At 41.2% G+C, this 121896-nt stretch overlaps 3 protein-coding genes across 4 annotated transcripts; 1 reads left to right on the top strand and 2 right to left on the bottom strand.

Annotated features, from left to right (window-relative positions):
- Nucleotides 1-414: 414 nt before the first annotated feature.
- Nucleotides 415-10276, bottom strand: STOML3 (stomatin like 3). Its single transcript, XM_061133489.1, has 6 exons — nucleotides 10129-10276; nucleotides 9975-10047; nucleotides 6602-6684; nucleotides 4879-5082; nucleotides 3020-3154; nucleotides 415-639 (listed from the first exon to the last, which is right to left on the bottom strand). The coding sequence occupies exons 1-6, from the start codon at nucleotides 10168-10170 to the stop codon at nucleotides 415-417; spliced, it is 762 nt and encodes a 253-aa protein (XP_060989472.1). The 5' UTR covers nucleotides 10171-10276.
- A 22663-nt stretch (nucleotides 10277-32939) lies between these two features.
- Nucleotides 32940-59946, bottom strand: PROSER1 (proline and serine rich 1). Of its 2 annotated transcripts, XR_009691214.1 has the most exons (14): nucleotides 59059-59946; nucleotides 55942-56007; nucleotides 53616-53684; nucleotides 51327-51421; nucleotides 50237-50330; nucleotides 49041-49151; nucleotides 47440-47523; nucleotides 45863-45941; nucleotides 45156-45251; nucleotides 40711-40755; nucleotides 35720-37394; nucleotides 34898-35048; nucleotides 33606-34319; nucleotides 32940-33498 (listed from the first exon to the last, which is right to left on the bottom strand). XR_009691214.1 is itself a non-coding variant. In XM_061133002.1 (13 exons), the coding sequence occupies exons 1-13, from the start codon at nucleotides 59101-59103 to the stop codon at nucleotides 34197-34199; spliced, it is 2733 nt and encodes a 910-aa protein (XP_060988985.1). In that variant the 5' UTR covers nucleotides 59104-59946; the 3' UTR covers nucleotides 32940-34196. The 2 variants fall into 2 exon arrangements, 1 of the variants encoding a protein (XP_060988985.1); XM_061133002.1 differs by having other exon boundaries at nucleotides 32940-34319.
- Nucleotides 59947-60239: 293 nt separating this feature from the next.
- On the top strand, nucleotides 60240-72295 carry NHLRC3 (NHL repeat containing 3). Its single transcript, XM_061132987.1, has 7 exons — nucleotides 60240-60539; nucleotides 60939-61097; nucleotides 61393-61540; nucleotides 64526-64726; nucleotides 65441-65532; nucleotides 66637-66749; nucleotides 67714-72295. Exons 1-7 carry the CDS (start codon nucleotides 60456-60458, stop codon nucleotides 67952-67954), a joined length of 1038 nt encoding a protein of 345 aa, XP_060988970.1. The 5' UTR covers nucleotides 60240-60455; the 3' UTR covers nucleotides 67955-72295.
- Nucleotides 72296-121896: the final 49601 nt, after the last annotated feature.

The following is a 121896-nucleotide window of genomic DNA, read 5'->3' as shown; positions in this document are numbered from 1 at the left end:
ATTGAATCCAAGTCTCTTGCATTGCAGGCAGATTCTTTACCATCTGAGCTACCAGGGAAGCCCTGCTTAAACTCATTAAAAAGTAATTCTGAAATCTTAATCACGGTCACCCAAAGATCACCCCAGCTACAGCAAGAAAGTTCCTGCTCTAAGTCAGCGATGCCTACTTACTGATTATACTAATGCAAAGTTTTCTTTCCTTTTTTAAAAATAAAAGTAGCATACAACCGTTTTTTTTTTTTCTTTCTTTCTTTCTATTTTCTTTTTGTCGCCTCTATGCCTTTTCCTGCTAATGCTGATCCAGCTGTGAAGTTACTCTGCTTGAATAGTGTTGACATTCTCAACACTTCTAACTGCTGGGGTTGCCATAGGAACAGATATGCCTAAGTGATGGCCGGAGGCAGCAGGAGGACCTCAGGCTCTGTTGGGGACCTTCTTGTGGTTGTCGTAGGTGATGCCACCAATGCCCTCTAGCATATTTATGGGCAGAGGAAACACAATGGTGGAATTCTTCTCTGTGGCCACGGTGGCTAAGGTCTGCAGGTAACGCAATTGGAGGGCTGCCGGGGACTCAGCCAGCACCATGGAGGCGGACTTCAGAGCTTTAGAAGCATTCATTTCTCCTTCCGCTGCAAGGACCTACACCAACAGAAAGAAAAGACTTTAGAAATAAAGGTTCCCGACTGTGACTAGTGATTTCTTTATCTGGGTCTGCACTGATGTTTCCCTCCCAGCCCCCACTGTTTCTTCAGCAAGGATTAGAGTTTCACATCCTTATGTGATTAGAGACATTTGAGGAGGTTGCAGGAAACTGGGAGATAACTTACAAATTATGAGTCCCTAGTTTTCATTCCAAACAAAATAAAAGCCCTGCCTTTAACCCAAACAAATACAGGTCCAGCAACCCTAGTGATGCTCTTGAATCTGTGCTCCCCATCTGCTGCTTTCATTTGCGGAGAAGTCTGAAATTCAAGGCTTCCAAATGGCTTTTTCTTCTGTGAGTTTCATTTATCACAGACTTTTTGAAATTTCCTTCTGTTGCCAATTTTGTTTCATTTCTTAATTGGAGTGTAATTACTTTACATTGTGTTAGTTTCTGTGTACAAGGAAGTGAATCAGCGACATGTATACATATATCCCCTCCCTTTTGGACCTCCCTCCCACCACACCCCCCATCCCACCACCTAGGTCATCACAGAGCACCCAGCTGAGCTCCCTGTGCTATGGACCAACAATGAAAGATTAGAAAGAGAGATTAAGGAAACAATCCCATTTACCATTGCAACAAAAAGAATAAAATGCCTACCTAAGGAGGCAAAAGACCTGTACTCAGAAAACTTTTTTAAAAACACTCACAGAAGAAATCAAAGGTAACACAAACAGATGGAGAGCTATACCATGTTCTTGGCGTGGAAGAATCAATACTGTGAAAATGACTATACTACTTAAAGCAATCTGCAGTTTCATTGCAACCCCTAATAAACTACCAATGGCACTTTTCACAGAATTAGAACAAAAAAATTTCCAATTTTGTTTCCTTCTTACAATGTAAGAATTGTTTCCAGTTCCGCCTGCTCTTGATTACAAGCAGCAGCAATGCCAGTCTGCAAACCCTCTTTGGAACTCTCCTAAGCACCCTGCACCTCCTCTGGTTCTCCAGCTGCCCAGGAATGCCTTGGAACTCAACTGCCCCATCTGTGGGCACTCACTGCCCATGTGCAAAAATGCCTCCCAAGTCCACTGCCTAGAAGCTGCTGGAGCTCAACAGAGAAGTCAGACATACGTAGAGGGAATCTTCCTGGACTCCCTAGTAAGATTCCAAAGAGGATAGTTGGAGGCTTCTAATCTCAGTTGGTTTCTGATACTTCAGGAAATTCATCCACACAGACAAGAAGGCTATGAATCCAAGAGATTCAAGAACATGCGAGACCAATTTGCACTCACATTTTGTAACTCTAACCTGGATTGTAGTCACCTGGTCCTCTTAATCTAGTGTGTTCACTTAACACACTAGAGGGTTGATGCTCCAGAGGCAGGCACCAGGTTGCTACATCAGAATCCCCAGCCAGCTACATAAAAATGTAGGTTCCTGGGCCCACTGGAGCCTCTGCTTCACTGAGTCTGAGGTGAGACCTGGGGATTGGTGTTTGCCTTGCTCATGTCTCTCAAGGAGACCCACCTTGCTAAGTCACTGAGTATAATATAAATATATATTTATATTATAATATTTTACATTCGGAGAAGGCAATGGCAACCCACTCCAGTACTCTTGCCTGGAAAATCCCATGGATGTAGAAGCCTGGTAGGCTGCAGTCCATGGGGTCGCGAAGAGTCAGACACGACTAAGCGACTTCACTTTCACTTTTCACTTTCATGTATTGGAGAAGGAAATGGTAACCCACTCCAGTGTTCTTGCCTGGAGAATCCCAGGGACGGCGGAGCCTGGTGGGCTGCCGTCTATGGGGTCGCACAGAGTCGGACACGACTGAAGTGATTTAACAGCAGAGATGATTAATGTGAGTTTGAACAAACTCCGTGAGACAATGAAGGACAGGGAAGTCTGGCGTCGCAGAGTCCAACACGACTAACTGAACAACACTGCTGATTAACAATGCTGTGATAGTTTCAGATGGACAGCCAAAGAACTCAGCCATGCATATACATGCATCCGTTCTCCCCCAGCTTCCCTCCCATCCAGGTGGCCACATAACATTGGCAGAGTTGCCCGTGCTCTACAGTAGGTCCTTGTTGGTTACCCATTTTAAATACAGCAGATGTACATGTCCATCCCAAACTGCCTAAATATCGCTTCCCCCCTCCTTCCCCTCACAGTTGCCCGTGACCTTTTAATTCAGGAAGAAATTCTCAGTAAAACCTCTTAAAAAAAAAAAAAAAGGAGAAGAAGCAGCCCTCTTCTTACTGACGTCATTGAGGAAGCCTGAGCTTCCATTCAAGCTGCATCCTCATCGGCTCCAGGGTGGGGGGCTCGCCCTCCAGTGCCGACTGGAGTTGCCCTTACCTTGGCCCTGGCTTCCCGGGTGGCCTCGGCCTCAGCAGCCATGGACCTCTGCAACTGCACGGGAATCCGGACGTCTTTGATTTCCACCCTGGCCACCCGGATCCCCCACAGCTCGGTGGCATCATCAAGTAAGGTCTGTTTCCAGGTCAAAAGAAAGGACATTGATCAGAATCCAGGCAATGCGATCAAAGTTTCTGCTATATTTTACATATGCAAGAGAAGCCCTCTTCTTTTTCTCCTTTTGAATTTACAGCATTTGGAGTGAGACTATTTGGGAAGAAAATAGGAGTTCTTATCACTCCCTTCCTGGAATTGAAATAAATCCCAGGAAGGATTCAGAAACAAAAGTTGGTATTTCTTTTAAGAGGTGGTTGCTCAGCAGATGCACCCAAACCATTCCTAAGGCACATACACTGTCCATCTAGATTTGAGCAAATCCCCCACATTTTCTTCTCCCTGACACCAAGCAGACAGCAGTGGCTTTTGTGCTGGTTCTGCCATTTACAGCTGTGAATCATTGGGCTCACTCCTTAACTTTTCTGATTCTCAGTCTTCACACCTATGAAAGGTTTTCTTTCAGGATTGTCATGAGGTTTGCATAGAATACACGTAAGATATCTATCATGGCCCAGCAATAATTCAATACATATTAATATTATCACTGGGTACTTTTTGAGATACTCTTTTTCTTGCTTTGTTTAACCTCTGACCTGTAGCTCAGTTTTAAACAGGTAGCAAGGCATATATATCTTTTTAGGGCAGAAGAAGCCTAAAACCAAAGACATCCTCATCCTTCGTTAGAGCTTCAGACAACTGAAGATAGCTTGCTGGTTACCCTGGAGGAGTAGGGATGAGAAACAATGCCTCAAGAAATAGTGAGATCAGATGAATAGTTCTCCCAAAGCGTAAAGGGCAGAGATCTCCAAGCTACCAAATTGCAAGTGAGCCCTTGCTTTCCTGTGATGCCTGCAGAGAGCCGGGAGATGGAGAGACCTCCCAAGAAGCCACTGACCTGACTGTGATGGGGAAACACCTGAGTCATTGAACTTGTGAAGCTCTTAAAATGGCATGGAGCATTATCATGCAGAACTGATATTATCTTATAAAGCCTCAGGGACTTTGCCCTACCTTAGAGACTGGAGCAGAAGCCGAGAAGGACCAAAGATGAATTTCCCTCTTAGAGAAGGCAGGCTCAGAATAAAAATGCAATTGATTCCAAAAACACAGAAATGTGATTGTCTATAATTTAGGGCTTCCCAGGTGGTGCAGTGGTAAAGAATCTGCCTGCCAATGCAGGAGACACAAGAGATGCAGGTTCAATCCCTAGGTCAGGAAGTAGAAGTGGGAAATAGCAACCCTCTCCAGTATTCTTGTCTGGAAAATTCCACAGAGGAGCCTGGTAGGCTACAGTCCATGGGATCACAAGGAGTTGGACAAGACTTAGCACACATACACACATATACATAATCTAGGGTGAACAAGAGGTAAGAGGGCTACCTGTTACATCCTCATCAATAGTATAACTACGATTGCTATTCATATCTTTATTGACATTAGGAGCATGAAGTCAGCTTTCTTAGGAGGAAAAAGCTGAAGTGTATGATGTCAATTCATCATTTTGAGTTCCAAAAGCAATTCCAGCGTCTCCCTTTTCCCACCTACATATTTAAATCTGGACCTCATGATTGTTTAAAAAAAAGAAAAGAAATGCTCAACTGAAGCCCATCTGTTAAGAGCAGCATTGCACACATGTGTGTGCACAAATGGAGGTGGTGCTTTGAACTGCTAATATTTGATTATCACTGATAATTAAAATGAGTGGATTAACAACACAGGCTATTTGTTCTCAGTGTCTTTACCTGGATGCTATGGGCGATCTCTTCTCGGCCAGCTAGGATCTGGGACAAGGTCTGTGTCCCTAAGACATTTCTCAGAGTGGTCTGAGCCAGCAGAAATGTGGCTTGGTGGACATCATTGACATTAGCCACCGCCGAGACGGCGCTATAGATCCTGTAATAGACCACTCCATCCACCTGAGTGGTCACAGAGTCTCTGGTGAGGATCTGGAGAGCAAGAACACGGAAAATCACATGCATATGACTTTCACACAAAGAGTCGGACACGACTGAGCGACTGAGCACACATACACGTGACTTTCACAATGACCAAAAAAGCGTCAGACTGCTTCGGATTCCACTCCACCAAAGGAGAGCCTTCACGACAACTCATGCCAGCAGCACCGAACATCTGCCCTGACTTGAATCTACTATCATCCTAATCAGTAACCAAATTCCTACATAGGTGTGATATGTACCTATCCCTGTAACTTCATCTTATGGAAGTCTCACCCCCTACTCAGAGGTGAAGTAGGTGTTTCCACTTTAAATTGCAGAACCCTGCTGAAATTCTACCTTCTAAAGAGAGGTAGAAAAGTCATTTCCCTGATACTTGAAATCTTTTCAGTCAGTTTCATCAGTTTGATGAATAGCAATGCTTCTTAGAAAACATAGATGGCACCAGAGACCCGTGTTCTGTATTCAGATAAAGAAAAACCGATTTAACTTTATAGAGGCTCTGTGTTAGTTATTCTGCATTAACATGATGAGGGACTTTGGAAAAGATCAGATTTCTGGGCGTACCACGGAAGTAGGCCCTAGAACTCCATTCTCCCATCTAGAACTATTTACCATGGAGCCATAAAAAGCCTGTGATAGGTCCCTAGGCATCCCAAGGTCTCTTATGATTAGGGCTAAATTCTAAGGTAAGGACTCTGTAACTTCCGCCAGTGGCATGAAGACATCATGGTTGGGTCTTGATTGAGTTTTCTGGACCAGAGAGAGGAAAATTATCATTTACCCAAAGATGTTGATTTTTCTCTCTTCTAATCCCCTTTGCTCTTCCACACACTTTCCTTTCTCTTCCTGGATTGTTTTTGTTTATTAGAAAGTTGCATGACTGTTAATAACTCTGTTTCTCTCCCCTGTCACCCAGTCCCTGGCCTGCTTCCTTCAGTTTCAGCACTTCAAGAACGGAAAAGAATTATTTGAAATCCAATGGCAGGTGAGGCCTGCGCCCTGGGTGTTCCTTCTCCATGCCCATCTCACATTGTTGCATCCAAACATATGAAAAAATTTAAAGCAGAGGTGAGAGATACAGATGGTACTAAAGCATTTTCTGAAAAGGTGATGAAAAGGATAATATCATAGCCAGTGACTGCCATCTACCAAATTAATTTCAGCTCTTCCTTAAAATGATTTATCAGATCCTCGCAAGCATCTGCTTGTCATTCTGCATCTCAGCTTCTCTGCCTTCTGTATCCATTCTTTCTCTTCTTTCAGACTTTCTCCCACCCAATCATTCCACCTCTTCTAGCTTTTCAGCCCTTGCTCCTGGCTCCATTCTTGTTTGGCAAAACAAGACCCAAAAGTTTCAAGTGCCACCTAGGACTCCTCCAGCAGGTCTCTAAGAATTCAGTTCATCTTTCCTTTTATCGTTTGAAAACATATTATGAATTCTCAACTGTCCATGTAACAGGGAAGAGATTGGTTTTATTTCCAGAAACGTATCTTTAGTCAGCATTACCTCCTGGGGAGGAATGTTGCAAGTAACGGTCCGAAGATCAACTTTGACAAACACATCTATGCAGGGCAAGATCAGAATCAGACCTGTGCAAAAGTAAATACAGTTTAAAATTTGACCCAACTGAAAATAACTGCAATAGATTGTCTCCTATATATACAGTACATTGTTTTTGTGGGAGTATAAAGGCTTCTCAGATGATCTTCAATAAATATATCTTTAACTTTGGGGTAATTTTTTCACCTTATGAGTCAAAGACTAAAGGAAAGTGATTCCCTACAAATTAAAATCTTTTGTTAAGAAGCTAAAGATTCTTGACATTTAATTTTGATTTCTTTCAATATTTTTTCTGTGGGCCATTTTTTTAAGTCCTTATTGAATTTGTTACAATATTGCTTCTGTTTTATATTTTGGATTTTTGGCTGAGAGGCCTGTGGCATCTTAACTCCCCAACCAGGGATCAAACCCACACCCTTGCAGTGAAAGTACAGAGTCTTAACCACTGGACCACCAGGGAAGCCCTAACATTTAATTATTAGATATTCTTCGAGAGGGACGGAACATATGTATACCTGTGGCTGATTCATGTTGATGTATGGCAGAAAGCAATGCAATATTATAAAGCAATTATCCTCCAATTAAAATTTAAAAACATTGGACCTACTTCTAATTCAAGTATTGCATTAGACATTTATTTATAAGAATATTTTGGAAATTGGTTTTTCCCTGGGTTAAAGGCATTTGTACAAAAGATTCAAGCACAGACTTTAAGCCTTGAATATCAGTGTCTGTCCACATCCTCATTTATATTCTTCAGGAGTGAAGGAACGTTAGCATTAAAATCTTCCCAGGACTTCAGTGTCCCTAAAACTAGTGTATTACAACATTTGTAGTTTCTCTGTAACTGTGTTCTAGCTCATATACAACTTTCCTCAATTGTGAATACTCTTACTTCTCTCTGAGCTGTGAAGTATTAGACTGGGGGGCGGGAAGGGCTGAGGACACTCATTTGAGGATTCTATGATGCCTTAACTTTGCTCTGGTGAAGCTTCTCTATAGCAAGAGTGACCAAAACTAGAACCATAAGCATGTCAGCAAGATGGGGACACCCATCCATTTCCATTTACCAGAAAGATTCTGGTGCTATTGTTTTTGTTTTCAAAGAAGAAACAAGTTTTTTCATTGAGCACCTTGAAAGGGGCTGGTAGCATCAACAGAAAACATTGCTATGGTGCTTTCTTTCTTTTGATCGCTAAGCCTTTCTGAGGTGAGGATTACTTCCTAATTTACTCCTTTTTTGGGTGCTAAGTCACCAGTTAAAACCATGGCCCTTAGAACTAGACAGAGGTAAGCCCTAGCCCTATTGGTTACTAGCTTGTGACCTAGGAACATTCATCTAATTTTTCTGAGCTTCAGTCACCTAATTCCTGTAAGATGATAGTGAAGATTAAGCATGATTATGGCTTCCCTGGTGGCTCAGATGGTAAAAGGATCTGCCTGCAATACAGAAGACCTGGGTTCGATCCCTGGGTCAGGAAGATCCCCCGGAGAAGGGAATGGCAACCCTCTCCAGTGTTCTTGCCTGAGAAATCCCATGGACAGAGGAGCCTGGCCGGCTACAGTCCATGGAGTCGAAAAGAGTCAGACACAAATGAGCGACCAGTATACACACAACATGATAACGAAAAAAAAAAAGTGCTAAATGTAGTGCCCTGTGGTTCAGTGGTAAAGAATCCACCTGTCAATGCAGGAGACACAGGTTTGATCCCTGGTCTGGGAAGATCCCACGCGCCACGGGGCGGCTAAGCCTGTGCACCACCACTATTGAGCCAGTGCTCTGGAGCCTGGAGCTGCAGCTCCTGAAGCCTGCATGCCCTAGAGCCCTGCTGCACCCCGCGAAGCCACTCTAATGGGAAACCCGCACACCGCAATTAGAGAGTAGCCCCCGCTCACCACAACTACAGAAAAGCCCACACAGCAAGGAGGATGCAGAAGAAACAAAAATAAAAGTAAATAAGCAAAATTATTTTTTAAAAAAATCATAGTGCCAGGCATGTATTAAGTGCTCAAGAAATAGCAGCTCTTATTATGAACACTTTTATTGTTAAAGAATAGTTTACGATTTACAGAGGTGGAGAGGTTCTCTGTTAGCAATTTGGCCTGTTTCCCTCTGCTTCTTGTGACATTCTGAGAGAACTCCTTCGCCCCAGAGACGTGTATGACGAGATTTGTTATCCTGGGACATTTAGTGGTGAACTCTTCTGGGAAAATTCATTTAGAAGAGACTTTGTTCTCCAGAGTCTTTCAAGCTGTGGTTATTTGACCTCTCTCAAATCCAGTTTTTTTTCTAAGTTATAATCTTGGCTCCACCAGGTAAAACATGACTAGAAGATTTAGCTTTGCTCTATTATTCCTCAGTTGGATAATTCCATCACCTCTATTTGGATGAACGTCTAAAAATACCCGTTAACAAGCATTTCTTGCTTTCTTTCCCTTAGGTTCCTTATTAGACAAGACACAGGGTCTTCCTTGAGGCATGGAAGTTTAGCATGTGGGATCTAACTCCCTGACCAGGGATTGAACACAGCTCCTCTGCATTGGGAGCTCGGAGACTTAGCCACTGGACCCCCAGTGTGAAAGTGTTAGTCATTCATTCGTGCCCGACTCTTTGCGACCCCGTGGACTGCAGCCCACCAGGCTCCTCTGTCCATGGGATTTTCCAGGCAAGGATACGGGAGTGGTTTGCCATTCCCTTCTCCAGGGGATCTTCCTGACCCAGGGATCAAACCTGAGCGTCCTGTACTGCAGGCAGATTCTTTACAGACTGAGCTACCAGGGAAGCCCTAGTATTCTGGCCCAGAGAATTCCATGGGCTGTATAGTCCATGGGGTCACAAAGAGTCAGACACGACTGAGCGACTTTCAGTTTCACTGGATCACAAGGGAAGTCTATATTAGACAAGTAGGATCATACTACTTGAAGTGGCCAGGTCTCTGTAACAAGCTTCTCCTTTTGAAGTTTCTCATATGTTTAAAAATGTAACAGACACCTGAGCGCCTGCTTTAGTACATGGCCAAGTGCAGAGCACACGGAGTGAATAAGGAAGTTCCCCAGAGACCCTACAGTGCAGCTGAACAGAGAATGGTTTTACTTAAATACACCTTATTAGGGGGCAGACAACAGATGATACTAGAGAGGTATAGCAAATAACTCTTCTCCTCCATGTGCCTTTTAAGTTAGTTTGAATAGACTCTTCTTTCAAGAATATTAGAATCTGTCCTATGAAATTGCCATTTTTGTGAGTTGAAAACAAACATTAGCAATGTCATAGAGTTCAACTAAACCTGGTAATAGTTCAGCGAAACCAGTGTTATACCTGGTCCCTTGGCTTTGTCAGCTTGGATGCGTCCCAGTCGGAATACAACAGCGCGTTCGTACTCCTTAATGATCTGAGAGATGAAGGGAGAGCATTTAGTGTTAATAGTTCATCAACTCACACAGAGAGACCAATCTGTTTCCCAGGGTATTACCTTCAGGCACATCCATATGGAGATCGGGAAGGTAATGACCATCAGCAGGAAAGAAAGGAAAAGCAGGATCCAGCCACATACACCAAGCCCTTTACTCTTGATGCCTAGGTAACGGGAAGGAGGCAAGCCTGTAACTGACACGGTTCTTAGGAAAGTGATTCAGCGACATGCATGAAGAAACCAAACAAGGAGCTGGCCAGGCTGGAATGGGGCTGAGAAAGCAACCTTAATCCATCACACTCATGATGGCAGTAACACCACACACATACACACACAGTCACACACACAGAGAAAATATTCATTCAGGTTTTTAGATGATGATGGACTTGTCCCTTCTAAGACACCTCATAGCAATCAATAATAATAATAACCATAACATTTACATAGGGCTGCCATGGTTCATTACTCTCAAAACACATAAAACCACCCACATGAAAATCACCAGGGTGCCATCTTAAAAGACAGATTCCTGGGGACTTCCCCGGTGGTCCAGGGGTGCAGGTCCAGCCTGCATGTCTCACGGTGCAGTCAAAAATAATAAAAATGAAATAAATGAATAAAAGACAGATTCCCAGGCCCTCGGAATTCCCTAGGTTAAACCAAGGCAACCTCTGAGGCAGGTAGGTAGGTACTACTATCCCCAAAGGAGACCTTGTAGCACAAGGAAAAACATTTTCAGGAGTGCTTACGTTTGAGTTTCTGTAAGAATCTTTCACTCCCCAGGGCTGTGGTCTCAGAAAAACCACTCAGTCTTTCTGAGCCTCCATTTCTTCATCTGTAGGATAGGGACAGATACGACCTACATTGAAGAACTTGATGAGGATTAAATGGGATTATTTATATAAGGCACCTAACCCACACATTAGTATCTACATTCGTGTTTATGCGTAGTCGCTCAGTCGTGTCCAACTCTTCATGACTCTTTGAACTATAGCCCACCAGGCTTTTTTGTCCGTGGGATTTTTCAGGCAAGAATACTGGAGTGGGTTGCCATTTTTCTCCTCCAGGGGATCTTTCCAACCCAGGGACTGAACCCATGTCACCTGTGTCTCCTATATGTCAAGTGATTCTTACCCGCTGAGCCATCAGGAAAGGCCCTATATCTATCTTAGTAAATGTATATTACTACCATTATTCCCATGTTACAGACTGATGAATATTACAGAGACTTGTCAGGCATTGATATTTGATAATTTTGTTTTTTCATAGAATTTTGTTACATCAGCTCACTACATTCATGTCTTTTTGATAATCACATATTACCACAACAGGGGCATTTTAGCTTAATATCACCTGGGAAGAGATGGAACTAAATTCAAATCATATTTCAGCCTTTTAAAGCTTTATAGCTTTAGTCACATCAATTACATAATTTCTCAAGTGCTATGATTCTTGTTGGTAAGCATCCAGGTCTGGCTGATCCCTGGATAAATTCTAAATAAATTTAGAATTATTTATATTCACTATTTCACCTTGTTTTAAACCCTTACAGCTTCTTGTTTTCTTCTCCTTGACAACCAACCCCACCGTCACCCCAAACTTCCTCTGATTTCACATGCCACACAGGCACTGAAACTAATATACTTGCTGGCATCTCCACTCAGATAATCCACAAACACCTTATGTTACCTTTGTCTCAGTGACTGCCTTAACCATCCACACTGTTGTCCAGGCCAACCATAGAAGTCACTAAGCCTCACTGATAGTGAAGTGAAGTCGCTCAGTCGTGTCCGACTCTTTGCAACCCCATGGACTAATGTAGCCCACCAGGCTCCTCCGTCCATGGGATTCTCCAGGCAAGAATACTGGAGTGGGTTGCCATTTCCTTCTCCAGGGGATCTTCCGGACCCAGGGATCAAACCCAGGTCTCCCGCATTGCAGGCAGATGCTTTAACCTCTGAGCCACCAGGGAAGCCCCAAGCCTCACTGATAAACCACCTCAAATTCATCCTCACTTATCCATTTTACTGCTACCAGTGCTTTGAAAAACATGCATTTATGAATATTCACAAGGATCCTTAAAAACTGGCTTAAAACTCAATGTTCAAAAAATGAAGATCATGGCATTCAGTCCCATCACTTCATGGCAAATAGATGGCGAAACAATGGAAACAGTGAGAGACTTTATTTTCTGGGGCTCCAAAATCACTGCAGATGGTGACTGCAGCCATGAAATTAAAAGATGCTTGCTCCTTGGAAGAAAAGCTATGACCAACCTGGACAGCACATTAAAAAACAGAGACATTACTAACAAATGTCCGTCTAGTCAGAGCTATGGTTTTTCCCAGTAGTCATGCATGGATGTGAGAGTTGAACCATGAAGAAAGCTGAGCACTGAAGAATTGATGCTTTTGAACTGTGGTGTTGGATAAGACTCTTGAGAGTCCCTTGGACTGCAAGGAGATCCAACCTGTCCATCCTAAAGGAAATCAGTCCTGAATATTCATTGGAAGACTGATGCTGAAGCTGAAGATCCAATGCTTTGGCCACTTGATGGGAAGAACTGACTCATTGGAAAAAACCCCGATGCTGGGAGAGATTGAAGGCAGGAGGAGAAGGGGACGACAGAGGATGAGATGGTTGGATGGCATCACCAACTCGATGGACATGAGTTTGAGCTAGCTCCGGGAGTTGGTGATGGACAGGGAGGCCTGGCATGCTGCAGTCCATGGGGTTGCAAAGAGTCGGACATGACTGAGCAACTGAACTGAGACAAGATTCTAGGATTTTGCTCTTAGAGAGAATGCTGTGAGGAGCCCTAATGTGTATCTTTGTGGACTTGTGTAGGAGGAATTCCCAACAGTGGAAGTGTTAGGTCAAGGGGATTAGTATTTACAATTTCGATAGATGGTAAGTGCCCTTGAAAGAGTTTGTACCCTGTGCCTATTCCCACCCACCCTGTCCTCACCATTTATTTTCAGTCTTTTCAGTTGCTGCATTCTAATAAATGAAAGGCATCTAAGTTTTAGATACATATTTCATGTGAAAAACTTCTGAGTGCAAATATTCTCTTATTGGCTTTAAATGCACATAAAGATCTACTCCTTAACAATAAGGGTTTGCCTGAATATGTCAAAGTTTAATTTCCAAATTATCACTTTCCAAAACTTTGGACTACATTGAGATGGATCATACTATCATTATGCAGGATAAAAAGACATTTTGTGCCTTCTCATAGTATCTTTGTTGTGTTTTATTTATTAACGCTTTTAAAGTTATTACTAATGACATACCTTGTATATATACATTCTCATTAATAAAAAACCCAAGAACTATGAATAAAACTGGAGTCCCCACCACCACCGACCATCCTCTTCTCAGTCCACTTTTACCTAGAAAGCTTCCATAATTATCATTTTGGTATATGTCCTTGTAGATCCATTACTGTGTATTTACATACATGTATCTCTAGTTAGAAAACCTTGGTTTTGATTTGTAGGTTTTATGAAAAATGGCATCACACTGTTTCTACTTTTTTTTTTTTAACTGAATATTGTTTTTCAGTTTTTAAGTCATGTCTGACTCTTTGTGACCCTGTGGACTGTGGCATGCCAGGCTTCCCTGTCCTTCACTATCTCCCAGAGTTTGCTCAAATTCATGTCCATTGGTTGGTGAAGCTATCTAACCATCTTATCCTCTGCCCTCCTCTTCTCCTTTTGCCTTCAAAATATAGTAACTGAATAAATTTTGGAGATATTCCCATGGCATTACATCTGGATCTACCTTATTCTTATTCATTGTTGCCTCTTATCCTAAATGTGTGAGTCAAAAAAGAAGTTTTATTTAGCCGTTCTCCTATTGATGAATATGATGGTTACTGGCAATTTTGCTTTTACAAACAAGGCTGCAATAACCTTGCTTGGACACGACTCTCCCAGATGATTCACACTTTCCTGGCATCTTGAGGAAAGCTCTGAGGACGCAGCACAGGCCTTGCCCCATTGGTGTGTTTCCACCCTGCTGACGCTGCCATGGTTGGTCCTCAGAAACCTAGCGGCGTTGGGGGCTGTGACTCTACACCGCCACACACACAGGGAGCTGGGACTCCAACAAGGACATCAGCGACACTTTATGCCATGAGCAAGCCCTTTGCTGTGCTTAGTCATTCAGTTGTATCCAACTCTTTGCGACCCCATGGATTGTAGCCCGCCAGGCTCCTCTGTCCATGGGATTCTCCAGGCAAGAATACTGGACTGGGTTGCCATGCCCTTCTCCAGGGCATTTGCCTAACCCAAGGATCGAACTCAGATCTCCTGCGTTGCAGGCAAATTCTTTACTGTCTGAGTCACCATGGGAGCCTAAGCAAGCCCTAGACATGTCCAGACTCTCTACAGCCTTAACACCAAGCTGCAATAGAAAGTGCTGGTCACAGAGAAAGCTGCCCTGACCTCCATGATCTCTGCCGCAGTCCCTAGCATCATTACCTGTGAGCGTGTCTCTGTTAAGTACTAAATGTGCCAAGAGAGGCCAGAGATGAGGGCATGATTAATCTTCCAAGATTTACACATGAGCATTAGAATTACCCAGGCCGCTGCCCCTGGGAAGATCGGTGGAGCCTGGGGGTGTCATTAGCTGCGGTTAAAGTGGGGCTGTCGCCTTCCCTGCAGGGCTCTGCGGCTCAGCCTTGTGAGCACAGCAGCTCTGGGGGAGCACCAAGCTGCTTTTGCAGCCTCCTGCAGAACCAGCCTTCTTTCTCCCCACCTCCCCCACAGCTAAAACCAGGACGCTGTGCTGAGAAGTGGATTTGAGGATTACAATTCCAATTCAAAGGAAATACTGAGATTGTATTACAAAGGCTCTTCAGACATCTCCCGTACCCAACTTTTTCCTTATCCTACACAAGGTGCCTTCCAGAGCCTTCCCTGAGCCATTCTCTTGAGGGGGTGGTGGAAAGAAAAGGGGTCATACTCTGTCTGATCATCTCCTGCTTTAGCCATCTGTTCATCTCCTGCTTTATCCTAATCTGTGGAGGGGTATTTTCTCTGGGTAATTGTCAGTTCAGTGCAGTTCAGTTGTTCAGTCGTGTCCGACTCTTTGAGACCCCATGAACTGCAGCACGCCAGGCCTCCCTGTCCATCACCATCTCCCAGAGTTTACCCAAACTTATGTCCATTGAGTCAGTGATGCCATCCAACTGGGTAATTATCACCATACCACAGAGTTGCCATCATATTACTTCCTGGTGGAGAAATGGACTTTGCTGGGGGCAGCAAATTGACCCCGATTTCTCTTTCATCCATTTAACAGATATTTTACCAGTTTTGGGCTTCCCTGATGGCTCAAATGGTAAAGAAGTTGCCTGCAAAGCAGGAGACCCGGGTTCAATCCCTGGATCAGGAAGATTCCCTCGAGAAGGGAAGGGCAACCCTTCCAGTATTCTTGCCTGGGAAATTCCATGGACAGAGGAGCCTGGCTACAGTCCATGGGGTGGCAAAGAGTCAGACATGACTGAGTGACAGAAACCTGAGCCCCAGCACTGCTGACTCGGGAGAAGGACTCTGGGACTTTAGTTGGAAGGGATTTAGAGATAACTGAGGCCAACTCTTCATTTTGCAGCCAGAAAGCATCCTGGTTAGCACTGTCACCATCATCTTAATCTCTAAGTAAAGTGGTACCCACAAGTTCCACAGTCTCTGGCAGTGAGGCAAAACCAAGCTTCAAGTTGTAGATTCATGCCTCTGGGGCTTTGTTCCTGGAGTTTAGATGCAGCCCATAGCACCAGAGGAGACTTAAATACCCTTCAGGACTAAGCATAAACATTCAAGGCAAGATTTTAACTCCTATGAGGCTAGGAAGTAGGGAAGGAATATTCTAGATCACTAACCCCACTTAGATGGCATTAGAAGTAGAAACAAATTTTAGGAAATCAAATAGTTTAGATGACTTGCTTGCTTATTTCCCAATTTTGTCTTGATCAACAGTATCTAAATATTAGATCAGTACTATATACAATTCAAGCCCACAGATCTGTGTTACTATACATAGTCATTTCCTCTCTAAGCAGAAATAGCCATTTAGGTAATGACATTGTTTAAAAACACCAAAACAATGATGTACAGTATATATCAGGAAAATGAAAACCACAATTAGATAATAATACACAGCTTCCAGAATGGCAAACAATTAAAGACTGATAACACCACATTTTATCAAAGTTGTGGGGTAATCAGAGGTCTCATAGATGCAAATTGATACAATCACCTTGAAAAACTATTTGGAAGTATCTATTAAAGCCAAACACACACTTACTTTATGACTCAGTATTCAACTTCTAAGTAATATCTCAGAGAAATGAAGGCTGATTACAGAGAAAAGCATATTCATGAATATTGATTGCAATTTTATTCATAAAATCCAAGAAACAAAGAATCACCTAGACCCATCAATAGTAGAATGAATAAAGTTGTGTTACATTCATATAAAAGATTACTCAGGAGAAAAGACAAATGCTATACTCCTATAGCATTCAAAATATGAATTCAAAATATGAATGAATCTCATAGACAAAATATTGGGCAAAATTAGCTAGACACAAGAGTACAAGCTTTCTGATTCCATGTGTCAGAATACATGAGCTTCTCTGGTGGTTCAGCGGTAAAGAGTCTGCCTGCCACTGAAGGGTGTGCAGGTTTGACCCCTGGGTGGGGAAGATCCCTGGATAAGGACATGGCAACCCACCCCAGTATTCTTGCCTGGGAAATCCCATGGACGGAGGAGTCTGGCGGGCTAGAGTCCATGGGGTCTCAAAAGAGTCAGACACGACTTAGCGACTAAACAACAGCAGCATTAGAATACATAGTGCATGATCTCGTATTGTTACCATTTAATTCAAGAAGAGGCAAAACTAACCTATTATGTTTGAAGTCAGAGTAGATTGTCTCTAGGTAGTGGAGTTTTGGCAGATGGGTATTATCTGGGAAGAGATGAGAGAGCTTTTCAGGGTGCTGGAAATGTTCCGTATCTTGATCTGGGTGGTGATTACATAGACTTACACATACTGAGCCCGTGGGAATAATAACCAGCCAGCAAAGAGAAAAGCAAAGGCTATTTATTCAGGGTTTGCTATCACAAAAGAGTCAATTTCTATCGTTAGCATTTTGGCAGAGACTCAAAGGTAGGCAGAGGAGAGGGAAAGCTTTATAGTGGAAAAAAATGGAAGGCTCCAGGTGGGCCCTGATTGGAGGCTGTCGCCCTGGTGAAGCTACAGATGGACAAACTAGAGGCAGAGCATCCTATGTGATGGTCTAGGAGTACACTGTGGTTTTCTTCTGTTGATCCTAAGTTGCAATCAGGGACAGAAAAGAGGAGAGCTGTCAGTTATTAATCAAGCCCTGGCTACTGGGGGTTGATTGTTACAGAAGTAATTGTTCAGCTTTCTGAATTGTTGTCAGAGATAACAATCTGGCTTCCTGCAAATCTGCCATCTAGCAGGCTGGCTTCCTGGGCTGGTTATTGTAGATAAAGTGTTGGTTTTCTGGGCTGGTTGCTGCAGGTTGGTGGTCAGAGTCCTGTGTTTAGATACGGTCCAGCCTTTTGTCCGTGTATTCAGTCTCTCAAACCAAGGGCTTAAGACATATGCACTGTATTATATGTATCTCATACCATATAAAAAATGACTCACATAGAGACCAGAGGATACACATGGGCAGGCTAGTACTGAGGATGGAAAGCTCACTGTTTGCTCTGAAAACTCAGAAAAAAAAAAAAAAAAAAAGAGGATGGAGGGAATGGAAGAGCTTTAGCACAACCAGCTGTGGACAGTGCTTACAGGGATGGAAACTGCAGGTCCCGGGTCCCGTGACCCTGCATTCTCATTAAGACACCACCACGTGGAAAGCTAGATGACGTCTCCCAAGTCACTCAGCCTGTTGGGGTCTTAGTTTCCTTCTCTGTTAGCACAATAAGAGCTAGCCGTGAGGATTAAATAAATTACATGTAAAGGAATTAATAGGGCTTCCCCAGTGGCTTGGTGGTAAGCGATCTGCCCATAGTGCAGGAGACACAGTACATGTGGGTTTGATCCCTGGGTTGGGAAGATGCCCTGGAGGAGGGCCTGGCAACCCACTCCAGTATTCTTGCCTGAAAAGTTCCACAGACAGAGGAGCCTGGCAGGCTCCAGTCCATGGGGTTGCAGAGTCAGACACGACTGAAGTGACTGAACACACACGCACACAAAGAAATTATTAACCTCATTAGGAGGCCCCCCTAATGAGCTGGGCCTCTGCCAGGGAATTTCCTTGAGTTCCGAACATTTTCTTCAGCTTGATGAACCTCTAAAGAGATTCTTCTTGACTCAAGGCCCCTGATTTCCCTTCTCCATGAGCACTTCCTTTAGAACATTTATCTTTGTAAATTTTTTCTCTGCCCCTTTGAAATGTAAGCCTTTTTCAAACCCTCTTGCCAGTTTTTACAATCTGGGACTATCTTTCCCGAGGACCTGGGAGAACTTCTCTTGAAATACGATCACTAAGAAGATAGCACCCCCACTCCCAGTCTCTGTGGACAGTAGGAGACTGACTTCAGTAGACACCACGCTGCAAGTTGTAAAATATACCGCCTGCCATAAAGATGTGGGAAGTTTATTAGCAAACCAAACCTAGATGGTCTATGACCACCCTGCAAAGTCTTTCATACTTTTCCACTAGTGTACTCCAGCCTTTAAAAACCCCACACCCTGGGGAATATCCCGGTGGTCCAGTGGATTAGACTGGGCAATTTCACTTCCCGGGCCTGAGTTCCATCTATGGTTGGGGAACTAAGATCCCGCAAGCCAAACAACAACAAAAAAATTTTATAAAAACAAACAAGAAAACCCCCACACCTCTTCGTTTCAGTGGTGCTGGTTCAGATTGAGTCTTGACCTCTTTCACTGGCAATAGGCGTGAGTAAGGTTTTCCTTTCTTGCCTATTTAATTTTGTCCAGGCCAATGTGTGCTTTGACAACTGACATTTGTTGTTTTCTTTTTCTTTTTTTCCCCCCAAACTTTAAGCTTTTTATTTTGTTTTGGGGTATAGTCATCTAACAATTGGAGAAGGCAATGGCACCCCACTCCAGTACTCTTGCCTGGAAAATCCCATGGACGGAGGAGCCTGGTAGGCTGCAGACCATGGGGTTGCTAAGAGTCAGACACAACTGAGCGACTTCACTTTCACTTTTCACTTTCATGCATTGGAGAAGGAAATGGCAACCCACTCCAGTGTTCTTGCCTGGAGAATCCCAGGGACGGGGAGCCTGGTGGGCTGCTGTCTATGGGGTCACACAGAGTCGGACACGACTGAAGCGACTTAGCAGCAGCAGGATCTAACAATGCTGTGGTAGTTTCAGGGGAACAGTGAAGGGACTCAGCCTCCATATACGTGTATCCATATTTTTCTTAATTTATTTATTTTTACCATAGAATTCTAAATATCAGCTATGGATATTTGGGCCATCCAATGGATGGCTCCTCTCCATGTGCAAAAAGTATATTTTTAAGGAGGACATACAATAGAACCCTAACTCCTACAGGTTTCTACCTCCTAAAGTGGCTTGGTCACTGACTTTATAAGTTCGTCCAGATCACTTTTAGAACCTTAAGAAAGGGAAGGAGAGAGAGAGACAGAGAGACACTAAGAGAGACAACCAGATCTTTGCTGTAAAACTACCAAATCAGTGTAGGTGATGATTTTATCATCATCGCTAGTTCCTAGGGCTACAAAATTCCATAACCCCAAGAGTTTTCTAAACTGAGATTTACATCTCAGACTACAGACACAAACTTCATGACACATTTATATTAATACTAAGTTTCTTTTTAACCATTTGGTCTTCTTAAGAAAGAGTTAAGAGATATTTTGAAGTGGAATGTTCAAAAAAGTATAAAAATTATGTTTTTAGTACTGTGCATGCTCCCTTTCAGCGTTGCTGCCAACACAAAGCCCCGTTCGTGTGCCCCTCTTTATATGACCTTCTTCCACCCAGTGGCAGCTTGGCCCACAGCCTCCAACGGGACTCCATCCATTGCCATCGGCCAAACGCAGTAGCCACTCCCAAGCCTGCCATTCAGAGACCAGGCTTGGCACGTGGGCTCTTAGAGCATCTTCCATCCAGTTTTTCAAGGGGCAGTGCCTTCTTTTCTCACTTTTTTTTTTTTTTCTTTTGGTGGGGGGAGGGAGTTGTTTGTTTTTTGGTTTTTGTTTGTTTTAATTTTGTGACCTTGCTGCACAACACGTGGCCTTTCAGTTCCTGGATGAGGGATCGAACCCATACCCCTTGCATTAGAAGTGCAGAGTCTTAACCACTGGATCTCCAGGGGACTCCCAGTCTCTCACCTCTGCATCTAGGTAACTAGATCACACGCTAACATCACATAAACATCCCCTTTGGTAGCAAAAACACCAAAGTCCTCACGTGTGTTTGTGCTTCATATGGTCTTCTGTGTTCCCTAGACCCCCTGCACACCCTACATTCTCCTTTCTCTCATTTTCTTTTCTAGGAAGACTTTCCAATCTTACCTTCACCTCCAGGGGCTCCTCTTCTGAGTTTCTACAACACCCTCTACCATCACCGTTCATAGTACATTGTAGTTTTTAGTTAACTTGCCTGTGGATTTTTACTGCTCTGAGAGCAGGCATTTTATTTTGCCATCTCCATCTCCTGAAACACAGTGGCTTCTGGATTCATTCATTGAATGAATGAAGTGGGCGGTGCTCTCAACACTTTGAACTATCAAAAACATGCTCAGCAACATGATGGATAGAGGTATTGATACATTTGAAGTTTCTTGTTTGGAAATAATGATCCATCAGAGGAGATTCTATTTGCTCTCAAGAGCGTCAATTAACCTGAGAACCATACGTCCTCAAGTTTTCTCCTTCATAGATACTGTCTCTCAACTCCCACCATTATAGGAAGAAAATAAAGAGAAAACATTTTGCTTAAAATCATTCTCGTCTCTCCCTTTCCTTTTTCTGTCTGAACTAACTACCCATGATAAATACAATAAATACAAATACTTTGTCCTTAAGATTTATGCCTAAACATTCTCATGATAGTGTTATTTATAAGAGTGGTAAATCAAAACACCCTGAGAGTACAATGGAGGGATAATTAAATGAACCATGATGTATCAACACAAAACCATAAAATTTTTTAAGTTACAAAAACATGAAAAAATTTCTATGTGTGTAAGTCACTCAGTCATGTCTGACTCTGCAACCCCATGGACTGTAGCTTGCCAGACTCCTCTGTCCATGGAATTCTTCAGGCAAGAAAACTGGAGTGGGTTGCCGTTGCCTTCTCCAGGGGATCTTCACAACCCAGGGATCGAACCTGGGTCTCTGGCATTGCAGGCAGGTTCTTTACCATCTGAGCCACCAGGGAAGCTGAAAATTGCTATGCTATATTGTTAAAAGAAAAAATAGTAAGACGTAAAATTATATGGACAGTATAATCCTTCTTAGTAAAAAGGTATGCTTAGAAAAAATACTGGATAGGGACTTCCTGGTGGTCGAGTGTTTAAGACTTCACCTTCCAATACTAGGAGTGGGGAGAGCTAAAATCCCACATGCCTTGTGGGCAAAAAAACCAAAACATAAAACAGAAGCAGTATTGTAACAAAATCAATAAAAGCTTTAAAAATGGTCCACACTAAAAAAAGAAAAAAAACTATATTGGATGAAAATTTACTAAAATATTAACAGTGGTTAATTCTGAGTGATGGAAGTATGACTGGTTTACACTACTCAGAATTTTCTTATTTTTTTCTACCATTATAATTTTAAAAAGCACTTTAAAAATAAAAAGCTACCCATCTGCATGGTAAGTCTCTTCAGTCATGTCTGACTATGTGCAACCCTATGGACTGTAGCCCGCCAGGCTCCTCTGTCCATGGGACTCTCTATGCAAAAAAACTACTCAAGTCAAATGAAAAAAAGTCCTATGTGTTTTCAGAGCAGGAAAGACCAGATGCTTCTTGCTGGGTGGGGAATAAAATGTATGTGAAATAAGAACAATCACTTTCTCTGGACCTGGCAAAGAATGTTACAAATTCTTTCCCCTTTTCTTTTCACTTCCCATCCTAGGGAGATACAGTTAGTAAAACAGAGTCTCAGCAACTTCCTGGTCCTTTCTGTAGTGAAACAAGAATTTTAAGTACGAACATAAAATCTAAAGGGAAACCCAACAGGTAAACACTATCTTTTCATCACCTGCAATTTGTTTGCCCTTCTCCCTTTTTCTCTGAAATATGCACACAGATTGTATCAAGAGCTTTTTTTTTTTTTTTTTAAGGAAAAATGCAGAATTGCTAAATTTAAGAAACTAAATTTAAGTTAAATCACTCAAAGTGTGATCTTAATCTGGCAATCTCACTAGTTTAGGAATTTACTTGGAGGCAAACTTTTAATTCCATCTCAGACTCAGAAGGTCTGAGAAGGATGAAAACTTCTAGAAGTGAGGACCAGATCTATATTTTAAAAACACTCCCCAGGAAGATTCTTTTGCACATTGACATTGAGAAGAATTTCTAAGATGGAGATGATCGAGATGCCAATTAACTTCACTTTACCTCTTAAAGAAAAACAAGAAAGAAAAAAAGGAAGGGGTAGGGTTTTCTGTCCAAGGCTAATGAGAAGTGCTAATGAGGTCCCTGGGCAGGGAGGGAAAGCCTTAATTTATAGCATTCTGTACATTCTGATTTATCCTTGTGACGTTATGGAACTTGGAGTCAGGAAGAAATGTACCCTTGTGGCTTTCGAAATTTGGGACAAGCCTGAGGCACATTCTGCAGGGGGCTTCTACTGGAGGTGATAACTAGGACTCAGTTATTCCTTTAATTCTCTCAATATTGTGTGGGGAATTTCCTGTACAGCTTGAAAGACCAAATGGTGTTGTTTTGTCAATGTGTCCAAGATGGAGGAGGGCAAGGGCAAACATATCCCACACATCTCAGAGAAGGACCAACGCTCTGTCTCATAAACTGCCTGCTGCTGCTAAGTCACGTCAGTCATGTCCGACTCTGTGTGACCCCATAGACAGGGTCCCACCAGGCTCCCGTCCCTGGGATTCTCCAGGCAAGAACACTGGAGTGGGTTGCCATTTCCTTCTCCAATGCATGAAAGTGAAAAATGAAAGTGAAGTCGCTCAGTCGTGTCCAACTCTTCATGACCCCATGGACTGCAGCCTACCAGGCTCCTCTGTCCATGGGGTTTTCCAGGCAAGAGTACTGGAGTGGGGTGCCATTGCCTTCTCCATAAACTGCCTAGAGCACGTGAAATCAGAAGTTGTAATGTATAAGCTCTACTTCTGTTTGTTTTGTGATAGGGCAGGTTGTTCATTGTAGTAAAAAATCAAAACCAAGTAGATCCATGAACGCTTTAAAATATTTCACTGGTGATACAGCTTTAGCCATGCCCTTCATCTAGTTGATGTCTTAACCTATTAAGTGGAAACTAAAAAGTCTCATAAAACTTTTTACTTAAAAAAATAATCAAGGGTACACTGGAAGAGTCTTCCCACGTGCACCTTCCGAATGATGTGCATGGTCTTCAATATATCTGTGTTGTTAGGTCTACTTCAAGGAAAAAGTCTCTTTTCCAATTCAGGTAGGTACCTCTAAATGTATGTTTTCTTTTACAAACTGATCATACCAAATGTGTCCTGCATTTCTAACTTGTGTTATGGAGCACAGGTTACTTGTATAGAGCACAGGCTAGTACTCACACACACACATATACCATCATCATCGCCATCGACACCATCACCACTTTCTGGACCCCCAAGTTTTCAAACTCTCGAACGCTCAGTTTTCTCCACCATAAAATGAATTTATAAAAGAATCTACTTTAGAAATATCCTAAGATTTAAAATAATGCAAGCAAAATGCTCTGCAATACAGAAGAACATTAGTATTCAAGCTACACTTCATATTTTCAGGCTGTTCTATTTTCCTCAACTTGAGAGATCAGTATATCAAGCATGGTGCAGCTCAAACCAACTTTTCTATTTAATCAAAGCATCATCAAATGATATTTGAGAATGAATAAATTTTAGCCTGCTCAACATAACTTTGCTAGCTAATATCAAAAAATGAATATAAAGATAAACACAAATTCTATCTAACACTTAAGAAAAAGGGCAAGTCATAGACTGGTCTTCAAGAAGCAAATAAAAACCACAATAAGCCATGACTTCAAAATTCTGGGCTCTAAATGAAATTGAAGCCAATGTCAATATGCATTAATCCACCCCGTGCTCACTCTCTGCAACAATACAACGCTCATTGTTGTGTAATATACATGAAATAAACTTAAGGCAGGAAAAATGAACTTACCCACTAAATTCTCTTTATCCAGCTTCTCTGGAGAGGATGCCCCAGGATCCATCTCATTCTTGAGAAGTTTTTATAGTTGGCAAATTTTCATGGGTTTGGAGCCAGACCTGGGCTCCAGGAAGCACCCAGATGTGCTTGGGAGAAGGAAGCGCAGAGAGGCAGAGTGAGAGAGTGAAAGAAGTTCGTCTTCTTTCACGAGCACCCTAAGGATTAGTTTCCCTGGTGAAGGAAGTCTGTTAACATAAACAAAACGATTGCCTTCCTGAGCTCAGACTGCCACTGCTCACAGAGAAAATTCAAAAGTATGTATAGGACCTTCTGGTTGTGTTGCTTCTTGTAGATTATTCCTATGTAGTTGTCGATATCATTTATATCTTATAAAACACATTTATACCACATGTAATTTGCTTGTCATAATGAACTGTCCAGTCCACAGGGCATGTATCTCCATCCTTAAGTTTCAGATGAGGAAATTTCATCCAATGCATTGTACACACTGCAGTGAGTGATCTTCTGACACTTGAATTTGATATCTCCATCCTGCTTAAAATAATTCAATGATTGCTAATGGTTAATATGTAAAGATACAAATCGTACGTGTCCTAAAAGAACTGCTGGTCTGTCTCTCCCTCCTTTTCCAACCTCACTCACATGATCTGTCCCTCACTCATTTAGCAATAGCCCCATTGGCCTCGATCAACCCTACTAAACTACATGTGTCCTCTGTGCCACAGGGCCTTTGCACATGTTACCATACACATAATTATTTGGTTAATGTTTGTCTCTTCCTCTAGATCAGGGGTTGGCTAATTGCAGTCAGCTGGGCAAATTTGCCCTACCACTGATTTTTTGTAAATAAACTGTTACTGGAACATGGCCATGTCTTTTTGTTTCTAAGTTGTTTTTGGTCACTTTTGGGCTTCCCTGGTGGCTCAGTGGTAAACAATCTGCCTGTCAATGCAGGAGACATGGGTTCAAGCCCCAGGTCAGGAAGACCCCCTGGAGAAAGAATGGCAGCCTATTCTAGAATTCTAGCCTGGGAAATTCCATGGACAGAGGAGCCTGGTGGGCTACAGTCCATGGGTTGCAAAAGAGTTGGACATGACTTAGCGACTAAACAGCCATAACAGGCTAACAAACACATGAAAAGATGCTCAACATCACTCATTATCAGAGAAATGCAAATCTAAACCACAATGAGGTACCATTACATGCCAGTCAGAATGGCTGCTATCCAAAAATCTACAAGCAATAAATGCTGGAGAGGGTGTGGAGAAAAGGGAACCCTCTTACACTGTTGGTGGGAATGCAAACTAGTACAGCCACTATGGAAAACAGTGTGGAGATATCTTAAAAAACTGGAAATAGAACTGCCATATGACCCAGCAATCCCACTCCTGGGCATACACACTGAGGAAACCAGATCTGAAAGAGACACGTGTACCCCAATGTTCATCGCAGCACTGTTTATAATAGCCAGGACATGGAAGCAACCTAGATGCCCATCAGCAGATGAATGGATAAGGAAGCTGTGGTACATATACACCATGGAATATTACTCAGCCATTAAAAAGAATTCATTTGAATCAGTTCTAATGAGATGGGTGAAACTGGAGCCCATTATGCAGAGTGAAGTAAGTCAGAAAGATAAACACCAATACTGTATACTAACACATACATACGGAATTTAGAAAGATGGTAACGATAACCCTATATGCAAGACAGAAAAAGAGACACAGATGTATAGAACAGACTTTTGGACTCTGTGGGAGAAGGCGAGGGTGGGATGATCTGAGAGAATAGCATTGAAACATGTATATTATCAAGTGTGAAAGAGATCGGCAGCCCAGGTTGGATGTATGAGACAAGTATTCAGGGCTGGTGCACTGGGAAGACCCAGAGGGATGGGATGGGGAGGGAGGCGGGAGGGGGGATCAGGATGGGGAACACATGTAAATCCATGTCAATGTATGGCAAAAACCACTACAATATTGTAAAGTAATTAGCCTCCAATTAATAAAAATAAATGGAAAAAAAAAACAGCCATAACATAGATGAGCGGTTGCTTTTTAGAGACTGTATAGCCTGTAGAATCTAACATATTTACTGTTTATCCCTTACAGAAAATGTTGACTCCTGACCTGTACACTGTATCTTCAGTGAGGGAATAACTGAGTCTATTATTTTTTCTGCCATGGCACCTCTAGCATTTAGAACAATGCAGGCACATAGCTATCATCCAACAGACACTTGTTGTGTGAATGAATAAGTAATTTATCAAAGACGGTGGTGGTGGTGGTTTAGTTGCTAAGACATGTCCAACTCTTGCGACCCCATGGACTGTAGCCTGCCATGTTCCTCTGTCTGTGGGATTTCCCCGCAAGAATACTAGAGTGGGTTGCCATTTGCTTCTCCAGGGGATCTTCCTGACCCAGGGATTGAACCCACCTCTCCTGCATTGCAGGTGGATTCTCTACCACTGAGCCATCAGGGAGCCCTTATCAAAGATAACAGCTCCCAAATTATACAGTTCTTTCTTGAATCCAGATCCCCAAGCTCCCTCCTACCCCAGAAGTCCTTCTTTCATCATATGACTTGGAAACAAGGGCAATTTTGCACTCATTCCAATACAGAAAACACTAATCTTCTAATTTCCTGATGTTCATCTTTCTCATACCAATATTCCAAATGATATTTTGTTTGTGGAAACAAAACAATACAAAACAACTTCTGAGATTTCCCAGCTCATCTCAACTTTCCTGGTCTTTTTTCTTCCCAAACATGTAGTTATTTTCTTCTTAGCAACTTCATCTGAAAAAACCTCCCAGATTGTGGGTTACTTTTGCCAACTGCTTGATAGTCATAATTGCATTCTCCACAAACTCAAATTACATTAATAACCAGGCAGGGCTGTCATCCACAGATTGTAATTATAAGAATTAATATGGAATATTAGAACTTAAGAAAAGGCGGCTGGGGACCAGAAACAGATTAAAACAAACACACAAGCACACGCACAGTCAGAGACATTCTGCTTTAGACTCCTGTCCTCTGCATGCTCCTCATACATCCTGGGTTATGGCTTGATGTGGAAATGATGCAACAGTCATAGTAGGTTAAAAAATAGGCTCTGGGCTCATGTTGCCTAGATTTAAGGAAATCCTGGTCCTACCATGAACTTACTGTGTGACACTAGTTAACTTTACCCCTTCGTGTTTTTCTCTCCCATCTGTAAAATGGGCATGCAGATTATCTTTACCAGGGTCATCTGTATGAGAAATATATGAAAGAGTACATGGAGAATACTCAGAATAGGGATTTCCCTGGCAGTCCAGTGGTTAGGATTCCATGCTTCCATTGCAGGGACATGGGTTTGATCCCTGGTGGGGGAACTGGTTAGGGAACTAAGATCCCACATGATTCACAGACCCAAAAAAAAAAAAAAAAAAATTCAGAATAATAACTGGCATTAATACATGATAACTATTATTCCCACGAGTGGGAACTGAGCTGTACTTCTCAGGACTCAGCTGTCTTCTTTCTAAACTGGGAATTTTGGGTTAATTTTCACAGCATCGTCTGAATAGAAGTTTGCTGAGTCATTGATTGCTGTGCCGTGCTCAATCGTGTTCAACTTTCTGCGGCCCCATGGACTGTAGCCTGCCAGGCTCCTCTGTCCATGGGATTTCCCAGGCAAGAATTCTGGAGCCGGTTGCCATTTCCTACTTCCTTCCTCATCCAGGGACAGAACTGCTTTGCTTCTCCTGCATTGCCAGGTGGATTCTTTACCACTAGCTCCACCTGGGAAGCCTTTGATTGGTAGGTGTGTTCATTTATCACCTTTCTTTGTCTAATGCTTTTCCAGTTTGCTGCACATTTGAAAAGTCAAAGTCCATTCCTCCTATACCATCCATCTGTAGATTCCACTGTTTCCTCCTGGCCTCTACTTGATCACTATGTCACTTCCACTTTGGGACTAACCTCTGATGTTAAGAGCAACAGGAAAACTTTCTGTTTCCATCATTTCTTGGGACTAGGTATAGACAGTCTTTGTCTGGAATAGGAAGCCACTTTCCCTCCTAATCAGATGCCCGCTTCACAGTCATGAAAACAATGTGTTTTGGAAGTGCCGGGTTAGCTATTTCTAAATCGATTTTCCCTTAATATTGGCCAAATAGCACTTACGCCAGCACCACCAGTCACCGAGGTGCAAGGTTCAAAACAACTGTAACAATAATTGTTCCCTGGTGGGAGCTGTAAAGGGCCTCCAGAGTACTTATGGCAAACACATCCCCCTTGGAAGATGACTAAGCAACTGTTTCTCTTCTTCCTGCAAAATGTTTCAAATGTCTCAGGCTGGAAAGCAAGAATGAGTTTAACAACTAAGAAACATTTAGGACAAGCTGAGTCCCTAACCAAGAGTTTCAGGAAACTGAATGAAACATAAGCCTATTTGCAATGTTTCCCCCTTTGCTTAAAATAGAAACCATTGTGTGCCAGTTCATGGAATTTTCTCTTCTTCATCATGGGGGAGTTGGGGCCTGCGGATAAAGCAGATTGAGAATTGCAGTAGCATACTTCTGATGAAGATTTTTCTGTGGTTCTAAACTTTCATTCTGTCAATTCCTTAGCTAGGGAAAGTCCTGAAATGAGAACAGCTTTTTTTTTTTTTTAATTAAAGAAATTTTAATTGCTAATACAATTTTTAATATTATAAAAATTGGCACTATTTCACATGTAGCACAGCTATATACTTCACTTTTTTAATTAAAAATTTTAAATTTTTATATAATCTTTAAAGGCTACTTTCTCATTTACAGTTATTTCAAAATATTGGCAATATTCCCTGCGTAGGACAGCTAAGTTTTTAAAAGTCTTATTTCTATTCCTACTCTTGCAGACAGGATGATGTACCCTGAAGCACTAAATTTTATTTTCCCTGAACATTCATCTTGGAGCACAAAAGGGATCTACCTGAACACCCAGCCCACTGATTAGTCTACCAATTAGAAACTATTCTTTGGATAGACATTTTAATTATGCAAATTTTTATGATACATGTGAAATAATACATACAGTATGATTACAATAATATATGTAATTATATATCATGCATGTATGTGTATATTGAATAAAATGAACAGTGACTATACTGTCCAACCTTAGAACTAGAAATTACCAACACCATAAGCTAATTGAATATTCTTTCCTAAATCTCACCCCACCTCCCTATAACCACAATCCATAATTGTGTTCTCTTGCTTTTAAAGTTTTACAAATAATATACATATAGGACTTCTTTGGAGATTCAGTGGTTTTCTAATGTTGCTCATATTTGAAACTGCAATTGACTTTGGAATATAACAATCTGTAAATCTCACTAAGCATATTTTTCTTTCCAATAATTATACCTTTTACTTCTTTTTCTGTACATTTCTATGCTAGCTAGGATGCTAGTAAAATGCGGAAATGCATTTTACTTATCAGTCTCTGATTGTAAAAGGATATTTCTAAATTGCATAATTAAAAATAGTGTGTGCTATACTTTTATAATTCCTTTACCTGATAGCCTCCGCCTTTTCCTAGTTTGCTATGTGTATGTGAAACATTACGGTGATTAAGTTTTATCAGATTTTTTTTTTTAGAGAGACTGAGAAAATTTTTTCTCTACTTGCTAATGTGTTGAATTGCACTTTTAGATTTATTTTTAAAAATATTTATTTGGCTGCCCCAGGTTTTAGTTGCAGCCCTTGGGGTTGTCAGTCTTCATTGTGACACGCTGGATTTTTAGTTGTGGCATCTGGGATCTAGTTCCCTGACCAGGGATCAAACCTGCCCCTGCATTGGGAGTGTGGAGTCTTATCAGCCACTAACCACCAAAAGTCTCACTTTTAGATTTATGTTACTTTATCCTTGCACTCCTCATGTAAAGGCAACTTGATCGTGGTGTATTGTTTAAGAATAATGCTCTGTACATGTAGCTCATGGGGTTTCCCTGCTGGTTCAGATGGTAAAGAGTCTGCCTGCAATGTGGGGGACTTGGGTTCAATCCCTGGGTCTGGAAGATCCCCTGGAGAAGGAAATGGCAAACCACTCCAGATTCTTGCCTGGGAAATCCCATGGATGGAGGAACCTGGCAAGTTACAGTCCATAGGGTCACAAAGAGTTTTACACGACTGAGCGACTTCACTTTCTTTTTCGTATGTAGCACATATTTTGGTGTTTTATTCTTTTCTTGAAAAAGGTTGACTTACATTTTTCTTTCATACTATTCTAGTCTCAGTTTTTGTTTCAAGGTTGTAATGGTCTATTAAGAATGTGTTGAGGAGTGTTTTTCTATTTTCTTGGAAGAGTCTGTTCAGTTGAACCAGCATGAAAAACCGTCTGAGTCTGCTTCTTCCTGTCCATCTCCATTGTTGTGATACTAACACACAGGCAATCAGAGCTAACTTACATCTTCAGTTCAGTCGCTCAGTCGTGTCCAACTCTTTGCGACCCCATGAATCACAGCACGCCAGGCCTCCCTGTCCATCACAAACTCCCGGTGTTTACTCAAACTCATGCCCATCGAGTCGGTGATGCCATCCAGCCATCTCATCCTCTGTCGTCCCCTTCTCCTCCTGCCTCCAATCCCTTCAAGCATCAGGGTCTTTTCCAATGAGTCAACTCTTCGCATGAGGTGGCCAAAGTATTGGAGTTTCAGCTTCAGCATCAGTCCTTCCAATGAATATTCAAGACTTATCTTCTTCAGGAAGGACTGGTTGGATCTCCCTGCAGTCCCAGGGACTCTCAAGAGTCTTCTCCAATACCACAGTTCAAAAGCATCAATTTTTTGGCACTCAGCTTTCTTCACAGTCCAACTCTCACACCCATACATGACCACCGGAAAAACCATAGCCTTGACCAGATGGACCTTTGTTGGCAAAGTAATATCTCTGCTTTTTAATATGTTATCTAGGTTGGTCATAACTTTCCTTCCAAGGAGTAAGCATCTTTTCATTTCATGGCTGCAATCACCATCTGCAGTGATATTGGAGCCCAAAAAATAAAGTCTGACAGTTTCCACTGTCTCCCCATCTATTTCCCATGAGGTGATGGGACCAGATGCCATGATCTTAGTTTTCTGAATGTTAAGCTTTAAGCCAACTTTTCACTCTCCTCTTTCATCAAGAGGCTTTTTAGTTCCTCTTCACTTTCTGCCATAAGGGTGGTGTCATCTGCATATCTGAGGTTATTGATATTTCTCCCGGCAATCTTAATGCCAGCGTGTGCTTCTTCCAGCCCAGCGTTTCTCATGATGTATTCTGCATATAAGTTAAATAAACAGGGTGACAATATACAGCCTTGACGTACTCCTTTTCCTATTTGGAACCAGTCTGTTGTTCCATGTCCAGCTCTAACTGTTGCTTCCTGACCTGCATACAGGTTTCTCAAGAGGCAGGTCAGGTGGTCTGGTATTCCCATCTCCTTCAGAATTTTCCACAGTTTATTGTGATCCACACAGTTGAAGGCTTTGGTGTAGTCAATAAAGCAGAAATAGATGTTTTTCTGGAACTCTCTTGCTTTTTCAATGATCCAGTGGATATTGTGCTTATTTCATCCACTTTTCTGTGCTTTCTTTCTGGATGATTTTTTCTTATTCTATCTTCTCCTCCTCACCAATTAGGAGTTAAAAACACAATTTTTAACACTTCATAAAATTTTATTGGGTATAAAGTTTAAATTTGTTAAAATTAAAGTCCCTCCTGAGTACAAGGATCCTGGGGATATGTTAATTTTGATCATTTTTCTCAACTTACCTAATATTGTCCATTATTTCATATGTTAACTGAACCAAATTAGACATTGTTTACTACTATTGTGTTACCTTTAAAAACAAAAAAGGCTCATTAAACTTGATTAGGTGTTAAGTCTTTTCTAAAATTCTGTGACACTATTTTATAAATGTAGATGAGACCCATCTAGCAAGCCAAGTGGTAAAGCTTAAGATTAAACTTCATCAATTATGAGGGTTTTCCAGTGGCGCTGTGGTAAAGAATCCACTTGCCAGTGCAGGAGACACAATAGATGCAAGTTTGATCCTTGGGTTGGGAAGACCCCCTGGAGGAAGAAATGGCAATCCATTCCAGTATTCTTGTCTGGAAAATCCCATGGACAGAGGAGACTGGGGGGCTACAGTCAATGGGGTCACCAAGAGTCACACCTACTGAGTGACTGAGCATGTGCACACACACACACACACACACACACACACACACACACATACACACAGTGCAGACTCAAAAAGAACAAATGATAACTTCTAGTCTGTGTTGGAAGATAATTAAAGGCATAAATAATCTGTTTCAGATGTTAGTGTGTGTTTCAACTTTCATATGAGGTGTTAAGCATCAGTAGTAGACATTGACTTCCAACTAAAGTCAGACAAAAATGTCCTATATATTAGCTCCAAAACAAAAACTTAAAATACTTATCCCAGAGCTGAATAAAACACATATGTTGTATCCATAAAGTTTATTTTAAAAAACTGTTAAAAACTGACCATACAGGAATATTTATTAATATACTTAAAAAGTTTGTTCCCCGTGTTGAAGGAAAATACATTAGCAACATCTTCTAGACACCATCTTTATAAAAGTAAAACTTCTAGATGCTGAAATGTACTACAGTAGATTCTATAGTTTATACTTTTAATCACAGGATTGGAAATCATTCTTGCTACTCCCCCAATCCCCCTGAATGTGGCAGTTATTATACTTAAATTAATGACATTCAATCATGTTATACTACCACAGGTCCTTAAATAGAGTACACACTGCATATTTACTAACAAAGTCTTCCCTATCTGTTGTCACATCATTATTTTAGAGAAGCATTTGATTCTAAGTACAAATAGAAATACTACATCGCATGATTGTAAACATTCACCAAGAGCTTCCAGAGTACAATGAGTAATAGAGATGGCCCAGGGGTCCGTCCAATGCTCCTCACTCACATTTGGATACTGCTGAGATTGAGAAATATGTTCTGAAGGCAAATTATCACAGGCCTTGTATTTCTGTAAGAAAGTAGTTCTGGGTATATATATATATTTATATATATGTTTTTAGTTGAAAACACCTGAAAGTCATTCTAAGGACTATATGAAGCACCATTTTCACTTACCTGAAATACATTGGGTTAAATTCAGCAGTACATGTATGTTTGTTAATGTCAGGAGTTAAAAATAATGGTGGGTCTCCAGTTCCGTTTTGTGGATCTATCTGGAGTATGGATACTGAGTTCCAGCGATGCTAACAGGAACCACTCAAGCGTATGAGGGGTGGTAACTCCCCCAGGGCCACATGCAACCCGTAAGTCTGAGGCACGAGCAGTACTTCCGTCAGTGGATGCTGTACAGGCAGAGTTAAGGCTGTATTCGGCTATAAAGAGTTCAACCTCCTCTTTAGTAGTCCCCCTACACCGCTCACATACACCGTTCAAAATGTCATAGGGTGCAGGTGAAAAGTCCCCAAATACTTTTTAAAATACTATTCTCCGTACAATTCGTCATTGGTATATTTACATAGGGGAGTGTTCACACTTAAAAACATTTTTAAAGAATGCAACTGTGTTTTTTTTAAAACTCTTGTCACAGTTTCCCCAGGATCATCCCTAGCCTCATTTCCTGACTTCTGGCCAACTTCACATTTGTCAGTCTGCGGTCCTCGGGCGATTCTGACATTGTTCTGCAGGAGCATATGCGTTAAAATGTATTCACTGCCACCCACTCTGGGACAGGCCTGGTTGCAGAGAAAACGGTGTTCCTGGTGCCGAAGGGTAACTAGGAAACCCATCTGGCTGAGCTGGGTAGCTTTCCAGAGCTGATGCTGAGTGGACCTGATGGAAAGAAGAACGCACAGGTGAGCAGAGTGCCAAATTCGATGAGGCCTGTGCTTGCTTTTTCCAGTCCCACTTCTTTTTTTAAAAACAAAACAGAACAAAACAAAAAATGCTGGGGCAAGGTAAGTCTGTTCAACCTCCTGAAATTTTTAAGAAACATTCAGACTTCTTCAGATGGTAGAGGTGCATAGAAATGCCTTTAAAATGAGAACAGGTTTGCTGGAGAAAATTTACTTCAGTGGTCCACTACCTTAGGTTTAACTACAGAAGACAAGCTAAAATTTAACTGTCACACCTAAAGATTCTGTATGCAAAAATCTCCAGACTGAGATTTAAGTCTCTAAGCAGGAAAAACACACAAATGAATATATTCTACCACCTTTGTTATCTCCTGAAGGAAAACAAGGATAATTTGTAGATTTGGGGGAGGGAATTAATCATCAAACCTCCAGACATCCTGCTAAGAGCCATTTGGGGTCAGTGCTGGAGTACCACTGTCTGTGTTGCAAGGTCATCACTACAGAAGCTCTGTTGCACCCGTCACCATCCTTACTTGCTCCAGGCACTGCGCTCACCTGCTGTAACAAGGCTGACTGTGCAGCTGCGTTATGCTGCAGTTCCTGCAGGGAGGATTGCGAGGGATTCTGGGAAAATCCAGGGATGCCTGGGAGGGACAAGAGGCCTGGAAAAACTGAACTGCCTGCAGCTTGAAGTCCAGATGATAAGCTGAAACAACAGAGAGAACGGGTCAACACGTGAGTGAGACATGAAACCTATTGCTTCTACATTTGTCAAACACTATCTTAAGATGCTGAAAAACATCCTAGAAATTCTCTATTGTAAGGAACTATAAACAGGTTTTACATAGGTTTTAGGCACTGACTTTGCATTATCAAGTCTATTATTCTGAATTCAGTGAGTTTATGTTTTGCTGTTTTGTCATCAAAATAAATCACCAAATGCAAATCCTAAAGTTACCTGAAAGAAAGTGAAAGTGAAGTCATTCAGTCCTGTCTCTTTGTGACCCACGTACTGTACTGGGCCAGGCTCCTCTGTCCATGGAATTTTTCAGGCAAGAATACTGGAGTGGGTTGCCATTTCCTTCTCCAGGGCATCTGCCTGACCCAGGGATCGAACCTTGGTCTCCTGCATTACACTCTTTACCATCTGAGCCACCAGGAATCCCTGCTGATTATCTGAGCAGGCATTGATATTGTATATATTTATCTTAACAAGAAACATGTTAGGATAAACATTTCAAGCTGTTTTAAGTGTCGGCCCAGAAAAAGATAATTTTCCACCAACAATTCGCTTCTGACTCATTTGAATGACTTCAAGATCATGCACGATCAGTAGTGTGAAGAACCACCTCCCCTCTCTCCAGACCATGCACGTACCCGGCCTGCGCAACCAGAGCCGAGTTGAAATTGGAACTAAAGGCAGAGGCGAAGCCCGGGAGGACGGGCGCTGGCGACGGGGCAGTGGCGGCACCGGTGGCGGAGGGCTGCAGCCCCGGGAAGGCGGGCAGCGCGGGGGTCCCGGGGGCGCTGGAGACGGAGAAGCCGGGATAGGAGGGCGCCGAGGCTGGCAGTGGGCCCTGCGCCACGGAGAAGAGTGAGGGCACAGCGGCCGGCAGGCTGAGGGGGAAGGCCGCAGCCGCTGAGGCGGGCGCCGGGGCCGAGAGTCCGGGGAGCGCGGGCGCCGCGGATCCTGAGCCGGGGTGCGGAGGCGCCGCGGTGGTGGAGGCGGGGGCAGCGGGCGCGGAGGCCGGGGGGTTGAGGGCTGGGGTGGCGGCCAGGGGGAAGCTGCTGGTCAGGGACGTGAACGGAGGCAGGGCGGTGAAGACTGGGGTGATGGGCGTGGAGCCGCCGTGCGGGGCCAGGGGCAGGGCAGGCAGGGCGCTGGAGCCCGTCAGGGGCGCGCCCAGCCCCGGGAGGCCCGGCAGCGCAGGGTTAAGGCAGGACGGCAGGCTGATGGGCACCGAGGCCGCGGGGTACGCCCGGCCCAGCGCCCCGGAAAGGCCCAGCGTGCCCGCAGCGGCGGCGGCGGCGGGGGCCGGGCCCTTGAAGGCCGAGGGCGTGGGGCTGGTGGGCTCTGTCTTGACCACCACGGGCAGGGTGGTGACGGCGGGGGTCACGGGGCCATGCGGGTGGGCGGCCGAGGAACCGCAGCCCACCGCAGCTGGCCCCGAGGAGGCGGAGGAGAGGGCGGCGGGCGCGGGCAGGGTGGGGGGCGTGGAGGCCGCTGCGCTGGCCACTGGCGAGGGCAGCCCGGGGAACAGCGCCAGGCCCGGCGTGGGCGCCTGTGGCGGCCCGTAGCCCTTGTTAGGGGCTGAGCCCGCGGGGTCGGCGCCCTGGTTGCCCAGGGAGGAGAGCGAGGCCAGCCCGCTGGTCACCGCGGAGGGCAGGGCGGAGGAACTGATGAGGCTGGTGTCGCTGGACGTCAGGAAGCCTTTCAGGGCGGACAGGAGGGGGCTGTTCACACCCAGGGGACAGGCGACACCGGGAGCTGAGCCCCCGGCGATGACGGAGGGGGTCGGGTTGGACACGCCTTGGGACGCCGGCGTCAGGGTCAAGGGGAGCCCGGCGAAAACTGACGAGAGTGAAGCCGAGTTGAGGTTGTTGTTGGCTGCGGCAGTAGAAGCGGCGGGGAAGGCGAGGCTGGTGAACGTTTCACTGGAAGCCGTGGTGGCCCGAGGCACAGCCGTGGCCTGAGGGGCCGGGGCCGGGGCGGCGGGAGGACCCGGCAGGGGAACGAGGCCAGAAAACACGGAAGGAACGGGCGTGGCCGTGGTGCTGTGGACAGAGGTCACCGTGGCGGCCGGCAGCAAAGGCGTCCTGATCACCGTGGGACTTGGCGTCATCGGCTGAGGCGGGTGAACGGCAGAGACCTGCCCCGGGAACACAGGAAGGACGGTATTGGGCAAGTTTATCCCCGGGAGGCTGGCGGTGGCCGATGCTGATGGATGAGTTCCTGCCTTGACCGGAGAAGCGGTAGGAACCGGAGTTGCAGCGGGTGTGGAGGGATTGGAGCCATGCGGGGCAAAGAGCTGACTGGCCGGGGTGGAGAATGCTGTGGTGGGAGAGGAGGAGAGGCTAGAGGTTATCGTCACGGCTGAGAGTTCAAATGTTAACTCAAAAGAAAATGGATAAAAGTTTATGTAATATTTAACAGATGTCAAAGAAAAATCAATGACAGGTGTAAGAGGCTACTGCAGTGAACACATTGCTGGCTTCCATTTTCACCAGGCAGCCTCCGTTAGATCCTGCAGGGTTCTGAACTCTGATCAGCACAGCCTTCCCGTTCACAGTGAGGAAGCCTTGATAAGTGAGCAAGTAAAACTTTCCTTTCATAGATTCCCAATTTTACAAAAATTCAAAGAATTTATTTTGTGATTAGTGTTGGTGTACTTATTCTCTCAGGCTACTTGCCTAGAGTAGTATTACAAGTCATTTTCTCTCTGAAGAGCTCTAGGACATCATCCCCTCTAGAGGCACACAAGGTCATCAAGTATACTCAGGCCATCTCTGCAGTATTCTTGGTTGCCACTCTCTGAGTTGATTACCAATCTCTACGGATTTTCCCCCAAGCACTTTCTCATACTGACTCCTCTACATATCTTAACCTCCAACTTTACTTGGCTTGTCCTAGGCTTTAGGGGCAAAAGCCATATCTAGTTCATCTTTAATCTTCACACCTAGCCCAGTGCCTGGCATTTACGTGTTTAGTTAAGTGTTTGCTGCACTGGATACCTCACGATTACCTCAGCTGCAGTTCTCAAACCCACCCGAGGACTTATTCTCAAAACTTCTAGAGTTTGCTACAGTACTTTTATTCTGATAAACTCTACAAATAATACAAGCATTTTGGGAATGCCTGGGATTCCCTCCTGAATCAATTAATGAAAACGTTAGCTTCTGATCTTGTTGGTGCCAAGACTTAGGAATGCAAGACTTAGGTAGGTAATGTCATAATGACAACTACTGTCCATGCTATATTCACACTGAAGTCTGTTTCAGTAGTAAACAGAGAATGTTCCCTTTGCAGTGATAATCAACTGAAAGACCTTTTCATGGACTAAGACTTAAATTTTTAAATCTATGCATAATAAAGACTCTGGACATAAGGAAGCTGACATGTCCATAAAGTGATGCACTGTGTTAATCACGGATGGAGAAGGGACCATAGGAAAAGAATAGAGGAAGTCCACATCCACATAATACTTTTGTGCTAAGTGATGGCCAAAGGGTGCTACACGGGGCTGAACAAATTTTACAGCTGTTTTAGATAATCAATATGGGAGGAGAACTGACAAATAGTAAAACACAAATATGTAAACATCAAACTCAAAAGATCTGTAGTTCATACCATATTCATATCATGAGCAATAATTTAGTTTCAAGAAAATAACTTATCATTTTAAATTGAGAGTACATATGAAAATAGGTTTGTAGCTCTGTATTCCATTTGTTTTATAAGAACTAGAAGCACAAGGAATATACGCCTAGTTTTGTGTTTGTAAATAATGTACCAAAAAATGATTTAGGTTAACATTGGTTGGAAAACATCTGGTGGAAAAAACATCTGAGAATTCCCTGTCTTATTTAACTTCATGCTGAGGACCATGTAGCTAATGATAGATGGCAAGGGAAAGCCAAGCTGTCCCACAGTGTTCTTTATAGCAACCTCTGTTGGAGATCTTTACGTATAATGACACAAAAGCCATGCACTATTAATCACAGTGCCTGCAGTCAAAATGGAAGAAAACAGAAATGAACCCCCTCCACGCCCCAAAACCACACCATGGTAAATACCACTTTCCTGTCATCTAACTTGGTTGTTAACCACAAAACACGATGTGTTAGATCCTGTGCTAAGTACTTTACACCCGTCATTTCATTTGTCCTCATATAACCCTGAGATAGGCACTAGTACCCCCATTTTACAGATGGGCAATCTCAGGCTTCGTGTGATTAAGTAATTTGTTAAAAGATCATGCAGCTGTTGAGTGGTGTTCAAAGGACATAAAATTTTAGTTATGCAAGATGAGTGAGTTCTAGAAATCAGCTGTACAACACCATGCCTCCAGTTAAGAATACTATACTGTGTACTTAAAAATTGGTGACAAGGGTAGATCTCAGTAAGAGGTCTTACCACAGTGATAACAATGATGATGATGATAAAAAGGTCATGCAGCTATGAAGCGATGGAACCAAGATTTCGGCAAGGCCTGTCACACTTGTGTTCTTAGGCACTGTGCTTGTTTGTGTTTTGTTTCTTAACATGGTTCAAAAAGGAAAAACAATCTTAAGCATGCTGACATGACACAGCAAAGGAAAAGCAAAGAGTGCTCTTCCTAACAAAGGTGCTGATGATACTTAATCTGTTTATTCTCTTCAAAAACAGGTCTGTCAACAGAGCTGAGCATAAAGGCGGAAGTTTCCTTAATCTCCCTTTGCTAGAAGCTATATCAGCTGCTCAAGGTTACAAAGCCAGGCGGTGCCACAGCCAGGATCATTATGTCCTGACATCTCACTTAGGGTCCCTTCCTCCCTGCTCTGCTACCACCTTAGAAATTACCAGCTGAAAAGCACCGTTTCCACACATTCTCGGGGAATGGAATTCTTCCACCAAGACTCCTACCCGTGCACTGTGATGATCAGATTCATGTGCTCCTCTGCTACCTAAGAACTGGTCCCAGGTTTTATCTCACAGCGGACAGCATCTCTTTCCTGACCACACATATCCTCAACTACGGGTAGGGCAAAATGTCACCGAGCTGCTGCCACGGGGAGGACTTGCCTCGCCTTCACCTGCGGATTCTGCTTCCTGCTCTGCTGCCCCTTCTTCAACTCTTTCTTCTTTCCTTACGTTAAATTACACTACTCCGAATACTTATTGAAGTAATTAAGTCTAAAAGATCTATCTGACACAGCATTTGTCAAAAAAGAGTTTTTATCAAAAAGAAATGTTGTTCATATATTTAAGAAAATGAGGCTTCGAATATCACATAATGTAAACTGAATGCAGATACAATGCCACAGAGCACTGAGACTGCTTCAAAGTTTTACAAACAGCACACAGAGACATATGGTTATTTTTAAATCCAGTTAATATGGATTTAAAAGTTTTCTTAGATGATTCTAGAAGATAGACATTTTATAGATTATATTTTACACATTGCATGCTGTATGTATGAAATGTACCACCATTAAAATTTTATTTTTAAATAAAATGTATCACTCTTAAGTCACTTTTAGCAAGCAGTGATTAATTAAATTTTTTAACCAGGAACTTTCCCTAAAGCATAAAGATTTCAAATACACTCAAACTCAAATAGATCTCAGTGAAAAACAGAGCAGGCAGCCAGAACAAATTTGGTGCTTACCTTGATTCTGTGTAGGTTTTGACTGACTGGAGAGGTCCTCATTCTCTATGAGAAAATAAATAAATAAAAGTTGATTTCCAGCTTTAATCAAATTATTCACCATCATAATAATCAGAGACTGAGGTAAAAGAAAAAAAATCCAGAATATGTATGTATACTGTGTTAGGAAAAACAACATATGCCTACAGAAAAAAAAGAAAAGGAAATAGACAAAAATCATAGTAGTAACTACACGAAGACTGCAAGGATTATGAGCAATTGTCCCTACCACTTCTCCTTATTGGGCTTTAAGCAAACACTGCTATTTTAGAGATTCCTTTAAGAAGGCCTTTAGGGAAGGTGGTGGAAGGCCTGGTGTGCCTTCTAGGAGAGAGCGCAGTAGGAGTGCAGACAGGGGCCGCTGTCACCGGCTAAGCAGACACTCTGCTGGGCACCACTGCCTACAACGCAGGGAGACCTGGAAGTGGGAGGTGGGCGCTGAGGGCAGAATCCACTGCCACCTGAGGGGCCAATCTCACAAGGCGGGTGCATCAGCTAGCACACTGAGAAAGTGGCTCTGTCCACCGCTCTACTCAGTTCTAGAAAAGGCCCCATGCTAGGAGATGTCGGGGGAACGGCCCGAGCTGAGGCTGACTTGGAGCCCATGAGACTGACAGCCTCAGCACACTCCTCTCCAGCCCCATGGGAAAGGATCCATCTTACCCAGCCATTAGTCAGAGATACACTGGCAAACAAATGACCTCTCGAGGCTTGACAGTAACTGCCCAAGAAAGCATCAGTGTGACAGGCATAAAGTGCAAAAAGGGAACCCACAAGCCCTGACATAGTCAGCAACAAAGACCCAGCTTATTTAAGGGACTTGAGCACAAATAAACTTAGACAGTGTCTATCCAGGGATTTAATGAAAGAAAAAGAACTTTAAAATCCTGTAATGCAAATGAAGAATATACACACACATAATATTGTAAGAAAATGAGCAGAGAAGCTGAAGACTTTAGATACAAAAATCTACTCTAAGTTAATAAATGCAAAGAATGGTGAAGATTAGAAATAACACTACTGAAAGCTAAATTACATAGTTGAAATTAAAAGTTCCATTTAAAATGGCAAAAAAAAATTTTTTTAAGATATCGAATGAATAGCTAAGAAACTTAGAACAAATATACCAAAAAATAAGAGTACTAGAAGGAGAAAAAAAGAGATGAAATATCATTAATTAGAGGAATATAAAGACAAAATTTTCCAAAGCTTTAAAGACTTGAGTTTTCACACCTAAAGGGCTTACAGAGTCTAGGAAGGATTAACCATAAGATCCACATCTAAATATCCTGAGGAAATACCTGAACTCCAAGACTAAAGACATTTGTGAACTCTAAAGATAAGGAATGTCTTCTAAGTTTATAGACAAGACTAAGGTTCTAATAAAGAAAAGAAAATTAGTGAGAATTGAGTTTGTCATCTATAATCCTACACCTCTACCCTTTTTGAAAAAGCTGATTAGATAAATTTTCTACTAGAAGAAAATTAGAATGAGTATATGAGGACAAGGCATCAAAGAGAAGTCACAAAGTTAAGAAGCCATGAGTTCAGAGGCACAGAAAGAAAAATGTATAGTATTCCATCAAGAGACACAAATTGATGATCAAGGAGAGGGAGTAGGGAAGTCAAATGGTGGGATGCAGGATAGCTGTTTTTACTTTCTGTACACTGATAACTACTAAGAATATGAAGATGATCACTAGTGATATTTAAAGATAGAAATTCTAAGTTTGAGTAGGAGCAAGAAAAGTTGTTTAAAAATTTTAAAGCAATTTGAATGAATCCAAGTAAACAAAAATAAGAAAAATTAAAAACTTGGATAAAAGAATAATAATAATGAGCATAAAAATAAAATGGAAGGACTAAGAATATACAATTTTTATGATTATCTGAAACCCCTATTAAGGTCTCTTCCCCACTGGTTTACAAAAATCAGATCTAGCTATATATAATTTACATAACAACTAACTTACCAAATAAACAGAACTCTAAAACAATATTAAAGATACAGGCAAAAGACTTATGAAAAATGAAAACAAAAAAGAAGTGTGGACCCAATAAGGGTCAATACCAATACCCAATAAGGCTGGGGTGGGCAGGGGGGCAGGCGACTTACTTATACTCAGTAAAGTATAAGTCAGCTGAAACATTTTATACCCAGAAAAAAAGACTTTCAAAGAAAAAAAAAAAAAAAACCTAAAATAGGAAATCAGTAACAAGTACCTAAAAATGAAATATCCATTTTTAATTTAAAAAAATTCCTCTAAAATTCCTAGACACAAACCTAAGGCAAAAAACCTATATGAAGAAAACTACAAAATCTTCTTGAAAGAAGCAGAGATTAACACAATATTATAAATCAGCTATAATTCAATTAAACCTCCCACACCCCCCAAAAACACTTACTGCAAACAATAACATAAGGCCTGGAAAAACACTACCAGTTGCCATGATTTAAAGACACACACACACACATTATATATATAAATAATTAGATGGTAAAATCTAATATCATAAAAAATGTCATCTCTCCAAATTACTGTGTAACTATAAATACATAAATTCTTTTCTAATTGCATAAGGTGATCTTAAAAGTTCACAAGGAAGAATGGAAGAATCAATTTCCAAAAGTGGATAAGAAAGATACAAAAATACAGTGAGAGAAAGCTAGCCTTATCGAATGTCAGAATATACTATAAATCTGCTAATTAAATCAATATGGTATCATCGCAACATAAAGTAACTAGACTGGAACAGAATAAAGAGCCCAGAATTAGAGCCATGTGTGTAAATGAAAAGTTAAAATAAACGTATTATTTCAAAGCAGCAGGGAAAACAGATTAATTAATAAAGAGTGCTGGCATGGACAAACCAACTACCGTCTGGAAAAAAAATTAAGATAACCGTCTACTTCACCCCACATGAAAATAAATTCCAGATGGAGTAGGAATCTTAAAAGACCTGGAGTACCTGGCCTAACTACTTAGGGTTAAGAATACCTGAACTAAGGCAACATGGTTCCAGCTTTTCTTTCACAACCTCTGTCTGTCTAGGCAAAAATGTAAAACCCTAAGGTTAAAACATACTGTGAATAAGGGCAAGAAATAAAATGATAGATTTTAGAAAAAAGATATTGCAACTTTAATCAGTCAGAGTACTCCGTGGCAAATACCAGAGCCATTCTGCCTAGAAAAAAAGGAATTTATTAAACATTAGTAAGTAACTCTTAGTCTTGGGGAAGGGCAAAAGTAAATTAAGACAGAACTTAATTTCAGTTCTAGCCCTACCCTACACACACACAGAGATAAATGGCAAGTGAATGAAAAGCTGTACACTTAAAAGCAATCATTACAACAGCAATTAGAGAATATAGATGTTGCTGCACTATTGGGTTGGGGAAGGGTTTCCTAAACAAGACAAAATTCAGGAGAGTCAAATAGCTGAATGAAATAAACTTTTGTAAAAGACACACAAAAGAAGGTACCAGCTGAATCAGTGTATCAGATTGGCAAAAGTAAAACAAAAAGCCTGTTATCATTCCACTTTGAAAGAGTGTGAAGAAACGGTAAGCTCATATACCCTCACTGGCTGGTATAAACAGATGCAGTCTTTTGGGGGAGCAATTTGACAAGATAGAAAAAAACATTTATACTTCATATCATGAGTTCCCAATGGGCCCCAAGGAAAGGCTGACCTGGAAAGCGTGTGGGTAGGCAAAGTGCTTCTGAGCACCTTCTAACTAGCCTTTCCTCCCCATGGCAGACAGAAGGTGCCTAACAGCGACACTCCACTAGGTCAGAGACGCTTGTCCACTGCCTGTCAGTGTCCTACTCAGGAGAAATGGTTCCTGTTTCCACGGCCTGTTCGTGTTCACACTTACCTCAACATAATAATGGCCATATGCTACAAACCTACAGCTAACCTCATACTCCATGGTGAAAAGTTGAGACCATTTCCTCTAAGATCAGGAACGAGGATGTCCACTCTCTCCACTTTTATTCAACACAGTTTTAGAAGCCCTAGCCATGGCAATCAGAGAAGAAAAAGAAGTAAAGGGAATCCCAACTGGAAAAGAAATTGTTAAACTGTCACTGATTGCAGATGACATGATACTTACTATACACAGAAGACCCTAAATAGATGCTGATCCTAAAGATGCTACTGGAAGACTACCAGAACTTATCAGTGAATTTGGTAAAGCTGCAGGCTACAAAATTAATACACAGAAATCTGTTGCATGTGGGCCAAGATCGCTCTAGTGGAGCCTGGATGTCACACTCGGCTCCATCAGCAGGCTTGGCGGCTGTGCTCCCTGTTAGGACAACACCACACCACACATCCGTCCCCTCTGAATGTATGGTGAGAAAGTTATTGACTTTTAACACCCCATAACAACCTGATTTTACCTGCTGTTACTGGATTAGGAGTATATGGAGGTGGCGGGGGCACTCCTGGAGCTATGACGTTGGCTAATGGTACCAGACCTGCATTGTTATAAGCACCTAAAATAAAAATATAATAGAAAAAAAATGTACAATTTAGCATCATTTCGAGTTCAAGCTGTATTGACGCAGCTACCTACTTTATTTCTAAAACTGTGTTATCTAGTACAGTTGCATTTTACATGGAGATTTGGGTGAAGAGTGAGATCAAATGAGAAGCAGAGACTTCTATTTCCCAGTGTAGGCTTACTCCAGGCATAACTCACTGAAGGGCATGGTGGGCAGAACCTGCCAGACTTGTATGATTTGCCTTTTCTGTCAAGCACACACACTTGGCCCTTTCAAGTTAAATGCGCTAATGATGTCTTTGAATATCAGCTATCAAAAAAGGGATTCAAGATGATTTACTCATGAGCAAAAGCTTATATAAATAATTAACAATGAAAAAAATCTATAATTAACTTATCAAAAGGAAAATATTCTAAATGAGACTCTTAGTCTTCTGTACTGCTGTAGACCACCCTAGAGTAACCAACTGTGAGCAAAGTAAAGCTCAGGGTAGCACATTTCTTGAGTGGTCCAGATTTCCAGAGTATATATACCAACCTTTACTTTCAACTTAATAAATAAAGAGCAAAAAGAAAAAAGTGAACCCTGAAAGAGCTCCTTACTTGGTGCAATAGTTGCATGTGGTCGGCATGGAGGTATCGGGTAAGGAACAGGTTTATGTGGATTGTATGTTGAAGGAGGCTAGAATGAGAGGGGAAAGTACAGCAGTTAGCAGAACATCAAGGAAGCTGTTTCCTGGCAAAACAAAATACAACTTGTCTTTCAAAACATTTAGGCCTAAGAGGCCAAAAATGCCCCAGCAATATCAACTGCCGCGGCACTAACAAATGGCACAAAGGAGGGACATTTCTTTGCTTTAATAAATGTGGCTCCGATTAAGTCCAAAGAGAGATCCTGCCAAAGACTGCTGCTGCTGCTGTTTTTCAGTCGCTCGATCATGTGCGACTCGTTGCGGCCCCATGGACTGCGACCCGCCAGGCTTCCCTGGCCTTCACCACCTCCTGGAGTTTGCGCAAACTCAACTCCATCTGGTCTGCTGTAGAGATGTCAGTTTTTTATTTCAGTTGCAAATCATCTCCAACAAAAGGCCCAACCTCATCCTGAACAGCAAATTCTTCTCTGACCCAGTCTAGGTTAATCCAAGGATTCCTGCCTGACTCCTCCCATGGAACACAAGAAACCCACCAGGTTTTGGACTCTTAACTACTCAAGAATTTCCCACATCCTCCTGGAAAGTCATCTTCTTGTTCTCACCCCCTTTTCTCTTTTTGAAAGAAACAAGCACTGTCTCCTTTGGCATTTGGCATTCTGACAACTCTAGTAGAATGCAGACTGGAATTATAAATTCAGTAGCTTAGTCTTTTTACCTTTTGAAATCCACAAATCCTCCATTTTAGAGTTTATAGGACTTAGGTATGAAAGAACATTCAAAGAGCTGGTCTCCAGAGGACCAGAGGTAAGCAAAGCTAGGCCACATGCTGCAATTTTAACTACAGAGATGGAGAGGATGAGAGAGCACACACACGCCCTCGAGGGGGCTGGCAGCCACATCCTGGAGCAGACGGGATGCCCTGGAGTAAGGAACCTAGACTCTCTCCAGCACTCTTAATGGCAGCCCTGGATAATGTGCTAGTTCTGCGCAAAGACTATGATCTGTGACTATTTTACTGTAAACAATAGCCACCCAAGTTCTTGTCAGGTGGGCAGTCAGGACTGCAAGGAGGCTGTGTGTTGGCCTCTCGTAGTACAATTCTTCAACTCACGAGGCTGTCTTCTCCTGCTCAGTTTATATTTCAATCACTCCCTTGAAAATATGCTCCACCTCCTGGCTCCGTTCTCACCTCACTAATACTAACACTAATCCAGCCGTCATACCTCAACCTTAGTTAAAGTGAACTCTCCACTTTCCACGCCTCCAAGCAAACTGCTGAATATGGCTGCAGAAAAAGAAAGTAATAGCAGTTCAACTGGTCTACCTTTAAAATACACCATTAACCCTCAAAGGGGCCTTTAACACTGTTAATTAACTGTAGTGTATTTCCCTGGGAAACCATTCACTTTCCTAGAGCTTCTACTGCACTTTAGACTGCCCAACAAAAAATGAAATTTATGCTTTGAATAGACAGAAAACCAGATATAAGCATGAAGACTTGTTCTGTCACTTATTTTCTAAACATACTGGCTTGGATGGTCCGAGAATCCGTGCGGCTATTCCTTTGCCTTCATTGGTACAGTCCTCACCATCTTTCTTCAAAGGGGTTCCCTATTTCAAAAAAAAAGAAAAAAAGGAAAGATAATTGAGATTAAAAAAAAAAACAACCCATACAAACCCCAAAGCAAAAACAAAACAAATGCAGACCCTTGCTGTGCTACCCTGAAGAAAGGACGTAACTTGGCAGGAGCCTAAGGAGGGACCACAGCCCCAGCCCTGCCCTGGCTCATGATCCTGACGCAGTCCTCATCTCATAACATGTACAGAGGTTCAAGGAAACACGACACACACGGGGAGACAGAGGAGGAGAAAGTATGTTCTAATTTTTTCACTGCACAGTAGGAGCAGCCAGAGACAGCTCCTGTATCTGATGCTCAAAGAATCAAAAACAGTACTTATATTACAGTTGAAAATAAGTAATAAGAAATGATGTTCTCTGTAAGTATTAAGTGTGACCGCTTATACCGACCTCACTTGAGACTGCTCTAATTAACAGATGAAAATAAGCTGACACCCTATTACAATGTGTCCCCCTAATATTTGTGGTACATATTAGTTTCTAAGTGGTACATACTAGTTTGGAGCTGGTTTCCAAGGTGGCCCCCAGTGATCCTCAGCTCCTACGTGTCCCTGTGCAGCCCCCTAAATGAACAGGACTGACCCATGTAACAAACAGGATGTTCCAGAACTGAGGGCATTTGACTCCCAAGGCTGAGCCATAACAGACAACATGGCCCCAACTGGCCGTCTCCGGGACGATCTGCTCTGGTGGAAGTCAGCTGCCGCGTCGAGTTGAGAGGTATTCAAGCAGCACTACGGAAATGTCCTTATGCCGAGAAACAAGGACCCCCCGCCTGCCAACCTCAATGCTAATTTGCTAGGTACCTGACTTACCTTGGAAGCTCAGGCTCACGCTCTAATCAATCAGGTGACTGCAGCCTCCTGAGAAACCCTGAGCCATAACCAAACACACTAAGCTATTCCTAGATTCCTGGTTCAGAGAAACTGCATGAGACGCTAAACGGTTATTGTTTCAATCCACTAAGTTTTAAGGCTATTTGTCACACTGCAATTAAAAATACACCATTCTTTGAAAAAATTATTTCACAAAGAAATTTGAGGAACACTGGGTGACATAAAAATAAGTGTCTTTCTTGTGGGACTTCTCAGAGCCGTTATTATGCAATGTGATTCTCCAAAAAAGAGACACTGCATGCAGGATTTCCCAAACACACTTAAGTGTGAAACTGTTTGAAGAATACTGAGAATCTGAGAAATAGTCCTTTATTACATGTAAATCAGTGCTTCTAAAATACTTGCCAAAACAAGTCAAAACCAAATCACTCTCTTTTCTGTCTGGCTTGTTGTTCTGTATATTTTATAGAAATACTTTAATATAGCTTATGTATGAGCTTTCATTCAGTGGTAAATCTATGAATTATGTTGCTGACATAGTAAAATTCCTTTACTTTGTAGAAGCATCATCAACTGGCATTTTCTTTAAATACCATAACTGTGCTAAATTTTATACAAAGAAGTTGCACATGTAGTCACACAAGTATGCTTACTGGGAAAATTCCATTGATGCGACTAGGTTTTCCTTTGGGATATGGATTTCCTGGGATTGTTCCACAAGAAGATATCATTGCATGAGGAGCTTTGCAGCCCCCTTTGAAAGCCTGTAACATAACAAAGAGGAGGACTGTTTTAAAAAAAGAAATCAAATATACTCACAAAATTTAGTATTCTGGATATTGGGAAGCCCTGCTAAATAGGATAGATTAAGGAAGAGCATCACATTCAATCTGTTCATACATCAGTCAGCACCTCCACTGGTGAACATAACTAAAATTAGTAAGTAAAATCACTTCACTTAAATGGAATTATTTAAATGGTAATGGAACGTTTTTAACATCACAACTAGTAGACTCCTACCCAAAGATCTCTTCATAATGGATTCTGTAAATTGTGTGCAATTTACAGACTAAATACGACTGGGCTGCAGCTCCTAGGGGAACAGTCATGCCCTCTTTGAGTAGGTGTCTAACCACTAATCCAGTTTCCACCTGTCAAAATCCTAAGAAATAACTACCTTGAATGACAAATCAAGTTTTCTAGACTTGGACAAGGATGACTTCTCCCACTATTAGAGATTTTAAATTAACAAACTGGAATTTAGCCTTATAATTATTCATCTTTTATGAGTTTGATGAAAATAAGCTTGATGACAAATAAGTTCCTGGTGGTGGTTTAGTTGCTAAGTGGTGTCTGACTCTTGTGACTACATGGATGGTAGGCTGCCAGGCTCCTCTGTCCATGGGATTTTTCCAGGCAAGAATACTGGAATGGGTTTGCCATTTCCTTCTCCAGGGGATCTTCCCGACCCAAGGATCGAACCCAGGTCTCCTGCACTGCAGGCAGATTCTTTACTGTCTGAGTTAGCTCCTAAATAAATAAAGTTAAAGACAAAAGCTTGGAGACATGGCAGAGCTACCAAGGGACTGAGAATTAACAGCCCACGAGGCTCATACTGAGGCGCCACTGGCTTCTCACTCTCAAGCCATCTCTTCATACCCCAGTGTCCCCCTCCCACCCCTAAAACCTCTAGTTCCCTGCCACAGACTGCAGCACTGCCATTATTAACCCATCACAGAATAGCAGGTTATTCATCAAAAGTCAGCATAGTAATAAGATTGGTACAGTTTTCTTCATCAGCACTCAGGAAAACCATGTGCCATTCATTTAGCAATCTGGAGGAAATTACCTGTTCAAGTACCCTCTTACACCGTTTCTTCTCAGACATATTTATCCTGAACAAATCTTCAATGGGACGAGAATTCTGTGCATCAACAATGTTTCTACCAAGGAAAAACAATTCAGCTTTTCATTTAAAAACCTGGACACACACATTTAATACACAGATATATGTGAGTAAGCTTTTTTCCATGATATAACAAGAAGAGTATGATTATTCAGTTTTGATTGATGAGTGTAAATAACATGTTTATATAAATATGGTAAATATAGTAACTGAATGATGTTTATCTGGCTACTTGAAAGTAACAAAGTAATATTTCAAAAAAAAAAATCACTACTTTTGAGATTCTTACAAATCTACCCTGTCAGTGTCAGGAGAGCTATTGGCAATAAAACAAACCCCTGTGCTAATTGCATAAAAATCAAGGTTGATCTAAAAATGAAGTTTTATCTTATGTTTTATTTTAAATTTGTGCTTTTGTGGTCATTTATAAATATATTAGGGACTTAAAAACTGCATGTGCTGTAAATAAATAGCAATTTATAGACTTTCATAAATACTTATAGGTGAGTAGTTTCCTTTTCTCTATCATTCATTTCTCAAATTTATTTCACAATCATTTCTCAAGTGCTGTGCTGGGTGTTTTAAATCTTATTGTATTTAAAATCTTCATCCCTACCACATAGGTAAGATCCTTATTTTCACAACTGAGGAAAATAAGATCCAGAGAGAATAAGAGTATGTTAAGCAAAAAAATACATAGTCAGAATGTGGAAAACCCATCTAACCATAAGTCCTCTGGATTTGTCAACAAGCTTTTCAAGTTATTCTGAGTGGGAAGGCAAAGCAAGTCACCGATATGCAGACAAATCAAAATAATTAAACTCAATAAGCCCCACTAATTTTACAAGTTTATAATCATGTGTAATGAGCACACTAGCTACTTAGATATAAGAATTCAGCTCTATGCTTTCGTACATTTTATTAGTTCTGATTACCAATATAATTCTGACACATTAACATACACTAATGAGTTAAAAGATGTTTGAAAAGTTTTCCAAATTTTTCTCTGAGTAAAAAGAAAAGAAATACTTACGAAGCTAACAGTTCAAGAGCAACTAGTTTGTCTTTACTGAAGGTGAAACAGTTGAGTATATTGACTACTTCTCCTGGGTGAACAGCCACCATTTTCTATTAATAAAAAGAAAAATAATTTTACTTTCAACATGAGAAATTTTCATGCCAGAAATTGCCTTTTGGGGATGGGGGGTAGTATAATTAAGTGTTCTTAATATAAATATTTGAGATGAAAGCTGCTTCATCAAAAGTAAGCCCTAACAACTATGTGGATTAAAACTAGGCTTTTTTCAATGTAACTACTTTAATTGAACTAAGTTCTCCAATGTGCTCTTTCTTATCCACATCTCTCAATATGCTCATCTATAGAAAAAAAATTACATATTCTACTTTCCTCAGAAAGGCTATATAAAAAGAGGCTATTTACAAATAAGGGAGACACATTGCTTGAAAAGTTAGAAAAAAATCGTAATTCCTCAGTCAGAGTGCTAGGTTATGTCATAATCAGCACTTCTAGTGAAGTCCATGGTGCTGAATAGTGTTATTAAAAAAAGGTACTCCAATCACATGATTAGAGGAAAGATGTGTTAAATATTAACAGGTTCTTTTACTGCAGAACCTCTAAGAAAGCTAATGTACATTGTGACACTCGAGGATTATATGGACTGTTACATAATTTAGTATTTGTCTAGGATACCTATGTTTTTGAAAAGCAGGTCAATTTATATATTTATGTTAGCAGTGGAGGAAATTCAAAATCAAAGTCAATATAAGGAGATTAGTTAGAATCAACTGATCAACCGAAGTTGTTTTTGAACACTATTAACCTTGTATCACCAAAAGAATTGGCAAAACTGCATGCCCCCTTACATGTTTGTAAACTGACATCTGAAAGTTTTATCGGAAGGTTACACATCTGCAAAAGATTGATTTCCTTATATGTAACTTTATTATATATTTCTGAAGACCTTGGATCTACTGCTCTAGCTCATTTATGAAAATGTCCAGAACGGAACCTAATCGTCAATGTCAGTCTTCAGCATGAACAGTCAAAGACACTTCCTTTGTCTCTAAGTGCATGAAGATGTGCCTGTGCAGCCTTTGCACTTCTGAGTTTTGATTCCAAGGTGGGTGGATAGGCAAGCTGGCTTCAGAGCTTTGTCATGAGTTTGCTGTTCTGATAAGATAAGCCAAGGTCCCCAACAGTAGTTTTTTTACAGAAGCTCTCTGCTTTGCTCTTCTTTTCTTTGGTCCTTACAGAAAGATTTTTCAACCCCTGCTGATAGGTGAATGAGTGAGACAATCTTTTCTTTTTTTAAATAAAGCAGGAAAAAAGCAATTGTTAAAGAGAAGAAGCACTAACAGACCCAGACACTTTCTTAAGCAAATTAGTTTAGGAAGCTAAGGATCTGTATGTGCACGTGTGCTCACTCAGTTGTGCTGACTCTTTGTGACCCCATGGACTGTAGCCCTCCAGGCCCTTCTGTCCATGGGATTTTCCAGGCAAAAATACCGGAGTGGGTTGCCACGCCCTCCTCCACGGGATCTTTCGACCCAGGAATCAAACCAGCTTCTCCTGCACTGGCATGTGGATTCTTTACCACTAAGCCATCTGGGAAGCCCTCAAGATCAGCAGATTTCTTTAAAGCTATCAGCGCCTGATACTCCCAGGAAGACCCTCTATACAGTCAGACCCCATTTGACTTCGGAGCCTCTGAAAATCTAGGCTCTAGCACTGTGCCATCCATATGGTAGCCACTAGACATGTTGCGTGCTTACATTAAAATCAAACAACACCTTAAAAATACCATTCCTCAGACAGATGACACATTTGAAGTGCACAAAAACCACATGTAGCCAGTGGTCACCATATTGGATAGAGCAGATTCAAAACATTTGTAATGTCACTGAAAGGACATTTGGACAGCATTGGTCTAAAAAAACGTAGGTGTAGATCAGTCTGACTATTCTTCTAAGACTAAATACAGGAAGGTGAAGACACATAAAAACGGAAGTAAATAAAAATACTTCTGAATTTGAATCCTATGTTTTGCTTGCCTATAAATATTTTCTACTCCAATCTGCCAAGTAGAACTCTGTACAATTTAATAGTATAGTACACATGATTGAAATTTACAATTTGGGAAGCTTTAATGTTTTTAACATAGTTATTTTTGAATAAAGTATAAAGGAATTTAGTGTCTGCAACTAAAGCAAACAAATTGCAACTTGAGATGAATTACAGAAAACGAGGGGAGAATTCAAAATACTTAAAATTCTACATTCTAAGGAAAAGTCAATTACTTACATGCTGTAATGCTTTCATTGCCTTCAACTGAGGCTCAGCCCAGGAGAAATATCTCAGTAAATCAACCACCTGAAAAGCAAAGAACTAATTTAGCTCTACTGACAACGTGTTTGCAAACATTTTTACAAGATTTATTTCCGTACTCTGAATCGCTATTCAAAGTGTGCTGCTGGGGCCCAGATGACGAGGCATAAGCATGACACCAGTTTAGACTGTGAGATGGAGTAGCCACGTGCAGCTACTTACATTTAAATCAACTGAAACCAAATCAAAGAGAAAACTCAGTTCCTTACTGGCATAAGCCACATGATAAGGGAGGGCTCAACAGCTGTGTGAAGCTGATAGCTACCAACATGGTTAGTGTAGAGAGAGAGCATTTCCACCATTACAGAAAGTCTTGGACAGCACCGGTCTAGAAATAAAGTAATGTATAAGGTAGGGGAAGAAAGTACCTGGAGAAAAGGAAAGTTGGAAGAGTACTAGACGGACATAAAATGTTTGCTTAGGAATATATAGTATGAGCAGAAAGCTTTCAAACATTTAGTGAAGAATGACAGTCTTAATCATAGAAAAAGGTCTTCAGTGGTGTGGTCTAGTGGTGGTCGTCCACTGACTTCTACTCTCTAACTCAGATCTGGAGGGCATACTATTCTGACTTAGACCACAGATCTTTTCTCTAAAAAGGTAAGAATTACCCTGAATCACGCCAGCAGCTTCTAAATGCTAAGTCACTTTGAGAGCCCAGCCAGCCAGGTGCTCTCCTACTACCACCAGCCAAGTTCAAGTGAACAAGGGAGAAACCACGCCATGGCTGGGGAGAGGCGAGCAGAGACCACAGCGCTGCAGTCTCCGAGGGGTCACCACCACCAGGTTCACTGCCTCAAGGACACCCCAAAAGGGACAACAACAAAGACTCAAGATGAGAGGGTAATAAAATCCGGGTTAATGATTTTACTCTGAGTTCCTCAAAATGTTATGGGTTCAATTATTCCACAAAGCAAAGTTAACACTAGAAAATGGGGTGGTATGTAAAGAAGAGTAAAAATACTTCTCACTCCTCACTGAGAGATACATAAGTAGCAAACAGTTATTGTGTGTACTTTCTATCCAACTTGGTAAGAGAGCATGCCCTTACTTTTATGGGAATAATGTTTTTACTATGGGACTACACCAACTATAAAACTTTATAAACTATCATGTATGATATAGGATAGGAGATATTCATTATAATAAGTAGGCTTATAAGATCACACTTAGGAAGTAGCTTGATAAAATTTTTAATGACTGTAGCAAAGTCATTAAATTTCTACTATGGGAAGTTTTCTGCAAAATTTCACATGTATACACAGAAACACATACAAGAGAAGGAAAGAAAAGCTATCAGCTATGTGAAATTGCAAATATTCCTAAAGTATTTAAGTTTAAAAAGAAAAGCATGTGAAAAGTTATGAGACATCTGGAAACCACTCATTAAACAGGCAGCAACATGTGAAAATCACAGAGTAGCTCTCAGGAATTTAGGAGACAGAACTACAGGCTTAATGTTATTCCAGTTTTGAAAGTCTTGAGAAAGAGATGAAAAGTTGGGGCATTTACTTACTAACTCAATCTACAGTTTCATTCACTGTCTACCTTACTCACATTCCCACCGTTTCCCAGAACTATTCTCCAGATGTACATTTCTATTTCTGCTTCATATCTCTATCAAGTATTTTCCAGTATTCCTTGGAAATCCAGCTTTCTCTGCATGTGTATATATAAATGCAAACCTACTTTTCAAAACCAGCAAACTCCCCATAAAGTTGGGTGAAAGTTTCCACTAAATGATCCCACTGATAATATTAGTCTTCTGGAAGATACAGAAACTACTTATTAGATGCTATTTTTTTTCTTATTCGTGGCTTCACATAAGAACATATATCACCATTTGTTCCAAGTTTTATAAACTGTAGTAAATTCTGCAATTACTGACTCATAAACATTGTACAATTTTGGGTATGTTAACTATTAGAAGTTTACAGACATATGATACTGTGCCCAGAATATAAACACTTTGAACTGTGTTTTTCAGACACTGCATTTTAAAATCATGTTAGCATATGATACCATGATGAAAAGTGGGTATGCTTATAAAATATGCCAACTATAAATTATGTAAAGTTTTCTGTTAAAACTGAAAGCGTCTAAAGTTCCTGAATAAACAGAGCAACAAAGTAAAAGCAATTCTGAACCTGACCAGTAGGCAAATAAGCAAAGGCACTAATCAGAACATCACTGTTTAAAAAAAAAAAAAAAAAAGCTTTTGCTTAAATAAATAAAAGAATACCTGTTCACTAGAGAAATATCCATGTACATATTCAATCGCTTTTAATTTGTACTCTGTCAAAACAGCCTAAAAACACAGAAAAACAGAATAAATATATGTAAGCAGAACAGCAACATGCATACATGAAAACTGCCTATGCAACTCAAACCGCGGCAGACCTTCTGTAGCCCGGGGATAAAGAGGCTGATAAAGTCACCATGGTGATGTGACATTCTACCTTTGGGGTTCCATGCTGTTAAGGATACAATTAGACACCAGGAAAACCCCTGGCCTCCCTACTCACTCCTACAAAGGAAGGGAACAGAATTGTAACAGATAAGATTTTACATTAATAGAAATTAAGTATTCCTGTAAAAGTGATTAGTTTTAAGTCACCCCAAATTCAACCAAACCATCATTTTTAAGGTTAAATGTACTAGCAACTACTCATTCAGCAGATAGTTATTTACTGCGCACCTATAGCGCACCTGACTGATAGAGAAACATGGGTAAAACAAGGTCTAGTCCAGGCTCTCAGCATTTCTACTGAGATGTGAACCCAGAAGCCAACCTGTGTGCCTGCCACTAACTGGCAGTGTGGTCTCTGGGAGGTATTTTAATTGTCCCGAGAGGCTCTTCACCCACAAAAGGGAACACCAATCACTACCCACCTCAGGATTAAAACAGTCAAGAGTAAATGTGACACAAGTTCAGAGAGAAGTTCATGGCTTTGACCCAGCACCATCTGGAGCCACAGGAAATCATGTATGATTCTCCTGGCAACTACATGCTAAGCTTAGAGATGGAAACACCAGACTATCACAATCTGCTAACAACCACTCATTAAAAATCCACTAATCCCCTTTGTATGGTGCCAGATCATAACTAGATTTACGGTAGGGATCACTTTCTAGTACATAGAAATATGGACACTACTAGTATATAGTACCTTCTAGTATATAGAAATATGGTCAATCATATTCCGCCCCCCCAAAATCAACTAATCCCTTTGCATTCATTCCAGAACAATCATAACTGTACTTTCTACATGCATCATGCTGCTAGAACACCATGACCAGTCAACAGAGAAACATGCAGGGACCTTCAGTAGCTGAATTTTCATGAAGAAGGGAAGGGAATGGGATTCTGGATAATGTACTCTTGGGAGTTTATTATTGCCATTATTGGACACAATCAAAAGCAAGTTTCTGGCCCAAATCCTGTACTGTGTTGATGCCAAGTCATGTCTTAATTCTTTCATCAGCACCTGAGAGGCCCAGCTGTATCCCCAGGCACAACACCACAGCTTGGAGTCAGAATCCCTGACCTTGAACACTGAACCCTCTCCCTTATCAGCTGCGTAACTTTGAGCTGGCTAGTTAACCTCCAGAGACTAGACTTGCAATCTGTAAAATGAAGGGTATAGAACCTACACCTGGAGAGCTATTAGGCGGATTAAGTCAAATAATGCATGGAGAAAGTGCTTAAAACAGGCACACTCTGTAAGTGCTCAATAATGAATATTATTATTAGCCTCGTCTTAGAAAGCAGGTTACATACTGCTTTTCCCCCTCCTTTCTTCTTCCTATTTCTTTTTCTAGTGTCTTCTTACATACCTTTGTTTTTAAATGACAATAGTGACAGCTAGTATTACCTACAGACATAATGGTGACACTCAGGAAGAGACTGCCCGGTTTAAACTGACTTACAAAGTCTGAGAGCAATTTTGAAAAGCCAACAGTAACTCTCATACTTAGATACATTATATTTTCATCCTATTTTAATAGCCTAGTATTATGTTGATGTATCTAATCATTTGGCACAGGCAGAAAAAGATTTCATCTTGATTTCAGACCAGAAATAAGGGACTTATGTTATGAATTTGACTTTACTCTCTAGAAAAGTTTCTATCCCTTTCATTAGTATTTACCATGTCATCTTTCCACAGTTTAGCAGGGAGAGAATATACAAATCGATACCCTAGAGCTTCCAAAAGAAATCAACTCCTCTCCCTGAGCAAATTGTTGTCTCATAAACAGTAGTTTAACATCAGCTCATTAACAAACTGTGGCAAATTCTAAGTATGTACTCAGCAGGCTGACATTTTATTGCAGATTTTCATTGGGCAAATTGGATTTGCAAAAGCAGAAATTTTATTTTGATTCAAAAAAAGAATACTCAATAGCATTACAAATGTAACCTAACAAGCAAATTTGAAAAAAAAAAATTTACAAAGGATGAAGGAAAACAGCATTTTGCTTTATACAGAATGAAGAAAAACAGGCAATTTTATTAATAATTTCATAAGCTGAAATAAATAATAATCACCAGTGCACAAGGTAACAAGTCTTTTTTCCACCTCAGTCAAGGGTCTTGAAAATATGAAAATGGCGAGGAAACAGCCCTGAAATTCTAAGCAAAGGACCCTGTATTAACATACTAATAGTTAGTCTTTTCAGGTTTAATTTTGTAAAGGCTTAACTTTTTGCGCTTAAAATACTATTAAGCCTCAAGGCTACATTCCATTTTTTTTTTTTTGCTGTCTACTGGGATGTAAGCTAGCTACAATAGTTTCAAAACGATGCAAAAACCTGGCAAGCAGAAGAAAAAAAGCTTTGAAATGCGAGTTACTGAAGCCCATTCCTAAGAATCTGCCTTTAAGCTTAATGTCACACTTTTTATTAGGATACTAACTTTGTCCCGCCGAGGCAACAAATACAGTCTGCTTACAAACTTAAAAATCCTATCATCATAACCACCGTTAAAGGAACTTTTTACGTATTTCTAGTTTTCAGTCATTCTTAGTCTTAGTGAAAGATGAGGAAATCGCTTAGAAATACGAAATCACTTTTCCAAAATTACAGTGATTCAAGATTTGTAGGGCGGACTTGGGAACCGAGGGCTCTGAACATAAGCTCCGCAATACCGGTCTGATTCTCAAGCAGTTTAGAGTTAGCAAAAAATCTCCGTTTTGTATCGTGAAATGTATCAAGATATAAACTCCTACACTAGACGTTAAAATTCCAACCAGTTTTGCAATCCTCAAATCCGTATTTTACACAATCTGCTCGCAGTCCCCCGAAGAGAACAAATCATGAGAATTCGTAACTCAAAGATTGAAGGAATTAAGGCAGTTACCTTTCTAATTTCATCCAGCACCATTTCAAAGGACTTTTTGTCCATCTTGACTACTATCTCGAAGAGGTTTTAACCAGTTAGTTTCAATTACAAAACGTTCATCCCCGGTCCGCTCCGAGAGTAAAAAATGTTTCCAGCTAAGGAGAAAGACTCAAGGAGCAGGAGGAAGGATGCACCAAGAGGTAGAGGACTTCAAAGTCTGCAAAAATTTCTAAAAATGGGGACTTATAAAAACTTTTTATTAAAAAACAAAACAAAACCCGTCAGGCTTCCCCGGCTTCTTTACACAAAGCTTCAGGACCGCTCGGGGAAGAGCCGGGTCCTCTTGAGTCCCGCAGAGAAAACCCGGCGTTCGGTGGCGGGAGGCAGAGCGTCTGTCCCCGCAGAGCAAGGCCAGGAGCCGCCGGAGGAAGATCGGGGAAGCCGCCTTCCCGGGTGCAGCGGCCCGAGAAGTAGAGGCACCCGCGCCCCGAATCCTGCGGCCGGCGAGGAAGGAGGCACCGGCTTCTCGGCCCGCACCAGCGCCTCGGCTGCCCCTCACCGCCGCGAAGCTGGCCTCATGGCCCGGCTCTCGCTCACTCCCCGCAGCTACCGCCGGACTCCTGGGTCCCGCAGCCCGGGCAGCAGCGGCCTGGCCGGCTCTTTGTTACCATCTGCCACCGCTTCCGGGAGCGGGCCGGCGGCCGGCGAGCACCGGGAGCCGGGCGAAGGGGGTCACGGTCTCGGGTAGGGGGGCTCCCGAACACCGCAGCGCCAACAGCGCCGGGAGCGCTTCCTGGTTACCCCCACGGCTTCCCCCGGCTCGTGGGGGACCTTCGATGGAGCCCGTCGCGCCCGAGTCAACTCAACTCTGCGCCGCCAGATTAGGCCCCTCTCTCCAGAGAGCCCAAGAAGGGGTCCTGGTGTGGGAATGTAGGTGTCCCTGTCAGATGCCTGTACGTCTCGGAATTGGATACGGTAGAAGTCCTTACCCAAAGCCTGGAAGTTATTTTTGGAGGGTCACGCCCTTAATTCTAGAGTTTGATTGTGCTCGTTTTTGATTGGTAAGTACGAATTTAAAAGAATGTACGTCGAGTGGTTAAGGCATATCCACGGGCACCCCGATTTTGCTGGACTGGAGAGGTCCACAGCTTCGATGGGCGGAAGGGCGGTCACGTGGTAAGCCCGGGGCTTGTGACGTGGAGGTGGGGAGGGAACGCGCTGGGAATGCGGAATCCCAGCGGGGACTGTGTTTCGCTGTGGTGTTCGGTGGTTTCTGGTTCTGAAACCTCGGGCACCCGGCCTAGGCGCTTTGGAGCTAAGAGCTCACTGCCGCGACAAAGTGCGAGGACCTGAGGCTGTCCTCCGGCCCCAGCCGCCCCCCAGTCCTTCTGCCTCGCCAGTCTTCCCGTCCGGTCATGACGAGATTCTGGGTCTGCATAGCCGGCGCTGGCTTCTTCCTAGCGCTTCTGGTTTTGCATTCGCGGTTCTGTGCCTCTCGGGTGAGCAGGATGGTTAGGAAATGGCTTCTCGGGTAGCAGCACTCTTGGGAGGTAGTCTTGGGATGGAGATGGAGCTGGTTCTCTCACTGGCTCGTCTCAAAACTGCACCTGAGGCCGAACCGCCGACGAGTTGCCCCTTAGCGTTGAAAAGTTTGTAATGTGGTGTGTGTTCGGTTGGGTCTCACCCTTTGCGACCTCATGGACTGTAGCCAGCTGGGCTCCTCCGTCCTTGGGATTCTCCAGGCAAGAATACTGGAGTGGGTTGCCGTGTCCTCCTTCAGGGGATCTTCCCCACACAGGGAGAGAACCTTGGTCTCCGGCGTTGCAGACAATATTCTTTACCGTCTGAGCCTCCAGGGAAGTATACTGTCAGTTTCCTTATTTTCTCTTCCTCCCCAGCTCCCACCACATCTGCACTTGGCTTTTAAAGTTTCCTGGAGAGCTGAGGAGATTCTTTACCGGCTGGATGTGGATTGGCCGAAGTATTCAGAATACTTCACTGGAGCAACATTTTGTGTTGGAGTTGACTCCCTCAACGGATTGGTTTATGTAGCCCAGGTAAGTAAAACTGGGATTTTTGTTTTTAAAGTTATGAACGCAAAGAAAACAGCTTTCCTATGTTACTGTACTAAGTATCTGTGTACGTTTATGTTACGCCAATTGTGGAATTTTTTTTTTTTTTTGGTTAAAGTTAGTGTTTTGGTTTTGAGCTTGATAGAGGTTAATATTGTTTGGTTTTGTAAACATTACATCATTTCTTGGTTAACCTTTGACTTCTGTTTCTCCTTGTGAAAATAATGTTTGCTTCCTTAAAACTGATCATATCTAAGCAGTTATTTTTGTATACCTTCAGAGAGGGGATAACATCCCAAAGGTATTAGTGTTCACAGAGGATGGATATTTCCTACGAGCCTGGAATTATACAGTTGACACACCTCATGGTATATTTGCAGCCAGTACACCACAGGAAAAATCTGTCTGGATCACGGATGTAGGAAGTGGTATGTGTAGTAATATCTCTTAAATTATCTTGCTAGAAACCTCCTCTTTGCCCATGTTCTTGCTTGTCCATTTTGAAATCACAGTGGCTGAATCTATTTGTAATTTCTTCAGTGATTTGTGAAATTGCCTTTCTAAATTTTTATATTGTAGTTATGTGTAATTGAGACATTTAACAAGGAGGCTATCATTATTGTGATCTTTCCTTTAACTTGTCACGGGACTTTTGCATGTTAAAATATCAGTTGCTCTTCTTAGACTACTTCTGTGAAGGCAAATAAATTGGTAGTCTCTAAAAGCTTATAAATGGGGTCTTTGCCTGTTGTTTTCCTTTACCACTTGTCTGAGAGATTTGCTGAGAAACCAGAACTGCTTTCTTGCCCAGAGTGCAAAATTTGCAGAAACTGCTGGTGGTGTGAATGCTTCTGAAGTCCTACTGACTTTAGCATGTTTGAAACCTTTCCATTAAATAATTTTAGTAGAGTGTGCAGGTGGTGCTAGTGATGAACCCACCTGTCATTGCAGGAGACATAAGAGACTCGGGTTTGATCCCTAAGGTGGGAAGATCCCCTGGGGGAGGACATGGCAACCCACTCCAGTATTCTTGTCTGGAGAATCCCATGGACCAGTTACCAGGGAGCCTGGCGAGCTACAGTCCATAGAGTTGCAGAGAGTCAGACACGACTGAAGTGACCTAGGACAGACGCATGCTGCCAGAGTAAGCACAGTTGAAGTTACAACTGTGAGATAAGTGTTCAGAGATAGCTGTTTGCCTGTGCTTGTGATTTATTTATTTATTTTTTTTGGGGGGGTGTTTTTTTTAAATTTATTTATTTTTTCAGTGGGTTTTGTCATACATTGACATGAATCAGCAATAGATTTACACGTATTCCCCATCCCGATCCCCCCTCCCACCTCCCTCTCCACCCGATTCCTCTAGGTCTTCCCAGTGCACCAGGCCCGAGCACTTGTCTCATGCATCCCACCTGGGCTGGTGATCAGTTTCACCATAGATAATATACATGCTGTTCTTTCGAAACATCCCACCCTCACCTTCTCCCACAGAGTTCAAAAGTCTGTTCTGTACATCTGTGTCTCTTTTTCTGTTTTGCATATAGGGTTGTCGTTACCATCTTTCTAAATTCCATATATATGTGTTAGTATGCTGTAATGTTCTTTTATCTTTCTGGCTTACTTCACTCTGTATAATGGGCTCCAGTTCCATCCATGTCATTAGAACTGGTTCAAATGAATTCTTTTTAACGGCTGAGTAATATTCCATGGTGTATAATGCCTGTGCTTGTGATTTAAGATAAGATGATTCAAGAGATAACCTGATATTATTATTTCAGGAACTCAAGAAAGATAGAGATCTTAAAATATTTCTAGTCTTCTACCAGATAAGTTCATGGCTTGAAGGTCATTCTGTTTCCCCACTTGGGGCTAATTCAGATACCATTTTGGAATTTAAAAAAAAAAAGAAAAAAAGAGGTCTCAGGTTTTGTGAAAGGTGCACTAACCATATCTGTTCTCAGTACCCAGAAGATTTTTGAGCCTCAGTCCATGAGTCCTTTATTTCAAGCTATATTTTGGATGATAAGATTTTGGTTAAATCAGAAAATCTAGGTTACTTCTGAGCTCATTGTTAGACCTTACTGAAGTTTGACTATTTTTGCTTTTTTTTTTTCCTTCTCAGGATTCACAGTTAAAAGGAGGCCTTTACTTTTTACTTCCTTCCATTCATGTGATCCTTTTTTATAAGGATCCTTTTTTATACTTCACTGGTTCCCAGAAATAAAAAGAACACATGTTTTGCTTTCATTCTTTCCATTATAGCTTGTTTTTCCATGCACAGATCTGAAGACAGTTTTTCTATTTCTTCCTATATTTCAAAGAATAAATGCTCTTTAGTTAAAACATGGCTACATGTTAGCCATTTTAAAAAAAAAACACTATCTACTGGTATCTTTTTTCCAATTCCTTAGAGACTTTGAAGTTTGTCTTTACTGTTTTGCTCTCTTAATTATTGCTGCAAAGTTGAGCTCAAGTCTCCAAAACAAGTATAATAATAAATTGTCAAGATAGGATGTAATGCAAGCTGATTCACATTGTTTCCAGTTTGTCATTTGAATGCCTTACCAGTTAGCTGGTCTTGATATGCCTTCAAGTTGGTTTCTGTTAACTGCTTTATGGTTTTTCCTTGTTTATTAATATTCCAGTTTATGCTTTGCTTGTAAGATAATTTTAACTCTATGGAAAGATTTATTCCTTATTTAGGAAAGAAAAGCTAATGGGTTAAATTTTGTATTTGTTTCCACTTGGAGAAAATGTGGCTTAAAAAAAGGCAGTGTTGTTATAAGCCAATGTTACTTCAATTAAAAAAAAACTTTAAAAAATTAACACGAAAATAGATACATGTGTGTATCATAAAGAACTTTTTCATTGAGCTACTGAAACTGAAGATGTGCCCATGAGTAACTGAAATAACAGTTTTCAAATATAAGTTGTTCAAGTTCTTCTTGATATTCTTATGATTCCTTTTTCTTTTTAAATTTTACACCTGAGTCTAGTTGATTAACAATGTTCTGTTAGTTTCAGGTATATAGCAAAGTGATTCAGTTATATGTATAGATGTGTCTTGATTTTGTTGTCCAAATAATGTTTATTGAAAGTCATAAGATAAAAAAAGAAAGCGATGTACCAATACTTTTACATCATGAGCCTTCTGTTTTAGGAGTCAGTTCTCTTTAGTTGTATTTATTTTATTTAGAATCTACTTATTTTGGAGTACATGAGATTCTAATTTGTGAGTAGATTTGGCTATAACTAGTGAAGCTTTGTTGCTTGTCAAATATAATATAATTATTAGCGTTTAAGCTTTTTATTGCTGCTTAATTTTGTCAAATTTTTTGCTCTCAGCTTACTTGAAAACTGTAAATGTTTATGCAGTGGTTATATTTGTGAAATATGCATGTTTGTCTTTATAGGATTCTATGGTCATACTATTAAAAAATACAATTCCTTTGGTGATCTTGTTCAAGTTTTGGGGACCCCAGGCAAAAAAGGCACTGGTTTGAACCCCCTGCAGTTTGATAACCCTGCGGAATTACACGTAGAAGACACAGGAGATATTTACATTGTGGATGGAGATGGAGGGTTGAATAACAGGTTGATCAAATTGTCCCCAGGTGCGTGGCTTAGTTTTGTGTGGTGTTCTAAGAGTATCACTCAGTCAGTTGGGTCTAATTTGTCTGCTGCTCAGCAGAGCTTCAATCAGTGTCTCTGTCTTCACATTTCCTTCTCTGTGTGTCCCTGTGTCTTCACACCACCTCCCCTTTCTCTTATAAGGGCACTAGTCACTGGGTCCACTCTAAATCCAGTTGTCTCCACCTCAAGATCCTTAACTGTATCTACAAAGGCCCGGTTTCCAATAAGGTCACATTCACAGCTTTTGGAGATTTGAGACTTGGGCATGTCTCTTTTTTGGAGGGGTGGGGGCGAGAGGGACATCTTCAATACGATACAGGGGCATTAAAAATGGCCACCTATGAAATCGTACTTTGTAAGCTCAGAGACAAGGTAATACCAAATAACATATTGATTATGAGGGGGAACCAGTTTGAAGGAGAGGCTGGCATGAACTGTAAACAATGATATTTGGGTTATGAAAAATTTAAGTGGAGACAGCCATTGAAGAAGCAGATTAATTGCTTGAAAATGAGAAGGAATTTTTTTTTTTTAAAGCATATAGATTAGACAAAGTTACATAAACAGAAAGCCAGGAAGGCATAATCAGCTCAGGGTGTAATTGAATAGTTTGTAACTCATGACATGCAACATAACATGCTAGTGCATAAGGTATTCTACGTGTTGTATTGACCAGATGTGTTTACTATTTGTAGATTTCATGATCCTTTGGCTGCATGGAGAAAATGGAACAGGGCCTGCTAAGTTCAACATACCCCACAGTGTTACAGTGGATTCCACTGGCCGGGTAAATATATGGTCTGATCTCTGTGTCTAGACTGTCTGATTATATGGAGCGGGGCATGTATCAATATATACAGATCTTGGTGTGCATATGCCTGTCTGCACACCTGGATGTGTGTGTATGTTAGTGAATGTGTGTATCAGGGTGTCTGGGCAGTTCCTCTGGGGCTGGGTATACCCACTTACTCTCTTACATACTTCTGCAGCCCTGGTCACATGTCATTAAAAACCATTTCAGTGAGACTTCGCTGGCCATCCAGTGGTTACCCCTCCATGCCTCCAATACAGGGGTTGCAGATTCAACCCCTGGTTGGGGAACTGGGATCCTGCATGCTGTGTGGGGCAGCCAGAAGATGAAGAAGAAAACAAAACCAAAAAACAAAATCCATTTCACTGTATGTATGCCGTGGATTGTATACATCAAACCCAGTACACTGAATGTCACTTAGAGCCAGTCTACCTTCCTGTATTACAGTAACAGTTTCCTGAAGAGCTCAGGATAGCCTGTCGCAAACCTAAATGAAACCTACTGTTATCATGCTTTATATGTCACTGGAATCTCTCAAGCTTCCTCTTTAAGTGCTTTGGCACTTTGGACAAACCCTCGTAAATCGGGTGGAAGTTTAAGGATGCGGTACGAGTAAACAGCTGACTTCCCACTGGTCTCAGCCCCTAAAGACACGGCCTGCTTTCCCACATCTTGGTCTTGTTGGCTGACCCAGGAACCATGAGGTTGCAGGGACTCAGTGAACGCTTGTTAGAGGAGTGGGTGAATGACTGCTCCCTCCTGATCTCCTGCATCACAGTGGACTACTCCAGCTGTTGAGCTAGCCAGATCCTTAGTGTAGTAGCCAAAACATTCTGGGCTTTGGGTCAAGGCCACATGTGGCTTTCCTGCCTACTGTAAGTTCAGTCCAAAGTATTTAACCTTTCTGCAGTTGAATTTCTTATCTGAAAATGGGGCTTTAACATGCTCTTCTTTGGGGTCCTCTAAGTCCTCAATGGGAGTGCTTATGAAACTCATGAAAACAGTCATTCTCTCCCCCTCTTCTTTTTCCTTTTCATTATGATGTGGACATTCTCCAGCACCATCTTTCTGCATTCTCAGGTGTGGGTGGCTGACCGAGGCAATAAAAGACTTCAAGTGTTTGATAAAGACACCGGGGACTGGTTAGGAGAGTGGAATAACTGTTTCTCAGAAGAGGGGCCTTCTGCAGTCAGGTAATTGTTTCTTTTTGTCTTTAAATGCTTGTCTGATTTGGTTTCTGTTAGCTTTTCTGAAGAGCTAGCTGAAAGTTTAAAATATTTGTTGTGAATTTTAAACCGGGAAAAGGGGGAAGGAAAGAAGTACTCAGAGAACTTGTAATCATGTTTCAGATCCCAGGCAGAGCGCTCAGTCACTTCAGTCGTGTCTGACTCTTTCCGACCCTATGGACTGTAGCCCACCAGGCTCCTCTGTCCTGCAGGCAAGAATAGAGGAACAGGTTGCCGTGCTCTCCTGCAAGGGATCTTCTGACCCAGGGATAGAACCCTTGTCTCTCGCAGCTCCTATATTGGCAGGCGGGTTCTTTACCACTAGTGCCAACTAGGAAGCCCCTTGCCCAGGCCGAGTGCGGGGGAGCTTCCATGCTATGGGATCCACATGTTTGAGAGAGTAAAGGCTGGCCCTTCTTGCAGCCTCTGCCTTTGAGGTGCAGTGTATTTTTAAACATAGAATAAAAAATAAAACCTCAAGTCTATACCCAGCCTGACACCAATTCTCCATTATTTTCTGCATTAGTTTTTTGGTGTGTTATTTTTAACACTCTGTTCAATGTTATGTGGCAGCCTGGATGGAAGGGGAATTTGGGGGAGAATGGATACGTGAATGTAAATGGCTGAATCCTTTCTCTGCCCACCTGAAACTACCACAACATTGTTAATCGGCTATACTGCAGTGTAAAATAAAAAGTTTTTAAAAAAGTAATAACCTAATCTTTGGCTAAGTCTATCATCACAAATCTCTTGTTCCCTCAGGGGCAGAGTCAGATCAACTTTAATGTCCTTTAAAAGAACCCTTCAACCTGCAGGTCCTTGTACAGCGTATTGTATAAGATATAATATTGTAGGAATACATACCTGTACTGGAAAAATGAACTTTTATGTTAGTTTTGCACGGTTTGATGGTGTGATATCTCCTCCTCAGGTTTACTCCTGATGGGAAATATGTGGTCGTGGCCCAGCTGAATCTGAGCCGGCTCTTAATCCTGGCGGCGCCCCCGGTAGGAAACATCGGCGACTGCTCTGTGGTCAGCACGATCCAGCTGGCCGATCAGGTCTCCCCGCATCTCTTAGAAGTCAGCAGGGAGACCGGAGCCATCTACGTAGCTGAAATCGGTGCAAAGCAAGTGCAAAAATACATCCCCGTGAATAGGTATTTCTCTTGATTCAGTTCATAACTGGTTTCTTATTCTTGAGGTTTTTCAGTTGGAAGTTCAGATCCTCAGATTCTCAAATCTGCTGTTAAATACTCTCAACTGATGTTGAGGCACAAGGATTTGTTTCTTTATTTTTGCCTGACCCCGTGTCAGAGAGATACATGTTTTTATATTGATCTGAACCAGGTTGTGGGGCATTCTTGTGACTTAGTTCCACTTGCGAGTGTACAAGGATGTTTTAAAGAAATGTGAAGAATAGGATGGGAAAGAGGGACTAAGGTGATAACCCAGTAATTTGCCCTCTGGACTCATTTGCCCTGGAGGGGAAGCAGAGAAATTAACATGGGTTTGCAGCATAATTTATTGAATTTCATATAAGCAGCGCAAACTTTCTCTTTATTTGCTTCATAAACAACGAACTGCTTGAGAGATGGGATCTTGATTAATGAGAACCCGCAGGGCGCCGGGCCCTGAAGACGCAGACGTGAAGAGGCAGGGTGGCCTGCGTGCCTCTGAGTAGCTTACAGCCCGCACGGCCTGGAGACAGTGGCACATGTGGATTGGACTTCGGGAAGGAGGAGCCGCAGGTCTGTGCTCAGGAGTCTCTGCAGCGGAATCAGTTTCATCTCCAACTTGAAAAACAGAGGAGGAGAAAGCCACGTGGTTCGGGCAGAGAAGTTATGAAAAATCGCACCCTTGCTGTGAACCTCAGCAGGCTTTTTTTTAAAGGCCCAACTTGACTTTGATTGTTTAGCTCAGGGGTCCCCAACCTTTGGGCCGTGGGCAGGTTGGTACCGCCTGTCAGATCAGCAGCAGCATTAGATTAGAAATAAAGTGCACAAATGAGTGTAATGCACTTGAATCACCCCGAAACCATCCTCTCTTCCACCCGGTCTGTGGAACAATTGTCTTCCACGAAACTGGTCCCTGGGGCCAAAAAGGTTGGGGACCGCTGCTTTAGCTCTGAGATGCTTAATCTCAATCCTTAAACACTGGAATCAAGTGGCTAGTGTCTAAGCCCTTTACCAAAAGGGATCTTAAAAATTACCAGAATGTTTTTAAAGGTAGCAAGAAAAATAGGTCTTCTCAGTGCCTCTCTTCTTTTTTTTTTTTTACATGAACTCCGTCCATTCCTAACTTTTGTCTACCTCAAAGAAGTTTTAGACTTATCTATATGAGGATGTGTGCCAAACACTTGGAGCTGTTTAGATGAATAATTTTCTGCTTTTTTTCTTTCTGCATCTTTTTTGTAACCCGTTTGTTCTGAATATTAGCCTCCCAGTTAAGACCATTTTTTTCAGTTTGTTCTAGTTTATTCTTGGGTTGGAAGGAAACTTGCCATATTACAGTCTCTTTCACATCATTCTTTGCCTTTTCTCATATCATTCTCCCTCTTTATCCTAATCATGTGTCATATGTGTTAGTCACCCAGTCATGTCCAACTCTGTGACCCCATGGACTGTAGCCCACCAGGTTCCTCTGTCCATGGGATTCTCCAGGCAAGTTGCCATTCCCTTCTCCAGGGGATCTTCCCGACCCAGGGATTGAACCCAGGTCTCCTGCATTGCAGGCAGATTCTTCACTGTCTGAGCTGCCAGGGAAGCCTCTTCATCCCAGTAATCTCCCAACGGAACTCTGTCCTGTGCTCCAAGGCCATTCATAAGTGTGTTTGTGCCGCTGATTAAGCTGTGTGACCTGGACGAGTCACCTTCATTTTCTCTTCAGTAAAACTGGACTGTCATTGTGTTTCCTCCTTCAGGAAGGCTGTGAGGTTCAGATGTGCAATAGTGAGGGTCACGTGTGCAATAGGTACAGATGTGCCCTTTGGAGTCTGTAGTTCCAAGTGCATTGAAGGCGTCTCATTAGAAAAGGTCCTTCTAATGTGCTGTTTCCCCGATACCAGCTGTCCGTTTTGCCTTAAGTTTGCATTTATCAAAATGTCATAAATTTATGCAGTTAGCCAAATAATAAATCTACTTGGATGAAGAGAAATAGTTTGAGGTTTTGTTTGTTTTGCTTTCAAGTCAGCTCAAGAAGCGCAAATGTCTCTTTGAAGGAATATAGGTTAGATTTTTGTCATTTCAAAAATGTTGTGTTTAACTTTGTTTTATGCCAGATTCTTATACAACTTGCCGAAAGTATTATTTCCATGGACCTTGCTAAAAGTGTTTATGAGCATACTTGGAATCCTGGTATTTCACCTTTTTTCTCTGGATTAATTGGTTAAATTAATTGAGAAATGTGTTGTATCTTCTGTTAAATAAAAATTTTGCAAAGAAAATGCAGTATTGTCTGCTTTTCCAATTAATGTTTGATTTTGTTGTTATAAAAGCAGTCTATAATTATGCCATTGAAGAATTTCAGCGATCATGAAATCACTGGTTGATACTGAGAGTATATCCTCCTCTTCATTCACCTGTGAAGTGAGGGCTGAAGTGGGTAAATATTGGGAGAGGTGGTGGCTTTAAGATGATGGATGAGTACAAGTGATAGTGGTAACTAGCTAACTCTATTTTTGCATTAGAAATGGAATCTTTCTGCCTCTACCATCTAGATCTGTTCTGGGAGAGAGGGGTAGGGTGTTCTAAGTTAGAAAACCAAGGCTTAAAAAAAAAGAAAACCAAGGCTACAGGTAATCTTTCTTAACCTACACTAAAGCATTGAGCCTTTAGATTGGAATGTTTGTCCATCAAAGCATACATGCAGTCTGATGAGAAGCTAAGGAGACCTATATACTTTGTATATCTCAGGCCATATTAAAGAACAACTTCAAGCAATGAGGCTGCTAGGTCAAAAGCAAGCAAGGCTCAACTTCCATTTTGCCTTTGTTGATTTTAAACGTTACTGGATTTTAAAACAGTATCGATTGGATAGCCAACATTAAAACTGGAAACAGGTTTTTGCTCCTCAGACTCAGGAGAGTAAACCCAAATCAAAGTCTTCTGTAGAGAGTCAGAATAAATCAAGTTTATTCATTCAACAGAAATGTTCAAAACAACACACAAATGAAGACCGTTAGGTGAGTATCATCTGCCCTAGCTCTTTGAGCTACCTAGTTTGGAAAACAAAGCATGCTTGCTTTTCAACTTTTCTGGAAGGGGCCATTTGACACTTGTGTGACATTCTTGATACACAAGAGGGCAGCAGAGTCCTGCTTATGATAAGCATTTCTTGAATCAAAGTGAGTATCTTTACACTTGACCTATATATGACCTTTATATATCTGATTTTTTAAAATCTGAGGCTATAGTGTTAGCCATACTTTTAATTTTTCTTCAACTTGTTTACATCTTGAGGAAATTGGTTTATAGGTGACATATCTTCCAAGGGTTGTTGGAAATATTTACTGCTTTATTGGACGTTTCCATGCTTAAGAAAAAAAAGGGTTAAATCTTTTCAGTAATACAAACTAATAACCAGAAGTGAATAACTCATTTTAAACATTTACAATTTTAACCTGAAGGCATACTTAGTACAATAGAAAATGTATCTGTTACCAGGGAGGTATTCTTTTTCTTCCTACTTTGTCTTTGTGTTTCTTCCTAGCTTTGTTGTGTTTAACAATTTTGCCATGTGGTTGCTGACTCTTACTGATAAGAAAGATGGATTATTTTACTGAGAGGCCTAGTCATTTATCCACTATGCACTTACCCATAGAATTCCTGAGTGTATTAAGTAAATCAATCCTATGAACATTTAATGACATTTAATATAGATACTCTCTTTGTATGTAAGAACTGAGTGGAATTTGAACAATGAAAAATAGCACTCTTTGGAACTTTTGTTTCTTCCATTGTAAGCAGTGAAATGATACTGTTATGATTTAGTTCTGCTTCTGTGATATTTGTAAAGAAAAGACATGATGTAACACTTGAAACAAACAGGTTTTGAAATGAGCATCTTGTTAAGTGGAACCCTTTGAATAAAACCTTTTAAAAGGTAGATTAAATTACCTTTGTAATGTGTTACAAGTGTCAATCCTAAAGGTTTTCAGCCACTTCATTTCTCAAGAAAGAAAATGTTAGTAGCATGGTCCAAATCTCATATTTATTCTTTACCAGAATCAATGTTAAAATCAATGTGTTAAAATACTATATTATTTTTTTTCCCCATAGGACTTTTACATACAAATGGCCACAATCAGCGAAGTTTATGTAACATTTTTCTTTAAATGTACAAGAATATTTTAATGATTTGATGTTTACTGTATTTAAATACTAATTTTTAATTAACTAAAAGGATATAGGAACTATGTATACATTGTTTTGATCACTAATTTTAAAATTTTATGTAGTTTTTTTCTTTGTGTTTTCTGTGTGTGTGTGTGTTTAAATAAATGTGTAAAGAACATTATGCCCAAATAGGTCAAAACAACTGTGTCAAAAAAATGAACTGCAAATTACCGTGGCTAAGTGCAAGTTATATACATTTAAAGACTCATGGAGGGAAAGCCTTATTTGGCAACAGATTGTCTAAAAAAGATTTGAAAGGTTTGTTGGCCAAAAGTACTACAAGCCTTGTTAGGAAACAATTTGTTGCAATCTCAGATAACAGTAGGTGTAAGTATAATGGCAAGTTTATAAGAGGATAATCTGTGATACTGGTAAACAGATCTGAGGTCTTGACGTTTCTTTGGAATGCCACATTTTAAGGGAAAACCCCACAAATAGACTCCAGTTCCAAAGCAGGTGACCAAGATAACAATGTTAGGAAATAATTCTGAGACCTTGTAAGGTCTTAAATGATCCTTAAATGATCCGTAAACGACTCAGCGAGCTTTCCTCTAGAACTAAGACAATAAACAGAAATAGCAGAGTAGCCCATTGGCCCAGCCCAGTGAAAGAACCTTCTAGCAAAGAGCTGCAATGAAAGTGAAAGTCACTCTGTTGTGTCTGACTCTTTGCGACCCCCTGGACTATAGACAGTCCATGAAATTCTCCAGGCCAAAATACTGGAGTGGGTAGTCTTTCCCTTCTCCAGGGGATCTTCCCAACCCAGGGATCAAACCCAGGTCTCCCACATTGTAGGCAGATTCTCTACCAGCTGAGCCATAAGGGAAGCCCAAGAATACTGAAGTGGGTAGCCTATCCCCTTTCCAGTGGATCTTCCTGACCCAGGAATCAAACAGGGGTTTCCTGCATTGCAGGCAGATTCTTTACCAACTGAGCTATGAGGGAAGCCCTTAGCAGTGCAGTGGACTGTGTTAATACTGCAAGTGGTAAAGCTCATTGGTACGGAACTTGAAACCTGGAGTTAGTTTGACCTGAGTTCTGATCCAGGCCCTGCCACTTACTGTGTTTTGAGGCGCTCTCCTTCATTTTTCTGATTTGTGAAATGGAAATAATAGTATTTTCCTCATAGGATTCTCGTGAATACAAATAAGATCATTTTTGGAAAGCATTATACTCAGTCCCCAACACACAGGAAGTACTTACCAAGCCTGGAGAGAATTTCCTGCAGTATTTAAGCCAGAGATGGGCAGCCATGCCACCTTGGACCCTTACACTGGGAAGAGGACCCTCCCTATTTATGACTCTTGTGTTTAGTCACAGTATTGAAAACTGAATGTATAGTTGTGATAGACTATATCACAACTAAGGTACCTATCACATAGAAATGCTATTTTTTAAACAGATTTTTCAGTCTGCATTAAAGCTATTTATCAAACCATCAGATACATATGTGCCAGTTACCAGGAATCCAGTGATACGCAGGGTAAATTTTCTGGAATTTGCATTCTGCTTGCGGGGGGACAGAACAATTTGAATGGAACAGTGAGACACGGATTAGAATTTGTGGTGCATATTAGCACTTGGTTGCCTAAATAAACACCCATTCCCAATATTCTCCTTTACCTTCTACCACCTTAGATACTGGAAGAGCTAGGTGCTTGCTTTGTAGCATCTAGAGGTAAACATGTGATGTTCTACGGTCTGGCCAATGTGGTCCTGGGACTTCTGGAAGATCATCTGGTTTCTTTGACTTAGAAAAATGTATCTTTAGCACCATCTTCTCTCTTGAACTTAAATGTGATGCCTGGAATGACAGCGGCCCTTTTGGAACTATAAAGCAACAGACCAGCATTTTTAAGGAAGGCAGAAAGCTGGAAGGAGCCTGGATTTTTATGATTGGGAAACTACCGAACTGGTCTTCTTGTTCCTTTCTCCAGATTTATGATGTGAGATAATTAAATATTTTAGTTACTTAAGCCTCTGTTAGTTGAATATTTTCTTGCAGATTAAATTATTCCTAAGAAATTCAGTGTTGAATTAACTTGTATTAATTTGGGAAGGATGGATATTTTTTCACAAGATTGTATTGGTGTTTTTTTAAAAAAAAAATACACATCCCGGACCTTTCTTTTGAGACACATTTTGATTCTTGTGTCGAATTTATCCTATGCATTTATTAATAGTAGTTACTATAGTAGGATTCCCCCCCACCCATTTCCAGTTAGTTTTTGGTGATATAGAGAAAAAGTATCAATTCTTTTTACATATATCTACTCACCTTTATAAGTCTTACTCATATTAATTAATTATTGGAGATATTCAGATATTCTGGGTATACCACTCTGAAAAATAAGCGTAAGTATACATCTTTCAGTATTTTTATTGCTTCTTTGATTTTTAGACTTTTATTGCATTAGATACACTTCAAAACAATGTTGAATGATAGTCATGATATGGAATATCCTTATTTCTGATTTTAATGGAAATGGTACTTCACCAATTTATACAGTATTTGCTATTAAGTTTTGATAATTTTAATAATTAGGTTTTTCATTGTCTTGGCTTTTTCTCTTGAGGGAAAGGGCACAGGATCTTAGTTTCCCCACCAGGGGTTGAACCTAGGCCACTGCAGTGAAAGCGCTGAGTCTTAACCACTGGACCGCCTGGGAGTCCCGTCTTGGAATTTTATTAAAAATACTTACTTGTTTTTATAAAATGGTTTGGGGAATGTTTATAATATATTAATTAAAGTTATAGTATTTTTCATATTCATTGTTAGAAAAAAACCTTACTTGCTCATCATTTCTTGCTTGGGATTTTATTCTTGAAAAAAAGAGGGCAGTAGAGTTCCATTTATATACACTTCCACCCATTTCCAAAAGGAATTTGAGTTTCTTTACAATAAAATGTTTTAAATATGTTAATATAATGTCAAAAATTGTGTGAGGTGAGGAAAGTACATTTATTCAAAACCTGGATTAATAATAGGTACAGCAATTAGCAGTAAGTTAATTCTAAGCTTTCTTGTAGCCATAGCAGAGAAGGAAACATGAATGTGTAATTTTCGTCTGATACAAGGAAATAGATCTGTTTTCAAGAAACAAAAACTTTTCCCCAAACTTCTCTCATCATGAGAAGACTAAAAAGGGACACAGAGGTGTGATAAAGGCATGCGCTACCCAGGTCACCTGTGTTTCCTCTTCCGCCATCAGTAGAACTTCCAGAACCTGGAAGACTGGCTAGGGGATGAGTGAGGTGCTGGGCTTGAGTGTGAAATTTAAGGCTCACCAAAACACTCATCAAGATAAATGATATTTTAAGGCAGTATTTTTAAAAAATCAAAATGAAAGCAAAAAAAATCTCTGATGAAGAAAGTATCAGACTTTTAAGTAAAGACAGGATTCAACAAGATACGCATGAGGTTGAGGCAATGGAGGCCACGTTACACAAGTGGAGGGTTAGATCCTACTTTTTTTGTGTTTTAAGTTTTTGGCCATGCCACGAAGCCTGTGGGATCCCAGTTCCCCCACCAAGGATGGAATCCGTTCCCTCAGCAGTGAAAGCATAGAGTCTTAACCATTGGAAGTCCCTAGTTTATTTTTTTGTTGCACCTAGTTTATTTACTTTGTTTTGAACGTGATACCCCAGCAGTGAAAGCCCAGACCTCCAAGGAAGTCCCTAGATCCTACTTTAATTTAAAATGTTGATATTGTCTTCATTTTTTGCATTAGCTTTGAATTTTAGAATGTTGTATTAAAATACTACTTACCTTGATTACCATATTTTGGGCACCCCCTTAAATTTTGTGTCCAAGCAGAAGGCCTCACTCACCTCACCCTCATCTGAATTTTGGGAAGAAGAGACTGGAAAACTGTTCTGAGCCTGAGGAATAGTCCTGGGGGCTAACAAAAGAAAGACAGAGGAAGCCTCACTAAGAACGTCCCAGACCAGACTCCTTTTCACGCATTATTTCATCTACAGTTACTCCCCAAGGCAGCTATTAGCATAATGGTTTACATAAGGAACTGAGTGTCAATGTAGAAGAGTCGAAAGCAACCAAACCTGGTTTCACCCGAGATCTATGTGCCTCAAGAGCCTTGCTGTTCCCACTGTTGACATAGGTGCCTCATCGCTGCTCAGCAGAATTCTTGACGTTTGCTCCACCTTTCAGGTCAGAAGGTCTACCGTGTGAAGACAAAATCACAATGAGAAATCTCACTTGAAGCTGCCTGAAATTTTAAACCCCAGCTTTTCTCTTCCTGACGCTTTCTAAAAAATAACTATTCTTCCTGAGTTACTTGTATGTTCAGGTAAGAAGCTTCTGACAGTAAGAGTGGTGGTGGAATGCACCCTTTTTTGTATTGGTCTGCCATTTGCTGGGCCACAGCATCGCTGAGACGGAAAAGGTCAGTCAGTTGAGTGAATCCAGTGACAGTTTACACTTGTGTTATAAATCTAGTCAGTTACGGTAATTCACTATGGGTGTGGTGAGAAGAGAACTGTGTTTGGAGTCTGAAATGAAGTTGACTGCCAATAGGTGATTTTGAATCATTTATTTCTCTAGGGTTTCAGATTCCTTTTGTATGAAATTTTTTCCTTGAAAATATGATTGTGTGAAATCCTGCCTTCTTTTAAGCCCATATGATCCATTGATGAAGAAAGTACATTGTGATTTCAACATTCACATGGGGAGCCTGGGCTCCGTCAATACTTCTACCAATTCCTAAATGTAAATAAGGCATACAGCCTATCTTGATCAAACCCATCAATAAATGGCTATGTACAAGGCTAGCTCCACTAACGACTTCATCACCACTTTTTGTGGTTATCACTGGGACGTCTATAAGGACTTGTCAATAGAGGATTGCTATGAATAAATGCATTGTTGTTCGTCTTGTTTGTACAAGTTCTTTTGTGAACAATAACTATTACCTAAGAAATCATCTTTTGACTTCCAAAAACTAACATTTTAAGAATCAGACTGGACATAATCTTTCAAGCAGAATTAATCAAGTATCTCTTTGCACCTTAAGAGTTGAGGCACAATTTGATTGTATTTCTTTCACCTTTGTATACCCAAAGCCAGGAACAATGCCTGGCTGATAGTAGGTTCCTCCGAAGACAAAACATAGTTGTTTTTGTTTGTTTATTCTATCTTTAGGAAAATAAACACTGCGAACATTAGGCTCATAAGCATCTCATCCAGATAAATATCTATGCCCTTTGGCAAATGACCCATGAAACAGAGCGTTCACCTTGAAGAGGAAAGAGTTGGACCCAGAAAAACTGGTGGTTGATGTTAATCAAGTTTTGCCTTATTGGAGCTTATTTAGATCAAAGGCTAATCCTTGCCATTTAGCTCCATTTTCTAACATTTAAGTATTTAATCTTTTAGGAGGATTTTCTTTGGAGGAATTCATTCCTTCAACAAATATATTATTTCAGATATATAGGGGCTCAAAAATGTTGAAGACCCTCTCCTTAAGGATATCACAGGCTAATGGATAATAGAAACATGTAAGGAAAGCATTAAATGCAGTTAAATGCAATTACAGGAATATATTCAAGCAGAATATGGGCATACATTGGCAATGTTTAGCTTTGATTTCCTTTACTAAATTCTAAGAGAATTTAGTATAGAAGCTTGAAATTGGCCTAAAGGATGAGTTGGAGTTCTCCAGGTAGAAAAAGAAAGACATTCCAGAAGGAGGCGAAAAATCTGCAAAAATATATAGGGACAAAATCACATAACAAACCTGCCTGGGTGTTCAGTCATGTATGACTTTTTGTGAACCCATGGATTATAGCCCACCAGCTCCTCTGTCTATGGGATTTTCCAGGCAAGAATACTGGGGTGGGTTGCCATTTTCTTCTCAAGGAAATCTTCCCTACCCAGGGATGGAACCTGGGTCTCTTATGTCTCCTGCATTGGCAGGCAAATTGTTTACTACTGTGATGCCTGGAAAGCCGTTAACAAATTTAGGGAGTTGTAAGTAGCTTAATATGGCTGGAACAAAGGATTTTTGGATATGGTGGGAGATTGCACAGAGAACTAAGTCAGGGACAAGGTAATAGGGAACTCTCTCTGCTTGCTGAGTGTTGACTTGATTCTCTTATTTGGAAGCTCTCCACAGTCCTGAAAGATACAAGATACTGTGGGGATCACGTTCCCATCAGTTTGGCTCCTGCAGAGCGCTTCATTTCCTTTCACCCATGGAATTTGGTTTGGCTTCTTCCTCTAAGAGTTTCAAACCTGGCTGTGTATTAGAATCCTCTAGTAGTAACTTTTAAAAATACACATTTCTCTTTCTCTTCCATGTCTTCTGTCAAATCAATGTACTGAACACAGCCCAACCAGGGATCCCTGAACTCATGTTTGGGGGCTTCTTAAGTGGAGAGACATTGACAAATGTGAAACAGGTTTAACATCAAGGTAAAATTTACTGTTTGGGGAAAATCACATTGTCACTGTGGGCTTCTCCAGTGGCTCAGCAGTAAAGAATCCATGTTCAATGCAGGAGACCTGGGTTCTGTCCCTGGATTGGGAAGATCCCCTGGAGGAGGAAATGGCTACTCACTCCAGTATTCTGGCCTGGAGAATCCCGTGGACACAGGAGCCTGGTGGGCTGCAGTCCGTGGGGTTGCAGAAGAATCAGACATGACTTAGTGACTAAACAGCAACATTGTCACTGCAGGTAGGATATTTGAGAAGGAAGATAAAAGGCACAAATGACCAATGGCAGGGAAATCATTGTCATAGTTTAGGCCAACTATAAACTGGGTCTGAACTAAGGCAATCAGATATAAGGGAGGAAGGAGAAATGAGTGATCTTAGCAACTTTAGAATCTATGGCGCTTGGATTCCATAGAACTAACTGTATGAACGGAGTGAGAGAGAGTAAGGAGTTAAGAGTGACTCCAGATTTCCAACTTGAGTTTTATGGAAAAGGAAATGGAAGATTCTTAACAGCTTTGGAGAAAAAGGCAATGACCTTAATTTGGGATATTGTTTCAACTTGAGATGTTTGTGGTATATTTAGCATCATATTTCTTACAGGCAGTTGGACTTCCCAGCCTAGAGTTCCGGAGAGAGGTCTGGGATGAGGATAGGAATTTGGGAGACATCTTTGCTTACGTACAAGTGGAAACGAAACCAGTAGGTGACATCACTCAGAGTGGAAAGAGTAACAAGACTGAGAACCAAAGTCTAAGAGTCAAATTTTAAGAGGAGATTAAGAGAGAAGAGTTAGCAAAGGACACGGAAAAGGATCGGCCAGGATGATGGAAGGAAATCCACGAGAGAGCAACATGACCAAAGTTATAGGAGCCAAAAGGATAACTTCAAGAAGAGAATGTGGTCAGCGCTTAAACATGCTTAAGACACATCAAATGAAATGACCATTTGGTTCAGCAAAGGAAGGTTTTTAGCAACTTTGGTGGCAGTAATTTCAGTTTAATGATTAGGTAAAACTGGAGCCAATTTGCTTTGGGTTGAGAAATCAACTGGAAGTGAAGAAGAGATAAGGAAGGAGCATTTACTTTTTTAAGAAGTTTGCCTAAAAAGAGAAGAGACATAGAGTGGTAGCTAGCTAGAAAAGATACAGAATTGAATGCACATATGAGTCTGGTTTTAACACGAGAGAACAGTAAAGACTTGCTGAGAGGTAGACAGAGTTTGAAATTTTCAGTGAAAGGATAATTGATACAGGAAGAGATGGGAGACTTTGGAATGGGGAGTGGGGTTTACCCTAGTTTCCCTTATGCTTCCGGCTCCTTCCTGTCATTTGGGGAAAACAAGAGACTGTACCATAGAAGAAGGGAAATTTTCTTTTTTCTTATCTCCCACCTGTATCTTCCCACTTTATCCTCTAAAGTGACTCCATCCCACTTGCACTACCTTAAGTAGACTTTGAAGACAAACACATTTCATAGGCACAGAGATTTTGTGGCATTTTATGTGGTAGCTTGATAAAAGTATTGTCAATAAAAATATGGTGGTGATTAGTATAAATTTCTCATTCAAAGCACACAAAACTGCATTGACAACCTCAAAAACAAGGTAGAATTGAAGTTACTGTTCATTCAGTGACCCTAAAGTGCACTTTTTATTTTTTGCTGCATCACAGAAGTTGGCAGCCATCATTCCAAAACATACTTTTTCCTGCTACCCTTGAGAGTACTTTTTAAGAGTTATTTATGTATTTGTTGGCTGCAGTGGGTCTTCATTGTGGTGCCAGGGCTTCTCATTCCAGTGGCTTCTCTTGTGGCAAAGCATGGGCTCTGGGGCATGGGGGCTTCAGTGGCTTCAGTGTGGGGCTCAGTAGTTGCAGGTCCTGGGCTCTAGAGCATGGGCTCAGTAGTCGTGCTGAGCAGGCTTTAGTTGCCCAGTGGCCTGTGGGATCTTCCTGGAGCAGGGATTGAGCATGTGTCCCTTGCACTGGCAGGCAGATTCTTATCCATTGTGCCACCAGGGAAGTCCTCCTTGAGAGTATTAGTTGAGGTACTTCTGAAGGGAATTAAAGTCTATCTCTGTACTATGCCATCCTACAGTTAAGTGAGCTGAGTTAATATTTCATCCACTTCACCATCTTTTTCTCATTTTTCAAAGGGAAGAGACAGCTCACTATGCAGAAAATGTGCTCTCATTGTGCAAGTTTTAGGTGTCTGCAGAGCCTAATGAGGGCACTGTGCATTATGGACTTTATATATTAAGAATAACACCCCAAGTGTAAAATTATTCAAACACACCTCTGTGGGTATCATTTTGGAAGTTGTCACACAAAGCATGGGAAATAGAAACAACACAGAAACACGATGTACCCCAGGAAATCAAGATTTTAACCTCAAAGGACATAACAGAAGAGGCACTATTTGAACCCAACACACCTAGGTTGAGAATGCATCTGTGGTATCTACTAACTGTGTCTCTTATCTTCTAACACCCCCTGGAAAAGGTGAGATGCCTCTTCAGTGGGACAGGAATTTTTGCAGACACTGTTTCAAATCATTTTTAGAGTTTTATAGGTATAGCTCCTGGGCACTCATGAGAACCACACAGTGAAAAAAAAATTTTTTTTCCCAGATTCTCCTAAACTGCCCAAATTAAATCTGTTGTTTGTACCCTAGAGATGAGTACAGAGATAGACTTGGGAAAAAGTGACCTCTTTCTGGCTTTAAGAGTCTGAGGAGGCTTGGGAGCAGACAACCTATCAGGTTATGCGTGAGCGCAGTGATTGGGTGCGTTTTCTTCCATCTGAGCTTCTGTGATTGAATACTTCAGTTTCTTTTTCTGCACTCCTGTTGTCTGATGAAGTGTACAGATTCCACAAACATGAGCCTCTGTAGATTGCAAGGTGAGCTTGTACCGGAAGAATGGAATGTTCATATTCAGCATTGAAGAGCAAAATATCACATGAAGTAAAACAGAAAGAAGCAGCTGGTAAGGAAAAACCAAAGCCTAAAGAGGCTAAAATAGGAGCTCCCTAATACCCTTGCAAGGACTTCCCAGGTGGCTTGGTGGTAAAGAATCTACCTGCAATGTAGGGGACACAGATTCAATCCCGAGGTCGGGAAGATCCCCTGGAGAAGGAAATGGCAACCCACACCAGTATTCTTGCCTGGGAAATCCCGTGGACAGAGGAGCCTGGCAGCTACAGTTCATGGGGTCACAAAGAGTTGGACCAACTCAGTGATTAAACAACAGAAACAATACTCTGGCAACCCCCAACATGTGTTCTTTTATTCTTTCTGTAATGTTCTCTTTTAATTTCTTATCTTGCTTATTTGCAATTTCCTTCTCAAAAAAAAATTAATACGTCCAGAGCTATATTTCTCTTTCCAAAGAACCAATGTTTGCCTTAGTTCATTGTTTTTGTAATACCTTGGTTTTTCTATTTTGGCTCTTATTCTTTCTTCCCATTCTCTTTGGGTTTATTTTCTTCTTTTTATAACTTCTTAAGTATATGCCTAGATCATTCTTTTAATATTCTGCTTGTATTGCATAATGGTATGAATCTCCATCCAAATTTTCATAGGTAGTGTCTTAATTATAATTTGGTTCCAAATACTTTATTTCCATAATGATTCTTCTTTGAAGTCTGTTCTTAAATTTATAATTATGAGGGACTTTATCTTTGCATTTCTGATTTCTAACTTAATTGTGTAATGGACAGAGAAAGTAATATGTTTGATACAGACTATCTGGTATATTTAGAGAGGGTTTTTAACTGTGTATATGGTCAATGTTGTTAAGCTCCATTTATGCTTCTGAAGAGTGAGAATTCTCTGTTGTCATTAGATAAAGCTTGCTAATTGCATTGTTTGAATTTTCTTTAATTTTTTTTCATCTCCTTGAGCTATTAATTAGTGGGGAAAATATGAATTTGTTTATTCTCTGTGGATTTCAATCAGATTTTGCTTTATATTTTCTTGTATTCTCTCTAAACTATAAAAAAAGGAGCCTCAGGAGTATTAAAGAACATAAACCCTGGAGTAATTGATTTCCATTGATTTAATGTATCATTAGTTGGATTAGATTAATTTGAATATTTTCTCCCACTTTCACTTTTCCAGGCTTTTTAGCCTGAGGCTCATTTAATGCCTTGTTACTTTTATGGTTCCATTAAAGTCACCATGCCCAGGGCAGAGTTTTGTTAAAGGAGGCAGGAGCTGCTTCCAGATTTCAAGCCAACCGGAACTGGATGGTACCTGCTTTCTGACAGCTTTCTGTGGAAGTTTACCTTTCCATTAGCAGGATTTGTCACTTAACGGGGGACTCCAGCAAGTGGGAAGGGGTGAATGGGCTCTGTGTCCACACACCTTCTTACACAATCTGACATAGTCAAAGAAGTAGCAAAAAAGGTGCTGCCAGCCCATCAGATGAGTTGAATTTAATAAATTCTTCTAGTCATGATTTAATGGCCTTTTATTCCCCATCTCATCCTCCTTGTTTCAGTTTTTCCTCTTGATCCCCTTTATAACCCCAAGGAGATACATTGGGTCATTGATATCTGTGTGTTTGTGTGTGTGTGTGTGTGTTTCTTTTTTAAGAGTTAATTTTTTGGAGATAATTCTAACTCTCAAGAATTACAAAAGCTCCAGTGTCCTTACATGCTCTTTGTCTGCAGATGAACCTCTTTCCTGACCATGTACACCTTTGCCTTACCTGAACATCTTCATGAGCACAGCACATTTATCCAAAGAAATAAATTAACCCTGCTATAATATTATTAACTGAAGTTAATAAAGTAAATAAGATACAACCAGACTCACCAGGGTTTCCATTAATGTCATTTTTTTCTGCTCTAGGCTCTGACCCAGGATCTCACATCACATGTAGTGGTTGCATCTTCTCCGTCACCTCCAATCTGACGGTGCCTCTTTCTTCCCTTGTCTTTAATGACTTTGATACTTTTCGTGCACAGTTGTTTTGTGGAATGTGCCTCACTTTGGATTTGTTTGATGTTTTCTCATGATTATGTTGGGAAGGATTGGACAGAAGCGATGTGCCTTCCCCAATGCACTGTTGTGAGGGGGTACCTGACGTCAGTATGGAGCTATCATCATATTAACCATGATCACTTGGCTAAGGTGACACCTGCCAGGAAGCTCCGCTGTAAACTTAGTACTTTTCCCTTTGTAAATTACTACATATTTGTGGGGAGACACTTTGCAACTATGCAGATACCCTATTTGGACTTAAACATTTCTTCAGGCTACCCAGGGTCTAGTCTTCTGGGGACATAAAATAGAAGCCCAGAGATTCTGAAAGTTCCTCCTTCCTCCAAAAAAGGAATCTTCCATCAGTTCTGCTTACAAGCTTCCCTCAAAGGTTTTCAGTTTCCTTTTCATTTTGGTCACAGAGGAATTGCTTCTTATTGTCTTACAAGCTCGGTGAACACACTGGAAAAAGTACTTGTGTCTTGTCCATTATTTCTCTGGGTTTTGTAATGAAAGATTTTTTTGGATGTTTTGAACATCCTGCTGAAAGAGGTCCTTGCTCTGCCCACACGCATACACTGACACTGATCTCCATCTCCGTATTCTCAAGGCCATCATGACGATGGCTGTACTTTCTGAATCCAAAACCAAGATTCCTCTTCTGAAAAAAAAAAAAAAGGACTCCTTTTTATTTGTGAAACTTTTTTATGGGGAAAGACTTACAATTGTGTAACACTTTCACATAAAACATTCCATAAATCAAGGAAGTTCGGAAATCCAAAAAGAGGAGGGATATGTGTATACATGTAGCTGATTCACTCTGTTGTGCAACAGAGACTAACACAACATTATAAAGCAACTGTAGTCTGATAAAATTAATAAAAACAAAAAATTACCATTTATATGCATTAAATCATGTGATTAAATGTTGTCACTTTCAGTCATTTTTTAAAAGTAAGATTACCTAAAATTGAGACAATCACAGAAAATACTGGACATATGTTCTCTGCACCTCCGGCTCATTAATCACGTTGCTCACCTTCTGCGTTTCTGTTTTGAGTATGTGATCTCCTACAACACAGCTGCATCTGTGGACTACTGAGCTCCACTGTTTTCTGTAGTTGATGATGATGATATGAGCAAATAACTACTATTTCTAAACAATGGATAGATACACAGTGTACTCAACAAAATTGTCCTTAACAATTCTTAAAAATTGTTTTGACAATCTCCTACTGCGATTTTATTCCATCTCCCGTGTCTGACTTCTATACCCATACTACCGATACCCTTCCAGCGTGTTTCTTTCTCTAGAGCTAATTTTTTTTTTTTTTTTTTTTGACTGATGCCATCTGTCATTATAACTCATCCTCTGTGCTGAGTGGCTTTGCATGAGGTGATTGCTGGTTCCCTGGCCACTTGGACCTCACAGTTCCCCATGAAAAACCGGAGGACCCCACTCTGGCTGTATTCAGATACCTGACTCATCTGAATTTCCTGCTGAGATGGAAACCTGCGATGGAAAGACAGTCAAATGTTTTCTGTTTGGGCTGGAGTAGGTAGAGGTTGGGGTTCTGTGTGTGTATGTGTGTGTGTGTGTGTACATGCAAGTGTGCTCATTTGCAGAGTGAGGCTAAGTCTCAGCGCGCAATAAAGCAAGGAACAGATGGTGCTCTCAGTTCCAGGCACCGCACAATCACACGCCATCTGAGCATTCCCCAACAGTGCTGCATATGCAAACCCAAGCTGCCAGCAATCCCTCTGATACTTAAATTCCCAGAGCTCTGAGAGAGCATATTGCACTGCGTTCCTCTGAACAATAAAAATTACTTGACTTTCTGCCTTCCCTCTACATTCCTTCCCACACCCTGCTCCCTGGGGCTAGTGGGAGATGAGCTTCAAACTAAAATGTTATGAAATCGAGTCTTTAGTCATTTGTTCTCTAAGGTAAAGCAATACTGACACAAGGCAATGCTAGAAATAAATGAGTGGGACTCATCATAATAAATGTGAAAATTATTTATTCACCGAACAAGTAAGTGAAAATCTCCCTTTATGAACAAAAGCCCATATGAGTAGACAGTTTTTTTAAAAGTACAATTCCTGCCCTCAAAGCAGTAATCAATCAGGGATGATAAGATACACAATATAACCAAAATATGAGTTGAAACATAAACAGTATAAAGTGGTAAATAGTTTACATGAATGACATTATTGTTAATTGGAGGATAAACCTTATGGAAACAGTAAATTTGAGTTGGGCTTTGAGAAAGTCAGAGTTTAGGTATAAGACAAGAGGGTTGTAGTTTACTAATAAATTAATACAAATTACACACATAGTACCAGATCTATTGCCATCACTAGTTGTTTAGCCAATGGAAAATTTAAAAAAAATATTATATTATCTAGTTTGGAGATTTGGACATTTTATTCTCAGTGAAGGCAGTCAACTGCAACATGTTCTCTGTTTGAAAACTTTCAGTTTAACTGGAACTCATACATTGCTGCTTGAATGTAAACTGGTACTACCACTTGGAAAAAGTAAAGCTGAATGTAGGCATGTCTTATGATCCAATAAGTCCATTCCTATCATATAGTCATCAAAAGGCATAATCTAGAATATTAACAGCATTATGTAGCCCCAAACTGGAAGCTACCCAAATGCCCATTGACTTTAAAAAGTGAAGACTGTATCATGGAATATTCACTCAATGGAATGTCATACAGAGAGAAATGGATGATATATATATATTTGTGTGTGTGTGTGTGTGTGTGTGTGTGTGTGTGTGTGTGTGTGTGTGTGTATATACACACAGATGAATCTCTCAGGCATAAAGCTGAGCATACAGGAGAATAGATAATGTATGATTCCTTTTATAAGTCTTTCGTGCTAACTGCTATGGACTGAATTGTGTTGCCCTACATAAACTGTCTAAAGTAATCTGAGCTGTTAGAAGTCAGAGTAATTGTTACCTTGAGGAATAGTAAGCGGATGGAAGCACAAGGAGGGGCTTCTTTAGTGTCAGTAAATTTGCAATTTCTTTTTCTGGGTTCTGGTTAAGTGAGTGTGTTCAGTTTATGAAAAATATCAAACTTTATTTTTATGATATGTCATACACTTTTCTATAATATATTTAATTAAAAGTCTTAAAATATTTTCTTAAATCAAGATAACCTAGATTTCTCAAATATAAAGCACAGTAGACCTTAGTAGACCTTCCTCTTGATCTTTAAAATCTAATTCTTTGTCTTATTATTATAAAAATCTGACTCAATTTCTAAGTCTCTAATGACTCTTCTGAACAGATGTTATGTGGTTTTCTTCAACAGGTACCTTGGGACTAAGAACTGACGCTCTTTAGGTTCTTCTTCTCTTTAAATATTGTTGTATATAGTTCTGTCCTTATATTGCCTCTTTTTGCTTTCTCTTCCATCGCTACATGATCAATCATCCACCTCATTGCTTCAGTTTCCACCGCTGATAAGAAAGACCCAAATTTCTGGCGCTCTCTCTTTTGGTCCAGAAGCCTTAACGGCATCTTCACCTGGATGTCTCACAAGCCCTTTAAATGTCACATGTACCAAGTGGCATTTGGTATTTCTCACAGCAAGCTCCCTGCCCTGTACTCACTGGCCTGGTGAAAGACCACACTGTCCAGTTCAGTCAGACTGTCATCCTAGACTCCACTCTCTTCCTTCTTCCTCATCTGATTAGTCCACAGCTTTTGTCACTTCTACTCCCTCAAGAGCACCTCAATCTTTATTCTTTTTCAGTCCCAAGTCCACTCAAGGAAGCTTAAATGACCCTCCTCCAGATTTTCAGCCAGCCCCTTCCTACACACCTTTTCCTTCTACAAGCCTTTATTTATGTAGATAATAAGTCCACTCTACTAGTTTCTCAGAACAAAAATCTTTGGGTTGTCTTTGATGCATCTCTTACATATCGAAGTGGATAAGTCTATCTCAAAATATATCCAGAATGTGACTATTTCTTATCACCTCACTTCCCTTCTTACCATCTGATCAACACTCACTGTTCTCACACCTGTATCTTGTGATCCACCCACCTTGTCCAGCGAGCTGTGCCCCAGTGTTACTCCATTGTATGTGCACACACTCTTCTCATGCTGGGAATGCCCATCATTCACTTTGCAAGTTGAATAATTCTATCTCATCATGTAAGGTGCACAGACACCACAGTCTCTCCAAGAAATCTTCCCTGGACCTTTCAGGCTGAGCTAATAGTCTATTTATCTTTATTAATATATTCTGAGGGCTGAGGACGTTGCCTGCCGTGTAGCTGGTTCTCAGTTCAATTCAGAGAGGCTAATGATGAGCCAGTCTACTGCACTGGAATAGAGCCCTGCATATTCCCTCTTACATTTCTTATAATAGTTGTCACATCCTATTGCGATTTTTCATTTTCATGTCTAACTTCCTCACCAGGTTATGCACTATTCAAGGTTAGGTAATGTATGCTTTAATCATTTACACATTCTCTGTATGCTCATAATAGTGCTCAAGAATGATTGCTTAAAGGTAAGAGCACAAATGAGTTGAAAGCGCATTGATAAGTCTCTTGTGCTCACTGCTATGGGCTGAATTGTGTTGCCCTAATATCCACATGTTGAAGCTCTAACCTTCAATGTGATGCTATTAGGAGATGAGGTCTTTGGGAGTTAATCAGGTTTAGATGTGGTCATAAGGGGAGGTGCTTATGATGGGGATCAATGTCCTTATGAAAGAGACACAAGATTCTCTCTCTCTCCTGTGTGAGAACACAGAATCAGCTGTCTGAATACTAGCAAAAGAGCTCTCACCAGACCTCTATCATCCTGGAATCCTGATCTTGGACTTCCCAGCCTCCAGAGCTGTGAGAAAACAAATTTCTGTTGTTGAAATCAAGCAGGTATTTTGTTATGGCAGTGTCAGCAAATTAATACTTATCCCATCTAAACTAGCTATTTCTAGCTAATTAGTAGCTAATTAATTAATGTGCATGCTAAGTCACTTGAGGCGTGTCTAACTCTTTGGGACCCTGTGGACTGTGGCCCACCAGGCTCCTCTGTCCCTGGGACTCTCCTGGGAAGAATACTGGAGTGGGTTGCCATGCCTTTCTCCAGGGGCTCTTCCCAACCCAGGGATCGAACCGGTGTCTTTTACAACCCCTGCTAGCTAGTAGCTAATTAATTAATACTTCTGGACATAGTTGAGAACAGAGACTGAGAACCTCCCTGAAAACACACGTAACACTTTGTCTACAAATTGACTTTTCTTGACTGTACATTTCAACTTCTTAGTGTATGGCACAAATAAGGCCAAGATCAATCAGTCTGTCATAGTACAAAGTCACAAATTTCATTCTTAGCCACAACCAGTCATCTGACAAAAGTGAAACCAAATAACCCCACTGCTGTGAAATCAATCAAAGCCCATTTCCTCTTAAGTAGACACCTGTAAGTGCCATGTTTATAAATTAAGAGCAAAATATTGTTACGATATACTTGCAATTACTTTCCTGTAATTGACTATTAACATTGGTAACTAATTTTTTTCCTCTTTGGTTGACTCACAGGATAGTAAATAGCTCTTTATTTATGTCACCACAGATAATGTTTGTAATGAATTAGGTTTTCATGAATCTAAAAAACTGGTTTACTTAGTGTGTTTTTAGAAGGTATATTTCCTTTCTCCACTTTTCACTTTCTCTCCAGAGAGGATTTACCTGGCTCCGTTGATCCCCATGGAAGAAGAACAGGTGGCAAACCTATCTGCATTTAGAGCCTTGGGTTTAATATCGTTAAGTCCCGCATATGTCCACGGCAGACACACCAGGCAGCTGCGTTCACAGCACCATTTTCTTGGACTGTTGCCAACGGGAAGGTTGCAGCAAACTGTAAATTTGAAACCAGAAAGGCCCAGGTCAAGTTGTAACCTCCTAACTGGCTGTCTGAATCTTTTAATTTGGAGAATCAATTGAATGTTCAGAAGGGAGGACACTTTGAAGACTGATCTAAAACAGACCAAGTAGGCAATGATTCTGTAACCCTTCCCCATCAACTTGCTTAAAGGAAACCCCACTTTAGTTCTGTATGTCTTGCCTTCTTAGTTTCTGCACTACTTTATTCCTTTTTTTTTGCAGTACAAAGTTACATTTATTTATTTATTCTAAAATTTTTATTGGGGCATAGTTGGTTTACAGTGCTGCGTTAGTTTAAGCTATGCAGCAAAGTGAGTCGGCCATATGTGCACATATATCCCCCTTTCTGGATTCCCTTCCCAGTTAGGTCACCACAGAGTGTTGAGTAGAGCTCCCTGTGTCATCCAGTAGGTTTCTCATTAGTTACCTATTTTATCCATAGTATCAATAATGTATCTACATCAGTCCCAATCTCCCAAATTCATCCCACGATTCTTTCCCCATTTGGTGTTCATATGTTTGTTCTCTACGTCTATGTCTCTATTTCTGCTTTGCTAATAGGTTCGTCTGTACCATTTTTCTACATCCCACATATATGTGTTAATACACGATTGCACTCGTTTATTCCTAAATAAAGAATAAGGAAGAGAACAGTAGGTTAATGGCCGTGGTCCATGCTGTCAGTACATAGCCAGCCTGGTTATAGGATGGTGAATGTTCCTCTTAAAAACAAATGCAAGCAACAGCAACAGCAGACTCAAAATAGAAAAGGCTAGTTCCGCTAATTTCAGAGTGATGCAGTTCAACACTATTACAAGGAAACAAACTCGTGCCCGGGTGCTGTGGGCTCACAAGTCAGGGCTGTACCTCTAGGTTCTTACCGTCTCATGCCTCCCCTATGTGCCTCCTCTACTGCCTTCTCAGCTCTTATCCTCAGGAGCTCCTTTTTATTTGGGGGATCCTTGGGTTGGGAAGATCCCCTGGAGGAAGGCATGGCAACCCACTCCAGTATTCCTGCCTGGCAAATCCCATGGACGGAGGAGCCTGGCGGGCTTATGGTCCATAGGGTCGCGGAGAGTTGGACACCACTGAGTGATTAAACAACAAGCATTAGTTCCGGGTAGCTGGTGAGGCACCGGCTGTCTCATTACTTGAGTGATAAAATATTTACCGCATCCACCTACCAATGTCACACATTTTCTCTGAACAAACTCCCTCGGGCTCCTTAGCAAGAAAGAAAACCACAAAGTTCAGTGTGCCACCCCAGCAATGGCACATCCAGAATCTGACCCATTGAAATGGTACCTGGGTGTTTCTCCCCTTCTCCTCCAGGAGTTAAACGGCCTCTGTTGGAAAGTCTGAAGGAAACTGATGGTTCAGGTGTGTTTGGCTAGTCCTTCCTAGGAGACCAAGCATACTGGCAAGAGAGAGCCAATAGAATCCAAAACTCGTTGGCTTAGATTTGCAGTGCGAATCCAGGCGGATGACGGTCCTCTCTGGCTGTTATAGCCTGCCACTGCTTCTTTCAGGCAAGCCAGCTCACCAGCTTTGCTGTTCCAGCACTGTAGGACCGGCCAAGCAAGGAGGCAAAGCTGGCTGCAGCTGAAGCTCGACTCTCCGCAGACCTCGAGGTTTCTAGCCCCTTTCTTCCCCGCTTTGCACTGTGTGTGACCCTTAAAAACCTGTCGGTAAAAGAGACTACATCCTGGGACTTCCTAGTGGACCAGTGGTCAAGAACCTGCCTTGCAATGCAGGTTACGTGGGTTCAATCCCTGCTTGGGGAACTAAGACCCATATGCTTCAGAGCAACTAAGCCCCTGTGCCACAACTAGAGTCTGCGCTCCACAATGGAAGACTGGTATGCTGCAACTAAGACTATAAAGACTATAAAGAAAGCTGAGCGCCGAAGAATTGATGCTTTTGAACTGCGGTGTTGGAGAAGACTCTTGAGAGTCCCTTGGAGAGTTGGGTCTCAAGGAGATCCAACCAGTCAATCCTAAAGGAGATCAGTCCTGAATTTCATTGGAAGGACTGATGCTGAAGCTGAAACTCCAATACTTTGGCCTCCTGATGCAAAGAACTGACTCATTGGAAAAGACCCTGATGCTAGGAAAGATGGAAGGCAGGAGGAGAAGGGGATGACAGAGGATGAGATGGTTGGATGGCATCACTGATGGGATGGACATGAGTTTGAGTAGCCTTCGGGAATTGGTGATGGACAGGGAGGCCTGGTGTGCTGCAGTCCATGGGGTCGCAAAGAGTCGGACATGACTGAGCGACTGAACTAAGACTTGACACAGCCAACTAAATAAATTAATCTGAAAGGAAGACAGAGAGAGACTATATCCAGTCTACAAGACTCTCAGTTCAGATGTGTCCTTCTTCTTGACATGAAATCAGCATCCATTATGAATTATGATTTGGTTTTGAATTTTGTCATATGCAGCATGATTTCCAGCTAAAATCCACTGATGATCACAATATGGTACTCAAAGAAAAAGGAGAAGAATGTGCATAAGTTGAAAATGCAAACAAAACTTTATTTTGGTGGTCAAAGAAAATGACTGCAAATTTTCTTAAAGAGAGTGGTCAGGACAGGCCCACAGTGCTGGCTAATGACTGTTAGTTATAAGCAAGAATTCCAGAGCAAGAAAATCCTGGCACTGTGTTTTGTTGCCATCTCCTCTTGGATTTCTCTAATTTTCTTCCAAAAGAGGCCTTTTAAATGCATTAAAACTCATATGCCCAAGTAAAATGTAATAGAGACAGGCTGAGCTTCCACACCTATACTTAGACTTCCTGTAATTCTATTCCTCCAAAGAAGGGTACCATTGAGGAGACATCTGATTAGCTATCAGAAGACACAACAGGAACCCCAGGGAAAGTCAGGTTCAAGTTGCCCTGATGTAATTACTGATGCGTTTAATTAAATCATGTACAAAGGCATTAAATATTTCAGCAAAGTCTGTTTTAAGTTGTTTTACCTCTTGGAAGACACTAATACGAAATGATTTTCTCAGGTAAATGAGGTTTAGCTGTGTTGGTGGGTTGAGCAGACACACAGCAGCTGCAGGTTTAATTAAACGTTTGCCTAACCATATAAAAAGACAGTGATATATCTTCATAGCATCTGGCAGCTTCAGCATCCTCCAGCCATTCTTTAATTAGCATGCTGGTGAATTTAATAGAAAATGACTTTAACTCAGGAGCAGATGGCTCTTCTGAGTGACAAGGGGAATGACAATCTCTGTCATGTTTACTTGGTCTGTAGCTTTCTAGTGGGAAGGATCCCTTTGGAGCACAGTCCTGATGAAATCAGGGGTCAGGTTTAATATCTTCTGAAAGCAACCACTTCCTAATCTTCTTCAGTTAAAAACATCCGACTTTCAAGTTTCCAGAGATGGTTCTCCTTTGTCTCTCTGTCTTCGTTTCTCATATTTTATGACATAACTAGCCTTTCAGTTGTTGAGTTTCATATAAATTTTCAGTTTCTCCAAGGTAGATAAAAAAGTCTGTTGGACCCAATACAATCTCTGAAATAATCATTACCAGAGTTTTAAAGCTTAGGAAGCATGAACCGCATCTCACTCCTAGATGGCAATTGACCTGAGAAAAGAAGGGAAGAGTGTATCTTTGCTTTTGTGTATTTCTTTTTTTCTTTACTTTTCTTTCTTTTTTTCTTGCTCTTCCTTCCTTCCTTTCTTTTTCCTGCCATGTCATAACGCATTAGTGATTTTAGTTACCCAACCAGGGATTGAACCTGCACATCCCCTGCATTGGAAGCGTGGACTCTTACCCACTGAATTACCAGGGAAGTCCCCATAGAAGTTATTTTTGAAATGAAAGAAAAAGGTAAGAAGATCCTAAGGAATAAGAAAAATAAGCATGTTCATAAGGATTGGTATGCTTTGGTTCCTATGTGTCAATTTTTAGAAACTTTTTTCATGTATAAATGCTCATCATGTGGGTCTCTGGTTACTATGTGCACACTTATGAGACAGCTGTGTTGCTGCCCCTAGGAAATTTTAAACAATGAGTTTAGTTCACATTATGTGGTTAAGATTGACTGGGTCAAAAATGGACAATATATCTATCTGGATTAAGAATATTATTTCTCCATTTTTCCAGTTATTCTCAGGTTTTCAGGTATGAATTGCAGACAAACTAATCAGTCATATGCAATGTGCATGCTAATAACTGCTAGCTGTAATGTTAAAGTGTTGATACTTAAGTTATAATAAGCCCGTAGGCCTGTAACCCATTATTACAAATGAATAAGTGGACTAAAGAGGTTATATTAGTGGCTGGGCTCATTTTGGATGTAGGACCATCAGACAGCAGTAACGTTCTCTTCCACGTGCTATACCACTTGCATGCATGCTCAGTTGCTAAGCTGTGTCTGGCTCTTTGCAACCCCCATGGATTGTAGCCCGTCAGGCTCCTCTGTCCATGGGATTTCCCAGGCAAGAACACTGGAGTGGGTTGCCATTTCCTTCTCCAGGGGATTTTCCCAACCCAGGGATTAAACCTGCATCTCCTTCACTGGCAGGCGGCTTCCTTACCACTGAGCTACCAGGAATGCCTGTTATGCTGCTTAGAGACCATTCACTGCTCATGCCTGGAGACACATGTATCACAACCAGCCATGTGCCCAACAGGTGCTGGGGATCAGTAGTCCCTTGCCCTTGCCCTTGCTGAAATCTTCTCTCAAAGGGGTAGAGAGAGGTAGAGTCATAAGCATAGTAAAGTGGTGAGAAATACAGTTAAGACACAGGCAACTACTTTGTGAGCCTAGAGGCAGAAACAGGAGATTTTTCCAGGTATCATGTGCAAATTGACTTTAAATTTGGTCTCTCTCTTTCTTTTTTTTTTTTCACCCCAGCTTGATTGAGGTATAACTGACAAATAAAAATTGTGTATATTTATGGTGTAAATGTGATGTTTTGATACAAGTATAATTTGTGAAATGATTACCACAATCAAGTTAATTAACATTTCAATAACCTCACTGAGTTAGCATTTGTGTATGTGATGGGGGCGTGTGGGTGAATGGTAGAAATACTTTAAGATCTACTCTCTTAGCAAATGACAAGTACACAGTCCAGTATTATTATTATTATTCATTTATTTGGCCGCATCAGGTCTTAGTTGCAGCTCGTGGGATCTTTGTTGTGTTATGCGGGATCTTTTGTTGTGGTGCACAGGCTCTCTGGTTGTGGCGTAGGTTTAGTTGCCCCACAGCATGTGAAATCTTTGTTCCCTGACCAGGAATTGAACCTGCATCCCTTGTACTGCAAGGCAAATTCTTAACCAATGGACCTCCAGGTGAGTCCCACAATACAGTGTTATTAACTGGAGTCACCATGTTGTACATTAGATTGATAGAACTTACTCATCCTCCATAATTAAGTCTGTACCCTTTGACCATCATCTCCCCATTTACCCCATCCCCAGTCCCTGGCAACTACCTTTCTACTCTCTGAGTCTATGAACCCAATTTTTGGAGATTCCATGTATGCCATATTATGCAGTATTTGTTTTTCTCTGAGTGATTTATTTCACTTAATGTCCCCCAGCTTCATCCATGTTGTCACAAATGGCAGGATTTCCTTCTTTTTTTAAAAAAAATTCCACTGTATATATTTATGCCACATTTTCTTTATCCATTCATCCATCAATAGATACTTGGGTTGTTCCCATATCTGGGCTATTGTGAATAATGCTGAACTGAACATAGGCGTGCAGGTATTTCTTCAAGGTTCTGGTTGTATTTCTTTTGGATATACCCAGAAAAGGGATTACTGGGCCATGTGTTAGTTTCTTTTCTTTTTTTTTGAGGAACTGCTATACCATTTTCCATGTCTATACTAATTTACATTCCCTTTTCTCCACATCTTCACCAACACTTGTCTTGTCTCTTTGATGATAGCCATCTCACAGGTATAAGATGATGACTCATTGAGGTTTTGATTAGTGATGTTGAACACATTTTCATGCATCTTTTTTTTAAATGCTGGTATTATACTGTTTCAATTACTGTAGCTTTGTAATATATTTTGAAATCAGGAAGTGTGATGCCTCTAATTGTTCTTCCTGCTCAAAATGGTTTTTACTATTCAAGATCCTTTGTGATTTCATATGAATTTTGGGATTTTTAAAATGTTTCTGTGAACAATTCCATTGGAATTTTTATAGAGATTGCACTAACCTTGTAGCTCACTTTGGGCAGTGTGGGCATTTTAACAATATTGATTCTTCCAGCATATGAATGTGGAATGTCTTTTCATTTATTTGCATCCTTCTCAATTACTTTCATCAGTGTTCTGTCATTCTTTTTTTTTTTTTTTTTGTTAGTTGGAGGCCAATCACTTCATAACATTTCAGTGGGTTTTGTCATACATTGATATGAATCAGCCATAGAGTTACATGTATTCCCCATCCCGATCCCCGCTCCCACCTCCCTCTCCACCCGATTCCCCCGGGTCCTCCCAGTGCACCAGGCTGGAGCACTTGTCTCATGCATCCCACCTGGGCTGGTGATCTGTTTCACCATAGATAGTATACATGCTGTTCTTTTGAAATATCCCACCCTCATATTCTCTATTGTACAGATCTTTCACCTCCTTCATTAAGTGCATTCCTAAGCATTTGATTGTTTTTTATGTTCTTGTCTTCCAGTTGGCACATGGCAAAACTACCTGACCTGCTAGCTTTTTATCACTTCACTTCTGAAAATGACTATACAGCATTCCTAATCAGCCTCACACAATTTAAGCATCACACATTACACCAGCAGCAAATTATTTTGATGTATTTTATGCTACTCAGTAGATCCTCTAGGGTACTTTTCACATAAGGATAGGTGAAGCAAGTAACCACTTCTGAAAGTGGCATGTAGAGGCTTGATTAGAGAGTCTCAAATGCTAATTAATTGTGCTAAAGATTAGGGTTAATTTGTACCCTGTCATCGCTTGGTTTTTGTACTGAAATATTTTAAATTCCCACATGGACAACATTAGAGCACCCAATAGATGTCTGCTATATCAAGCTCATGCTTTCTGACTCCAAGTTTATTGCTACTTTTAATATACTACATAGGAAGAAGGAACTCTGTCAGTCAGTCTCAGAGTTGACCTATGTTGGGCAGGTGAGGTCCATGGTTCTGATGAACTTCTTGATTCAAAACATCCATGTGTATCACAGGTACACTACTTAACTACAAGAGCCCCAAGGTCTCCTTCAGCATGGAACAGGCAGACGTGTAGCAAAAGATGGAGAGTTTATGTCAGCATGGGAATGAAAAGGTTAACTTTAAGCCAACAGTATCTAGCAGCATTGCACCAAATTGCCCCTGTGTTTCCCTCCACCTGGAGTGTTGGCTCTTTTCCTTACATTTGGTTCATTGTGTGCTGTTCTTTTGGGCTCTGAGTGGGGTTTTGCCATATCCACCTGTATGACCAAGTCACCAAGGAAATAAAGAAAAAATTCATGTTAGTCAAAAACAAAATATTTGTATCATTTTGAAAATTATTTAGTAGATGAATTCTGCTCTAGATAAAAATATCATTTAGTATCATGTAATAAAATAGTTTCTTTCTTGCAATACCTCTGAAGAAATGTCTAAAAACATTTTAGGACAAATGTTCATGGTGTTAGAGTCAAAATGAAGCAACTGAACTCTAGACAATAGAGGAGAAAGAAGTAATACTTCTAGTTCAGTTCAGTTCAGTCACTCAGTCGTGTCCAATTCTTTGTGACCCCGTGCAGCACGCCAGGCTTCCCTGTCCATCACCAACTCCCAAAGCCTACTCGAACTCAGGTCCCATCAGTGATGCCATCCAACCATCTCAACCTCTGTAGTCCCCTTCTCCTCCTGCCTTCAATCTTTCCCAGCATCAGGGTCTTTTCCAATGAGTTCTTCAGGTGGCCAAAGTATTGCAATTTCAGCTTCAGCATCAGTCCTTCCAATGAATATTCAGGACTGATTTCCTTTAGGATGGACTGGTTTGATCTCCTTGCAGTCCAAGGGACTCTCAAGAGTCTTATCCAACACCCCAGTTCAAATGTATCAATTCTTCAGCACTCAGCTTTCTTTATAGTCCAACTCTCCATCCATATGTGACTACAGGAAAAACCATAACTTTGACTAGACAGACCCTTGTCAGCAGAGTAATGTCTCTGCTTTTCAATAGGCTGTCTAGGTTGGTCATAGCTTTTCTTCCAAGGAGCAAGCATCTCAACTCCATGGCTGCAGTCACCATCTACAGTGATTTTGGAGCCCCCCAAAATAGTTTCTGTTTCCATTGTTTCCACGTCTATTTGCCATGAAGTAATGGGACCAGATGCCATGATCTTAGTTTTCTGAATGTTCAGTTTTAAGCATACTTTTTCACTCTCTTCTTTCACTGTCATCAAGAGGCTCTTTAGTTCTTCTTTGCTTTCTGCCATGAAGGTGTAGTCATCTGCGTATCTGAGGTTATTGATATTTCTCCCAGCAATCTTGATTCCAGCTTGTGCTTCATCCAGCCTGGCATTTTGCATGATGTACTATGCTTACTCAAACTCATGTCCATTGAGTCGGTGATGCCATCCAACCATCTCATCCTCTGTCGTCCCCTTCTCCTCCCGCCTTCAATCTTTCCCAGCATCAGGGTCTTTTCCAATGAGTCAGTTCTTCACATCAGGTGGCCAGAGTATTGGAGTTTCAGCTTCAGCATCAGTCCTTCCAATGAACCAATACTAGTAATGGTGAGTAAAAGTGAAACAATTGAGTTACACTGACTCAGTGACAAGAAAGATAATCAAACTGAAAGCTATTGAAATGTAAGTGGAAAGTTAAATTAACACCATCCATTCTTTCATGCAACTAATGCCTTTTCATGATTACCATACTTGAAAAAAGATGAATTGGGTTTTAATCTTAGATCTACAATTTTCTGAATCACTGAACTTCTTGAAGACATAATTTTTTCTCCTATAAGATGATTCTAAATACTATCTGACTGATGCCACTTACAGGAATGTTGTAAATTCCCAGGAGAAAATAAACCTCAGTCGTCTCACTGTTTTGCTACTAAACATGTAACTGGTATGGGTTTTCAGGATCTAACTCAAAAGTATCAAATAAACATTAATATATATTTATTTAAAGCCCACATTCTCTATGTAGAGAAAACAATCTAGTTAATTATAAGCAAATGCCATCATTTCAAGTTTTAATCAATAAAAAAATCCCTTCTCCCTTTATTTTTTCCTCATGAGAGCATGAAAAAGCTAAGAGTCTTTTAATTTCATTTAAGTATTTTATTTTGGTTCATCATAGTGTCTTTCAGTATACTTCAAGTGTGTGTGTGTGTGTGTGTGTGTGTGTGTGTGTGTGTGTGTCTTATCACTGGTTAAGTGATCACTGGTGTTCTCATTTAACTATTTGAATGTGGTATAGGACCTCATTTATTTCCCTTTATGTGCCTTTGTGTGTGTGCGTGCATATACTCAGTCTCTCAATCATGTCTGACTCTTTGTGACCCCATGCACTGTAGCCCACCAGGCTCCCCTCCCTGTCCATGGCATTTCCCAGGCAAGAATGCCATTTCCTTCTCTAAGGGATCTTCCTGACCCAGTGATCGAACCCGTCTTCCTTATTGGCAGGTGGGTTCTTTACCACTGCATCACCTGGGAAGCTCCATATCCCTTTGTTGTTGTTTAGTTGCTAAGTCATGTCCTATTCTTCGCAACCCCACGAATGGCAGCACACCAGGTTTCCCCATCCTTCACTATTTCCTGGAGTTTGCTCAGACTCTTGTCCACTGAGTCAGTGATGCCATCCAACCATCTCATACTCTGTTTCCCCCTTCTCCTCCTGCCCTCAGTCTTTCCCAGAATTGATTCTTTGTATCAGGTGACCAAAGTATTAGAGCTTCAGCTTCAGCACCAGTCCTTCCAGTGAATATTCAGGGTTGATCTCCTTTAGGATTGACTGGTTTGATCTCCTTGCAGTCCAAGGGACTCTCAAGAGTCTTCTCCAACACCACAGTTTGTTGCTCTCCCTCATTTATAATACAGTTGCTTAAACATTTCCTCTACATAAATTTATAACTACACAAGATAGTGTAGTAATAAATAAATTTTGGCAGTGGCAGATAAGATAATTATACTGTGTTCTGTAGAGCTGTGTCCTCAAGCAAACCCTAAGAAAGACTATGTAGTCTATGGATAAGCCATCCCTGCTGAAGAAATTGGCAGGATGGAGCAGAACTGCGTGGTGTTGAAGTTCATGGAGATTTCCACAGTGAAGCTCAGTCAGGGTTGACCTAACCGTGAACAGTTTGTCTTCCTGTGATTTGAGTAGCACAAGAAGTTTCATCTGCTTGCAAATATTCACCCAAGCAAGTGCCTGAAATTCTTTCAATAGAGATTAGTGTATCCAGGGTAATGTGTGGTTTAGGACCTGGCAGGTGGACTTCCTGGGTGGCTCAGTAATAAAGAATCCACTTGCCAGTGCAGGAGATGCAGGTTTGACCCCTGGTTGGGGAAGATCCCCTGGAGAAGGAAATGGCAACCCACTCCAGTATTCTTGCCTGGAGAATCCCATGAACAGAGGAGCCTGGAAGACTACAGTCCATGGGGTCTCGAAAGAGTCGGACATGACTTAGCAACCAAACAACAACATCTGACAGGCGTTCACTGCATCCACCACCATTGTTCTATCATGAGCATGTTCCTCTTACATGACGAATCTTAACTGAGAGTATTTGAAGATGTATAGGAGCACTTTTTGGTTATCACAGTGCCAGAAGATGGGGCTAGGAAAGGCAGAAATGATGCAGGCAGGGTGACTATATTTCCTGCAGAGGTGAGGCTGTCTTATATAAGGACAAATTGTTCTGCTCCAATCACTAGGCTTTTCTTTCATCATGTATTATATGTAGGGAAAAAAAATCTGATTTTTTCCTCTCCCCTTAATGTGCCTTTGTTTATCTGACTTACATTCTTTTTAACCTAAGAAAACTACATGCCATGCAAAACCTATATGCCTACCCAATCAAAAAATGGGCCAAAGAACTAAACACACATTTCTCCAAAGAAGACATACAGATGGCTAACAAACACATGAAAAGATGCTCAGCATCACTCATTATCAGAGAAATGCAAATCAAAACCACAATGAGGTACCACTACACGCCAGTCAGGATGGCTGCTATCCAAAAGTCTACAAGCAATAAATGCTGGAGAGGGTGTGGAGAAAAGGGAACCCTCTTACACTGTTGGTGGGAATGCAAACTAGTACAGCCACTACGGAGAACAGTGTGGAGATTTCTTAAAAAACTGGAAATAGAACTGCCATATGACCCAGCAATCCCACTTCTGGGCATACACACCAAGGAAACCAGATCTGAAAGAGACATGTGCACCCCAATGTTCATCGCAGCACTGTTTATAATAGCCAGGACATGGAAGCAACCTAGATGCCCATCAGCAGACGAATGGATAAGGAATATACACCCAGCCATCAAAAAGAATTCATTTGAATCAGTTCTAATGAGATGGATGAAACTGGAGCCCATTATACAGAGTGAAGTAAGCCAGAAAGATAAAGAACATTACAGTATACTAACACATATATATGGAATTTAGGAAGATGGTAATGATAACCCTATGTGCAAAACAGAAAAAGAGACACAGATGTACAGAACAGACTTTTGGACTCTGTGGGAGAAGGTAAGGGTGGGATGTTTCGAAAGAACAGTAGCGAAACATGTATATTATCTAGGGTGAAACAGATCACCAGCCCAGGTTAGATGCATGAGACAAGTGCTCGGGCCTGGTGCACTGGGAAGACCCAGAGGAATAGGGTAGAGAGGGAGGTGGGAGAGGGGATCAGGATGGGGAACACATGTAAATCCATGGCTGATTCATGTCAATGTATGGCAAAAACCACTACAATATTGTAAAGTAATTAGCCTCCAACTAATAAAAATAAATGAAAAAAAAAATATTTTCTGAAAAAAAAAAAAAACCTGTGTGCCTGAGGAGATGGGGAAGCCCTGAAGCAGACCTTGTCTAATTTATAAGCACAACCATGATCAGGGCAGGCAGGGGTGTAGGAGGGAACGGAATTAAATCAGTTAAGTCTCTTGGAAATCAGCCTGCTCTGTTCTGCACTCCCAGCCCCTCACACATGTTTATGTGCAGATCTAACTTCAGAATATCAGAGAACATGTAAGAAATGGAGAAGCTGAGCGTTCCTTAAGACAGGACAGCGTAACCCTGGGAGAGTTTTAGGTTGAAGCTGACTTAGACCCAGGAAGGAGAAAGGCGGCTGGCAGCCCACTTGATGACATGGGCCTTTCAGGATGTAGGAACAGGTGAAGTTTATCCTTCTGTCATCCCTCAAGTCGTTCCAGCCGCCACAGTAGCCTGCTTTGAGCCCATTGTGGACATTGGCTAGCATTGATCCGTTCTACCCAGTGGGCCGTGATGAGGCCCACGTGCCTCCCAGACAAAGCCTGACTTCCTGTGGGTGACATTTTCGGAGGAGTGCAGAGAAGGCTCCCTTTGTTCTCCTCCAGGTTTTTTTTTTTTTTTTTTTTTTTTAAGCACCTGCCAGCGTCTATGCTTCTCCCGCACCTGCTGAGTTAGCAATCTTGCAGCATAAGTTTCGTCCACCCAGAGAAGATTGCCCTGACTGCAGAGTTCTCAAGTACCACAGTCTGCCCCTGGGGCTCTAGCAGTGATAGATTTAGAGAACTGACCTGCCTACCCTCTTCTTAAAGACCACTTGCAGATCATGCAAACATAAACATGTGGACTTTCTTTAGTATGTGGAAAAATAAAATCCTCAAATGATTTGGTGTGTCTGAGATCTGTGTTTAGCAGCCTCTTTACAAAGAACGTGCTAAAATTAGCCTTGAGCAAATGCCAGTGTGTGTTATCAGGAATTTGAAGATATTTAAAATAGGGCCAGGAGTCAAGATGGTGGGAATCAATAAGTGTTTTCCAATCAGTTAAAAGTGAAGTTCTATTTCAATGTGATGTTGTCTGAACTTAGACCCAGAATGGGTTATCAGTAGAATAGGGTGATAATTGCTTAATAATTCCTGGAAAACAAGCTTACCCTCTGATTGTAATTGCCAAAATGTGAGGGCTGAACTTTGTACTAATAACACCCTGGAAACAAACTATAAACTAAGCCTCAATTAAAAGGTAAAAGAATTCTGACTTCGGAGATAAGAAACAAAATTTTCCTGTGATCCCGGTCCATCGGTTTCTTACCCTTCCTGTACAAGTCCCATCTTTGCCTCCATCTCTGTCTCACTGTCTCACCCACACATGTGGGAGTTATCCTGATTCAAGGAAAAGGTGGGACACTGGTCTCCAGGGACTGTTCTTAGTGAAGACCTGGGACAAAGGAGAAAAGAGATCCCAAGGCCCAGATTTGAACTGGGTGGGGTCGCACTTCTGAGCACAAGGTCTCCTAGAGATGAGGTCTTTACAACAGAAAGTTGGGGGCCCCTTCATGATAAAAACTCAGTTCTGGCCACTGTTCTAGCCCTGTGGTCACCACTGCAGGCCAGCCAAAGGGCAAGCTCATTGTTCAGAAGCCAGGCTCTCATGATGTGTTTTTTTACAGCCAAAGAAGACACATTCATCCATCCTTCTCACCTTTCTTTCTTGTTGTTTTTTTTTTAATAAACATTTAAAATGCCAAGTGTTGTACTAGATTCTGGAAATGGAAGACTGATAAAGACACAATTCCAGAAAACAGATATTTTGTCTGTCAGAAACCATGAACATGGAAAGAAGTAACTGTATTATGGAGAGATTTAAGTTAATAGATAGCCAGGGGGTCATTTTCTGCATAATCATGGGTATCAAGAAAAGATTGCATGAAGAGGACTTAAAAGGCTACTAACATTTCAGGTTAAATCATAGGAAAAAGCTTTAACTAAGACTTTATCCTGAAAAATGATCCACAAGAAAAATGAAAATATATTTGTATTTCCAAGAACCAAAATTTATTAAGAATTGCTTCTGTATACTAATCCACATAATGAACAGTGATAATACAAGGGCTCATGGAGAGAGGGGCGGAACAATTCTCCTCTGAATTATATGATGACTCTACCTGATCTTCAGTTTGTGTTTGACCTTCTCCACTCAGACAGTTGGTGGGTCTGCTTGCAAAAACACTTGAGAGCTTACCCATTTTTTCAAGAGTTTTCTTCATCTTCTGGGATAGAAAGGATTCTCTTTTGGAACCTCAGCGATGTGCCTATATAGGAAATAAACTTCAACATACCTGGATGCCCAGCCAGTGCATAGGCAACCTTTTAATTAATTCCTGATTTTTCAGCCAAGGACTTCACTGCCTCTTCTGTCTCACCTTATGTATGCAAGTCCTGAGAATTTCTGAGGTCCCGTGAGGGTAACTCAGCCAGATTCTCCTAGACCTTGAGCTTTTCTGTCTCCAAGTCACGATCACTTCTTTCTTGCCTTTCTTTCTTCCAAAGATGCACTGGCATTTTTCATCCACTGACATCTCTAATTATTTTACATTCTTTCCTTCACCCTTATTTAAATGAACTCCTATGAAGGCTTCCAGAACATGACGTGAAGTGCGTCTACCATGTTGAATCAATAGCCTGTGCAGATTTAAATGTTGACAGGATCACCCTTGTATCCAGGAAAGTGGAAATAGACAGGCAGAGCCAAGGCAGGAGGAGTGGCTGGGAGGCTGTCCCTTCTCTCACTCCCAGTGAGCTGCTAGAGAGCAGTTGCACTTACTGCCTCTACATTTCCCCTGTGGACATTCTTTAATCCTCTCGGTCTGGCTTCTGTCACCATCACTCCAAGTGAATCTGCTTTTGCCAAGTTTACCAAGAATTGGTTACCAAATTTAGTAGACACCGTAGTCTATCTCTCAGTTGCTTCATTGCAAGCTTTTCTTTAAAGTCTTTCCTCTTCTGACATAGAGATGGCCGAGGCACATGCCAAGATGCTCAATATTGCTAATTACTAGAGAAATGCAAACCAAAACTATAATGAAGTATCACCTCACACCAGTCAGAATGGTCATCAATAAAAAGTCTATAAATAAGTGCTGGACACAGTGTGGAGAGAAGGGAACCCTCATGCACTGTTGGTAGGAATGTAAATTGCTGCAACCGCTATGGAAAACAGTATGGAGGTCCTTAAAAAATTAAAAGGAGTTACCATATGATCTAGCAATGCCACTCCTGGGCATATATCCGGAGAAAACTGTCAATTGAAAAGTTACGTGCACCAATGTTCATAGCATCACTGTTTACAATAGTCAAGACATGGAAGCAACCTAAACATCCCTTGACAGAGGAATGAATAAAGAAATCATAGTACATATATACGATGGAATATTACTGAGCCACAAAAAAGGAATGAAATTGTTCTATTTACAGCAACATGGGGGCTTCCCCAATGGCTCAGCCATGAAGAATCTACCTGCAATGCAGGAGCCACAGGAGCTGTGGATTTGATCTGTGGGTCAGGATGATCCCCTGAAGGAGGGCATGGCCACCCACTCCAGTATTTTTGCCCGGAGAATCCCATGAACAGGGGAGCCTGGCGGGCTACAGTCCACAGGATCGCAAAGGGTCAGACATGACTGAGCAACTTAGCACGACCCAGCAACGTGGACGGGCCTAGAGACAGTCATACTAAGTGAAGGAAGTTAGACAGAGAAGGGTAAATGTCACGTGATATCACTTGTATGTGGGATCTAAAAAAATGATATAAATGAATTTATTTACAAAACAAGAATAGACTCACAAACATAGAAAACAAACTTATGGTCACCAGAGGGGGTGAAGGGGCAGCAGAGGGTGATAAATTAGGAATTTGGGATTAACGTACGCACACCACTGTGTACAAAATAAACAAAAATCCACTGTATAGCACAGGGAACTATATTCAATGCCTTGTAACAACTTATAAGGGAAAAGCATCTGAAAAAGAATATGTATGGATATAAACATATACACCTGAAGCTAACTCAGTAGTGGAAATTAACTATACTTCTTTTTAGAATAAAAAAAAATTTTTTTTTTAAATTTTCTCTTTGGGCTTCCCTGGTGGCTCAGTGGTAAAGAATCTGCCTGCCAACGCAAGAGACATGGGTTCAATCCTTGGTCTGGAAAAATCCCACATAGTGCAGAGCAGCTAAGCCCGTGCGCCTCAACTATGGAGCCTGTGACCCAGAGCCTGGGAGCCTCAAGTACTGAAGCCCGTGCACCCAGAGCCCATGTTGCGTGACAAGAGAAGCCACTGCAATGAGAAGCCCATGCACGGCCACTCCCAAGTAGCCCCTGCTTGCTGCAACTAGAGAAAAAACGCAGCAACAAAGACCCAGAACAGCCAAAAATAAATTAATTGAATTTTAAAAAGTCTCTCCTCTTGTGTTAGCTCTGCTTTTTCTCCAGGTTCTTCTGGCTGCTGTTGTTTTATCTTTCACATCCCTGCCCCATCTCCTTTGTGTCTGTCATTAAATGTTGACATGATCCAATCTTCTATCATCGGCCCTCTTCTGTTACATTCTTCACTATCCTTTGATTTCAAATTTAATGTCAGTCTCTTTCCCTTTCTTGAAGTCCAGACTCTTGTGTCCATATAATTAACATGATACCTTCATTTGGATTTTCCACGGGCACTTCAAACTCAGCATGTTCAAAATGAAAGCTCTGCTTCCTCAACTAATCAGTGTCCCCTCCTTCATCCCCCATTTTCATGCATGATGCCATCATCTCCTTGGCTGCTGAGCAAAGGACCTGAATTAAACCCTTAATGCTTTTCTTTCCTTCATGCCCCACTGCTAATCAGCCACTAAATTTTGTTGCTGTTTCCTCCCTAAATCTCTCAACATTTTTTCCTCCTCTTAAACCCTAAAGCCCAAACCTTAATACAGGTCGTTATCACATCTCTACTTAATTACTGCAACAGCCACCTAATTTATTTGACTGTCTCCTTCTGTCTCCTCACCAATCATTTCTCTGTAATTCATAATGCCATTACATTTTTCGTTAGTCTGATTGCATCACTCCTCCTTTTTTATTAGTTATCTCTTGCTGCCTAACAAATCATCTTAAAATATAGTGGCTTAAAACAACAATGAGACTTTATTAATCTCACTGTGTCTGTGGGTTAGGAAATCACACATGGCTTAGCTGGGTATTTCTGTTTCAAGATCTTTCAAAAGATGACTATCAGTGTGTAGTCTTGTAGGGGCTGGCAGTGTAGGCTTGACTGGGGCTGGCAGATCCATCTCCATGGTGGCTGTCTCCTGTGGCTGGCTAGGTGATGCTGGCTGTTGCAGGAGGCTCCAGTTCCTCTGCACATGGTCCTCTCCACAGGTTGCTTGGGCTCCTCACAGCATGGCTCTTGCCTCCCCCTACAACCAGTGATCTAGGAGAGAAAGAGCCACACAGAAGGGACCCATTTTGTGACCTAGACTTAGGAGTTATTAACATCACTTTGTGCCACATTCTGATTGTTAGAAGGGAAAGGAGGATAATTGTGCCATTGTTTGCAGATAGGACTGGCTTTCCTAGGTGGCTCAGTGGTAAAAAAAAAAAAAAAAAAAAATTGCCTGCCAATGCAGGAGATGCTGGTTCGATCTCTGAGTCAGGAAGATCCCCTGGAGAAGGAAATGGCAACACTCCAGTGTTCTTGCCTGGAAAAATCCCATGGACAGAGAAGCCCAGTGGTCTATAGTGCATGAGGTTGCAAAGACTTGGACACAACTGTGCACACAACACTCATTCACTCACTCCCTTGGGGGAAGGCTATGAAGAAACTCAGAGACATATCATAAAACCATCATACCTTTTAAAATCCTTCCATGCCCTTTACAATATCCATACCATTTTCTTCATATCCTTATCCTTCAAGTCTGAACTACTCATAGCCATACAGACTCACTGTAATTGTGCTATGGCTGGACCTTTGTCCAATCCACTCCCTGTGCTTGTAATATCCTTCTTCTTTACATCACTGGTAGCTGTTTATCCCTCGAAACCCTACTTAGACACCAAAATCACCAAAGTCTCCTCCCTAGTTCTGCATTCCCTCCAGTTGCCTTCTATGAATTAGACTCAATACCGTGCATTGTTTTGCCCTACCCTCCTTTGGTTTAACTATTTCTCTACACCTGTAAGGCAAGTCTGGCACCTATAATCTCTGAATCTTCATTGCTTAGCATACCTCCTGCCATACTTGTGGCAATACCTGGCAATTAAGGGTTTTAATGAAGGAGCAAATCTATTAATATTAATGCCTGACCCTCACAAAATTTCAACAAATAAACAGACAAGCCAAATAAAGGACTAAGGACTTTAACCAAGTCAGCAGCAGTAAGTATGAGAAAGAGTAAAGGGTTTGAGAAAAATGCAGTGACTGCATACAGGAAAGAGAGGGAAGAAAGAATCGGGATGCTTTGGGAGTGTCTAACTGACCTATTGTTGTTTAGTCGCTAAGTAGCCTTCAACTCTTTTGAGACCCCATGGACATAGCCGGCTACATTCCTCCGTCCATGGGATTTCCCAGGCAAGAATACTGGAGTGGGTTGCCATTTCTTTCACCAATGGATCTTCCCGACCCAGGGATCGAACCTGCATCTCCTGCATTGGCAAGTTGATTCTTTACCACTGAGCCACCTGGAAGCCCAACTGAGCCAGTAGGTTAAGACAGAAGAGTGAATTATAGGGGAGAGAAGAGAATGAGTTTGGTTCTGAAGATGCAGGTTTGGGAATGCCTGTGGTTCTTTTATAGACTTGCCTCATAGGCTCTAGGAAAAAAAGGTCTGTAAGTCAGGGGAATGTTTACACCAGATATAAATGTTAGAGATATTGTCTACCCCTCAGGTTACCTCATTGTTCTGGATATAGAGGGAATCATAAAAAGTGGGGAAAAGTATTACCAATGAGGGAGAGAGGCAGAATAGCTCAGTTCCCTTCCCTAAGGTCGCAAGGGCAGAGAGAAACCTGGCGTGGCTGACTTCCCCTCATTCTCTGTGAATCGTTCACACCAGGCCTTCTGGCCAACTCGAGGGGCTGCCCTCTTGAGCGTCATTCAGGAACTATTGTGAGTAAAGCACTTGCCACTCCCTACTCCAGAGTATGGTGGTTTCGTGATTTTTACAATTTGCAACTGCAGTACTGAATGTGATGGTGGTGGTGGTTTAGTCGTATCTGACTCTTTGCAGCCCCATGGACTGTAGCCTACCAGACTCCTCTGCCCATGGGATTTCCCAGGCAGGAATACTGGAGTGGGTTGCCTTTTCCTTCTCCACCCCAAGGATTGAACCCACAGACCCGCCTGCCTCTCCTGTCTTGTAAGCGGATTTTACCACTGAGCCACCAGGGAAGCCTGTAGCACTGAATGTATGGAAGGTCAATTCAATTTAATTCTTAATTTTAAAGCAGCACTTAGAATTGTTGATAAGCCAGTCCGCATGTAAGCTTGCTTTGTATTCTAAACGCATCTTATTTATTATTGATTTAGAAATAAAAATGTTCTTTCTTTTTTTGCATGTAAGAGATAAAACTATTCCCCCGGAAGTGAAGTTAGTTCACCTGTGACACGCTTTTCATTTAGTTGTATTTTTAATTTATTTTTAAAAATGTGTATTTATTTATTTTTGGCGGTGCTAGGTCTTCGTCGCTGCTCCTGGGCTTCCTCTAGTTGCGGCAGTGGGGGCTACTCTCTAGTTCCGGCGCTCGGGCTTCTCGTTGCAGTGGTTTCTCTTGTTCGGAGCACAGGCTCCGAGGAGCGCAGGCTTCAGTAGTTGTGGCACTTGAGCTCAGCAGTTGCATCTCCCAGGCTCCAGAGCACAGGCCCAATATTTGGGGCGCACAGGCTTAGTTGCTTTGAGGCATTGGGATCTTCCCGGATCGGGGATTGAATCCGTGTCTCTTGCATCGGCAGGCGGACTTTTAGCTTTACCACTGAGCAGTCCTGGGAGCCTGATACCCTTTTTTAAGCAGCATAAGCAGGAGTGAGAAACAGGCTTCAGTGTATGCATTTTTTGAAAATTAGTCTAATTCTGTCATCATCCCATGACAAATTTAAGTCATGTGCAAATGAATTTGGGGAGAAAATCAGTGTTCAGGGTAATTGATTTTTTTCCCCCCAGTCAGTGTTTTTTCTCAGTCAATGTGTTTTTCTAAACCTTGTTTGTTTTCAAAACTTGGAATACATTTGAGAGAGTTCTCAGATTCGATTTCCCTCTGGAGAGCCTCTCTCCGTAGAATCTAAGAGTCATCAGGCTTCCAACCATCTTGGCAACTGTAAAAGGAGTCAGCCGTGGAAGCCGGAATGGCGTGAATCAAAGCACCTTTGATCATTTTATTAGCAATTTCACCCTTTCAAAAGCTGGAACAAGAGGCTGTCATAGACTGTGTAAGCCCCAGTGTGTGGTTTCTCATCCCGCTCTTCCTCCGCTAACAGCAGTGGGCAGCCGGGAAGATTAAGTCTGTCTTTTCTGTCTTCACTGGGAGTGTCTTAGTGACACAGGGCTTTAGGCAAACACAAGCGAGTGTGTGTCCGTCTCAGCCTGACCTCCGCAGTCTGTGCCTCGTTGGAGAAGCAGCGCATCTTCCTCCGAGTTATGTGTGCTCATAAAAACTCGGTGCGATTCACAGAGCTATCAGCTCAGTCATGAAACAAAAACACCTGGCAAAAGAGTTTTATTCTGACTAGTTAATGACACCACCAATAGACAGAGGACAATGCCATCATTTCAGGGGACAGTTTTACACAGCAGGCCTCTTCTGGGGCGTTCAGAGTACTGCAGGCTGCCTCTGGTCACTAATTAGAGACGCTCCTCCACCGAGGCGGTAAATCAGTTGTCATCCGGGAACTACTGCGCCTCTGTACATAGGACGCTTGGCACCTGTGAGCAGAGGCCAACCCCGCCCCCCCCCCCCCCCACTTCCCCCGGCAATTACTACTGCCCAGTAGTTCCTGGACAGGGCTCCTGACTCAGCAGATATCTATTTTTTGTCATAGTTCTGAGAAGGTAAAGTAGTTTTTTAGGTACCCTTTTGCTAATTACATTCATCGGTGCACTAGAGACTGGGATAAGTTTGGAGAACAACCCACAAGAGAATAGGATCCCTTATAGCACCAACCCCCTGAGTTCATCCTAAGAATACGGAGCTAGATTTGGGGTAGCCAGGCTCCAGCCAACCTAATATGGGGTGCATTGTGGGCGATGTGGGGGTCTGCCCTGCTGAGTAGAGACAATCAGCCCAGTTAATAGCATCTTCTTTTAGGAGTCATCTCTCAAAAGAAATGTTAGCAGCGGACATGGCATTATGCACTGCTATGGGCCCAATACTCCTTCACCTCACCCTTCCCTAGATCCATATGTTGAAGCTCTTAATCCCCTCAAATGAAAAAAAATGCACAACCTAAAATCTGAGAATTGTATTCTATTTGGTAGAACTTGATGAGGGTTCCAAGCCTGGGATACAGCCTCTCAGATAATTCTAATGGACTGCTCTGAAGAGGTAAGGGAGCAACCAGGATATATAGGAGTTTGGCAACAAAAACCAGGTAGTCTGAACATCAAAAGATTACTATTAATTAATGAAAACCAAGGGCTTCCCAGGTGGTGCAATGGTAAAGAATCTGCCTGCCAACGCAGGACATGCGTGTTTGATCCCTGGGTCAGGAAGATCCCCTGGAGGAGGAAATGGCAACCCACTCCAGTATTTTTGCCAGGGAAATCCTATGGAGAGAGGAGCCTGGTGGGCTACAGTCCATGGGGTCACAAAGAATTGGACACAACTGAGCACACACACACAGAAAGAAAACCACACGTCTCAAATTACTGAATTTAGCACCTCTCCTTGAAGGGGAAGGTGCAAGAGTCTGGATTCACTGAAATCATTCCTTTGACCCACACCTTAGCTATCTGGGGTCAGTATCCGGTGCTCTCCTATCCTGAGTCCCCTCAGGGTGCACCGCTGGAAGTGGCTGAAGTGGTTGAGGGCTTTGAGATGGGAAACCGGTTTGTCTCCACCCTCTATAAGGAGTGGGTAGTGGTAGCAGCTGGTGGCTTGGTAGTAACAACCTTTGTTTGCTAACATGGCAGGCAGTATTTTTAGTTCACAGCCTCTTACTCAGAAAGTAATGTGTTTGGAGATAGGGTTTTTTAAAGAGGTGATTAATTTCAAATGAGGTCAGTAGGGTGAGCCCTAGTCCAATATGATTGGTGTCCTTATCAGAAGAGGAAATTAGGACACAGGCTTAATTAAGACACATAGGGAAAACCATATGAGGATAGGAGAAGACAGCCAGCTATAAGCCATTGGAGAGGTCTTGGAAAAAACCAACCCTGTTCTCACCCAGAGCTTGGAACCTAGAACTTGATCTTGGACTTCCAGTATCCAGAAATATGAAGAAATAAATTTCTGTTGTTTAAGCCTCCTAGTCCATGGTATTTTGTTATGAAAGCCCTAGCAAATGAATATAAGCATTTCCTAAAATCTCATATAAGGATGTTATTTAAACAGATTATGGCTACCTGATCACCAGCACGCTTCTTTAGAAGAGACAGAAACAAGAACAACCTGTTTTTTTTTTTTGCCACATTCAGTGGTTTTAATTGAATTGGCTGCACAGAACAACAGTAACAATTTAGTCCAGTAGATGCATAGATTGACTTACACTTACATGAAATAGCAAAATTAACTTTTAAAAAATAAGGAGAAATACTATTTGTAAGAGTTTGGGAAAAATGCTTTCTAATAAAGCTTTTTAAAAAATGAATATGGTCAAATCTATTTCTTGGATTTACTATGGGCAGGTCTTTTGTGATAAAGAATGAGTCGTCCTTTTTCTTTTCTTTTTTTTTGATGTGGACCATTTAAAAAGTTTTTGCTAAATTTGTTAAAATATTGCTTCTTTTTAATTTTTTTAATGTTTTGGTTTTTCGGTCATGAGTCACGTGGGATCTTGGCTCCCAGACCAGAGATCGAACCTGCACCCCCTGCATTTGAAGGCAAAGTCTTTTTTTTTTTTTTGTCATACATTTATATGAATCAGCCATAGATTTACACGTATTCCCCATCCCGATTCCCCCTCCCACCTCCCTTTCCACCCGATTCCTCTGGGTCTTCCCAGTGCACCAAGCCTGAGCACTTCTCTCATGCATCCCACCTGGGCTGGTGATCTGTTTCACCATAGATAATATACATGCTGTTCTTTCAAAACATCCCACCCTCACCTTCTCCCACAGAGTCCAAAAGTCTGTTCTGTATTTCTGTGTCTCTTTTTCTGTTTTGCATATAGGGTTATCGTTACCATCTTTCTAAATTCCATATATATGTGTTAGTATGCTGTAATGTTCTTTATCTTTCTGGCTTACTTCACTCTGTATAAGGGGCTCCAGTTTCATCCATCTCATTAGAACTGGTTCAAATGAATTCTTTTTAACAGCTGAGTAATATTCCATGGTGTATACGTACCACAGCTTCCTTATCCATTCATCTGCTGATGGGCATCTAGGTTGCTTCCATGTCCTGGCTATTATAAACAGTGCTGCGATGAACATTGGGGTGCACATGTCTCTTTCAGATCTGGTTTCCTCAGTGTGTATGCCCAGAAGTGGGATTGCTGGGTCATATGGCAGTTCTATTTCCAGTTTTTTAAGAAATCTCCACACTGTTTTCCATAGCGGCTGTACTAGTTTGCATTCCCACCAACAGTGTAAGAGGGTTCCCTTTTCTCCACACCCTCTCCAGCATTTATTGCTTGTAGACTTTTGGATAGCAGCCATCCTGACTGGCTTGTAATGGTACCTCATTGTGGTTTTGATTTGCATTTCTCTAATAATGAGTGATGTTGAGCATCTTTTCATGTGTTTGTTAGCCATCTGTATGTCTTCTTTGGAGAAATGTCTGCTTAGTTCTTTGGCCCATTTTTCGACTGGGTCATTTGTTTTTCTGGAATTGAGCTGCAGGTGTTGCTTGTATATTTTTGAGATTAATCCTTTGTCTGTTTCTTCATTTGCTATTATTTTCTCCCAATCTGAGGGCTGTCTTTTCACCTTGCTTATAGTTTCCTTTGTTGTGCAAAAGCTTTTAAGTTTCATTAGGTCCCATTTGTTTAGTTTTGCTTTTATTTCCAATATTCTGGGGGGTGGGTCATAGAGGATCTTGCTGTGATTTATGTCGGAGAGTGTTTTGCCTACGTTCTCCTCTAGGAGTTTTATAGTTTCTGGTCTTACATTTAGATCTTTAATCCATTTTGAGTTTATTTTTGTGTATGGTGTTAGAAAGTGTTCTAGTTTCATTCTTTTACAAGTGGTTGACCAGTTTTCCCAGCACCACTTGTTAAAGAGGTTGTCTTTTTTCCATTGTATATCCTTGCCTCCTTTGTCAAAGATAAGGTGTCCATAGGTTCATGGATTTATCTCTGGGCTTTCTATTCTGTTCCATTGATCTATATTTCTGTCTTTGTGCCAGTACCATACTGTCTTGATGACTGTGGCTTTGTAGTAGAGCCTGAAGTCAGGCAGGTTGATTCCTCCAGTTCCATTCTTCTTTCTCAAGATTACTTTGGCTATTCGAGGTTTTCTGTATTTCCATACAAATTGTGAAATTCTTTGGTCTAGTTCTGTGAAAAATACCGTTGGTAGCTTGATAGGGATTGCATTGAATCTATAGATTGCTTTGGGTAGAATAGCCATTTTGACAATATTAATTCTTCCAATCCATGAACACAGTATGTTTCTCCATCTGTTTGTGTCCTCTTTGATTTCTTTCATCAGTGTTTTATAGTTTTCTATGTATAGGTCTTTTGTTTCTTTAGGTAGATATACTCCTAAGTATTTTATTCTTTTTGTTGCAATGGTGAATGGTATTGTTTCCTTAATTTCTCTTTCTGTTTTCTCATTGCTAGTGTATAGGAATGCAAGGGATTTCTGTGTGTTAATTTTATATCCTGCAACTTTACTGTATTCATTGATTAGCTCTAGTAATTTTCTGGTAGAGTCTTTAGGGTTTTCTATGTAGAGGATCATGTCATCTGCAAACAGTGAGAGTTTCACTTCTTCTTTTCCTATCTGGATTCCTTTTACTTCTTTTTCTGCTCTGATTGCTGTGGCCAAAACTTCCAACACTATGTTGAATAGTAGTGGTGAGAGTGGGCACCCTTGTCTTGTTCCTGATTTCAGGGGAAATGCTTTCAATTTTTCACCATTGAGGGTGATGCTTGCTGTGGGTTTGTCATATATAGCTTTTATTATGTTGAGGTATGTTCCTTCTATTCCTGCTTTCTGGAGAGTTTTAATCATAAATGAGTGTTGAATTTTGTCAAAGGCTTTCTCTGCATCTATTGAGATAATCATATGGTTTTTATCTTTCAATTTGTTAATGTGGTGTATTACATTGATTGATTTGTGGATATTAAAGAATCCTTGCATTCCTGGGATAAAGCCCACTTGGTCATGGTGTATGATTTTTTTAGTATGTTGTTGGATTCTGTTTGCTAGAATTTTGTTAAGGATTTTTGCATCTATGTTCATCAGTGATATTGGCCTGTAGTTTTCTTTTTGTTGTAGCATCTTTGTCTGGTTTTGTAATTAGGGTGATGGTGGCCTCATAGAATGAGTTTGGAAGCTTACCTTCATCTGCAATTTTCTGGAAGAGTTTGAGTAAGATAGGTGTTAGCTCTTCTCTAAATTTTTGGTAGAATTCAGCTGTGAAGCCATCTGGTCCTGGGCTTTTGTTTGCTGGAAGATTTCTGATTACAGTTTCGATTTCCTTGCTTGTGATGGCTCTGTTAAGATCTTCTATTTCTTCCTGGTTCAGTTTTGGAAGGTTATACTTTTCTAAGAATTTGTCCATTTCATCCAAATTGTCCATTTTATTGGCATAGAGCTGCTGGTAGTAGTCTCTTATGATCCTTTGTATTTCAGTGTTGTCTCTTGTGATCTCTCCATTTTCATTTCTAATTTTGTTAATTTGGTTCTTCTCTCTTTGTTTCTTAATGAGTCTTGCTAATGGTTTGTCAATTTTGTTTATTTTTTCAAAAAACCAGCTTTTAGCTTTGTTGATTTTTGCTATGGTCTCTTTAGTTTCTTTTGCATTTATTTCTGCCCTGATTTTTAAGATTTCTTTCCTTCTACTAACCCTGGGGTTCTTCATTTCTTCCTTCTCTAGTTGCTTTAGGTGTAGAGTTAGGTTATTTATTTAGCTTTTTTCTTGTTTCTTGATGTGAGCCTGTAATGCTATGAACCTTCCCCTTAGCACTGCTTTTACAGTGTCCCACAGGTTTTGGGTTGTTGTGTTTTCATTTTCATTCATTTCTATACATATTTTGATTTGTTTTTTGATTTCTTCTATGATTTGTTGGTTATTCAGAAGCGTGTTATTTAGCCTCCATATGATTGAATTTTTAACAATTTTTTTCCTGTAATTGAGATCTAATCTTACTGCACTGTGGTCAGAAAAGATGACTGGAATGATTTCAAGTTTTTGAATTTTCCAAGACCAGATTTATGGCCCAGGATGTGATCTATTCTGGAGAAGGTTCCGTGTGCATTTGAGAAAAAGGTGAAGTTGATTGTTTTGGGGTGAAATGTCCTATAGATATCAATTAGGTCTAGCTGGTCCATTGTGTCATTTAAGGTTTGTGTTTCCTTGTTAATTTTCTGTTTAGTTGATCTATCCATAGTTGTGAGTGGGGTATTAAAGTCTCCCACTATTATTGTGTTACTATTAATTTCCTCTTTCATACTCGTTAGCATTTGCCGTACATATTGCAGTGCTTCTATGTTGGGTGCATATATATTTATAATTGTTATATCTTCTTCTTGGATTGATCCTTTGATCATTATGTAGTGTCCTTCTTTGTCTCTTTTCACATCCTTTATTTGAAAGTCTATTTTATCTGATATAAGTATTGCGACTCCTGCTTTCTTTTGGTCTCCATATGTGTGAAATATTTTTTTCCAGCCCTTCACTTTTAGTCTGTATGTGTCTCTTGTTTTGAGGTGGGTCTCTTGTAGACAGCATATGTAGGGGTCTTGTTTTTGTATCCATTCAGCCAGTCTTTGTCTTTTGGTTGGGGCATTCAACCCATTTACATTTAGGGTAATTATTGATAGGTATGGTCCCATTGCCATTTACTTTGTTGTTTTGGGTTCACGTTCAGCCTTTCTGCATTTCCTGTCTAGAGAAGATCCTTTAGCATTTGTTGAAGAGCTGGTTTGGTGGTGCTGAATTCTCTCAGCTTTTGCTTATCTGTAAAGCTTTTGAATTCTCCTTCATATCTAAATGAGATCCTTGCTGGATACAGTAATCTAGGTTGTAGGTTACTCTCTTTCATTACTTTCAGTATGTCCTGCCATTCCCTTCTGGCCTGGAGGGTTTCTATTGATAGATCAGCTGTTATCCTTATGGGAATCCCTTTGTGTGTTATTTGTTGTTTCTCCCTTGCTGCTTTTAATATTTGTTCTTTGTGTTTGATCTTTGTTAATTTGATTAATATGTGTCTTGGGGTGTTTCGCCTTGGGTTTATCCTGTTTGGGACTCTCTGGGTTTCTTGGACTTGGGTGGCTATTTCCTTCCCCATTTTAGGGAAGTTTTCAGCTATTATCTCCTCAAGTATTTTCTCATAGCCTTTTTTTTTTTTTGTCTTCTTCTTCTGGAACTCCTATGATTCGAATGTTGGGGTGTTTCACATTGTCCCAGAGGTCCCTGAGGTTGTCCTCATTTCTTTTTATCCTTTTTTCTTTTTTCCTCTCTGCTTCATTTATTTCCACTCTTTTATCTTCTACCTCACTTATCCTATCTTCTGCCTCCATTATTCTACTCTTGGTTCCCTCCAAAGTGTTTTTGATCTCATTCATTGCATTATTCATTTTTAACTGACTCTTTTTTATTTCTTCTAGGTCCTTATTAAACATTTCTTGTATCTTTTCAATCTTTGTTTCCAGGCTATTTATCTGTAACTCCATTTTGTTTTCAAGATTTTGGATCATTTTTATTATCATTATTCTAAATTCTTTTTCACGTAGATTCCCTATCTCCTCCTCTTTTGTTTGACTTGGTGGGCATTTTTCATGTTCCTTTACCTGTTGGGTATTTCTCTGCCTTTTCATCTTGTTTAGATTGCTGTGTCTGGAGTGGGCTTTCTGTATTCTGGAGGTCTGTGGTTCCTTTTTATCGTGGAGGATTTACCCAGTGGGTGGGGTTAGATGATTGGCTTGTCAAGGTTTCCTGGTTAGGGAAGCTTGCGTCAGTGTTCTGGTGCGTGGAACTTGATTTCTTCTCTTTGGAGAGCAATGGTGTGCCCAGTAATGAGTTTTGAGATGGGTCTATGTGTTAGGTGTGACCTTGGGCAGCCTGTATGTTGACGTTCAGGGCTATGTTCCTGTGTTGCTGGAGAATTTGCGTGGTATGTCTTGCTCTGAAACTTATTGGCTCTTGGGTGGTGGTTGGTTTCAGTGTAGGTGTGGAGGCTTTTGGACAGTCACTTATTACTTAAAGTTCCATGTAGTCAGGAGTTTTCTGGTGTTCTCAGGTTTTGGGCTTAAGTCTCCTGCCTCTGGATTTCAGTTTTATTCTTCCTGTAGTCTCAGGACTTCTCCAACTAAACAGCACTGATAATAAAACTTCTAGGTTAATGGCGAAGAGATTCTCCCCCGTTAGGGACACCCAGAGAGGTTCACAGAGTTACATGAAGAAGAGGAGAGGGAGGAGGGAGATAGAGATGAGCAGGAGGAGAAAAAGGGGGACTCAAGAGGAGAGAGACAGATCTACGCAGCTGTCTGTTCCCAGAGTGTTTTCCGTAGCCCAGTTACCTACAAAGATTCACAGAATTGGATTGGGAAGAGAAGGGGAAAGGAGGAAATAGAGGTGTTCTGAGGTAGAAAACAGAGAGTCAAGATTGGGAGAGAATAATCTTCGGTTTAAAAATAGGGCTTCTCTTCTTTTTTTTTTTTTTTTGTAAGGTTATAGTGTATTGAAAATGAAAATTAAGGAGTAGTAGAGGAGTACTAGAGGACTTTAAAAGAAATAAGAGAAAAAGAAAAATAGAAAATAGAAGAGAAAAAGGATAGAAAAAAAAAAGAAAAAAAAATTTTTTTCCCCTAATTAAAAAAAATTGTAAAAATCTATGGAAATGAAAGTTAAGAAGTAATGGGGGAGTAGTAGGGAATTTTAAAGGAAAATAAAAGAGAAAATATTAAAAAAGAGGAAAAAAAAAGTAAAAATATATCTAGGAGTTTCTCTGGAGCTGTTGCGGTCAGTGTGGGTTCGGCTCAGTTTCAGACAGCTCCTCGTTCCAGATTACACTTCTCGATATCTACAGGCCCCTTCCGGTGTAGTCGGTGTTTTCTAGAGGGGTTTTAATCTGTTTCACCAGTCCCTTCTGAAGCGGTTCCCTTTGTTTATTTGGCTTCTGTTTGCCGGTCTCTTCAGAGCCTCATTTCCGCCCTGACACAGGCGGGCGGAGGTGGACTCTTATTCAGGTAGCTAGTTCCGTCGCTCCGCGGGGAGGGGCTTGCGCTGCCGGGAGGGGCTGTTGCTGTGGTGACGGGCTTGCGCCGCGGGGAGGGGCTGGCGCTGCCCGGAGGGGCTGACGCTGCTCTCTCCGTCTGCGCTGCTCAGGCTCCCGGCTGTTCTATATGGAGCGCGCCCCGCGCTGCGCGAGGTTCCAGCCCTCGGGTGTTCCACAAAAGCGCGGAACGAAAAGCTGCGCCTGCTCTCTGTGCCTTCCCCGTCAGAGCGGTCCAGGCAGCCAGGGTCTTGGTGGGCGCACTCTCCCCAGGTGAAGGCAAAGTCTTAATCACTTGCCTGGCGTTAGAGTACAGTTAACTTTTTCAAGTAAGTTATCACATTACTACTTGACTTTGTGGGCCTTTATTTCCTACCTTAGATATTGCCACCTATTTACTCTCTGCTCAGCCCTGAAGGATGAGTGAAATCCTTTCTGCTTAGGGTCTTACAAAGAAGGAATGTAATTTACCACTTGCAGCAGCATGATCACTGTACAAGGTGTTTGGGGGAATAGAGAAAACAGAGATCAAGAAATCTGCCTGAGAGAAAAAGAATATCACTCTCAGCAACATGGATGGAGCTAAAGATTACCGTGTTTAGTGAAATAAATCAGGCAAAGACAAATATCATATGCTACCACATATGTGGAATTTAAAAGAAAAATGATGCAAATGAATATATTGACCACACAGAAATAGACTCACAGACATAGAAAACGAACTTGTGTTTACCAAAGGAGAAGGGATCTGGGAGGGATAAATTAGGAGTTTGGTATTAACAAATACATACTACTGTATATAAAATAGGTAAACAGCAAGGACCTACTGTATAGCACAGGGAATTATAGTCAATATCTTGTAATAATCTATAATGGAAAAAAACCTGAAAAGAATATATGCGTCTGTCTGTATATAACTGGATCACTTTGCTATACACTTGAAACAAACACAACATTGCAAATTAACTATACTTAAAGATCCCCAGGGGGGCTCAGTGGTAAAGAACCCACCTGAAAATGCAGGAAATGCAGCAGATGCAGGTTCGATCCCTGGGTCAGGAAGATCCCCTGGAGAAGGAAATGGCAACCCACTCCAATATTCTTGCCTGGAAAATCCCATGGATAGAGGATCCTGGTGGGCTACAGTTCATGGGGTCACAAGAGTCAGACACAACTTAGCAACTGAACGACCACCAGTTTCCATTATCTATCTCTGTGCAAATGAAATGTGTTGCACCCATGACTCATTGCCATGAGAACATCCAACTTCTGTGGACCTCAGTCTCCTCATCTTTAAAATGAGTGTTGGAACAGATGCTCTTCCAATGTCAAGACTTTCTATTTTATATCTGTCAGTTGCATCCAGGGTAAGCCTTCATTTTGCTGACATAGCAAACAAAAATCAGTCTTCTAGGAAACAAGGGTGAAAATCCATTCATACTCTCTAAGGTCCAGGGTAGCACATTCCTAGAGGTAATCGAGTCAATTCAAATGAATGAGTCAATTGGCCATCTGTAACTCTCCATGGGTTGATTACCAACACCATTGTCAAGGTTCTTACCTGTTTTGTTTGTGCTTTGAGAAATGTTTTTTGTGGTTTTGCTCTCAATTTGTTCATTGTTGTTCAGTCGCTCAGTCATGTCCAACTCTTTTGCGATCCAATGGACTGCAGCCCACCAGGCTCCTCTGTCCATGGGATTTCTAGGCAAGAACACTGCAGTGGGTTACCATTTCCTTCTCTGGGGTATCTTCCCAACCCAGGGATCAAACCTGTTTCCTGCAGGCAGATTCTTTACCACTGAGCCACAAGGGAAGCTCTAATTTGCACGTAACTGATATTGATTCATACATTATAACTCACTGGTGTTTCACAACTGTCATCTCTCACAAGTAAGCTGATTATGCCACCCACAAAAACAGCAGCAAGCACCCAGCTTGTAAGGTAGCAGATGAACAACACTCAGTGGATGAGTTTTATGTACTAAATGGGGCATGAGGTTCATCATGCTCCTATCACAGTCAAAAGGACTTGCAACAGAGAAAAGAAATCAGTCATTTAAATCAACTGGAAGAGATAAAAAGAGTTTGAAATCACTCAGCCCGTTAAAACCAATTTAATACCTTCATTGAGTTTAGGACCTTTCTGCCTAAAGTCCTTCAGTAGATTAAATATCCAAGGGCTTGGCAAAGAGAAAGGAGCTAACGTTTATGGGCATCTAATATGTGCCCGACATTGTGCAGCATCTTTAAGATACTCATAAAATAATAAGAAGAAACACTTGTGTATACACAATGCAAACTGCTTTACAAGTCCTATCAACCCCAAAGAGTAAGTACGCACCAGTTTTATCCCTATTTTATTGCACTCAATCTTATAACAAACGTAAGGGAGAGTCAACTTTATCCTTGTATTGCACACAAGACACTGTGTTTCAGAGGAGTTTCTATTGGCCATGGTCCCACAGGTAATAAATGACTAAGGCAGAATTCAAACTGGTATCTGTCTGGCCCCAAAGTTGCGGTTCTGCATTTTCCGGCCTCACCATGAATCCCGATATTATTGAAAAACTCTCCTTTCTATCTTGCACCTGAGAATTTCTAAGTAGGAGAGGACTTTGATGATCCCAAGTTCATTGCTTTTATTTTATGAAAAACTCTTGCACTAGTGGGAAGCTTCTGTACAGTATAGAGAACTCAACTCAGTGTTCTGTGATGACCTAGAGAGGTAGGGTGGGGGTGGGAGGGAGGCTCAAGAGAGAGGGGGTATATGTATCCTCACAGATGATTCACTTCATTGTATAGCAGAAGTTAACACAACCTTG

Source organism: Dama dama, chromosome 30, assembly GCF_033118175.1.
Source record: "Dama dama isolate Ldn47 chromosome 30, ASM3311817v1, whole genome shotgun sequence".
Lineage (NCBI taxonomy): Eukaryota > Metazoa > Chordata > Mammalia > Artiodactyla > Cervidae > Dama > Dama dama.
The sequence above is the reverse complement of the archived record's forward strand: the minus strand, read 5'-3'. Positions and strand labels throughout refer to the sequence as shown.

What these genes read in the sequence shown, in the direction of transcription:
- STOML3 (XM_061133489.1), bottom strand. Translation starts at nt 10,170, where the DNA reads ATGGTCATTACCTTCCCGATCTCCATATGGATGTGCCTGAAG. An exon ending in CCATATGGATGTGCCTGAAG is followed by an intron (nt 10,048 to 10,128) that starts GTAATACCCTGG and finishes TTCATCTCTCAG; the next exon opens with ATCATTAAGGAGTACGAACG. An exon ending in CCCGGGAAGCCAGGGCCAAG is followed by an intron (nt 640 to 3,019) that starts GTAAGGGCAACT and finishes CTGTTGGTGTAG; the next exon opens with GTCCTTGCAGCGGAAGGAGA.
- PROSER1 (XM_061133002.1), bottom strand. Translation starts at nt 59,103, where the DNA reads ATGGACAAAAAGTCCTTTGAAATGGTGCTGGATGAAATTAGAAAG. An exon ending in GCATCAATGGAATTTTCCCA is followed by an intron (nt 47,524 to 49,040) that starts GTAAGCATACTT and finishes TTTTTGAAATAG; the next exon opens with GGAACCCCTTTGAAGAAAGA. An exon ending in GCTCTGGTTGCGCAGGCCGG is followed by an intron (nt 35,049 to 35,719) that starts GTACGTGCATGG and finishes CTGTTGTTTCAG; the next exon opens with CTTATCATCTGGACTTCAAG.
- NHLRC3 (XM_061132987.1), top strand. Translation starts at nt 60,456, where the DNA reads ATGACGAGATTCTGGGTCTGCATAGCCGGCGCTGGCTTCTTCCTAGCG. An exon ending in GTTGATCAAATTGTCCCCAG is followed by an intron (nt 64,727 to 65,440) that starts GTGCGTGGCTTA and finishes TACTATTTGTAG; the next exon opens with ATTTCATGATCCTTTGGCTG. An exon ending in CAGTGGATTCCACTGGCCGG is followed by an intron (nt 65,533 to 66,636) that starts GTAAATATATGG and finishes CTGCATTCTCAG; the next exon opens with GTGTGGGTGGCTGACCGAGG.